Below are 144,179 nucleotides of genomic sequence, written 5' to 3' on the forward strand. Positions count from 1 at the left end.
GCCCGTAGCGATTGTAGCATCGATCCCGTCTCCGATCAACATGATGTTTGAAGCTGTAATCTCAACGTTTTCTCTGTAAACACCCCTTTTCACATATATAACAAACCTCTTCCCACTTCTCTTGGGTGAAGCAGCCACTGCCTGAGAGATGGTCTTGTAGTTACCAGACCCATCTGCGGCCACCACAACGTCAGCTTGTGAAGCTACACTGGGTGACTGAAGAAGCTTTCGGTCTGCAGCAGAGACCCATGTCGGAAAGCCATCAGAAAGCAACCGGCGATTACCACCTTGCTTACCCAACAGAGACGCTGCTGACGAAGCTGCTTCCTTGTTTATGGCAAGCGAATTGCTGACCATCTTTGAGAAGTTGCTCAACATGAAGGGAAAGGAAGATAAGTAAGAAGATTTGCCTAACTCAATGAAGCCGTTTTGGCATGTCTGCTGGTTGGTGATGGCGGCACTCAGCCATGTCTGAGCATCGGACCAGCTCAATGGATTCTTAGACCCCAATGCGCGGTTAAGCTGGGTGACTGTGTCAGCGTAAAGCTCCACACAATCAGCCCATGCTATCTTGGCCTTCTCATCAAATGAGCTCACGTCCATGGCAGAAATGAGCCCATAGGCTCGTTGGGCTTGGTCCAGGGTGGAACCAAGGGCAGCATCACGAAAACTGAATTGGGTTTCATCTAAGGTGACAAGAGGTTTAGAACCCATGAAAGACTCACATATTTCAGGATATGGGGTTAGGCTACAAGAAGATATCGTATCACTATTCACTCCCCCAATGACCAAAGCGAAAGAAATATAAACAAAACCCAACGACACAAGCTTATCCATGGAGATCCCGCACATTTTCTAACTTACTACCCTAATTTCCTGATGCTTCAACTTCCAATACTTATAGAATGCAAGACTGAGCTCCTTTTTATAGGCAAAAGTTCGGCTCTGAGGGGGTTTTAAGTACTTGTTGGGCCATGCAGATAAGATGTTAGGTTAAGAGAGAATCATAGTTTAGTATTATTAAATATATATGGTAGTTCTTGAATTAATTCCTAGCTTCTATGGTTTGTTTAGGCCGGTAATAATGTAATATAGACCATTGGGTTTTATATAATCCACCTAAAGACATTTGATTTTTCCACAAACAGCCACATATGACATTGATAGGCAACCTATTTGGCCAACGATATTGATTCCAATCTGCTAGGGACAAGGTCTAATGAAAAGTCCTTGAGAGCAAACGTACACCATATAATATAACACATGATGAATCAATTCATAAATAATACTCAGAATTTGCTTTGAAGGGCAATTCCTTTTATTTTCTTCCTTTTCTTTATTCTCCTCATGTATCCTATATCCTATCTGTAGCCTTGGGCGAAATATATCAAATCGTCGGCCTCAATGCCTAGCGGCTTTCAGAATTCATGTCCTTATCAAATGGGTTTAATTAGGAGGAATTATTAATTGGGTGATCAACAACCATGTGTCCTTTTCTTCAGTCTTTTGCTTATTTTTTCAAGAGCAGGTGAAGTTCACCCATCACCCATAAGTGGCAGCATGGAATATACAACATATGTAAAGAAGAATGGATTGAAAACAACAAGATTGAATTTTCCATTGATGGGTCCTTTTTAAAAGTAGTCGTGCCAAAATTTAGTATTTGGGCATAACTAATGTCTTGTTTGTTTAGGATTTGTAATTTTAAAGCAGTAAGCCCCCCAACTTCAGGATTTGTGGAAACAACTTTTAAAATACAGTTTAAAACATTTTTTAGCTCAATTTTGCTTCCCACAGCCCAAACCTCAACACAACATGATACTTATCCAATCGGGGCCTAAATTTACATATAATTTGGTAACCAGTTAATTAATTAAGTAGTTATACTTTTGGTAACCGCATTGAAAGGTATAATATGGTTGTTAAGTTTGAATATAATAGTGGTGTTTGGCAAAAGATTTAATATATATGAGATAAAATATTGGTGGTCTCTTCTTTATATTCTAATGATGATGATCCTAAGTATTGATAAAAGGAATTAACTCAGAATTTTCCAAATACTTCAACTAACGTGGCTAATCTTGTTCGAGTTGGTCATGGAATGAGGCTTGAAAATCAGTCCCGATCATGTAGGCACGTCATTATAAGCATGTTAAATGAGAACTTTCAAATTGTTTTTACACGTGTCCCTTGAAGCACTTCTAATTTATTTTTGAAAAAGATCAAAGAGAACTTTTATCAGTTGTCAAAATATTTATAAAGTGCTCATTGAATGTGTTTCTTATGTTGTGCCTATTGGATTCTGTCTCTTGAAAAGCATGCTCAATTATGGCAAGACTAGGGGTGTCAACGATATTCAAAAATCCGATTTTGAATTCAATATTCGATATAATCGAATCGAATTCAGATAATTCGAATATATAACCGGTCGAATTCGGATATCCTATTTATACCAAATAGTTAATCGGATTCGAATTTGGACATGACCTTATTCGATTCAATAAATATCCAAATTTGATCAGTTTTTAATTCTTATATAAAATATTTTATATAATTTACATATAATAATTAAGTTATATAAATAATTTATATATTTATATACTTTATATCAATAAAATATTTATTTTATATATTTACTGGTTATACAAAATAATTAACTAATCAAATTTGAATCGAATCGAATATTTAATCATATTCAAATTCAGATATTAATTTTTAATATCCGTCAGATATCTAATTTTCTAATCGGATTCAAATTCGGATATACCTAATCCGATTCGAATTCGATCCGTTTACACCCGTAGGCAAGACTTTTCGATGCAGGATTATTCTAAGACCAATGAAGAGGCTGAGGTGGCATGGCAACTTTGTAGCACCCGCCCAACAGCCATGACCGTCTTATCGCATGGAACTGTCAAGGAGGAGGGAGTGGCTCGACAGTTCATCACCTCAATCATGGGCACCAAGGTTCAAATTTTTTATACAATATACCCCATATCGGGTATATTGTATTAGGACCCGATATACCTATTTACAGGTATTTCGGGAATTCTCTTCTTTTTAATAAAAAATATAATTGAAAATAAGCCTAAAAACCAAATTTTCAAAAAAAAAAAAACACAGACACACACACAAAGCGGCATGATTTTAAGTACCGTACGCCTTTACCAATACACGGGCATATTGAATACTATTAACAACTCTATTTGATGAGAAGCAGGGAGGGAGAAGAGTTGACACAAATTCAATTATTCCAAGAAATGACTGAGGATTGTGGACTCTAATATTTGGGCTTTATGGGCCCATCTTCACTTGGTCAAATCAGCGTCAAGATAGGCTATTAATGGAACGTTTAGGTAGAGCCCTTTGTTCATCATCTTGGATTGATTCCCTTCCCCATTCTCATGTGAAGCACTTGTGGCAGGAAGAAGTGACCACAGCCCGATTGCTTTGCACCTACAAATGCAAAATGGTACATCAAAATCACATTAGTTTTGAAACAATTTGGACTAGACGGGATAATTACATATCGAAAGTGTAGTAATTATGGACTACCACTACAGGTGCTTTTAGAAATAAATACACCAGTTAGTTGCAAGAACTATATATGAGCCATTGGAGGAGCAAGGTAATTTCAGGAGTAAAATAAAGGAAAAAGAAAATTAAAGAAGCTAATTTCTCCACAAATTAGTATCAAGGGTGACAAAAATACAAGATTTTTTTATACCACTGCCTCCAACAAGCATCGAATGAATGATATACATTGGCTCAAAGATTAGAATGGAGTGTGAACTTCAATGTCATAGTTATTTCCAAAATTGTAAGGGATTTCTTTGTTGAATTGTTCACTTCCTCAAACCCTCATTTTGATGCTTTTGTTATCCTTAACCAAGCTATTGTAGATCTGAGTAGTATGCTATGTAGAATTCTCACAACTGATACCCTATTCTCTATTGGTCCTTTAAAGGCCCTAAGACCATACGGTACTCATGCACTCTTTTTTCAACCAAGTTGGAGACTATTGGCTCTGAATTGGTGACCATTGTATAACAAGTCTTTCAAGACCCTGATCTTATCAAAAAGGTAAATGGTACAAATTCTAAGGGTCTATTCGTTTTGTTCTGACGTCTAACATCTGAATGCAGAGAATGTTGTTCTGAATTTTAAATTCTAAAAATTGTCAAATGTCCATTTTAACCCTATGTATGAGAATTTTTGTTTGTGTTTTGGGGGTATCATTAAAAAACAAAAGATCGTATGATTCCCTCTTTAAGAGATAAGAGATAAAAGTAAACAAACACCCAATGTGCCCCTGCAAGGTTGTAACAAAGATAACTACTCATCAGATGAAGCATATAGTCAGCTCCTTGATCACACCTTTTGAATGTGCTTTTACATCAGGAAGACACTATTTAAAAGCATAAGAGAATGAGGGGATCTTTCTTACTAAAACTTAATCTTTCAAAGGCATACATACATATAGGTATGTATAAACATGTATATTGTTAATAAAAATAATATATAATTGTGTTCTACATGTATTATATATATATTACATGTAAAATAAAGTTATAGCCTCATAAAGTTTGTATATACATTTAGTGTACAACTTGTGACCCAGATCACTAGGTTGAACAAGTCAACGGTCCAATCACCAAGAATCATGGCTGTGTAATAATTTAAACAATCCAATTAACCATATCAAAGGCGGGTTGAAAGCACTATAAACAAGACGTTACAACTACACATTAAGAATAAACCTCCATCAATGACAACATATAAGTATGAAACATATTATGGATGTGCCATAAAGTGATCCATAACATCTTATAGATAGCATATTTGGTCACTCCACCATACCTCAATAGCTATTGACCATGCCATTTATTGACTATCCTTAAGGATTAGGACCAATTGGCAGTTATTACAACCGGTTAAGTTTATATTATCTTTGGCTGGTTGTATGGGAAACTTGGTTTCAAATTCCACTGTCATCAGGTTGGGAATATGGGTAAGGAGCGTAGGGTGCAAGTTACTGGGTGCCCGATTTGACACCACACATCTCATTCATGGTGGGTCCCAGTTGCATCGTGAGATCTGCGGCTTCATGTTGTGTTAATAGGGTGTTGGAATAGAGATTGGTTTTAGTTGTTGTTGAAATTTTCCCTTAAGTATGGTAATTATCAAACTTCTCAGTTATAATCCTTCCAATCTCTTTTCTGAAAGAGATTTATTTTCCAAATTTACCTTTAATATCAATTCCTCAAAGATAAGGCTGCAACTTTAAATTCCCCTTCTTTTGTTGTTTATAAAGTTTGTATTGTTTTTTTTTTTTTTTTTCTTCTTTCTGTTGAAACTAATAACCTCAATAGTAATTGTATGAGTATTTTGGACATTTTCTTGCTTTTTATTAGAGACTTTTAATAAAAAGAATCTACTTGCAACTGTGTTAAAAAGTTCGGAGTAGACGGTTAAAATTACCAAACTTCAAAAAAGTTTCAACAATTTGTCCTAGAAAATATTATAAAAGGAGGAGGAAAGAGAAGAATAAAGTGGATTGGGACATGTGATAGAGCTCCATGTGATCTTTCCCAATTGTCCAATTCCCCATCCATTTCATCTATAGCTCATAATCGTTTGTATATATGTTTGCTAGGACCTGATGGAATAGAATGGGGCAAAACGAAACCGTTTGCCTAAACGATTCCCAGACCAAATGGTTCAACCATCCAGATAAATAACGGTTCGAAAACACTGATATGTACATAATCTACTGAATTCAACTACTCAATTATCAATTATGGCCATCTTTAATAATATTGTTTCAGTGCTGCAATGTCAATGGTCAATGGATCAAATTTAGTATAAATTTATGTCAACCTAAACTCGATTAAGATGGACCTAACTCTAACCCGACAGGATCAAGTCAATGAGGACTTACCAGTTAATCCGACCCACTGACGACATCCCTAGCTAGGCGGGGCTGTACGTCAGCTGGAGAATCATTTCTTGCAAGGAGGATAACAAACATCTTATCTTCCGTTCTCAACACCATGTCGCTAAGAAGTATGGTTTTCAAAACCGGACTAAGACCGGACGGTTGGATCAGAAAAACCAGGAGCTGATCATTTGATCGGTTTTATTTTTTCCCAAAACCGTTGATTTTAATCAGTAAATCGCTGAACCGATCAGTTAACCATTTGAACCATTTAAACAGTTTTGACAATTTTTCATTTTTTTTAATTTTTAATTTTTTTTATCAGAACAAACCGGTCATTCGGGTTGAACGGTCAGAATGGTTCATTGTTATTAAATCCACACTCTTCAACCATGCTAAGAAGCACAACTCTTCAACGAAGTCTGTATTATTGGCTTCAACCAACCATATAGTTTATTTGTCTAATTGTTCATTGTTAATATGCTTTCCAACTTAATTAATCAATCTCAATCTGATTACTTGCAGTTTCAATCTAAATAAGAGTATACATGTATAAAAACAAAAATGGTGGGTCTTTCCTTTTGATATTAAATCCACACATAACACGCAGAGAAACTAGTAAACCCACCTCAGATTAGACTGGATCACTTGGCTTGTTTTCACAAGCTATTCAAATTAAAGCATGTTGGATTAGACACTTCTTTTCTTTCTTGATAGATATATTCCCAGCAGGCCCCCTGAGAAAGCTTGTCAGATGGTCAATTGTAACAAGGTGATGTCAGGTTTGAACCCGGGTCTAGAGTAAGAATCCCCTAAACACTGTTAAATGCAAACTGTCTAGCCCAGAACTGGGTTAATCGAATTTGTGTGGAAGATGTATTTATCAATTTTTATGAGGTTTGCAACCTGGTATATATAATCTGTCTCTAAATGAGCAGACACAGTCGAATTAATTCTGGAGGTGTTTAGCATGTCTTTTCTCGTGGTCTTTCGGGCTTTTCAAGGTTTGGAAGACCAAAATTTGGTATTTCTCTATTTGGTAACGGAAGATAAGAAAACAGAAAGACTTTTATCCTCTAAGAAGTTCATGAAAGTCCAGCAAAATGACCAACAACCTAGAAGCTTCAAATGGAGCTTCTTGTCTTTCTGCATCTAAAATCTTTTGCTTAACAGTTATGTAAATCCTAATAGACTAGAATACATACCAAACCACCTAATGTTTAAAAACAAAACCCCCAAAAGTTTATTACATATTTTGGCCATCTAAATTGTCTAAAAAACTTTTTAAAAAGACTTGTCAAACGACACCTTTGATCTAGGTAGAAAAGGGAAATGCCTTTAGGCAAAGTCGAGATCATTTAAGAGGTAAAAGCAAACAAAACCGTCAAAGACTTCTTAGTAAGAAGGTGAAGATGTTGTGTGTTGCATAGAAATAAAAAGGAGCTTCGCCTTTTTCTTATGTCAATCACGGAATAGAATCAGGCCACAGGCCATTAGAATGAACGCTGGAATGCACAAATTAAGGCCACTATACAATTAGCAAGTTGGTTTGTATGAAAGGGGAAAGTCTGATGTCTTTTTAAAAGGAATGATATAAAATAATCTTCAGAAGATTAACATTAGATGTATTGTGCTTTCAAAACATACTTTACTGATGGAGTTTGACTGAAAATGACATGAGTATGAGTTGAGTTAATAAGAAATGATTTAAGCATTCATAATTTAACAATTAATCATAATGGATATAACATTAAACATAACAGAATGTGAAGCAAAATCCATATAGCCAATGGCATATAGTTGGAATAAGCCCATGTTTGGTATAACTTACTTTTAAGTACTTAAAAATAAGTTGTAGGACCACATAATAAATGATAAATAAAAAGCAATTATTTGCATTTAACGAAAAAGGAGTAAATAAGTACTTATTTTCAAAATAAAAGTGCTTATTGAATGAGACATCTAATAAATGAGCCCCTAACTAATAAGTGCTTATTTTCATTCCAGGGCGAAAAGTGCTTATTTTGGTAGCATTAGCTGTTAGGGCTCTCATTCAATAAGCACTTATTCCTAACTAACCAACCCAACTGCCCCTTTGAAGAATAATGCTGCGAAAATGATGTTGAGCTAATAAACAAGAATGAGACCCCTAGTTAATAATCATGGTACCGTAATTTTGCCATTTCTTTTTGTCACCACAAATTCGTACTGTAGATGGTCATATTGGGCCTCACTGAGTGGACCGGTTGGGCCTGTAAATATGGAATATGGTTTGTACCTTTCTGTTTCAACTTGCATGCATGGACTGAAAATTTGTCCATTGACATCTGTAACATCTGTAAGAAAGTCGCAACTCTATTGGCTTTGGATTGGATTTGGTCCAATCCGATCTAGTCTAATACGAGTTTATTACAGATGGATGAGGTCCAATCCAATCCAGTTCGCATTTTGAATCTCTTTGGACTGATCCAGTTCAATGTTTGGGCTGTCCAATTTATTCAAATTAGTTTTAATTTAGATTGATTCCAATACAAATCTGGTCCATTGACACTTGTAATCTTATCTTTTATTAATGAATTGGATATCGGTTCAATCCAACTCAATCCATTATAAATCTATTATGGATGAACCAGGTCTAATTCATTCAAATAAATACTTTGTACCATTAAGTCTGGACTGGTTCAATTCAATACTTCTTATTGATTCATCTAATTCATCTAAAAACCCAAAACCAATCCATTGACACACTTAATTACAAGACTTATAAAACACTCACCTGCCCATTTTTCTGATTGTTTATGTTCAGTTTTTCAAGGCCTACAATTAGATGGGTCTCACCCTAGAACCGAATGACTTGTCACTTTGGTTTTTAGTAATTAAGGATTCATTTGGATAAGGTTTTGCTTTTGAGCTTTGGACTGTGAAAAACAAAACTGACCCAAAAGTATTTTGAGATGTTTGCTAAGAATTATTTTTAAAAAATCTATAATCAAAATACTTTTAATGTCCAAAGTACAAAGCTTAAGGGCCCATATGGGAGTGTCGAAGTCTTGGTTGAGCTGCTTTGGAGAACCTACCAATAAAAGTTTCAACACCATGTGTTTGAAAGATTGAAAATTTTGTCTTTTCAGATTTTAGGCTCACCTTGCAAAACCAAAAGGCCACCTTAAAAAAACTCAAATGGGCATTAAAATTGCGGTTTGAGGCTTTTAAAAGCACAATTTCCGATACATACCCAAACGCAACCTAATTAATTCGGGAGATTATTACAAGCTCCACCATTTGCATACTTTGCTATTTCTTTGCTTTAAGCACTAAACTACAAATTAATAAATCATTGGATTCTAGTAGAAAAAAAAAAAGAAAATAAAATAAAATAAAATAAATCACTCGATTCTGTCATTTCAGTCATTTTCAAGCGACCCCCGGTGAATCTCAGACTTCCGCATATTAATTCCTTTTTTATTTTTTGGTATTTGCATTAATTTCAATTACTAGGGAGGGGGCCGGCATTAAAATAATGATTTTTTAATAAAAAAGTTATAGTTATAAATAATCAAGTCTTGAAACTCATATAAAAACTTAAAATAAATCATTATCTGTTCATTTTTTATATATTGTTTCAGCAAAGCATTTCATATAAAAGAATTAATACAATTATACAATGATAATTCTGAGTTCTACTTCATAGTTATCCTTTGTTTTACATCGCGAACTCACAATTGACTCGGACAGTAGGACCATTCAGCCTGAGAACCATCCAGACAACCGGTTCTATTTTACCCCAAACCCATTCCCTGGTCAAAAATCATTGAATCAGTTAACGACCCATTGACCCAGGTGGTCGACCCGCTCAACGCTCTTTGGCCTTACTTTATTTTTTAATTTTTGTTGTCAAAACAGGCCATTCGTTCGAGTCGAACGATCAAACCGTCAACCTGGAAACTAGTGACCAGAACGGTTCTGTTTCCGGGTCATTTTTTCTAGATGTCAATAATTAGACGAAATAACTTTGTAGTCATAGTCATGGAAATGGTGGACATTGCAAGGGGATTCCAAAACCTTGAAAGATAAATCCAAAGTGACCTTAAACACACAAAAAAAAAAATGGTAGTAAATCCACCAAACTGGAAAACCCAAGGAAAAAAAATCAGAAAATCAAGTTCAAAGTTTTGCTTGGAAACAAAGCTAAATATACATGCAATCAAAGAAAGAGACAAAATTTATCATCTTGTAAGAAAATTAAAAAAAAAACACATTGTAGAAGAAAACCCAAAGAAAAAACAAAAGGGAAGAATAAAATGATGGTAAACCCTAAACTGTTTTGGAGGATCTTGAAGAAGAAGATCAAACAAAAAAAAAAAAACAAAAGCAGAAAATGAAAAAAAAGAAAGAACATACCGCACACGCTCGAATAAAGCCAATAGTAGAAGAAACCTTTGAATAGTAAAAATCCAAAAACACAAAAAACCATGGTATTTTAATCGCCGTTGACCCAAACAGACAGACATTTCGGCCCGAGAGTCATCTAAGCAACCGGTTCTATTTTACCCCAATCCCAATCCCTGGCCAAAAATTGTTGAATCAATCAATGACCCATTGTGCTGGGCGGTTGAACTATCAACCCATTGATCATATTTTATTTTATTTTTAATTGGGAACCGTCTAAGCAACTAGTTCCATTTTATCCCAATCCCGGTTCTTGGCCAAAAACTGTTGAATCAATCATCACCCATTGACACAGGCGACCGAATCGTTGACCCATTCAATAGTTTTTGGCTATTTTTTTTTTTTAATTTTTGTTGTTAGAATGGGCCATCTATTCGAACCGAATGGTTGAATTGTCGATCCAAAATCGGTGGCCAAAACGGTTCCATTTTCAGGTCATATGAGTCACACTCTAAAATGACATATGACTTAACAAAATTTGTTTGGTCTGAAATGGGTTTGGGCCCTAAACATTTAGGCTATGTTTGGTTTGAAGGAAAAGGTAGGAAAAAGAAGGGAATGACGAAGAAATCAATACAAAGTTTGTAGAGGTTTCCCTACCTTTCCTTACATTTTCCTTCAAATCAAACATAGCCTCAAGGGGTGTTTTACAACATAAATGTTTTTGTTTTGATTTGTTTTTGGAATAGTTATATCACAAATAAATAAATAAAAACATGTTTTTGAACTTTATTTTTGTTTTTAAAAGGAAAAATAATTGGCTTTGTTTCAAAAATTAATGTATGTTCTTGAAACCAATAAAATATTATTTTTAAAATAAAAACAAATTTTAGAAATTATTTAATTTATGGAACATGATGTTAATTAATCAGATAAAAACATATTTTTTAAACCAAATTCAATAATATATTTTTAATTTTAGTTTTGAAAACAAAAAACACATACACAACCATCTCCTTCACCGTATAATTATACGAACGAACACACACCGAGCACCTACATTTCTGAAGTCCGAACAACCAGCCATAGGCGACCAGGTTTGCAACAGTAGCCAGCGACCACAATAGAGCGACTGCTTATGGGTAAAAGTCCACAATATAATATCTCTTTCGACCGAATAACCATAGTGACCAAGATTTGCAGCAGCGGCAGCCAACAACCACGATGGAGCGACCGGTTTGGGATAAAATTCCACGGTATAGTATCTTTGTCGCCTGAAGAAGAGAACAACGGCACATCAAAACTTGTGTTTCCGAACAACTAACCACCATGCGACCAAGGTTTGTAGCAACAGTCGATGACTACGATGGAAGGATTGTGGCGATTATCAAGTAAAAAAGTTGCTTTTTTTTGTTTTTTTTTTTTCGATTTTTTCTCAAATCTCTACACATTAGACATTTAGGCTTAATGTGGAAAGATTATAAATATAAATATGTACAATACAAATGCATACAAAATATAAGATTTTATAATTTTGTTTATTAGATTTTCTAATTTTGTTTTTTAAAAAACTTAAGTTGTTATTCAACTTATTTGTTAAAATTCAATATCTTAAATAATTATATGGTTAGATTAGTTGGCTACAGAAACAAAATTATATGAATCATTGATTCATTCTCATTTATTTTTAGGTACAAAATATATTTCAGTTTAAATTTTCAAATAATCATTCTATTTTTCAGATATGAAATCAAGCTAAAGTCTTTCATCTTCACTTCAATTTATTTTATTAATAATATATATATATATATGATTTTAATCGTGTAATCATATATTTCAGCTTAATTTTAGGTTGTTTATCTTATTTCAAATTAATTATTCAATCTATATATTGATGAATATTTTCTATATTTCAATATTTTGTTTGGGAAAAATAATTATATGATTACAGAATTTTAATTTGCTTTTTTAATCAATAGTGAAATAAATACATGATTTCAATTTCCAATTTGCTTTTTAATCTATAAGAATGAATTAATTTTTTTATGATATATTATTTCTTTTGGGGAGAAATAAATGTATCATTCTAGAGTTTCAATTTGCTTTTTAGTCAATGAGAATTTGAGAACGAATCAAGAATTTATAGCCTAATGATTCTTTTAAACTATTCTAAGTTCATTATTTTATGTATTGTGAATATTTAAAGATACTTGATGAGTGTTTCTGATTCTTTTGTTGAATAGAGATGGAAACAAGCACAAGTAATGATCAATCTAATCCACATCCATTAACAGAATCTACCTCTTCAAATGTTAGGGCCAAAATTGATCCTACATGGGATCATGTCTCCCTTAAAATAGATCCTCTTAATGGAGCAAAGTCAATGAGATGCTTGTATTGTTAGAAGACTTTTAAATGGTGAGACATTAAAATGATGAAACGACAATTGGCCAAAGGAAATTTGAAGTTACGGAGTGCCTAAAAGTACTATTTGATGTCAAGAATAAAGTGGAGCAGTTGTTAGGTGGAATTATTGAAAAGAAAAAAAAAATCTAGCTCTGAATTTGGATTTGATGGAACTAAATCAAGTGATGATGTTAATATTAAAGAAGTGCATCCATCTAATATAGATAAAGAGAATTTAAAAGAGTAGTCAAGGGAAAAAAACCAAATGTATCATTAGGAAAGAGGAAAGCATTTGTAGGGCTAATAACTAGCCATTTTGCTTCACGAACCACTAGAGGTGTAAAGTGGGTCATGTCGAGCTGGCACGACACAGCCCATGGGCGGCCCGCACAAAAGGCGGGCCGTTACGGGCTATGTTGCCCTCCCCAGTGGAAATTTTGGGGTCAGCTCGGCATGACCCACGGCCCAAGCTTATGCGGGCCTGGGTGGGGCCGGGCTATAGGTCATGTCGTGGGCTTGGGTCGTGCTGAGCTGGGCCACAAGATGGGCCTTGGGCCTGGGCCGAACCGAGTGGCACTGTTTTTTTTGAAAATTTTGATTTCTTTTCTAAGTAAAATTGTAAAACTAAAATATTTAACTTTACTTTGAACTTTGGAAATTGGGAACTATTTAAGAAATTAAGAAATTAGAAATCTAAGTTATTTAACACATAAATGAAAAAAAATACTTAACCAAATTGAAATAAGAATGATGGAATAACAAATTGGAAGAAAAATATGAATTTTATTTCATTTAAATTTGAATGGTACAAATTACAAATACAATGATTGGATCATTGGATACTTGGATGAATGAAATATGAAAATGGAATAAATTAATAAAATATAAAAAAATACAATATAGTAATAAATTGAAAATACAAAATTTCATTGTTAAAAATTTTAAAAATATCAAATAAATTAAATAAAATTAAAATTTTTACAATAATTTTAAAAAATAAAAAATTCTATACAAGTAGTCAAATTCATGAATCATGATTCATGACTTTCATCATCTGCTTCGGGTGAAATATTCAGTGTAGTATCATGCCCTCCTTTGTCTTGTAATCTAATCTTCCGCATTTAGCCAATCTTTGAAACAGATGCACATCTCTATGCTTTTGGGGCTGTTTGGCATCGTTGCCATTTCGTAGAGCAATGGTGCCACATCGAAAATAATGGTGCTCTAGGAAACGGGCATTTGTTTGGAACCATTTTTCCATAAAAAAATGGTGCTTCAAGCTACGTCTCAGAAATCGAGAAGCCATGGCTTGGAGCAATGGCTGATGTGGCACTAGATCAAGACTTGGAACCATTTTTCCTGGAGCTGCAGCTTATTGCTGCCAACAGGGCAGTGATGTGGCACTGGATAATGGGTACCAGTGCTGAAAACGTTTCCTGGAGCAATGTTACCAAATAGAAAAATTTGTTGTTGCTCCAGGAAATGTCCTACCCGGCAACAATGATTCCAAATAAAAATAAAGGCACCTGATGAATTAATTTTTTGTGATGTATCAATTTTTTGTGCTAAGTACCTCGTCATTTGGTTTGAGCTGGGGGCAGATTATGTGTCGAGTTAACTAGGCCGAGTTGGGTAGGTTAGGTGCCGAACTGATTGAGCCGAGCTAGGCAGGTTAGGTGATGAGTTGACTGGGCTGAGCTAGGCAGGTTAGGTGACAAGCTGACCAGAGTGTCGAGCTTCCTATTAGGTGCCAAGCCGACCAAGGTGCCGAGCTACCTATTAGGTGACGAGCTGACTAGAGGGTCGAGCTGCCTAGTGGCGGGCTGGATTGATTGTTGAGCTTTATCATTCTTTAGAGACCTACAATGAATCAATGTTAGAGGACCTAGCGAAGTCACTCCGATGCTTAAGTCAGTACTCTCATAGTAGACTACAAGCTAAAAATCACAAAGTATGAGAGCTAGAATATGCTTACTTGCCCCCCTCATGTTATTGGGGTTGAGATTTGTCATTATTTGGCGTGGGCTTCATGCACCCCATACGAAATTTCCGTAAGGTCGTCTAAGTGGTCTGAGATTCCCGGAGGTAACCGCCATGCACGTTGACCACCCTCCGATCGTTCGGCACATGGGCCAACTTCCAAGGATCGTGGGAGTGTTAGGATATGCATGCCGAATTCGTCGACGAGCACGTCTCATAGGCCGCCAGGTTGGCACCCGGGCCAGGCCGCCAGGTGGGACACCATCAACTTGGCTAAGGCAAGTTGTTGCCTAAGTGGTTCCGGGTGTCACCTAGTTGTTCCGATGTGCCATGTGTCACAATATCATTGGAGGGCCAAATCCGCCCTCATCATTTGCCCCCCACTCCCGATGTGAAAGTAACACTGCGAATGGAGTAGATTGCTCCTTTTGGCCTGAAATGACTAATTTGATGAGCTCATAAAAGTCGATTCGATTCCTTAGGCTCTAGGAGCGACTCGTAGTCCACTCTCCTTGATCTTTGATCTTGCCCATGCCGAAGAGGCGACTGGGTCTTATGTGGAGCCGAAGTCTTTGCCAGTTCGGCACTTTATCCCTTAGGCTCTGGGAGCGACTCGTAGTCCACTCTCTTTGATCTTTGATTTTGCCCATGCTGAAGAGGCAACTGGGTCTTATGTGGTGTCGAGGTCTTTCATCAGCTCGACACCTTAGAGCTACGGCTACGCTGCATCGGCCTCGTTAGTGACATCGATTACCCACTCCTATAAGAAGCTACTAGGAGCTCAACCTATGTGGGTAGCACTACTAACTTTAGGTCACCATATCACACGGGAGCCTTGGAAGGCTCGACTGGTAGAGGTGTCCATGCAGTCTGTTGGCCACCTACTCCTGTGGAAGCCACGAAGAGCTCATCTTTGTAGAGGGTACCTCGTGAAGAGGACTGATGAGGCTTTATCCGAGTTGAAACAAAGTTGGTAGAGATGCTTAGGCCGTTGGCCATCAACTTCCTGCATAGTCTTTGAGTTCATAAAAAATGGAAACTAGAAAGTGAGAGCTTTTAGTTTTTAAAAGGTGAGAACTTAGCTTTGTAGGAGAAGAGGACTAAGCCTTTCGGAGGATGAGAACTTAGCTTTCTAGAAGAAAAAGACTTAGCCTTTCGGAGGATGAGAACTTAGCTTTCTAGAAGAAAAAGACTTAGCCTTTCGGAGGATGAGAACTTAGCTTTTTGTAGCGTTTCTCACAAACGACGCCAATTGATGAATCAATTTTTTGTGATGTATCAATTTTACCTCGTCATTTGGTCTGAGCTGGGGACAGATTAGGTGTCGAATTAACTGGGCCGAGTTGGGCAGGTTAGGTGCCGAACTGACTGGGCCAAGCTAGGCAAGTTAGGTGATGAGCTGACTGGGCCGAGTTATGCAGGTTAGGTGACGAGTTGAACACAGTGTCGAGCTGACCAGGGTGTCGAGCTGCCTATTAGGTGACGAGCTGACCAAGGTGTCGAGCTGCCTATTAGGTGACGAGCTGACCAGAGGGTCGAGCTTCCTGGTGGCAAGCTGGATTGATTGTTGAGCTTCGTCGTTCTTTAGAGACATGCAAGGAATCAATGTTAGGGGACCTAGGGTGGCTAACCCGGCGAGGTCGCTCCGATGCTTAAGTCAGTACTCTCATAGTAAATTGTAAGCTAAAAATCACAAAGTATGAGAGCTAGAATATGCTTACTTGCCCCCCTCATGTCATTGGGGTTGGTGCCTTTATATAGGCATTGTTTGGCGTGGGCTTCACGCACCGCATCCGAGATTTCCGCGAGGTCGTCTAAGTGGTCTGAGATTCCCGAAGGTAACTGCCATGCACGTTGAGCACCCTCCGGATCGTTTGGCACGTGGGCCAACTTCCAAGGATTGTGGAAGTGTTAGGATATACATGCCGAATTTGTCAGCTAGCACGTCTCGCAGACCGCCAGGTCGGTGCCTGTGCTAGGCCGCTAGTTCGCGCCTGGGCCAGGCCGCCAGGTCGGTGCCCGGGCCAGGCCGCCAAGTGGGACACCATCAACTTGGCTAAGGCAAGTTGTTGCCTAAGTGGTTCCGGGTGTCACCTAGTTGTTTCGAGGTGCCATGTGTCATAATATCATTGGAGAGCCAAATCCACCATCATCAACATTGTTTTCCGAAAATGGTGCTCCAAGCCACGCATCAACAAACCGCAGCATCGATGCCAAACATATACTTCATTGTTCATGTAGTTTCTTTTGTCATCCAGCACCTTGGTACCTACACTAAAACAAGACTCCGATGGAACTGTAGACATCAAAGGGGTTTGTAGATCACGTGCCATGGCAGTGAAAACTGAATAATTTTTTGAATGTTCACTCCACCAGGCTAAAATATCAAAATTATTTGATCCTTCACCTAAATTAGAAAGTTTTGCTTGTAAGTAAAAATTAAATTTAGTAAATGAATTTGTTGTAGAAGTAGCAGATTTCTACCTTCTACTTATTAAATAAAAAGGTTTTTCTCTTCTACTATTTGGCTCAAGGTCAGAAGTAGAAGATGTTGTACAAGTTGTATGAATATTTTGTATAACCTCAAATTCATACAAATTGTACATTTCAAATAATAAATAATTAATTTCTTCTTTTTTTTTATTTCCTATATTAGTATTCATATTTTTACAATATGATTCAAGTAAAATATCTAAACCATCTTTTCTAATCCTAGGGTTTAATATTGTAGCTAAACAATAAAGGGGAGAAATGTTCTCCCAATATCTTTTAAATTTATTTTCCATTATTTCAACAATACATTGAAATTGTGGATTATTGCAATATTTTGCAAAACAATCACTAATTACCATTAATTGATAAGGTAAATTACAACTAGTTGGATGATAAACTCCAGATAATCCATTAGTTGCATCATAAAAATGTTTTAAAAAATCTCTTATGCAGCCTGCCATTTCTCAGTTTTCCTCAAATATCATATCATTAGGCATTTTTTAATTATAAAAATCAATAAGAACTTGTTTATGAGAAATACAACTTTCTAACATAGCATATGTAGAATTCCACCTATGCTTTACATCTAATATAAAATGTTCATATTTTAAACCATAATTTTGACATAAATATTTAAATTATTGTTTTCTTTCCCTCGAACTTTTTCATATATATAAAACAATTTCTAATTTTTGAAATATGAGTAGAAATAATATTCAAGGCATCTTGAATACATAAATTTAAGATGTGACATGCACATATAATATGAAATAATTTTCCATTTAAGTATGATCTTAATTGAGATTTTAAAATATTTATCGCAAAATCAGTATTGCTGGCTTTATCAAAACTAGTAGAAAATAATTTATTTTCTATTCCATAAGCATACAAAGTATTTAAAATACTTAAAGCAATAACTAGGTCAATATGTGGCCATTCAAATCTAGTAAAACTTAAAATTATTTTATTCAAATGCTAATTTTCATCAATGAAATGGCCTATAACACAAATATAACTTATACTAAATTTAGGTGTCCAAACATCCAAAGTAATTGAAAATTAGAATTAAGATTTGTTAACAAAGAAATTAAATTTTGTTTATATGAATAAAAAATTTTAAAGCATCTGACCTAATAGTATTCCTAGAAACTTTTTTATATTGTGGGTTTACAAAATTATGCAACCATTTTTCAAGCTTTGGATTTTCAGCTAATATAAATGGTTGTTCTCCATGTACAATATACTTAGCAAGTTCTTTCTCATTTTTTCTTGTGAATATTTAAAAGTACCAAAACTACTCCTCCCAATTTGTGTTTGAGTTGTTTCTCTCCCTTCAATTTCTTCTTTCTCATATGTGAGCATATGTCTGATCAAATGACCCGTACCACCCTTGCTACAATAAGAAAAGTCCTTCCTACATTTTTGGCAAACAACCCCTTTCCCTTTCCCCTCAATATCTTCTACTTTGAAAAATTTTCAAACCTGACTACTCAACTTAGAGGCCCTCCTTTTTCCCTTAGCATCAGTACCAGGGGTGAAAGTTCCACTTCCATCGACATCACTATAATGATGCGATTGAATATTACCAATGGTGAACATGTTGGGGAATCGATTTTCAAAAGAGCGGCCATTTTTTTAATTCTAAAAAGATAAAAATTAATCTAATTCGACTTGCCCGGATTGTCAGTTCAAAATTCCAACTTGATTTCAAAGGTTGAAGCTTTTGAACGTCTAAGCCTCCTAAATTCAGATACTTGAGTTAGTTGAGCAAGCCTTCTTCTTGTTGAAAGTTGAAACTTCAATAAAGTTGAGACTTGAGAATTGGAAAATGCAGAATCAGACAATTAGAATTACTTAAATTGTAGAGAATTGAGAATGTATAAGTATGAGAGAGAGAGAGAGAGAGAGAGAGAGAGAGAGAGAGAAGGGATTAAGAGAATTGTTGAATTGGTGTGATGAGAATGGTGGAGGATAGGGATATTTACAGGAATTGAACATAATTTAATTGCCCAAAATACTCAAAAAACTAGTTGTTATTTAGTTATTGGGAGGGGTATTTTGGTTATTATAAAGTTATTTATAACTTTACCCAAAAAGCCCCCTAAACTATTTGTTATATAGCTATTGGGGGCATTTATATCATTTTTTCAACCCCACATAAGAAAAATACACAAATACCCCCCTAATATGGTTGTTTACAGTTGTTGGAGGGGTATTTTTGTAAAAAAAACCCACAAAACCTGAAACTACAGCTATATTTCGGGTGGAGAAGAGAGAGAGATGTGAAGGAATATGAGGTAGACGGGATTGCCACCGCTGATGTTCGTGTATCATGAGGTCGGGGAAGATGAAATTGTCTAAATAGTTATTACAAGGGTAGTATGGGGATTAAAAAATATTGTAACGGTGGATTTCAATGGAAAACTAATGGAAGGGGGTCTTTGTCTCATGGTCATAGTATAGGGGGATCTTTGTCATAAAATAAAGTATAGGGGGTCTTTATAATTTACCCTTTAAAATACTTAGTTATTTAACTAAATATTTAAAATCTTAATCTATTTATTATAATTGAAAGTTATTCAATAACTATTTAAAATATATTATTAATTGATTTAAAATATTAATTTTAATATTTTGTTATTTAAGATATTTAGTTATTGAAATATTTAAATAATATTTTATTTTTAATGTTAGATTTTCATTATTTGAATAACATTTAAATTGAATAGTCCAAAAAATCATAATTTATATTTTTTGTACATAATTTTGTGATGAATTTTGTAAAAATATATAATTATTAATAATATGAATATTATTAAATCAATTATAATTATTTTTATCTTTTTAATAAATATTTTAAAATTTATTATATAATTTTGTTAGAATATTTAAATATATATTTTTTAATTTAAACTTTCTTTATATAGATGTAGATAAAAAGTGGGGGAGAAGATAAATAAGAATTGGAGATAATTTAGGAGAGAAAATCTCTACTAAATTAAAGATAACTTAGGAGAAAGTTGGGGAGGTTGTTTTTGAGAAATTTTAGGATGTTAGACTATTTAGGTTATTGGAATGTGTGTGTGGGAGAGAGAGAGAGAGAGATTTTAGTAAGATTTTTTTTGGGGAAAGTAAAGATCCTAATTGGTAGTTTCAAAAATGAGATGGACTAAAAAAATTAAAAATTTCTAAAAAACGAAAAAATTTCTAGACTTCCTTGTTTTAATATATACTAGCGGGGACTCGTGCAATGTACAAGATTTATTAAGCAAAAACTAAATAATAGAAATGGTCATTTATTAAAATGCCCTTATAGTTTTATGGATTTACTAAAATCTACCCTATAGTAATATTTTTTATCCAATAGATTCCAAATTGTTTGAGTCAAGTACTTACCATGTGACCTTGTGTTGGTGGATCAATTGGAACCACTGTGGTGCATAAGAAACCTTATTGTAAAATGTAAAAGTCTATCTTATCTCATTGATTCACTATTTGCCCTTATGCTTATACATAGATCATGCAATTTGGACAGGCTTGGTTGGGCTTTTGTCAAAATTTGAATGAGCCTAGATAAAGTAAAATTCCAGCTTGAATCAACCCCAAGTGCACTCCTACTTATACATCAAAAGAACAATGCTGTCCATGCTTTGCCAAATCTGATACTTTCTATATCTATATAATATCTTGGTCTTCTATTCCTAAACTTTTTAGTAATATTATTAATGGGGAGATGTAATTTGGTGATTTATTGAAATGGAATCAGCCTTAGAGCTTAAAAAAAGGCTTTAAAAAAGTAGTCACCACATAATCACATATATACAATTTATGCATAGAAAATTAAAGAAAGAGGTGAAAATGTTGCATTGGTTGTTTAAGCTAAATTGTTAGTGATGTAGCGCAATCCGGCTGTTCCTTGCTGGAGGTGACTTGGCTACCAACAACGGTGGGATCGCTCCGATGCTTAAGTTAGCACTTGGTTGCGAGCTGAAAATAATCTTAGATTGTGAGAGAGCTAGAGAGCAAAGATTACGCATACCCCTCCTCTCGCCCCTAGGGGGTGAGGCCTTTATATACTGGAGTTCTCGTGGGTTTGGTGGAGTAGTTTCTGGATTTCTGCTGTGATAGGATCTATTTTCGTGTTAGTTGGGGATAACGCCACCAACCGATAAGGTTGCATATTTCCGCCTGAATCGAGGAGTGGATTAGTGGCGAGTTGGTGAGATCCTTGGAATTACCACGCGACGGTCAGTCTGACTAGGAGGTGAGTTGCCTGTGAGGTGCCGAGCTGCTTGGTGGCGAGTTGCCTATGAAGTGTCGGGCTGCTTAGTGGCGAGTTGCCTGTGAGGTGGCGAGCTGCCTGGTTGTCATGAGGTGCCACGTGTCATAATGTCATTAGAGGGCCAAATCCGCCCTCATCAGTTAGCTTTGTTGGTCAACCTATTTATTTTTTTCTTTTTGAAATGGTTAACTTCAAGATAGCATATTAAACTTGCACTAAGATTAGAAAAGGGAAGGGGCATAAAAAAGTCACAACTTGCAATCCTTATTATTCCCTATGGCAACAACATCTAAAACAACTTTGTTAAGTTGTTGAAGTGAGAATCGAACATAAGTCTAGGGTACCAAATTATTCTCAAGGATTGCTATAGTGTAGTCCATCACTAGGTCTTCAATTATTCAACATTGATCAAATTGAACTGAGCTATAGGCTCTATAAAACTTATTTGGATTTTGATAATTTATTGCCAAAAGAAGGAAAGGAAGAAATGAAGAACTGTACATAAAGAACACATGATGAAATTTTTTAGTTTTATATTCTTCTTGTTACCTGGTATCAAGCTTGTCTACTCCTATAATGCTATTAGTAATATTTTCATGGAAAAGTTAGAAAATTGTAAGATTTTTTGTTAAATTTTATTGTTATATAGGGCTAAAGTTGTAAAATTGCATGCCCTAAATGAGTATAAATAGTTAAACATGGATTTAAAATTAATATTGGATTTAGAATGATTATGGAAATCCTTTTTAAAACGCGTAAGCTAATGTTGAATGAGTAAAGTGATGCCTATAAAAGTTGTTTATCAAGTTTGGAAACAAAAGTTATAATTTAGAAAATGAAAAGGTGATGGGAGGTGAGAGCGTATGATGAAAAATCAAGGCTGAAAACCTGAAATATGGAGGCTAGATTAAGAAGTAAGAAAATGGAAACTAAAATTTTGTGACAACTACAACATTATAGAATTAAAGAGAGGAAAAATAAAAGGAGATGAAATAATCAGAGCTTACAAGAAAATTAAGAATTGGCACTACACCTAAGGTTGAAGGAGAATAAAGATCACATAGGTCCAATGTAACTTGAAACTGCCATCAAGTTATTAGTGGCCAGGTGATTGATAAAATAAGTGTAAAAGCTAAATATCAAAATGATTCCAACTAAAAACTCCCATAAACAAGGGGTAGTATTGGTAGATAACAAAAAATTGAGGGCTAAAATAAAGATCTTGGCATTATGATCCTTCCAAGATTTAGTTGTGATGAGGATAATGCTGAAAACCCAATTTTTATATTTGAGTATTTTCAGCATTGAGCCCCTAGTTCAATAGTAACTAGGCTCAAGGATGACTTGGGAACGGGAGGAGAAAAATAAAACCCTCCACTCTTCAACATTTGTTTTCAAGAGTAATTGATCATAGCTTTTGTATAGCTCAATATCAAATGTGTAGTTGCATTCTATATTAATAGGTTGTTATTTTATCTTTGAATATTGTAAAATAAATAGGAAAATGCTAATGGAACTCAGGCTGCCTATTTAAGTTTTTTTTTGGGGAATTTATGGTTTGAACTATTCCCAATTGTGTGAACTCATAAATCCCCGTTTCCGTCAATACATATATGGTAACAACAATATGTTAAGGCAATTTGGTCAATGCAAAAACAAGTTCAACTATGGTGCAGTCACAAATATCGGCTATACGTCACACCTAGGTCTCAATCAATCACATTAAAGATGTCTTATTTTTCATTGATTTGTGTTTCACAATGTACTTTCATGTTTAGCACAAAACTCTTTGATGTTTGACAAACATGAACTAGATATATCATTGGTTTATGTCTTTTTATGCATGGTGTAGTGGATGCACCATAGATTTTGCCTAAAAAACATTATTTTGAGATTTCCAACATGCTTTAGGCACGTTCTTTTTCAATAAATGGAGGGGGAAGGGTGGGTCATCCCATGGCAAATGAAGTTTTTTATGGGTTCATCTCCTAAGTGGGTAAGTAACTTTCCCACCTTTGAGGAAGGGGAGAAATATGCTAAAACAAGTTCAACAAAAGTAAACAAGCTTTAACAACAAGAAGCTACAAGGGTAAAAGTGGTAATACAAAAAATTATTTGGGCAAAAAATAGCATAGGTAAATGCACTTACCTAGGAAACACTTAAGGTTGAGTTTGGAAGGAGTACAAATGCAAATATGTAGAGTGCAGAACCTTATATTTTGTATGTATTTACGCTGTACATATTTGCATTTGTACTCTTTCCAAACTAAGACTAAATGGATAAATGCATTTACCCAAGTAAATAGCTTGATAACAAACATGACCTTTCAAAATTGTAACCCCATATCTTCCCTTGTAAGACATCGAAGAGCAAATTGATCGATTTGGATCATGTTTTTATAATTTAGGATGCCTTTATTTTTTGTGATAGCTTATGTATCAGGAAGCGAATAATCCCAAAATAATGTATTGGAAAACTTTATTTTTAGGCAAAAGTGTTTCAGGAAGTGAATCAATTGGTTGATTGGTTAGCTTGTAAAGCTCTTAATAATCGAGAGGGCAGTAATGAGTTTAGGTCTTATGATTTTAATTTTATTTGTGAAGCGGATGTAAGGGGAAGAGCTACCCCCGGCTTGTGTAGCTCACATTTTTTCCATAAAAAAAAAAAAGATTGGTAGAAGATAGATAAGCAATACCATAACAAAAAAAGACATGAAAATAATATATTTCACTACCATGGCCAATTGGTTAAGTATGAACAATGACAAATTAAGAAAAAGACCTAAGGCCAATGAATGGGTATTTCAGTTGATCACGGAGCATCCCTCCCTTTATGAAGGCACACGTTAAAAGCCATATAGTGTAAGCTATCTATTTAGTGAATGCCAATAGGCCTCCACATGTATCTTGCTACCACCAACCTATTAACGAGTTGGTTTAGTGTATAACACTCTATCACTTTGGGGGCAAAAGCCACATCACATGCAAAAAAAGGGTAAATTGTTGAAACCTTTCCCTAAGGTTTCTGATAAACCTCCCCTAAAGTTTGATAATTGCAATAACCTCTACTGACTTTTTTGACATAGTTGCAAGTAGACCCCTTTGTTAGAATCTGCTAACAGGAGGCATGAAAATTTCCAAAATACCCATGCCTTCTTTTAGAGGATTTTGACAAAGGGTCTACTTGCAACTAGGTTAGAAAGTTCGAAGAAGGTGATTGCAATTACCTAACTTTATGAGATTTTTTTCAACAACAACTAGAAACTTCAGGTTAGATTTCAGTGATTTACCAAAAGCAAATAAATAGGCTAAGACACATTGACATTTTTTTAATAAAGCCCAATAAAATTGGAATTTATGAAAATCCATTATATGAAGTTAGATGCGGTTCAAGTTAAAGCTATCAATAGGCCTAGTGTGGTTAGCGACATGATAGATCAATTAGTAACGGGATATTGTCTATAACTCACCATGACTTTTTTACATTTTTCTTAGTCAAAACATCCACAACACCCCTACTAATTGAGTTTTATTGTCTAAAATCCACATTCAATTAAGATTTCCATTAAATGACCATTAGTGATTATTAATAAATAAAAGCTATCCATGAAAGCATTTAAGTAATTTACAGGACTAAACTACCTCTAAATTAGTTAGTCAACCTTATTGAATATTTTTATGACAAAATTACCCCTAAAATGGCCAGTCAACCTTATTAACTACGATAGACGTAAGCTAGGTTTGAAGTATTGGGCCCAAGTCTAACTTTAAAATTTGCGGGCCTAGTGTGGGTCAAAGCCTAGGACTAGGGTAATTTTGTCATAAAAATATTTAATAAGCTTGATTGGCCATTTAGAGATAGTTTGGTCATGTAAAATACTTAAATGTTTACATGGACAAATTTTATTAATGGTCACTAATAGTCATCTAAATAAATCTTAATGGAAAATGAGTTTTAGACAATAAAACTCAATGACCAGGAGTTATGTAGATGTTTTGAAAAGTCGTTATGAATTTAAGAGAAGTGGAAAAAAGTCATGGTAAGTTTTAGATAATATTCTATTATTAATTAGTTTTATATGACAAACCCATAATTGAATCAATTATTAATTGGGATAATAATTTAAAATATATTATTGATAATATAGCCTTAATAAAAATGACAGTAAACTATTTATATGTTTTTTTAACCAAAATTAGATTATGTACTATTTATGAAAAATGCCAGGGAATCTCGGTATATAGTATGTGTTTGGTATACCTTTCATTTATTAAATAAACATTTGTACTTAATTTGTCTTTAAAACTGAGAAAAGTACTCAATAAATCGTTTATGAACAACTAGGTGCCATTATCTGCCACAACAATGGAATAGTAAATAGTTGCTCAACTATAAGGGGAAATGTTAAAATGAAGCTTCCCATAACGGTTGATGCAAATATAAATCAAAATTCACTTTTGTGAATGTCAATACGTATAGATGAATATAATAAAAAAATTGTTAATTTGATGATGATATAACAACATTTTAATAAACGTCTATCACGTAATATCCATAAAACAAAACACACGCATAAGTTATTAATTGGGTCAGATGTCCATCGATAAATTTTTTAATAACAGATAAAAAGCTTTAAATGTTGCCCCCGTTGTCTATCCCCGTAAAGCAAGAAAGAAGAAAGGAGCCATGTAAACGGATATACTTCCTTCGTTTGGAAGCTATCGAGGCCGGGTCATTGGGCATGGGCCTACAAGGCCCACACCTCGTCGCCTTTTCAATTCATTCTCGTACCCAAAAAAAAAAGAAATTTTAAAACTTTATGTCAAAATAAAAGCATCCCATCAAATAATTATGGTACAAACAATCATACGAACTCCAAAGTTCCAATCCAACGGCAACCACGGCTGTAAGTTGGTATCACGATCCCCTGTTCTCTATACGTATCAGCTTTTTTGGTCCGGATAACAATGATTTATAGGGTTTCACTAATCGCATGGTTGGACCGTACACGTGTACCTTTCACAATGGCCTGTGGCTGTCCGACCCGACAGCTCGAAGCAGGCACCACTATTGGTCGAACTCGTTAGGCAACTGGCTCTTCTGCTACTTATTAATAAAAGAAAGAGTGGGAGACTTCCGCTTGACTTTCGTTTCAGCCAGAGCGCGTTTGGTTACCCGCCCACCACTCCATGAGACCAAGTCGTAAACCTTCAGAAACCCTAGAATGAAATCCTGAAGCCCCTTCCTCTTCTCTTCCTCCTCCCGAAACCCTAAACAATCTCCCGAAGCTCTCTCTCTATTTATATCTCCGGAGGACCCACGGAGTTTCGTGATATCTGCCTCTCGTCGTTCGTCTGTTTCTTTGTTGCGCGTCTTTGTCCTCTCTCCGCACTTCTTTTCGAAACCCTAGAACAATTTCTCGTATTTATTGCCTTGGATCACGAAATGTTGTAGCTTTAGAGTTTGAAAAATAAGGATTTTTCAAGTTTTCGCCTTTCCTTCACTGTTCTTGGTGAGCTGCCGCTGCAGATCTTGTTCAGGTACTTGCTGTTATGTTGAATGATTGATAAATGCGGTATGAAGAGCTCAAAGTTGTTATTTTTTTCTTTGGTTTTTCGTTTATAGCTTGTGACTTTGGTTTTGCGAGTTCGGCATTGTTCAATCTGGGATCAAGTTTTCTGTTGAGAGATTTAGGGTTTTGTTTGTTGAGGCAGCTGTTTTATTTTCAAATGGTGTTCATATGCGTGGTTATGAATGCAGAAGTTGGAACTTTTAGGTGACGATTTTCCTGTTTTTTTGTGGTCTCATTTGGTAGGGTTTACGTCTGCCTGGGTTGGATTTTCACAACTTTCTATTTGCGCTTTTGATGAACTTAGCTTCTTTTCAAATATTTTCTTTTCGTTTTTTTTTTCTTTTGCCGTCTGCCTACCGCAACTTGTATTTTTCCCAATTTGTCATTTTTTTTTCATTTGCAAGCTGTTTTTGACTGGATGTGTGGCAAAGTTTTATGACCTAACTTTTGTTTTGTTTGTTTTATCTTCTGGAACTCGTTTCTTATGACTTTATTGGGTATTTGGTGCAGGTTTTTTTGGCAGGTGCTGGTGTACTTACATTTTTGGCAAAGGGTTTACTGAATCTTCTAGTTCAATGGCAAATACTCTAGATATGGCACTGGATGACATTATAAAGAGCAGGAATAATAGTGAGAGAGGTAGAGGACGAGGCAGGCCCCGGCGAGGCCGAGGGCAAGGAGGGGGGAGCTTTGGCCGTGGAAGAACAACAGGGACAGGGCCTCTCAGGGTCAATGCTCGGCCATCGTCTTACGCAATTGCCAAGGCAAGCTCAAAACTATTGCTGTTTTTTGCATATGTACAAGAACTTCACTTGCTTTAGGAACTGAAACACAAAAGAGAGGATTAAGGTGATTTTGTGTACATGGAGATTCTCAAATTTGAAGTACCCACTAAAGCAATCTTGGTCTCTGGTGCATCTATAGCATGCCTTCACAGATTATCCATATTTAGTGGGTTATTAAAGTGGGGATTGTGATAGATCCTCTTGATATACGTGGAACTGCGACACTGCGGGCCTTCAATAATAATGCTAGTTCATGGAGTTCAATGCGGAGGAGCTATCCTGGTTGAATTTCGGAACTGGAGCTCTCACCAGTAACATATCATCGGTTTATTTGTTGTGGGTGGAATTCTCTATGCCCATTTCCATCCGTATGCTTTAGTTATAATCATTTTAGGGACTGACTTTCTGGATTTTGTCAGAATTTCAATATTAGTGGCTACTACATTGTTAGCAGTTTCTCTTTCATTTTATGGAACTTTGCTGGTCTCCAATTGACTATTGACGAGGACCAGATTGTTCCATTTCTTGGTCATGTGCTGACACCTTCTTCTGCCAATCTGAATTGTTGTTCGCGTACTTTCATCAGTCTTACAGCAGAACCAAGGATTTTTCATGGAAGCATGATTTGTTTGAAGATAGCCTGATAGCTGCAGGGTTATCAGGAATTGACAATGGCACAAAGTTATATGTTTCCAACTTGGATTATGGAGTTACCAATGAAGATATCAAGGTACAATATGAGCATACGTAAGCTGATTCAGTTGTTTTGGGTGTAGGAATTTTTCATCAACACTTGGCTGAAATTTGACTTGTAATTCAGGAACTTTTCTCTGAGATTGGAGAGCTGAAGAGATATGCCCTGCATTATGACAGAAATGGTCACCCAAGCGTATGTGTTAATGTTCACTAGTTCCTCCGCCCGTTGTTTTTCTTCTACCATTCTGGTAGCTGTATCGTGTGGTTGAAGTTCTATCATTTTTATTATAACAATATTTTTTTGTAGTTCATATATGCCATATTTAAAGCTTGTTAGTATGTATTTTAGAAAGTAAATAGATGTGGCGGCACTAGCTTTGGAAGTTCAATGATCAGCCTGATACATTTGACTTCTTTAGTTGGTAAGAACTGTATTTAGTAATTAAAAGAAGTGTATGTATGTATACAAGTGTAATCCGTGTGCAATGAGATGCTACACTACAGTGATACCTCTGGTCATCCCATGTATCATACATTGCAGCACATTGTTTACAAAAATGAAGATGTTTTTTTTTTTTTCCACAAGTAAAGGTTTTGGTTCTGATTTCTGAACTAGGTTTTACCTCACTCCAAAATTTGAGAAATTTTCTGGGAAAAAGTTATAAGTATAAGAAATAGCATTGATTTATAGAAGGAAAATCAATTATCTAAAAAGGGAGAAGGAAATCTAATAAAGAAATTACATTTCAAAATCAGGAACAAATTAATGTTTTAATAAAACCATACGCATTCCTAGTATCTCTTTTTTTTCCTTATTATTTTTTGGTTTACTATTCTATATTTATGCTATGTATTTCTGTTTTGCGCTGAAAATGAAAAAGAAAAACTCTGTTTGAATTAATTGTAGTATCTCTAAAATCTTTCTGGAATTTCAATCCCTGGAATAATTGCTTTTTCCTGTATCTGGTGAGATTAGTCAAAGTGTTTATGTGAAACTTGTATACACTCCATGTAATAACTGGTGAATGCTTTGCATCATATGGGAGAAGGCTCCATCATTGTAAAATGCCATTTTCTAGGGCCATCCTAGATGCTGCCAGTTGCAAATGATTGGAATTTGGAAGATAAATGTGGGGAAGGGATTCTATGTTTTCAGATTGAATCCCATAATTGAAAGGCAAATTTGGAATAGAATCCCGAGGTCCATTTTTTATTCAAGTTGGATGGTATGATCTGTATGTGGGTAAATACTATAAGGATGATGAGTAAAGTTTCAATATCAAGATGCTTATAATTTGATTAAGTTGCTTTTGAACATGCTACTTGTGTTAGTAATGTAATACTATTTTAGTAATTGTATATGTAATATGTGTTTCAGAGGGAGGAGGGTGTATGGAGTGAGGGAGGTTGAGATATGCAAGGCATGTAGAACATGTTGGGTATGTGTTTAGGAGTGGACAAGCATGTATGCATGTCTGAACATGGTATTTGAAAAAAAATTATTGAGGATTCTGTCTGATTATTTGTAGATTATACTGATTCACTACATCTTAGGTTCCTCACATTGGCCAACTACATACCTTTGAAGTTTAAACTTTCCTTGGCATTGTTATAATGGAACTTGTCAATGTTGTAAGGTTAGCTCATTGATATGCTGTGTAGTATGGATAAATGTGGTCTGTGGTTTTAAAAGATGGCACTCAATACTTGCTTACAGGGATCAGCAGAAGTGGTGTTTCTCAGAAGAAGTGATGCATTGGCTGCTCTTAAGCGATATAATAATGTTATACTGGATGGAAAACCTATGAAGATAGAAATTATAGGCACCAATTTAGAGCTGCCTGTTTCAGCTCGTGTCAATGTAATTGGAGGAGCAAATGGTCGAGGAAAGAGAACCGTTGTTATGACGTATGTGAATTAATTTTTACTCTCTTTGATGTTATCTAGCTTGTTGTTCTGATATTTATTTATTTATTATTTGGATTTACTAGTCTTCAATCTGCTAAAATGACCTACTAATGTTGGAGGTATTTGCCCATCTAAGTATATATCTACTGATTAAGATTTTAACATTTCATTGATACTTTTGGCTATTTTTGTTTGTGCAAATTTAGAGGATAAAAATGCCTCTGTTAGAGACCGATTTTTTTGCTGGAATTTAGGGGATGGGGAATCCTGGAAGTTCTTGCTCTTCATTAATTTCTTTTCTTTTTATCAGTAACAATTTTTTTTCATTAATGTTATGTTTAACAGTTACAATAAGATGATACGAAGGCCTCTGTTAGAGACCGACTTATATATTAGATTGATTCATATCCATTCATTTCTTTTTCTATCCTTGTTTGTTAGAGATCTGGCTAGAAATTCAGGTATTCTAGGTGGTTGGTTACAGATCCTGAGATTTGTTTATGACGGTTGAACAGGAAGTTTTTGAAGGTGTAATACTTGAATAAATAAAATTCTCAGTTTTTTAATTTCTGCTTTAGTGCCCATTTATTAATTATAGAAATATTATCCCATTTGTTTTTTGGTTTATGAGATAAGTTTGTGTATATTCTTTCAAAGCGGTAGGGATATGGGGTGGTTAAAGAGGTGTTACTACAAGAGAGACTGCTTTGGGTGGATGTTAAAAAATTTAAGATGGCGAACTCTCAATTGTTTGAGATTTCAGGCATTAAACACGGATTAATGCTTGTATTGAATCCAACTTTAGCTGGGAATGCAGGTTTGAAGCTTTGGGTCCCAATTTGGGATGGACAACTCCAATTAGAATCTAGTTAATCAATCTGGAATGATAGTTACTTTGGAATCCTATTTTCACTCCCTATCCACTTGCCTCTCCCTTAAAGAAAATGGATTGATGCCCCAATATGAACCTGCTGAGCCAATCATTAATTTAGTAGTGTTTGTTCTGCTTACTTGTATACTCCAAATTGTTAGTCTAACTGCTGGCTCCCATTTTGGTCTTAGACATTTTATTTCTCAGCTATAACTAAGGTGATACATTTTATTTCTCAGCTATAGCTAAGGCGACCTGAGTGACCAGGGTTCAATTCTTGTAAACACCTTCTCTGTATGGGCAAGTGTAAGGTTGCATATATTGTCCTTCCCCAGACCCTGCATTGGTGGGAGCCTTGTGCACCGGGCTGCCCCTTTTGTTAGATCAGACCACCAACTGCCATAGTGTTTTGTTGCAAGGGGCTGTTATTTTGGCCAGCTACGCCCAAGAGGGTATGAGAAACCAACTTCCACATCAACTCTCGAACGCCCAATGGGTTTAGGGAGGGAGGAGCAGCAATTAATGATGCCTAACTAAGCAGGCATGCCCTCAGTCCGGGGGACTTGGGCACAACTTGCGTTCAAAGACTCAATGGTTCACAGGAATCTGCAATTCGCCCCAAGTTCACTGGGCCTCCCTTCTTGTAACTGGGGCAACACAAACTGCATGGACATGTCAAAATAAAACTACACAATCATAAACTTCATAGTTCATATTTTTATATAAAAAAACTTAATAGTTCATATCGATTTTCTAACTACTCAAAACAACCTTTTATTAGCAGAATACAATGTTTCTCCAAGTTGAAATAACCAGTAAAATTACCATGTTTATATAATGATGGCGGACACAGATATAATCTTGAATGCTGAATGCTCTTAGTTCAAAGACTCAAACCTTTCAGTCTAGCAACCTTTCAATCATAAACTTGATAGTTCATATTTTTATATATAAAAAAACTTAACAGTTCATATTGATTTTCTAACTCAAAACAACCTTTTATTAGCAGAATACAATGTTTCTCCAAGTTGAAATAACCAGTAAAATTACCATGTTTATATAATGATGGCGGACACAGATATAATCTTGAATGCTGAATGCTCTTAGTTCAAAGACTCAAAGACTCAACCTTTCAGTCTAGCAAACTTGATTAGGGCAATGCTGAATGCTCTTCAATATTTTATTTATGAGAGGGACTGATTGAGCTGTGTGGATAAACAGACTTTAGACAGAATTGTAATAGGTGGGCTATACCCAGGCTAATATAATCACCTTTTTTTACAGTAGTTCCTGAAAAGTTACTTGAGTTCCTGAATCTATTTGGGCACTCCCTCGTTGCTGTGTCAGAGTGGGGATATTAAGGATAGTGATATTGTAGAGATAATTTTTTTCTCTTTTTTAATTCCAAATGACCAGTTGTAACCAAGTATGCAGTAGTTTTTTCCTGCAATGAACTATTGTGAGGCATTAATATTGTAGGTCATATGTCTGCAGTAGTAACCAAGTCTGCAGTGGTTCAAAGCTAAGATACGGTGGGAGTTTCCATTGGTGTGTCCCTTCTATTTGAAGTTCAGTATTCAGTACAATGCTATATATAATGCTGGAAAGTGATATTGTTTCTTGCTATTCTTGTTTACAAAGTTTTGAGTATTTTCCCATATTTGAAAACTAACCCCATAGTCGGGACGGGGGGGGGGTAGTACACTTCCTGAACCATTTTGCTAGCAGGAAAGCTATTGTATAAAATAGAAACTTGTTTCTTGATATTTTTTCTTTTGACCTTTGAGAGTAATCTGACATTTGGAAGTTCTACAGGCCTGGTGTAGGTCGGGGCAGAGGTTCTATTGCAGGCAGTCGTGGTTCTGGGTAAGTTGCTTCATGCAGATGCTGCCATCTTATGGCTTAGAAACAATTTTGCTGTGAACTTTGTTCAGTTGAATTACTATCTTTTTGTCATTGATTGAAAAAATCTTGTATTCTGATTCCATTTAGAAGCCTGCCTGTGCTTTGAGTCTTTATGTTGTGTGATATTGTAGCATGTACCATACACGAGTTATTAATTCACATGAAATCTCATGAAATCATGTCAAGCTCGGTTCCCATCATGTTTCAAATTTGTGGACCCAAATTAAGCCTAATTATAATTGGGTGCACAAGATGGAAAGGAATGCAGTGTTGATCAAGATGGAGAACTGAAGTTTTGTTTGCCAAGAACTATGGGAAGTGAAAAGTAGGCATTGTTTTATTTCCATTTTATGATTGTTAGGTTTCATTTCCCCTTTCTTTTCTGAATGAAAAGAAATGTTAGCAATGATGATCAAGGTATATAAAACATTTCTAGTCTGGGGAATATGACTAAAATTTGAATTAATTTTAACTGGATCGGTCATTGGAGCCATAGTCAATCTGGTTTGACTGGCTGATCAATTTGGATGAGTCTGCAGTATTAATATAAAACTACCTTACATGTGAATGCTGATCTACACATTGGCTTGATAAATTCTTTTTAACTGTTACTGAAATGGATTTGTGATGTCAGGTCAATCCAACTGTCTGGACATGAACTTTTCCTCTATGTGTACAAACACTTCCTCTCTTTTGCCACTACCATAAAAAATTAAGAAAATAACCATGTTGCATATTTGCTATTTTGGTTGTCATAAGGATGGTTTCATATGAACTTTTCTAGTTAGCAGGGATTCTATGAAGTGATAAACAAGTTATTACGGTTTTATTGCATTCTCTGACTAGTTTTAGGGCCATTTTCCTGGTTTTTGTAACTAAAGTAGTAGTTCGAATTTCTGCATTTCCTTTTATTTTTTAACCAAGTGTTGATTAGTTGATTTCTCTATGCTGGTTTGTTTGTTCAAAGGAGTGTTTGTTTAGAATGGTATGGATTACTCCCAGGAATATAATTCCTTGTGCTCTTATAGAAGTTCGTTAGCTTGCCTATTTGTTTTGGAGCTTTTATTCCATATCTTAAGTACTGATTGGGGGTTTTTGTTTAATGTGCATAAGTAATAACCTAAATGAACCTTTAGGCAATGAATGAGATATCCGAAACATGAAATAAACCATCGCAAGTGAAACCATACCATCCAACAAGGTTCCAAATGTCTATTTTGCCTGATAGCCTCAAGTGGGTTTTGGTGTATATAGGGTGATACTCTTTCGGTTTTTTTTTTTTTAATTGTAAAAATTTTAGAGGGATGCTATTAAAATCCTCTTAACTATTTTTTTTGTTATCAGTGTATCCATTTACAGGGTGTATTGTATTGATATTTTGATGATTTGATCCTTGCTATCCATTCTCCTGTGACCACAGATCCATAAGACTCTTTGAGATTGTTGAATATCTCATGACTCTTTGGTCTGTATTGCCTGCTGTATGAGCAATCCTTGCCATTACAGTGAACTAATGAATGCTTTTGTTTAACCATTATAGCAGGTGGAGTCGCCGCAGGGGAGCAGGCCGTGGTGGCCGTGGCCGTGGCCGTGGTCGTGGCCGTGGCCGTGGCCGTGGCCGGGGAAGGAAGCTAACTACAGAGAAATCTGCTGAGGAACTGGACAAAGAATTGGAGAACTATCATGCTGAAGCTATGCAGACATCCTAGTGATTTGCAGCTACTAGAGTTGAAGAATTTAGTGGTTGTTAAGGCTGGCTGATTTAGCTGTACAAAAGTGAAAAAGGGACCCAGCTGCAGTGGGATATTTTTGGTTCTTGGCTCTTGCTTTTCTCCCAGTAGACTAAAAGCTGTGATATCTAGAACAGCGAGTTTTTTTAGATAAATATTGGTGTATAATCCCTTAGATGTTGATTAGCTTATTCTGAAATTTGACTCCTGTACCTGCCTTGGTCGTTGCTTTGGCATCGACTCCAGTGTTTTGGTAGATATTTTATTAATCCTTGAATCTGTTTTGTTAAGGAAAGAAAAAATTCAAAAAAATGTTGTTGGAGTCATCAATGTCTGATTAGTGTATAATAGATGAGGCATACTCTCCCCCTGTTGCAGGCTGACCATGTGACCATGCACGCCTGTGAATCTGATGCTGGCAATGGCATGCTATGATGTGGTGGCGCACTTGACATCACGATTCTACCTTTTGGTGATTGGTGAAAGCAATCAGGGGACGCAGGACTTGTTTGTGGGTCTAGTTCCCCCCGGTATGGTCATGTTTGTTCATTGTTGACTATTTTCTTGTTACTTTGTGTATTTCCTTATGTAAGTTAATTGCATCAAGAAAACATCCAGCCTCCAATTAAATGCGTTATAAACGAGATTGCAAGGATTATCCATGCATGAAAGCTTAAAGCAGTTGGTAAGCGATTGTAGCCCCAAAACCATGTCTGCCGTCTGGTCTGTCTCGTTACAGAAACTGGTAGCATATTTCTGATGGACAGTGCCTAAACATTCTCCCGGAAGTTGAATATATCCTAAAAGAAAAAATTACAGGTGTTGACTCCTGAGAGCTATCGTTGTCTGTTCAAAGGGAAGCTGTAAAACGGATACGCATTGCACAACAAAGTAAAAGCCTCCATCGGCCTTGTCCCTTGGAAGAGAATGATTCGTTCTTTTTTTTTTTTTCTTATGGCTTGGCATTTGCATTAGAACTTTAAAATAGGACGACATGATGCTTCTAAAAAATAATTAATAGCGTCAAAGAGTTCGGTTAATTTTTAGGTTGAATTGTGCGAGTGTGCGATTATGGTCCATGAAAAGCTGTTCTCCAATGGACCATAAACGTTCTTCCGGTTAGGAAGCACAGCACCTCAGTATTTATACTCAGGAACTTTTGTCACAACACAAGCCAATTCAGTTGATGGTTGGTTTGGTACAGGTAATGTCAACAAGATTCTGTCGTCTGCTATTAGCTTTTGCAATTTCTATTTTCTAAGCGTTCATTCAACCCTGATTCCTAGTATTACTATCTCAGTGCTTAGAATTCCAAGATAATTCCAAGATAAACTTGTTTTGTTACAGAACAGAACAATGCATATGCTACACAGAAATAATAACTGCAGCACTCTGACAGATTGAACATTGAAGGTACCTTTCCATTTTAGCTAATTCATTTATTAGATTCTCCTTTCTCTTGATCTTACTTTCTTGACAGTTCTATTTATACGAGAAGGTAGTTTACAAATTCCAGTATAAAAAAAAACCTGTATGAACAGAGTGAAAAATGAAGAAAGCAAGGCAAATTAAGTAGCCTGATGATGCATGTGGCCACATGGAAAGAATTGGCTGTCATTTTGGGACATCATCTTTCTTCAGATGAAGTTCTCCTGATTCCTTCTTGCTGTAAAGCTTCTTGACCACTTCATTCCAGTTAGTTCTTCCTTCTTTGGATTTTGATGTCCCATTTGAGGTTTCTTCAGCTTGGTTCTGGGAAGCCCCCATATCTGGTTCCCCAGAGCCAATGGCTTCTTCCTCTGGTTTCACAGCATGAGGAACGTTCAAACTAACAGCTCTTTCCAGTGCATCTTTGTGTTCTTTTTGAATGGTTTGCAACCTCTCGAGCTTCTTCACTGTGGGAGGAGTTGTCATAGTTCCGGTACTGCTTTCCCTCATTCTCTGTAAGTAAATAATATCATCAAATTTAAGGAGCAATTTATTCCCTCCAGAAGAAAAAGAACTGAAGGATTCTATGGCAGAGAATGAGAGAATAGAGGAACATAAAAATAGAAAGAAGGAAACAAATATTATCTGCAAGAGAATCTTCCAACATAAACAAAGCCATCATAAAATGCAATGGCAATATAAAAGAAGATCCTGTTCCGGTGGTTAAGCATGAAGCATTTAAATTTTCTTTTGAACCATGTAATGGACCTAGTCTGAAATGAAAGCTTTGCTGAAACTTATTGATTGAAATTTCAAAGAAAAAAATAAGATTACCAGTTATGAAAAATAACTTACCTTTTTATGTATTATTAAAAATGAATTACTTGTTCAAATTATTATTATTTCCTGCCTTTTCTGGTACTTCCTATTTCTTATCCATTTAGGTATCTCTTATTCTATTTTTTTTTCTCTGCATGTGCTAGCCCTCCTATTTCTTTGTAATTTCATTCTTAAATTGTGGGAACTTATATTCCATATACATCTTATCACTACCTTCAAAACCAAAACGTAACATTGAAATTTCAAGCATTCTAACAAAATGTATATCCTTGCCTGGCACCCCAAAACAACTCGCCACTCCCCAGTGGGAGAATTAGCCAAACCTAGGAGGGGTCCCTTAGACTACTCATCCACCAAATTACAATCTGAAAGTCTCCCTCCACTTACAATCATATCCCAACTCAATGCACACATCAACCTCAGGCTTGTGCTAGTGCTATACAGTATTTGACAATTATTACATCCATAAAATACTATTCCTGCTGCAGTTCCATATTGTTCTTATTTACTTCTGTTAGCTTGTTTATTCGTTGCGATTACAAACTAAGACTGACATGTATGATTTGCTGTTGGGAGGGGGATGCTGGACTTGCTGGAGAAGAACCATACAGAAGAAAGTTAACGAGGAAATCCATGCAAAGCTAATAGAAGTAGATTTAATGAAGATGATATAGTGCCATGAAGTAGTCTGTATCCCTGATATCTGATGTAATATTAAGTTGTTATGTGCCACAAGGGGCACTTTTGCCTTTTCCCTTTATTTTATTATGTTTGGCTACCCTAGAATATAAATACAAAGCTGGCGCCACCAACCAACACTTTTGCCTCTCTAATCTTCTTCTCTTTTCCTCTCTTCTTCTCCTTCTCTGAAATCATGGTATCAGAGCAGGGTAAGGCTCTGTAAACCTATCTTCTTCTGGCCGAAGCTTCCTCACCACTTCACTGGACTGAGAATGGAAGAAACCTGGTTGGACTTGCACTGAGAACACATCGGCTGCTTCCTCACTTACACAGGTTGATCAGAACCTTGAAGGACTGACTCCAGAAATCAGCGGATGGTGATTTGAATCTCCTCTAAGAGGGACTGGAGCCTCCAGAAACCTACTCGAACTGAACAAGAACAAGAACTAAGCCCTCCTTTTTGGTTCTTGGTCTGGTTACCAAGAACAGGCAGTGGACTGCCTTGGCCGAATGGTATAAGGGAAGTCTGAACCCTATTTTGTGGATCTGTAGATCCAGAACTGTGTGAGTGTTGAACCTCTGTAGGTCATGAATGACCTGGTTCAGTTTTCTGAAGTACTACAGCAGCCCTATTGATGCTTTGTGTGTCTTGTACTAGCATTGGTGAGTCTGGTAGACCTGTTAATGTGTGTAACAGAAAGTGTTGTGCTTTCTGGAACTCTTTTTTGATTCAAAAATTACTCCAAGAAGTGTGGGCTGCTGTCCTCTGTGTTTGGACTGTAATAACAGATTTGGGTTTCACTGATAAGTGATTACTTATAGCTTATGAAGACTGCAACTTCAGGAACCACCTCTAATCAGAGTGGTTTAAACAGTGATCATGATACAACAAACTCCCCAATGATTATTACCCCCTTAGATGGCAGAAATTACTTGGGGTGGTCCAAGGAGATGAGATTGTACATTACAGCCAGGGATAAAGCATGATATATAAATGGAAAAGTGAAAGAACCTAGGGCTGGTACTGCTGAATATGACAAATGGGACCAAGAAAAGTGCATGATGATGCCATGCCTTTTGACATCCATGTTACCTTCTGTTAAGCAGAACTTTATGTGGGCTGAAACAGCAAAAGAAATATGGGAACAAGAAAAGGCAACTTACTCAGAATAGAGACATTATGCTAGAATTTATCAGCTTCTGTCAGAGTCAAGCGAATGTTTAGAAAGAGAAATAAAGAGACAACAGATTTGGTGGGAGTGACACAATGTGTAAGTCGACACCCTAAAAGTTATATTTATATTAAAAAGGTAAAAGGACAAATCTGCCCTTAGTGTACAAAAGAAAGAGAGCACAAAGAATAGTTGTACAACAAAGAAGAGTAAAAGTACAAAAATAGCCCTGCGGCTAGATCTTCTCAATGTCTCTACACTTCCCCTCAAACTGATGTCTAGGAATAAGCATCAGTTTGTCCATGAGAAATAGATGCCGAGCCTGAGTCATTGCTTTAGTTAACAAGTCTGCTAGTTGGAGCCTGGAGGAGACATGAGGAAGAGATATGGTACCCTCAAAGAGATTGCGGATGAAGTGGCAATCAACTTCTATGTGTTTGGTGCTCTCATGGAAGACAGGGTTGGAAGCAATTTTAATTGCACTGACATTGTCTACATAGAGAGAAACAGACGATGATGGTTCATTAAGTATTTCGAATAGAAGAAATTGAAGCCATATGATCTCACTACACACGGAAGACATAGCCCTGTATTCATCTTCAGTGGCAGATTTGGACACAGTGGGTTGTTTTTTTTATCAATAATAAAAACTTTATTAAGATTTATGAAACTTTAGTACAATAAGGGGGAGATAAAAAGTCTTAGCTCCCCATCAACAAATTACAATGAAAGAAGATTAAAAATTAGCCCAAAAAATAGCCTCCCTATTCACCCCTTGCTTGGCCAACCCATCTGCAAAAGAATTAGCAGTCCTTTTCACCCTGCTGTATTGTATCTCAATGCCCCTACATAGCCATAAAAATTTTTCTTTTCATTATTGTAACTCCACAAGCCATTATCCTCTTTCTTCAACCAGCTAATCACCACCTTTGAATCACCTTCCAAAATCAACCAACTGATATTTAGTTCCCTTGCTCTTTGAACCCCTTCCATAGTTGCAAGGATCTCAGCCCTAAGAGAGTCTCCTCCAATAGGGCCTGAGAACAGAGCAATAACAATCCCTTCCACATTCTTGAAAACTCCCCCAATCCCAGAGGGCCTTGTATTCCTTATGTTACTACCATCAAAATTCACTTTTATAAATCTGGAGGGACGAGGGGACCACAAGGGACTAAGAATCCTCTTACACAGAGTAGAGGTTGCTATCTCTTTCCAGTTTCTTAATAGGTCAGCTATAGGCAAGTCTGAGAATAGTTTCGTAGTTTTTAGCCAGTGGGCAGCCCTTAAAAGCATTAGGTCTAATAGGTCTTCCAGGGATCTTTCCTTTTTTGAAATATTCGAGAGTTTCTTTCCTCCCACAGTAACCAACACACGGCTGCCCTAATACTCCTCCACATCATCTTCCCTCGCTTCTTAGGCCATATGAAAAACAAAGGGGAGAACAAACCTTGGACACTCTCAGGAGGGTTCCAAGTACACTCAAAGCGAGAGAGTACCCACTCCTAGTTTTTTACATCTAATTATCACCTCCCATCTCACCCTATGATCTCTCTTCTTCTCTCCCGATTCTCACAGAAAATTCCTCATTATTTTTTCCAATAAGTTGGAGACCTTGGTGGGGATCTTAAACATTGACAAATAATAAGCAGGTAAGTTAGTTAGGGTGGACCTAATTAGAGTGACTCTCCCTCCTAAGGAAAGATAATTTCTCTTCCAGGACGCAAGCCTCTTCTCAAATCTCTCCACTACCGGAGTCCAAAAACTTTCATTCTTAGGGTTATCTCCTAAAGGGAAGCCCAAGTACGTCAAAGGCCAATCTGAGATTGCACAACCTAACACACCTGCATAATTCCTTAACTCCCTCTCTTCCACATTCACCCCCACCACACAACTCTTATCGAAGTTCACCTTAAGGTTAGACATCTGCTCAAAGAATTGTATTGCTAATTTTAAATCTCGGATCCAGCTTATATACCCACTCTCACAAAACAAATTTGTATCATCTGCAAACTGGAGATGTGTCAGTGGTACCTCCTCCTTGCCAACTCTCCACCCTTTTATCAGATTCCTCGAGTATGCTCTATGGATCAATCTCCCAAGTACATCAGTCATCAAGGTAAAAAGAAAGGGGGAGAGTGGGTCTCCTTGTCTTATACATCTCAAAGCAGGAAAAAAGTCAACCACCATTCCATTTCACCAAGATAGAATAATGACAAGTCCTAATATAGCCCCAAATCCATTTACACCACCTTTCTCCAAAGCCATAGCTTCTCAACACCTCCACTAAAAAAGACCAATCCACTAAGTGATAAGCCTTCTCGAAGTCCAATTTGCATACCACTCCCTTCTTAGATTTCCTGAAGCTCTCCAGACTCTCATTTGCAATGAGGATTTGATCAGTGATCTGTCTTCCCTCTACAAAAGGCTCCTTGGTTGAGTGCAAATAGAGGGGAGGACCTTCTTTATCCTGAGAGATAACAGTTTTTCAATTATTTTATACAAGCTATTCACCAAACTGATAGGTGTGAAATCCTTAGGTTGTGATGCCTCTTTCTTCTTTGGGACCAAAGCAATGAAAGTTGAGTTCAGGCTCGGATTAATTATTCCCCTACTGTGAAACTCCTCGAAGATTGAACTAAGATCCTTCTCCACTATATCCCAACAATCCTGATAGAAATCTATTGTGAAGCCATTTAGGCTTGGAGCTTTTGTCCTATCCATTGAGAATATTGATGCCTTTATCTCTTCCGGATCAAACCTCTTTTCCAACCACTCTCTATTCTTTGTCGGCCACTCCAAACCCTCCAACCACACCCTCTCATTCAAAGGCCTTCTAAATATAGATTTGAAATGAGTTACTAAGGCCTCTAGTGTTTCTATCTCCCTCCTTTAGCCACTTACACCTAGATTTTTGCCTCCAACTTATTTCCTCCTTAATCAGAATATCCTCCATCCGCCTCCTCAAATCCCATCTCATTTTCCTGTCTTCCTTTCCAAAGGATCCCCTCTCTTCCTTCATATCCAAATCCTCAATCTGCTCCAACAGGACTTGTTTCCTTTCCTCTATTTTTCCAAACTCTAACGTATTCCACTCCTTTAATTGTGATTTTAGAAATTGAAGTTTCTTGTGCAACCTCATTCCCTCCCTCTACTACCAGATTAGATTGTTCCCACCACTCCCTGATCTTCTCACTGAACCCCAGATGGGTCAACCACATATTTTCGAACTTGAATGGAGTGGGTCCATCACCTCTCAATTCCTCCTTACGCATCACTATAGGCCAATGGTCTGAAGTAATTCTTGGGAGTGCCCTAGATACTAGGTTACCCCAATGTTCATCCCAGTCTGTTGAGAACAAGAATCTGTCCAGCTTGGAGCATACTGGCCTCAATTGAAGGTTGGATCAAGTGAAATTATTATTTAGGAGTGGAATTTCTTTAAGCTCACAAGTATCCACAAAATGGTTGAACTTTCTCATACTAGTTGTCACTCTTTGTCCAGGGTTGTTGGTTTCCTCTGTAAACCGCACTACATTAAAATCCCCTCCCACACCACGGTCCCTCCCAAAGGCCCCTAACACCACTCAATTCCTCCTACAATTTCTTCCTCTACCTATAGTCAATGGGGCCATAAACGTTTGTTAGTACCCATTCGAAAAATCTTCCACCTATCTAAACTTCAGGAAAACAAAGTAATCACCTATTAGCTCCTAAGTCGATTAATATATCTTCTTTCCACAATGTTAGAATCCCGCCCGAGGATCCCCATGATGGAGCGGCCACCCACTTAATTCCCCTATCTCTCCACACACTCATTGCCCATCTGCAATCAAAATCCATTCTTTTAGACTCCTGGATCATTACCACATCCGGGTTAAACTTCTTAATCACCTCTTTAATTGTTGCTCTCTTCCTAACACTACCCAAGCCCCTCACATTCCAACTTAGAATTCTCATTTTAACTTCTCAAGCTCAACTCCAACTCCTCCATCCTCTACTTAACCCCTTTCCTTCTATCCCCTCTCACCTCAAACTTCTTGTCCCCCTCAATATCTCTTTTCAACCTCTCTACTTCACTCAACTTTATTTTCTTTAACTTACTATCCTCTTTTTTATGCAGATAAACTTTAGATCATTTGGATTCTTCAATTTACACCCTAGCTTTTGCACAAATTTTGCAACTGATTCTTCCTTGCTAGTTTCCTCCTATCTAATGTTCCTCTCTTCTCACTCCTAGGGATCTTCTCAATCCTTTCCTTATTTCCTCCATCATTTGTCCTTTCTACCCCTTCTGTAAACCCCCTTTGCATATCCTTCCTATCCACTTCACCCATTAGACCCTCAATGATTTCCCAAATCTTCCTCTCCCTACAAGTTTTCTCCACCACTTCCTCCCCTTCCTTATCCTTGTACCCTCACTATGGCTTTCTAACCATGGGCCTTGGACACTTGGTTGAGAAAGGAATCTGGAACAAGGGACACAAAGCACTCATCAGTAGCAAAAACTGAATTGACAGAGTTAATAGAAATACCTGAGGTCAACTGAGGGTGGAGAGGGGTATTCAAACGAGGAAGATTGGTTGCCACTCCCTGTTCAAAGAATTTGGAGCTCTCTATCTCCTCAAATTGGAGGAAATTAATCCCCATCACTTGGTTTACACAAAGACCTCTTCCTGTACCCAATTGTTTATTGTGATAGGGTGCCTCGCACATATCTAATGATCCGATGACTGTAGATAAATGAGGTTGTCTTGGGGAAGACACGGACTAACTCACTATTTGAATTGCATAAGATATATCCGGCCGAGTCATGGTGAGATAGATTAAACCGCCCACTAGTTGACGATAAAGGGTAGGACCTTCTAGAAGAGAACCATCATCTTTGTTGAGTTTTAAATTCAGTTCTAGTGGGGTGTCCACAATCATAGAGTCACTTAGGTTGCCAGTTTAACGAGATCAACCACATACTTTTGTTGGTTAACAAAATAGCCCTAAGAGTTTCTGCTAACTTCAAGTCCCAAGAAATATGTCAGAGGCCCCGAGTCCTTCATCTTAAAGAACTCACTAAGTAACTATTGTAGCCTAGCAATTCCTTCTGTATCATCCCATGTAATGAGCATATCATCAACATAGAGGAGTAAAATCGTTACTTGCTGCTTCCGCCTTAAGATGAATAAAGACTAATAAGAAGAACTCTAGATAAAGCCAACATCAGTGATGACAAATCTGAATTTCTCAAACCAAGCCCTAGGAGCTTGCTTCAGGCCATAAAGTGACTTCTTTAGACGATAAATAAGGCGTGTCTGTACAATATCCAGGAGGGGGCTTCATATAGATTGTCTCTTTCAACTCCCCATGAAGAAAAGCATTATTGACATCTATTTGATGGATTGTCCACTGTTTGGCTACAGATACAACCATCAGAAATCGTACAGTGGTCATTTTAGCCACAGGAGCAAATGTCTCACCATAGTCTAGCCCATATTTTTGTTTGTAACCTTGTACAACCAACCTAGCCTTATATCTGTCTAGGCTTCCATCAAATTTCAATTTCACAAAGTAGGCCCATTGACTTCCTATGAGAGATGTCTCAGGTGGAGCTTTGACCAAGTCCCAGGTGTCATTCTCAAAAGGGTTTGAATCTCAAAATCCATGGCATCTTTCCAGTGTGGTTCTACTACAGTCTACTGGTAAGATCTAGGAATGTCTGTGGTAGATAAAACAACAGAAAAGGAGCTATGATTTGGTGAAAAACCATAATGGTCAGGTGGGCGAGAAATTCTAGAGGAACAATGTAAAGTGGGTGCAATAGGTTCAGGGTAAGGTCAGGTACACTTACTGAGGCAGCTGGAGTGACTGGATCAACAACTAATGGCGAAGCAGAGGGGGCATTGAAACTGAAGAAGGTCGCTGCTTCTTGAAGTAGGTTTGAAGTTGTTGTGGAAGTGACAATGGAATATTTGAGGTACCTATAAAATCAAAACTGTGCAACAAGGAAATGGAAGGAGTTGGGAATTTTATAATATGTTCAAAAAAGGACTTACTTTCAAGAAAAACTACATTATGAGAGATTCTAATACGACGAACCGAACGATCATAGCAAAGGAACCCTTTATGTTCAGAGTTGTATCTCATAAAGGCAAACAAAGCTGCTTGTGTAGTAAATTTTGTGTGTTCATGAGGTGGAAGATGGACAAAACAAGTACAACCAAAAACCCTGAGCATAGATAGATCTGGGGGTTTGTGAAAGAGAGACTGAAAAAGAAAAGAATTATTCAAAACAGATGGCGGAAGACGATTTATGAGATACATAACAGTGTTGGCCGCTTCCACCCAAAACCAAGAGGGTACATGAAAATCTTGTAGAAGTGTTTTGACTACAATCAAGATATGCCCATTCTTCCTTTTTGTTACCCCGTTTTGTTGTGGGGTGCTTGGATAAGATTTTTGGGGTTGAACTCCATGTTGTTTTAAGTAAACTTGGAAGTCCCCATCAATGTACTGGGGGTTTGTGAAAGAGAGACTGAAAAAGAAAAGAATTATTCAAAACAGATGGCGGAAGACGATTTATGAGATACATAACAGTGTTGGCCGCTTCCACCCAAAACCAAGAGGGTACATGAAAATCTTGTAGAAGTGTTTTGACTACAATCAAGATATGCCCATTCTTCCTTTTTGTTACCCCGTTTTGTTGTGGGGTGCTTGGATAAGATTTTTGGGGTTGAACTCCATTTTGTTTTAAGTAAACTTGGAAGTCCCCATCAATGTACTCTCCCCCTGAATCTGATCATAGCACACATCCGAGCATCAAATTGGGTAGTAGCATAGGTGTGAAAGTGTTTAAATACAATGTACACTTCAGATTTTTTTCAAAGAAAATAAACCCAAGTGAAATGGGTGCAGTCATCAATAAAGGTTACAAAGTAATTATATCCCAATCGTGGGACAACTAGAGACGACCAGATATCACTATGTATTAAATAAAAAGGAATTGTTGCATGCTCATAGTGAGAAGGAAAAGATAAAATATGACTCTTACATAAACCACAAGTAATGCAATCTTTATTCGCATTCTTAAAGGAAACAATATAAATAGGTAAACTATCAGAAGCAAATAACTGATCAAGTTTCTTAGAAAACGGATGGCCAAGGCGTTTATGCCACAAATGCTTAAAAGATTCGAAGGCAGAAATAGTAGAAAGCAAATAGTCCTATTCTTCTCAAATTCCAAAGCAAATAGTCTTCCCAATCTACGCCCTTCCCCTTCACCTCCCTAGTTTGCCAGTCTTGTATTAAACAACCATCAGAAATGAATGAAACATTGTTTCCTTCTTCTACAAGTTGGACAACAGAAATAAGATTGGTGGTAAGCTTAGGTACAAATACAGTTTTGGATAAATGAAATGGAGATGACTTAGAAGTAGATAAATATAAATCATCGCAGCCAAGTATATCCGGTTTTTTACCGTTTGCAATGATAATATGTTTACTGGGAATATGGGGTTTGGGATATTGACCAAGAGTGCCCCCTGTCATATGGTTAAAGGCTCTTGAGTCAATATACCAGAGGTGGTTCAGTGAAGGGCAATAGGTCAATGACTTACCAGACAAACCAATAGCAGAGAAGGCTAAGGAGATGACCAAGGACATGAGCTGTCGAATCCGTTCTTCATACATGCCACCGGAGATGTTTGAGCCAGCTATAAAAGTAATAGAGGAGGCATCTAAACCATCTACAACAGTCTAATAGGCTTTGTGGCTTCCTTTCTTCTGATTTGATCCACTACCTTTTTGAGGCCGAGTAGGGCATTTAGTAATAATATGGCCGACTTGCTTGCAATATGTGCATGTGTTCTTACAATGGGAGACAACGTGCCCATACTCCTTACACTTATAACACTGTACAAGGTGCCCTTAGAGGCTCACCTCACCCAGTCGCCTAGCAGTTTTGTTTGTTGTCTTATAAAATACTTTTATATTGTTACTTTTTTGAGATTATAATTATAAAATAGACATTATTAAACAAAAACATTCATCTTTTGTGTTTATAAACTAATTTCTTTTTATTAATTTCTTATTTGTTAGGGTTTAATCAACACAAACATTGCTAACTGCTGTACTGAACCCTCAAAGACTTCAGAATTTGAACCAATAAGTAAGGAGAAAACTTAAAGTTTTGTTAATCAACACATTTCTTCCTCCACATCTTCTTCTTCTTCTTCTTCCACCTTTTCTTTTCTTCTTTTCCTATAACAAAAATAGGGGTTCAATCCCCATATTTTTTGAAATTTCTTTTCTTTCTTCATTTTCTTCTCATAAATATGTTGATTTTCTAGACATAAACATGAAGTTTATAATTTCTTACGAAAATTATGGATAGTTATTAAGGAAACATGGTTATGGAACCTAGGATACTACCTAGGATATGTATTTTTCACTTAAAAAAATCCATTGCCTAGTCAATGCCTAGGCACCCACCTTGGCGACTAGGCGACAAGGCGCCTCCCTATCGCCTTGGCGCCTTGAAAACTATGGTGTAGCCAATCTGGTTTCCGCTCTCAAAATTTCCCCAATGATAGTATCTAAATTAGGAAGTGTTCCTCGGCTCGGGATATTAGATCTGATGACTTCAAACTTAGGCTTTAAATGCATAATCTTCCTCTTGTCAAAGTGTTCATGTACTTCATAGTAGTCTAAAGGATTCATTCCCATGTGAACTAACTCATATTCTGTCTAGAAGTTGATGAATCCTGCATAATATTCTTGGACCTTTGTGTCTCTCTAATAGTATGAGATGTCAACCTCTATCTGGCACTATCTAGAGGTGTTCAATTGCTGATAAACTTTCTTGAGATACTGGTACATCTCATAAACTGTCCTATACCCTTTCATAGGAATAGCAATACCAGTTTCAACTGAACCTAGAATCCATGACGCAATTTTTGTGTTGTCGATCTTCCACTGATTAAGTCCCTTAATATCAAAGTCATCAGGTTTAGATACAGAGCCATCTAGATATCCCCAGAGACCCTTAGCTTTGATATAGAATTGAAAGTTAAACTTCCATAATGCGTAGTTTGTACCATTGAATTTAATAGGAAGAACCCCCATCCTTTTTTATTCCATTGGGAGATGAAAGGCAACAACACACTTCCATAAAACCAATAGGAATCAAACCAGAGGAAGAAAAAGAGAATACCTTTCAGCTGATGTCCAAAAAAGGTATCTGTAATGTTTTGCTGAATTGAAGAGTGGATCAAAACCCCTCAAAGTCAAGACCAATCCAAACCAAAACCAAAGGCATTCAATAGATCTGCTTTGGGCGACACCAGATCTAAGATTTCAGGCTGATCCGATGTCTCTACAAGGAGATCTGAGAAGAAAGGTGAATTCGGTGGCGCAACAGTCCAGGAAAATGATATGAAAAGTTCAGATCTGTAGCTGATCTAGGAAGAGGAATAAAGGACACTCAAGAACCTCTCAAATACTGTTAGAGAGTTCTTGAACCGGTAGTAACAGAGATGATCAATGAGATGTTATGTGTAGATCAGGGTGTGCCTTGCTCTGATACTATGTCAGAGTCAACTCGAAAGCTTAGAAAGAGAGAAAGAAAGAGACAGATTTGGTGGGTGTGACACGATGTGTCAGTCGATACCCTAAAAGTTATATTTATACTAAAAAGGTAAAAGGAAAAATCTGCCCTTGGTGTACAAAATAAAGAGAGTACAAAGAATATTTTTTTTTTATTATGAATGAGTACAAAGAATAGTTGTACAACAAAGAAGAGTAAAAATACAAAAATAGCCATGCGGCTAGATCTTCTCACTGTTTCTACAACTTCAAGCAGAATCCTCAACATGTAAGCAAGGAGAATGGAGATTATTAGCCTACTATTCTGTTCTCTCTTCAGTCTGGAAGGAATTAGATTAGTACCAAAGTATTGAATGGGAAAGTGAAAAAGATGCCAAAGCCTATAAACAGTTGGTCTCTCATCAACATGTTTTTGCTTTTCTACTAGGGCTTAATCCCATATATGAACCTATCAAAGTGCAGATTTTGGACAGGACTTCCCTTCTATCCAAGAGGTGTATGCTCTAGTGCAATCTGAGGAAAGTAGAAAATCAACTAAGAATGCTCTTGAGGAGAGACTATTGCTCTAGCAGTGAAATAACACAAGTTCAACAAGAAGGGGGGGGTTTAGAAAAGAGTGGATGATAAAGTTGTGGTGTACCCATTGCTAGAAATACATGCATACTCGTAAGACTTGTTGGAAACTGACTAGAAAACCTAAGTGAGCTCAAAAACTGAGCAAGAAATCAACACAAGAACAGAAAAAAAAAAAAAAAACAAATAAGAAGTTTACCTTAGCTAACTTAGTATCCCAAGAGCCTCAAAATGGTTTTTCTACTATGAGTTCTACTCAAAGTTGCCCTCCTAGTTTAGATCTCAAGGAGGATACTATTAACTCCTTCCATGACCATTTAGAGTAGTATGGTAGAGTACTCCGCCATGCAAAATTCTGGATCCACACCTTCGACTTCTTTTGCTTCCTCCTCAGGTAATTCATTACTCTCCATGTATCTACCGACACACTAGAATTCCCATGGATTGTCAATTAGGTCTTCAAACTATATGACTGGTAAGTCAACCCTTTTCCAATCATACACCCTTCTCTCTAGTAGAGATAAAGTGAGATTGGTTGGTGGCTTGTTTTCCTTCATTGCTGAACAAGGATCTATATCTCTACCGTTTGGCCTCTTTTTATCAAATGTCTTGCATGTCCTAAAGTTACCTATTAATTTGTTATCCATTAGTAGTATTACCCATTCCTTGAATTATTCAGTAACCTTTTTTTTCCACATTCTTGTGTTTTTTAGGATTTGGCCTCTAGGAGAACGATTGGTAGAGGAAACATGGTTGATGGTCACTATGTGCTGAAAATAAAGTTGGTCTTGTAGTTAGTCGGTCGAGTAAGAGTCAAGTTATTTTGTGGCACCATCATTTGGGCCATGTCTTTTAAGTCCTTGAAATACTTATTTCTAGAATCATTCAAGTCTGTGTTAGTTGGTGATTTGATTTTCAGTTTCGAGTATGTCAGTTGAGTAAGCATTGTATAACTTCATTTCCTTTACATAATAAAAGATCTGATTTTCCCTTTTATCTTGTGTATTCTAATGTGTGGGGCCCTATTAATATTCCAACTAAGAGTGGTTACAAATGTTTCAGCTCTTTTATAGATGATGTCTCTGAGTACACTTGGGTTTATCCTATATGCTCCTGAGAATAAATCCCTAAACTTGTGAGAGATTTTCAGCTCATGGTCTATACACAATTTCAGACAGAATTTCAAGTGTTCCAAAAAGATGATGCAAAAGAATACTTCCGTGGTGATCTTACAGAATTTTTTTCATCCAGTGGCTTCCTCCATCAGAGCTCCTATGCTAAAACCTACAACAAAATGGGGTTGCAAAGAAAAAAATTGTCACCTTCTAGAAGTTGCTCAAGGATTACTTTTGCAGATAAATGTTCCAAAAAGATTTTGGGTGGATGCAATCTTGGTTGCTGCTTATGTTAATAACAAGTTGCCATCTTGGTTATTGGGATATAACTCCCCCCATCAACTCCTTTTCCCTAAGGCCCCATTATTTCCTATACCTAGGCATATCTTTAGTTGTCAGTGCTTTGTTCATGGTTTATCCCCTACTCGTGGTAAGCTTGACACTAAGGCTATTGTTTGTGTTCTTCTTGGTTATCCTCTTTCTCAGAAGGGCTACCGTTGCTTTGACCCTATTTCAGAAAAATATTGTGTCCATGGATGTTTCCTTCTTTAAGAAAATTCCATTTTTTTTTCTTTCTCCTCAGGGGGAGAGTTCAGGTGAGAAGAAACAGAAACAAACACATGTTTTATTACCTTCTCCTCCTGATCCTCCTTCATTTCGTGTCTTCCACAGATAACGCTTCAAGAACCAAGGCCAACAGAGTTCAATAGCCATGGAGCAACCTGAAGCTATGCCACCAATGCCATCAAACTCTTAGAGGTTAGATCCGTTACCCATCCAAGTATCATTGTTCCAGTTGATATTCCTAAACCTATTGATATTGACACTTCAGCTTGTGATCTGGACCTTCCTATTGCAAAAAGGAAGGGTGTTCGATCATGCACTACTCACCATCCTATAGATCATTTCTTATCTTTTGAAAACATCTCACCCTCATTTCGTGCTTTTCTTTCTGCCGTTGATAGTGTCCCTCTTTCTAAGAGTGTTGTAGAGGCCTTATGTGTTCCTGAGTGGACAGATGCAATGAAGGAAGAAATTAATGCTCTACATAAAATGGCACGTGGGAGTTGGTAGATCTTCTTAAGGGAACGGAACCTGTGGGGTGAAAATGGGTGTTCTCTGTGAAACATAAGGCGGATGGAATAGTGAAGAGATACAAAGCTCGCTTGATGGCAAAGGATTTTACTAAAGTCTATGGAGTTGACTATGTAGAGACATTTGCTCCTATGGCAAAGATGAATTCTATCCAAATTCTTCTCTCTTTAGCAACAAATGTGGATTGGGAACTCCACCAATTAGACATCAAAAATGCCTCTTTGAATGGTGATTTGGAGGAGGTGTACATGATCCAACCTCCTGGGTTTTGTGCCAAGACCAATGAACAAAAAGTAAGCAACTTGCAGATGTTCTCACCAAAGGATTGAACTTTCAGCACTATGATCTTTGTGACAAGTTGGGGATGATTGATACCTATGCCCCAACTTGAGGGGGAGTGGTGTAATATTAAGTTGTTATGCGCCACAAGGGGCACTTTTGTCTTCTCCCTTTATTTTATTATGTTTGGCTACCCTAGAGTATAAATACAAAGCTGGCACCGCCAGCCAACACTTTTGCCTCTCTAATCTTTTTCTTCTCTTCGTATCTTCTCCTCTCCTCTTCCTCTCTTTTTCTCCTCTGAAATCAATATCTAGTTCCTAGTTAATTTGACCCAATCCTGAGAAAGTAGGAAAGAAACTAGTGTACATCCAAGCAAAAATCTTAATTTGTGGTACCCCCAAAGCTCCAAGGTTCTCACCTCAAGGACTAAGGAGGTTCAAAATTTCACCTCTCTCCTTTCCAAAAGATTTTTCCAAGATGGATGGCAAATTCCAGATGGCAAGTTCAAAACCAATTAGAACTTAATTTCCAAAATTAGCAATGTGTTGATTGAAGTCTTTGAGGGTTCAAGACAGCATACAAAACGTGCATGTCAAGGAGAGGTTGTGACTATTTTATTTATAAAATAATAAAAAAAAACTAGTATATAAACCCACAAAATGAATAATTTAATTTAACTAATAGTGTATATTTTATTTATTCTGATCTAAAAAATTAAAGAATATAAAATATTTCATAGCACCATGTACAAAACAGCTAGGCACTTAAGTTAGGTAACACTCCATGGGTGCCTTGTCACCTAGGCATCACCTTGACAACTATATCAACTAGTTAATGGAAGTGGTAGTGGTAGTGAGTCAAGGGGAGGTTGTGGCAAAGGATGTGGAGGTCAATGGTAACCATTTATATGAGCTAATCATGTGTTAATTGGAGAACCTAGGAGTTTCTCCACTCATCCTAGGCTTGCCCTAGTTGCATCTACTTCTATTTTTAGGTCTCGTTCATTTTCTGGTACCCGGGTAACACGTTTCCCTGAGAAAGTGATTCCCAATGAAATGTTGGCCAGGTACTTTAAAAGACGATGTTTATTTGTGCGATAACTTGCCTAGGTAATGAGCAAGGAAGGAGCATTATTGAGTTTTTGGTGGGTGGGTATTACTTACCCTCTCTCCAAGAGAGTATCGTGTGCCTAGGTTAACCAATACTCTCCAGAAAATTTATTTTGTGGGCCCCATTACAGTGGCGGGTGAACACAAGTTTCCTTTTTCCATGGGACCCACCAACTTACCTGCTGAAAAATGAATGAGGCCTTAGTGACATGGCTTCTATCCCTCAAGATGAATATAAAGATTTCTCTAGGCCCATAATGTTATTCTTGCCCATCAAGTGCAGCTTATTTTGTTACCAAGCCACCTAAGCCATCATCGTAGGTCATAGATTCTAGAGCTTTAGATCATATGACTAGGCCTCAGGATGTGTTCTCATCACTCTCCCATCTCACAATCTCTTCAGCTAATGGAATTACATCTGAAGTGTTTGGAACTTGGATTTAATTAATAGTGTATATTTTATTTATTCCGATCTAAAAAATTAAAGAATATAAAATATTCATAGCACCATGTATAAAACAGCTAGGCACTTAAGTTAGGTAACACTCCATGGATGCCTTGTCACCTAGGCATCACCTTGACAACTATATCAACCAGTTAGTGGAAGTAGTAGCGGTAGTGAGTCAAGGGGAGGTTGTGGCGAAGGATGACGTGGAAGGTCAATGGTAACCATTTATATGAGCTAATCGTGGAAGTAGTAGTAGTGGTAGTGAGTCATCCTAGGCTTTCCCTAGTTGCATCTACTTCTATTTTTAGGCCTCGTTCATTTTCTGGTACCCGAGTAACACGTTTCCTCGGGAAAGTGATTCCCAATGAAATGTTGGCCAGGTACTTTAAAAGACAGTGTTTGTTTGTGCAATAACTTGCCCAGGTAATGCGCAAGGCAGGAGCATTATTGAGTTGGTGGGTATTACTTACCCTCTCTTCAAGAGAGTATCATGTACCTAGGTAACCAATACTCTCCAGAAAATTTATTTTGTGGGCCCCATTACAGTGGCGGGTGAACACAGGTTTCCTTTTTCCATGGGACCCACCAACTTACCTACTTGTCTTAAATGAAAAATGAACGAGGCCTTAGTGGCATGGTTTCTATCTCTCAAGATGAATATAAAGATTTCTCTAGGCCCATAATGCTATTCTTGCCCAATCAAGTGCAGCTTATTTTGTTACCAAGCCACCTAAGCCATCATAGTAGGTCATAGATTCTAGAGCTTTAGATCATATAACTGGGCGTCGAGATGTGTTCTCACTCTCCTATCTCACAATTTCTTCAGCTAATGGAATTACATCTTTAAGTGTTTGGAACTTGGATTTAATTAACAGTGTATATTTTATTTATTCCGATCTAAAAAATTAAAGAATATAAAATATTTCATAGCACCATGTACAAAACAGCTTGGCACTTAAGTTAGGTAACACTCCATGGGTGCCTTGTCACCTAGGCATCACCTTTATAACTATATAAACTAGTTAGTGGAAGTGGTAGTGGTAGTGAGTCAGTGGCGAAGGATGTGGAGGTCAATGGTAACCATTTATATGAGCTAATCATGCGTTAATTGGAGAACCTAGGAGTTTCTCCACTCATCCTAGGCTTGCCCTAGTTGCATCTACTACTACTTTTAGGCCTCGTTCATTTTCTAATACCCGGGTAACACGTTTCCCCGGGAAAGTGATTCCCGATGAAATGTTGGCTAGGTACTTTAAAAGACAGTGTTTGTTTGTGCGATAACTTACCCAGGTAATGCGCAAGGCAAGAGCATTATTGAGTTTTTGGTGGGTGGGTATTACTTACCCTCTCTCCAAGAGAGTATTGTGTACCTAGGTAACCAATACTATCCAGAAAATTTATTTTGTGGGCCCTATTACAGTGGCGGGTGAACACAGGTTTGCTTTTTCCATGGGACCCACCAACTTACCTGCTTGTCTTTACTGAAAAATGAACGATGCCTTAGTGACATGGTTTCTATCTCTCAAGATGAATATAAAGATTTCTCTAGGCCCATAATGCCATTCTTGCCCAATCAAGTGCAGCTTATTTTGTAACCAAGTCACCTAAGCCATCATAGTAGGTCATAGATTCTAGAGCTTTAGGTCATATGACTGGGCCTTGAGAAGTGTTCTCATCACTCTCCTATCTCACAATCTCATCAGCTAATGGAATTACATCTGAAGTGTTTGGAATTTGGATTTGGTATGGCCTGTTCTAATCCTTCCTTTCCTCTTTCTTTATTTTCATATATGTTCCTAAGTTTCCTTTCAATCCTATATAGGTTAGTAAGCTTACCAAGTCTCTTATTTCTTGATTGATCGCCTTTTATCCTTCAATAATTGTTTTATAGGTTTGGATGGTGGTTGAGAAAATTGTTCAGTACTTACTCCGCATCAGTGACATTCTTAACTAGGTTATCCTTCTTTTTGAGCTTTTAATTAGATGGAAAAAAAATGAGAGAAACTATTGGTGTGAATTTGTGGGTTTAGTAGGTGAAAGGGGATTAGATATGTGTGTTTAGAATCAATATCTTCAACGTTTTAATTTGATGCCTACAACATTTAAAGAATTATACATAAATTGTTGGCATGTGAGCTTGTTGGCTCAAGACATGTTTAGGAGGTGGGGTGAGTTATTGATCAAAAGAAAAAAAAAGCGAGGTGGGGTGAGTTGAATTAATTTCCTAATCTAAATATTTCCATCATAATTTTGTGCCTGCCATTCACTAAATCCAGATGTTTCATACTGTCCAGAATGATGAACATCCATGAACTCAAACAGGACTTGTGAGACTTCATACTTTTTTTTATGAACAATGGGTGATTTTATTAAGAATTAGAAATATAAAAGATACACAGAGAGTTCCCAAAACGAGGCATGAGATGCAGCCTCAGATCAAAACAAAAAATTACAGTTTAGCCCAAAACATCTGATTCCTATGCACCCCTTGTTTAGCTAGTGAGTCTGCTATAACCCATATGCAGATCTTTCCCATTGGATTAAAGAGTTGTGCCACAAGTACTATATATCAAAGCCCTATGCTTAGATTTGGAAATTACTCTAGCCTCTAGGATACAGAAGTATTTAGAATGAGGTCATGAACTATAAATTGACAAGACAAACTCATGGAAATAGAAGGACATCAAAGCTATATCTTACTTGTAAAGCCTTTTCTGCTTCTCTTTCAATCCAAAGAATTGCATGATCTGATGTGGCATTGGCTGATAGAACAATATGCTCAAATCTTCCATCAACTGGAATGGCAGTCCGCACTTCTGGAGGAAACCTCCCACATCTGTATGCCAAATATTCAGGAGCATGGTTTCACTAAAAGTAGAACCTTCGTGCATTAGCAAACCACTGAAGGCTTCTTCAGCACTCATCAGGGTTCACAATGGATAAATAACACATAACTATAGGAAAGCCATATGGAACTAATTTATGCTGATAATAGAAATAAACACTAAACTAAAAGATGAAAGTTTCCATGTCCATTGTTTAGAAGATTAGATGGGTTGATTTTTCATGGTAAAACTATACATTAAGCCAATTATAAGATGGTCAGCATCTCTTGTAGGAACTAGGAAGATACTGTGAATATGACAAAACAGACAAGCAAAACCAATTTGACCAATATTTTGCACTATTATTATTATTTTTTTTTGAGAAGGAAAATGGGCTACACAATGGGGTAGCCCTCCCCAAACTCCAAGACACCCCCAACCTTGGTGAAGGCAGTATTTGATCCCATGTCTCTGCTATGACCAGCCAGAGACCTTACCGACCAAGCTAGTTGGCACCTTCTGACCAACATCTAGCACTTCTCTATGAGAAAGAGTTCTGTAAGGGAACAGAATTTTAATTTTCACTTGCGACCTCACACTTGTTTGAGGGGCAGTTTTATACCTCCACTACATGTACTGAGAATGGAAATTGATGGTAGACTGGCTGTTTATTTATTTACTTTTCTGGTAAATGGTTCTAGAGAGTGATTGCTTATTTTTTAGCTAATTCAAAGGATCAGGTAGGTAACCTTCTTCCTACTGACAATATGATAAAACAGTTAAACATATAATTATTACTTGGTAGTTGGTATTTGGTGAATTCTACTATTCTGGAAAGGAATGCTTTCCCTTTACGTGGCAGCTATTTCTCCATAGATGCAAATGCAATACTCACTTTCACCCCAAAACTAAGAAATTGTAGAGAGATTGGGCCCAGTAAGCCTTAGTTTTGTTTATTTATTGTCTCTTTATTTCTACTGTAGTGGGCTTCCCTTATGGGCCTCAATACTTTTATTTTCTTATTTGCCTTGGGTTAGCTGCCGAACTAGGGGCACCCATGTAATTTTCCTTTCTTTTTTGTTTCAGCATATATAAAGTGATTAAGAGATAGATAGAGAGAGAGAGAGAGAGAGGTTTGGTTAAGCCCTCTTCTCCTCCCTTTTCTTCGTCTTTCTTCTTCTTTCACCTGAACAACTTCTTATTCCTTCTTCCTTTCTCCTTCTTCCTTTCTTGGTATCAAAGCAGGTTTCCACTTCTTGATTTTCTCCTTTTAGGCCCATACACAATGTGTATGGAGAATTAAGTTGCTGATCAATTGAAAATTGATGTTACCTGGTTGGGGGAGATTTCTGGAGAAGATTTTAACACTTAGATTAGGGCCCAAGATAAGTTCTTGGAGATTTTTCCAAGAAACCCTAGCTGACTGAAGAATTAAGGGCTCTAAAGACAGTTTGAAGCTGGTGCTTGGGACTTAAAAGGGAGTTTACTAACCTATTTGGAGATCGACTCTGGATGAGAAGCTTCTGAGCCTGTGGTAGGAGCAGCCATAAGTTCTCTCCTTCTCCCATTCTTCTGGGTACTATGAAACCCTAGTTTTTGGCTACAGAGAAGCAAGTTTGACTTTAGGTTTTCGATTAGTAGTACCTTATTTTTGTTTCTTTTGCTTTCGTTTAATCAATGGAACAAACTGAAGTTGAGACAAAATATCTTACAGACTCTAGATGTAGTCAGGGGGTCTGTGGAGACTGTTTGGGGCAATGACTACTGTGAAGCTAGATGGGACAAACTATTTGGCATGGTCTCAATCAATAAAAATCCATGTCTGTAGCAGAGGGAAATGGGGGGATATCACTGGGAGTAAGGCAAAACCTAAGGATGATGATCCTACCTATGAAAAGTCGATACATGAAAATTATACTATTGCGCTGGTTAGCAAAATCTATGCAACTTCATATCAGTCAACGCTACTTGTGGGTAGATATTGCTAAGGAGGTATGGGACAGTGTTAAAGATACCTATTCATAGAAGTTGAATGTTGCTAGGGCCTATAAATTAAAGAACGATGTGAATAATTTTGAGATAGGGGGAGAAGCTCTTAGTTGTGTATTTCTCAATGCTGAAGTCTCTTTGGCAGGAAATTGAATTGATGGAGACAATTCAATGGGAGTGCACAGAAGATGATGAAACTCATAGGAAACTGGTGGAAAGGAATTGGATTTTTGAGTTTCTCACTTGACTCAATCCTGAATACGATATAGTTAGACAAAATGTCTTAGCTAAAGATGATGTGACCCTTTCTTAGGCTTATGCTATAGTCAGTAGTGAGGAAAGTAGGAGACAAGTTCAGATTATGAAGGAAATGAGGTTTTGTATGAATACTGCAAGAAACAAAGAACACAAAAGACACATGTTGGAAGTTGCATCCAGAGCTCCTACCTCCCAGATTTAAGAATATTAATAATGACAAAAAAGTGGGAATGGGAAAGGAGGCTAGGCTAATGTAGCCACCTCCTCTAATAGTGAGAAGGGGCAATGTGATGAGAAGTCTATAGGGGAACAACTTGCAGCCACCAGGGCTGAATATGAGAAGTATGGCCGTATCATCAATCATCTGGAATCTACTTCTTTAGCTTCTGCTCCACCAAATAATATCTCCACTTCTGTCTATACTCACTCAGGTATTCGTGCTATTGTGAATCATGCCCTCTACTTCAGGTAATCGTAGGATCCTTTAGATAATAGATTCTAATAGATTCTGGTGCTTCTAACCATATGATTAGTGTTTCCACTTTATTCACCACTTACCAACTTTTATCTGGCAGCGAAAAATATCCCTTGTTGATGGTGCCCCTATCTTAGGCAAGGGAGACATCAGAACCTCATGTTGGACAACCACAACTTTCACCTTAGACTCCCTTACTTTGACCTCCATACTTCATGTACCAGAACATAATATTAATCTTCTTTCAGTTAGTAATTTGACCAAATCTTTGAACTACAGTGTAACCTTTTTTTTTCTTCTTATTATGTTTTTTCTTTTATTTCTTTTGAAGGGCTACAATGGGGATAGCCCATCCCCCAATCCAGATGCAAGCGGGATTTGATCCCCAAGTCTCCGCTACAACCAGCAAGAGACCTTACCAACCAGCTGGTTGGAATCTTACCCCTTCTTATCGTGTTTTTCAAGACAAAATCTTGAAACGTGGTTGGGAGTGACCATGTGGTGAATGGGATATGTGTTTTAGACATGCCTGAATAGAGCCCAATACAGCCTTGGAAATCAGTTTTTGGATCTATAGTGGCATAATTAGTTACTTGTGTCATGTTATGTCACTATCGTCTAGGTAATCTTTCTTTTTCTTCATTAAAGCTTTTATTTCCTAATTGTTTGAAGGAGTCAGTTTATCAAGTTTACATTGTGAGTCCTACAAGTTTTGAAAGCAATGTAGAAACTCTTATCTTGAAAGTAATAAAAGATATACTTTTCCTTTTAACATTGTTCACTCTAATGTGTGGGGGCCTATTTACCTTGTTAGGAGGCTATAATTATTTTATTCTATGCATTGATGATTTTTCTTGCTATACTTGGCTTATCTTATTCTATGCATTGATGATTTTTCTTGCTATATATACTTGTTCACTCTAATGCGTGGGGGCCTTACCATTTACCTTGTTAGGAGGCTATAAATATTTTATTCTATGCATTGGTGATTTTTCTTGCTATACTTGCTATCTCATTTGCTATCAGTGTGGTAAGACAATTTATGCAAAGCCCTTGAATCCTCACTGGGATGTCGTTCTTAGAATTATGCAGTATTTGAAGGGGACTCCAGCTCGTGGGCTACTGTACAAGCCAGGATGTGGTCTTGAAATAATTGGTTATATAGATGCAGATTGGGCAGGCTCAGTATCGGACAAAAGATCCACTACAGGTTATTGCACCTTTCTTGGAGGAAATCTAGTGACATGGAAGAGCAAGAAGCAGACCGTTGTAGCTAGGAGTAGTGCAGAAGCAGAATACAAGGCCATAGCGCACACTGCATGTGCACTAGTGTGGTTAAAAAATCTTTTGCAAGAAATCGGGTTTTCAATAAGCAAACCCATGAAGCTATACTATGACAACCAAACTGCAATTCACATCTCATCCAATCTAGTTTTTCATGAGAGAACTAAGCACATAGAGGTAAATTGCCATTTTGTAAGGGAAAAAGTCCTCATGGTGTCATAAGTACAGAGCATGTGAGAACAAGTGATTAGTGGGCAGACATGTTGACAAAAGGGTTGAGTTCGGGAAGAGTGAGCTATATATGTAACAAGATGGGACTATATGATATATACTCTAGCTTGAGGGGGAGTGTTAGAGTCGGCTAAGGAAGGGTATTTCAGTCTTTTCTATTTAAATATTATGTTAATTACATGCCCCATACTTATGTAGGGGCATATTTGACTTTGTACACTGCTTTTGATATATAAATATATGGTCAGCTGGGAGAGTCTCTTAGACTTCTCAGTTTGACACTTCTTTCTCTTCTTCTTCTTCTTCTTCTTCTTCTTCTTCTTCTTCTCCTTCTCTCTCTTTCTCTCTTCTCTATCTCTGAAACTAGTTCGACTAAACTATTCTTACATTATTAAAAGGAAAATACAAGAAAGATGACCAGAAATCACCTGAAAATCTAATCTGTAGATTTTATAGAGAGTTCACAATCACCACAACTTTACAACATATATCTAGGTTAAACCCACTGACCCACTAAGTGGTAGGTTTGAAGCATTGGTATGAAAAGCACGTTTGGCCTTGTTGTTAGTCATATGATAAGACCACTACACATTCTACCCAAGAGGAGCATTAGGAATTTTCTAATTACTTTATGATAATGTTCTTTTTATTTTTATGCTTTATTTGTATTTTTGTGGTGATGTTGTTGCCATGATGGTCCTATAAGCATTATGGGGGTTTCTTATGACACTTACATGTCAAAATAAAAACAAATAATAGAATGTGAAATGATAGGTGCATCTTGATCATCTTAAAGTAAATTATTTATGAACTTGCATCTTTAGCTTCAAGAATTATAGGATCTAGTGCTGGGTTCCAGGCAAGGACATTTCCCGAGCATACAGGTAACTACATATAGAATTAACTCAAAAGCCTAGAAGTTATAGTACCTGCAAAATTTTCTTTCTACTATATGATACATCCTCCCAGGAGCATAAAGTCTTCTTGGATCTCTTAGCTTCCTACCTTCTGGTATGAAGGTATCTCTCATGCAAACAAAAAATAATAAGCAAGGCAAGCTGTCCAAAGCATTAAGACCTGGTTTAAGAGATAATAATACTTTACTCCTTTAAACGATGAAATGACAAGGATTTCCACTACCACAAGGAATGATGGAGGTAGGTAAGGTAAACAAACTAATCAAATCATTGATAGCTAGTGTCAGAAACAAGATCACTAACCAGAAGATTGATTTAAAAATGTCTTCTAATGGAGTTGGTGTTCTTGGTAAAAAGTCATCCTGGATTGACATCATGTTGATGTATAATGGTTAGTTTTATATCAAATGTTAACTTAAAAAAAAATGAATGGTAAAATAAAGACTGCAACTACCAATTATAAGCTGAATAAGTAGTCATAAGCATATTATTCTTCAACAGTAATGGATGGCACATAGAAATAGAATATACATTTACAGAATATTCTATACAAACTAAGAATCAAATCTATTGATAAAAAAAAAAAAAACTAAGAATCAAATCAAGAAAAAACCTCAAGAAATGAAGCCTTGTATCAGCAACAATGTATTTTTCACTTAAAAATACATTAAGATGATTTTAGCTATTCAGGAGATGTACTCCGATGGTTGTTTTAGAAGATTTTCACATTGCTGAAGGGGAACAATAGCCTTAGCAGGTGAAATACTATAGTGCTGCCCTAGAAGGAATGTCTGAGATAGTTGACTGAATGCTATTTCCCTTCATATTACTTTTTATGGTAAACCCTTTTATGGTTAGATTTAGCCTAGTATCAATCTGAGGAACATTGTAATCATAAATCTGAAAAATACAATATTTTTTGTCACATTCTTACTAGTGGTATTCCATTGATAAACAATGCTCATGTTTGGCTTTTATCTAGGTCTTTCCAATGCAGTGAGAGAAAAGGAAAATGTACCTTCAATGCAACTCTGCCCTCATCAGTGTGTATATATATATTTGTAAATCCAATAAAAAAAGGCCATTGCCCAATGTTGGTCCCAGCAATCTTGGATCTTGGGAGGAGTAGCCAATGATGGACAGAACACAATCAATTATGTTGTATGGTAAATCTGCCTTTATTCCACTCATCATCATCATCATCTAAACCTTGTCCCAACCATATGGGGTGGTAGGCTACATGAATCCTGTTTCGCCATTCTGTTCTATTCAGTGCCATATCCATTGTTAAATTATGAGCACTTAAATCATTTCTTATTACTTCCACCCAAGTCCTACTACGCTCTCTTCCCTTCAACTCTTCTATTTTCAGTTTCTCCTTGGGTCTTTCACTATGCTTTGCTTTGTTCATATTGAGTTGGCAAATATTCTGACTGAGACAAAAGAGAAGTTTATGCTGAACGAAAAGACAAAAAATAAATCTAAAGATGCTAATGGGAACATGAACTCCAACAGGTAACAATGAAAAATGAAACTCTTCCTCCTTTCTTCCCCTTCTTATACTTCACCTTCCTTGTCCCACTAGAAGACTTAATGGATTTTGCTTGACTTTTATGTTCAATCAAGATTAGAGTCCAGAAATATTTCTGAGTTTGTATATGGTCCAGATAAGAATCAAGAAAGAGATTAACTAGGGTTTTGGTATCGGAAGCAAGAGATGGAAAGTTGAGATTAGGGATAAATGGGTGGATAGTTGGATATTTGCAGCTAAATTAGGTTTCAGAATAAAAGACTTCAATATGACATTATATAATAGGGTTTATGGCTAAATATGTTTCTGCATAAAGGATATGGCTCTTTGAGAAATCGGGTACCTTCTTTGTGAAATCCTTTTTTAACAGATTGTCAAGAGAGGATACCTCTCCCTTTCCAAGTAACAGGATTTGGATCAGGACTTTTTTGGTTCTTGATGAATTACTTTACTTACCTCCAAACTAAAATGAAATTACCAAATTACCCTTTGAGATTCTATGACCTAACACCAATAATGACAAAAATTACAAAAAATACCCATTGTAAAGAAAATTTTGACAATTCACCACTCATTCACTAGCACTTCCGTAGAGGGTGTGAGTCACTACCAGCCTTTGTTGAGAAAAGCGTGGAGTTGGTGCTTTAGAAAAATTAAGTTAAAAAGGACAAAACGATCTTAAAAATAACACAAGGGTAGGTTGGGGTTTTACAGATGTATAAACATGTACATGACAGTCACATGGGAATATTCCATGTAATTAACTGATGGAAATGGTAATAGCAGTGGGCAAGGTGCTGAATCCAGAAGTACAGGGGGTCTTTGTCACAAAACAAAGTTCAGGGGGCTATCACAATCCCCAAGTAAAGGTTCAGGGGGTATTTGTAATTTACCCTATGTAATAAGCCCTGATTTACCACATTACATCTTTTTAAGCTAATATACCCATTATGTTAATGAGTTCACGAGTAATGAACTAATGATATAACAGAGGAGGGGCATTTCTGGATTAAAAATACATATTATACATGTAAATACCTCTGTATATGTAAGTAGATCTACTCTTTAGTCTTTATTAGATCAGATCAGGTCACATGTGAATGTGATATGATCATAAGGATTCTAATATGGTGATTCAATTCAATTGCATGGATCTACAGCAGGACTGAAATTCATCCTGTTTGGACAAAATTTTGACCAGAACCCAATACATTGGTATCTCTTTTTTTCCCCTCTTTGATGAGTAACAATTGACAGCCGTAGTCTACAATTCATGAGTAATGCATTTTTAGTTATTCATTTGTAGCAAACCAATTGCTTATTTATTTATTTTCTCCTTTTTTTTTAATCAATAACAACAGATTTCATTAAAGAGTAGTAAACTTACAAAGAAGAGGAGCTAAGGTATCTTAACTCCCCAGAAGTTGGGAATGCACCCAAACTGATAAAAACAACAATTACAACTGAGCCCATAACCCAGAAACCCTATTAACCCCTTGCCTAGCTAATCCATAAGCAAAGGAGTTTGCATTTCTCTTTACCCAAGTACACTGAACTTCCATATTCTTGATCATCCATTTGAACTTTCTCTTTTCATTACTGTAGCTCCACATCTTAGAAGTGTCTTCTTTTAGCCAGTCCACTACGATCACAGAATCTCCCTCTATAATCAATTTCTTGACATTTCTTGAGTTTCAAAATAAGTATTCCTTACATATTTGCATGTATTTCTTAAAACTTTCTATGCATGTGTTAATTGATACATCTCTTCAGACATACATCTCTTTAATTGATGTCAAAACTAACTTTGGCTATGACTAACAGAGCAAGGGAAAGTTTGTTTGATCACTTTGTGTTTGGCAGATGTTCAGAATAAATAGCAATTATATTTATTAGCTATGTTTATGATATTATTATCTCTAGTAATAACTTTGATGGAATCTATAATTTGGAGAAATTTCAAACAAAACTACAAGAACAAGGAACTTGCTTAGCTGAGATACTTAGATCCAAGGAAGTGATTCTCAATGAAGGTATAGATTCCACAGAGAATGGAATGTTTAGTTATATGACAATGTCATTTTTTTTTTTTTGATAATTGAAATATGACAATGTCATTATTATTGATGCTAAAAGCAAATTGTTGATGCATCTTTATGATTTCTTTAAGTTCCCAAGACTTATGCTTCATATATGCAGGCGGAGCTAGGAGTTTTTTATTGAGGGGGGCCAAAAGCTAGCATGGCTCCCCTCTGCCACCCCCTGGCTCCGCCCTGTATATGCTTTTTATTGACATTGTTGTTAATTTAAAATTAAAAACCCACCAGTAACAAACATATCACAAACTATGAGAATGTTGAACTGAATCAAAAAGTGATTAGTCAATCATATCTTAAATAGTAAAGATCAAATGTAACTATAAAAACAAATAGAAAAATGAGTCTATTCCATCTTCAATCTACATGTTTCATATAAATAATTGCACCATAAGTTTACCAAGAAACATTTTTTTAATCATATTAAAAGAACATGTTAGAAATAAATGTGCCAGACACCCATATTATAATCAACTTCAACCATGGAGGCAATTGATCACACATAAAAGGTAGGTATAATTTCCTATGTGAGTATTACATTTCTTTTTATTTATCAAAAAAAAAAGGTAGCTATAATTTCATTACCCTCCCCTAAGAATATCTAGCTAGACTGAGGAAATGATAGTTTTAAATGAGATTGAGCAACTCTGTTGATTGTATTCCCCTAATTCCTCTAAACCTCATTATGGTAAGCAAGAAGTTTGTATTGGATTCAGCTACATCCGAATATGATCCAATTATTGAATTTCTAAATCAGAACCTGATAATATAGTCTGAAATATCAGACTCAACCAGATCTAGATTTAATCTGAAGCCACTCTATTGTCATTAAAATAAAGAAAAATAAAAAATTTATCTTTTTACTGATACGTATATAAAAAATGTCTATAAATATAGAATATCATATATAATATCTATATATATGCATTACTATATTACATATAATTGGACACAAATTTTTATTAGATCGGATGGAGTCCAATCCACATTGATTCAATTACTAAAAGGATGCAGGTTTTAACATCCAAAGCCAAGTAATCGATCGGATGTTGAACCAGATATCAGATTTTCCGAGTCCATTGACAGCCCTAACCATTACCCAATGTTGGTACCAACTATTCTTGGGTATAGGGAGGAGTGGACTGGATATGGGCCTAAATTCTGCATTTTTTTAATTGTACAATGTGGATACTCTCAGACTTCAATCTAAGCTTGTCAGGCTGTCAGCCCAAGATTTTTCCATTAAACCAAGCGTGGCCTCTAGCAAGGAGTTTGTAACGCGTTCTAAAAATTCAATGGAAATGAAGATTTTAACAACCCACTCGAAAAACTTTGCGTTTCCCAGTTTACGTCTTTGAACTTTGGCCTGATAAGCTTTTGATGCAGTAGGGCTGGAACAAATTAACACAAGACAGAAAGAGAGAGGAAGAGAGAGTAGAAAGGGTAGAAAAAGAGAAAAAAGAGAGAAATCCCAAGGAATCACTCCAAGGGGTCCTAGAATCACTCTAGGGTTTGTAGGAATCCTCCATACAGCAAGATAGCTCTTAAGAAATCTTCATTCATTCATTAGCCTCAAAAGGAAGAGAATACATCTATTTATAGAGTGGCTTGTGTGGCCCGGAACACTGTTCACCATAATTACAAAAAGTGTCACTCTTTGTCTTGTGCACCAAGAAACACAATAACTTTCTATCTACTAATGCAAATAAACTAAAAATTGAAAGACAAGCACTACTAAGCTATAGGAACAATATGCTATAGACCAAGTCCACATTAGGCTGGTCAAAATGACGAAACTACCCATGACCAGATCAGTCTAAGTCCCAAGAATCTTCTCCATGCCAAATCAGAACCTGTATGTTGGCCTTCTTACGAGAATAGGCCTTATAATGCATAGACCGATCCCCATCATCTCTCCCCAACTTAAGATGATACAAATCTTCAGTTGTAATCCATGAACATTCTGAAAGAGGTAGATTCTTCCACTTTACAAGAAACTTTTGATAACCCCCACTTGCTGTAGAAATCAACTTCTCATCAAGGATGTCTTCAGGCACATTAGTAGGTGGAACCAAAGGTAGCTTAGGCAATGGGACTATGGGACAATCACTATGGCCATGATATGCACTTAGGTCTTCAACATTGAAGATTGGGCTAATTCCCATTTCACTTGGCAGCTCTAGGACATAAGCAATAGAACTGATTTTCTTAGTGATCTTATATGGACCTGCACTCTTGGAGTGAAGCTTCTTATAAAAGCTATTAGGAAAGCATTCAGGATGTATACACACCATAATCATTCACCCTCCTGAAAATCAGCTAGGCACCTATGTAAATCAGCTTTGGCTTTGTATGCATCATTGCTAAGAGCAATCTTGTGCCTAACTTCATCATGGATTTCTCTCATGTGGCAAACAAAGCCTTCAGCCTCTATGCTAGTCCTATCTTCTTGTGGCAAAGACACTAAATAAATAGGTCTCTTAGTCTGAATTCTAGTAACTATCTCAAAGGGACTTCTTCACACCTGTTAACTGAACTGTTTTAAGCAAATTCAGCCATAGGTAGGATGAGATCCCACCTGGAAGTATGGTCACCAACTAAGCGACATAGCAAATCACCGAGGCTCCAATTAACTACCTCAGTTTGGCCATCGGTCTGAGGATGGGAAGAAGATGAGAACTTCAACTTTGTATTGAGGAGTTTCCAGAGTGCCTTCCAAAAGTAACTCACAAACTTAGCATCACGATCAGAAACAATAGTAATAGGAACACCATGTAAATGAACAATATCCCTAAAGATAGACTTGCCACATGTGAGGCATCTGATGTCTTACTGCAAGGAATAAAGTGAACCATTTTTGAGAACCTGTCCACCACAACATAAATTGAATCATGACCCCTTACTGTCTTGGGCAAACCTAGGACAAAATCCATAAGAGATCTTGCCAAGGCTCGTGTGGAATTGGTAAAGGGGTGTGCAACCCTGTATTTTTCTTTCTCCCTTTTGCCAATTGACAAATTCTGCATTGTTTGATCACACGATCAACATCAACCTTAAGGCTAGGCCAATAAAAGCGATCTTCTACCATAGCAATGGTCTTGTCCTTACCAAAATGCCCAACAATTCCACCCGCATGTAACTCCCATATAACATAATCACGTAGTGAAGTGTTAGGAACACACAAGCAAGTTCCCTTGAACAAATAACCATCATGGATAGAAAAGCCAGGATATACAGATTGTTGTCCAGCTTGTAAAGAACTATAAATGATGCTGAAATCCTTGCAACCATCATAATCTTTCTTCAAATGATTGAACCCCACAACCTGTATAGACATAGAATGAAGTATGTACACCACTCGGCTCAATGCATCGGCTACTCAGTTCTCGGCACCAGCTGTATGCTTGATGACAAAGTTATATTCTGCTAAAAATTCAACTGATTTCTGATGTCGACTACTAAGATGCTTCTGAGATTTGAGATATTTGAGTGCCTCATGATTTGAATACAAAACAAACTCTTGAGAAATTAAATAATGACACCAATGTCGAAGACATTGCACAACAACATAGAATACTTTGTCATATGTAGAGTACTTTTGTCTAGCTTCATTAAGCTTTTCACTGTGAAAAGCTATAGAATGTCCTTTGCATAAGCACACCACTTATTCCAACTTGGGAAGCATCGCAAAACACCTCATAGATTTTTGAAAAGTTTGACAAATGTAACACTAGGGGTCACAGTCATCCTTTGCTTGATAGTCTCAAAGGCTTTAGTTGCAGCCTTAGACCAAACAAATTCCCCCTTTTTTATAGCTTCTGTAATTGGTGCACAATAATACTGAAATTCCTTATGAAACACCTATAAAAAGTAGCCAATCCATGAAAGCTTCTCACTTCATGGATGTTAGTGGGAGTGGGCCAATCAAATATAGCTTTCACCTTGTCAGGATCAACCTTGACACCTTCAAAGGATATAACAAATCCTAAAAAGATAACAGTAGGTGTCATGAAAGAGCACTTATGTAAATTCATGTAGAGCTTTTCCTGGCGTAAAACTCTCATCACTTGACGTAAATGGTCAAAATGATCATCAGGAGTATGACTGTATATTAGAATGTCATCAAAATAAACAACCAAGAAACGACCAATAAAAGGATGAAGTACCTAAGTCATAACTCTCATGAAAGTGCTAGGAGCATTAGTTAAGCCAAAAGGCATAACCATCCACTCATAGAGATCATCCTTTGTCTTAAAAGCGGTTTTCCATTCATCTCCAAGTCGAATCCTAATTTGGTGATATCCGCTTCTAAGATCAATCTTAGAGAAAATTGTAGCTTCGCTCATCATATCCAGCATGTCATCTAAGCGTGGAATAGGGAACCGGTACTTGATTGTAATCTTGTTGATCACTCTGCTATCAACTTACATCCTCCATGAGCCATCCTTCTTAGGAGTGAGTAGGGTCGGTACAGCACATGGGTTGAGACTCTCTCTAATGAAGCCCTTCTTCAATAGATCATCCACTTGCCTCTTCAACTCAGCATGTTCTATGGGATTCATCCGATGTGTAGGCAAATTAGGTAGTTGAGACCCGGGAATCAAGTCTATTACATGTTGGACATCACATAGAGGCGGTAATTCATCAGGTAACTCTTCTGGGATCAAATCTGAAAAATCAGCCAACAATTCAACCTCTTTTGGCACCTTTGAAATAGGAGCACGTGTTGGTTTATTTACTTCTTTCACTATTAGGGCATAAACAAGGCCCGATTCTTTGCTTTCCTCCTCAAATTGCTTCTTGGACAGCAAGAGAGGTTGCTTCTTTTGTTCAACTACTTGTTTTTGGGCTGGAGCTGTCTTTTGAGGGGTCTTAGTTCGCTTCTTGATCTCATCAGGTGACATAGATTTCATAACAATTCTCTTCCCATTAAATAGAAAGTAATATGTATTCACTTTCCCACAATGATATACATCCCTATCGTAAAGCCATGGTCGACCTAATAGAATATGTGTAGCATTCATAGAAACAACATCACACCAAATATCATCAACATAAGACCCATAGGAAATAGAAACAAGAGCTATTTGTTCTATCTGAAGTGTCATCTTGTTTAACCAAGCAATCTTGTATGGTTGATGAAGAGGTTGTGCAACTAGATTGAGCCTTTCAATAGTTGCTGCAAAAACCACATTCATGCTACTACCACCATCAATTATTAGCTTGCAAAGCTTGTCTCCGCTCTTGACAAAGGTGAGGAAGATCGTTGTACAAAGCCAAACTTCTTTCTTTTTTTCTTTAGAGGATGCTAAAACGTGTCTAACAACTCCAACAAGATTGTTGTCATCTTCTTCTTCATGTTCAAACCCAATGTACTCTTCACCAAGGCCGCTTCATCATCTTCCACTTGTCCTTCCTTCTCACACCCTATGTGTAGATTTTTATTAGGGCATTGAAATGCATAGTAGCCCTTTCCACCACACTTAAAAGTATTTTCTGTTGTTCCCCTTTTATTAGCATTGTTGAAGTTCGGCCTGCCCTAGAAGTCTGTTTGTCCGTTAGTAGTCAAGTAAAGCAAGCAAGCAAGAAGAAGGAAGAAAGAGGAAGAAAGAGAGAAAAGGTCTGGTTCAAATTAGGGAAAAATTCAACCCTACTTTCGGCCATACCTGTTATTATATTATTAATGTGATAGGGAAAGACATCAGTGCCCTTATTTAAGTAAGAGGCACTCGAACTAACATAATAGAACAACTCAGCAATCCCAACAGGTACAAAGACCGAAATAACCCTTCACTAACAAGCATCAATCATGATGTTCTTCCCCTTGTTATCAGCTCCCTGATACTTGGAACCATTAGACCTTACTGAAACCACATTATGAGATGTAGGTCTAGTGACTCTACCCTCACCTAAACTTTTACGTGCTGCTGCCTCCCCAGCTTGAATACCAAACCTCCTACTATTCACTTGCTTCAAGCTCTTCTCTATTTTAAGAACCATCTGAAAAGCATCATCTACATCATAAACTCGTGCAATCATCATTTCCCTTCGAATATCAGCCCTTAAACCATTCCGAGATTGGGCTAATTTTTGCTTCTCACTTTCTGTAGACTGATATCTAATAGTAAGTTCATCAAACTTCTACATGTACTCAGACACAGATAAGCTGCCTTGCCTCAATGTCATCATCTCATCATGAGGAGAATCTTGGAAGTCATTAGGCAAATATTTCTCCTCCAAGTAATGCTTCATATCTTCCCAACAGGTGATAGGACGCTTACCCATATTCAGTAATCTATTCTCCACACTCCTCCACCATACTTTTGCATGGTCTACAAGTTTAAGTTTAGCAAATCTAACTCGTCTTTCATTTGACATATCGAACCATTCAAAGTATTCCTCTAGTTCTGCCAACCAATTGGAGAAAACTCATGGATTGATGTCACCTCTAAAACTAGGAACTTCTATCTTCACTTTACTAGTAATATCATCCCGTAGTCATCTATACTAGTCTTGGAATGCTCCACCAACTTATCATATAAATCATTTAAAGTACCTTGAGTTTGTAGAGTTCAAGACCTTAGGGGCTTGATGGCATTCCTTAGTAGGTGGTTCACATGTGGACCAGTAGGGTTATTAGTGTTAGAACCCTCTGCTTCAGCTCCTCCATGTGGAACACTAGTGCTGTTTTTTTCTTGTTTTTCCATTGTTATAATTCAGGTCTGCCTTAGAGTTCGGCATGACTGAGTTCAGTTATGTAGAAGAAGAAAAGGTGATAAAGAAAGAGAGGGAGAGAGAAAGAAAGAAGAGAGAATTCTGGTTCGAACTGACAGAGTCAATTTGACTTCTCCCAGTCGGCCAGTAAGTATTTATATTATTATTAAAACATGACTGAAAAGACATATGTGCCTTACTTAAGTTAAGAGCACATGTTCCAACACAACATTACAGATCATCAACATCAATCAAGGTATAAAGACAGAAATACCCCTACGCTAACACTCCCCCTCAAGCTGGTGAGTATATATCATATATTCCCAGCTAGTTACATATGTAGTCCACTCTTCCCCGACTCAAGCCTTTTGTAAATAAGTCAGCCCACCGATTTCCTGTATTAACATGTGTACTGTCTAGCTCTCCATTCAGCACCTTCTCCCTCACAAAGTGACAATCAATCTCAATGTGCTTGGTTCTTTCATGAAACACTGGATTAGAGGAGATATGAACTGCAGCCTGGTTATCACAATAGAGCTTCATTGGAGTGTTAATGTTGTACCCTACTTCCTGTAGAAGGTTCCTTAGCCACACTAATTCACAAGCGGTGTGCGCCATAGCCCTATATTCTGCTTCTTGCCACAACCGTCTGCTCCAGCCCATAGAACCGGCCCAATCAGCATCAGAATACCCTTCTATTTCAAGTTTTCCCCCACTCTTGTATATCAAACTGCGACCCGAAGCCCCTTTTAGATACTTCACAATTCTCAGAACCGCATTCCAATGAGAAATCAGAGGTTTTTGCATAAACTGGCTTACCACACTAACTGCAAATGAGATGTCTGGTCTGGTAATGGTTAGGTAGTTTAGTTTGCCCACAAGTCATCGGTATCTGTCAGGGTCTTCAAACACTTCCCCCATATCACTGCTTAGCTTGGTATTTGTGTCCATGGGTGTTTCAGCTGATTTGGCACCCAACAAGCCTGTTTCTTCCAACAAATCAAGCACATATCTCCTTTGGCACAGGTTAATCCCATACTTGGATCTCACTACCTCTATCCCCAAGAAGTATTTCAGTTCACCCAGATCCTTTGTCTGAAAGTGATCCTGCAAATAAGTCTTCAACCTGTCAATACCAATGTTATCATTCCCAGTAATAACAATATCATCTACATACACCACCAACAGTATTTTTCCTCCCGGAGAGTCATGACTAAATACAGAATGGTCAATTTTGCACTGTTTCATACCAAACTTCTTTACCACCTCACTGAACCTACCAAACCATGCTCGAGGAGACTGTTTAAGCCCATATATAGCCTTCCTTAGTTTGCACACCTTACCATCCTCCCCCTGAGCAACAAACCCTGAAGATTGCTCCATGTAGACCTCCTCGAGTAAGTCACCATGCAAAAAGGCATTCTTGATATCAAACTGATATAGTGGCCACTCATACATGGCTGCAAGAGAGATCACAACACGAACGGACCCTATCTTAGCAACCGGTGAGAAGGTCTCTGTGTAGTCAATGCCATAGGTTTGGGAGTACCATTTTGCAACTAATCATGCTTTCAGGTGTTCAACACTACCATCAGGCAGATACTTAACCGTATAAACCCATTTACAACCAACAGCTTGCTTCCCAAGAGGAATAGCAGTGAGGTCCCAAGTATGATTATGATGAAGAGCTGAGAGTTCTTCTTCCATGGCACGGCACCACCCTGGAGAGGCAAGGGCTTCCTGGACATCTTTAGGAACAATAATTGATGATAACAAGGTAACAAACTGGCGAGGGGAAGCGGAAAGGTGAGTAAGAGAAACATAATTAAAAATGGGATAAAGAGTGCAAGTACGTTTACCTTTCCGCAAAGCAATGGGTAGATCAATCTCAGATGCTAAGTGCGGGTTTGGTGTCGGATCCGTCGATGGAGATGTACCGGAGGAGTAGTAGCTGATGCACGTGGGCGATGTGTATACACATGACGGATAGGTGGGCGTTCAACAGGTGGTGGCACCGGAGGCAAGGATTTGGTCACGACTAGAACAAAGGGAGGAGGATTAACAACGGGAAGTGGAAGAGGAGGTGATGAGGAGGAAGAAGCATCACCAGACTCCAAAAAGAACGGAGTAGACTCAAAGAAACTGACATCAGCACACACAAAGGACCGTCGAGAACCAGGATGGTAACACCTATACCCTTTCTGGGTCCGAGAATAGCCAAAGAAGATGCACTTGAAAGAACGGGCATCAAACTTGTCGTTCCCTGGACCCAGATTATGGACAAAATAGACACACCCAAAAACTCTCGGTGTAAGAAGGAACGGAGACAAAGTGGGAAACAAGACCTGAAACGGAGAATGACCATCAATGATGAACATGGGCATCCAATTAATCAGAAAACAAGAGGTAAGCACTGCATCACTCCAAAAAGGTTTGGGAACATGCATGTGATGCATTAGGGATCTTGTTGTTTCAAGGAGATGGCAACTCTTTCTATCAGCCACCCCGTTTTGTTGTGGGGTGTAGATACACGAGGTCTAATGTATAATGCCGTGTTGGTCCAGGTATTCCTGAAATGATGAAGATAAATATTCACGGCTATTATCAGAACGAAAAACTTTGATATGGGTACCAAATTGGTTACGAATCTCGGCATAAAATTTTTGAAAAATTGTAAACAATGCACTTCTTTCTTTCATTAAATAGAGCCACGTCATCCTTGAAAAATCATCCACAAAAATGACAAAATATCTGTATCAATTATATGACATCACTTTATAAGAACCCCAAACATCTGAATGAACTAAAGAAAAAGGACTTGACACACGGTTATCAACCCTAGAACTAAAGGGAACACGATGGTGTTTCCCAAACTGACACGACTCACAATCCAAAATAGAAAGCTGACTCAAGGACGGAACCAAGAACTTCAAGACTTTTAGCGGCGGATGACCAAATCGACAGTGCCACTGGAGAAGAGAAAGAGATGACTGGAGAGTTGTTGAAGTTCTACCACCACCACCGTCAAGATAATACAGTCCACCTACTTCATGTCCTCCACCAATCTTCATCCCCGTCTTGAGATCCTGAAAGACACACATAGAAGGATAAAAGATAATGGAGCAGTTAAGTGATTTGGTCAGCTTACTAACAGACATAAGGTTAAAAGGCAATTTAGGAACATACAGAACTGATGAGAGTGATACAAGATCTAGGTCAACATTACCAACACCACAAATTGAGGATGTGAAACCATTAGCAAGGGTGACAGATTGTGATATTGAGCAATGAGATAAGAAGGAAAACACACATGGAGTTCCAATCATGTGAACGGAGGCTCCAGAGTCAATGATCCAGGGATTGGGTGTAGATGTCAGACAAGCCATACCTGAGTGAGCAAAAGTCGTCGTGTTCTACTGTGATTGGATAAACCTCTCATATTCATCACGGGGAACACTCACCATCTCCTTCATGGGACCATCTGTGGATGTAGGAGGCAACTGGTCAGATGAATGATTCTCCTGTCTAAAGCTGGAACTTGAGTCACCGGTCGCGGCATGATTGGCCCAGGTTGAGGGAAGACCATGTAGATCATAACAATAGTTGATGGTATGTCCATCCATACCACAATGAGTGCACTTCCTCGGGCCTGAGCTACATCATCTACCACGGGCTCCCCTTGAATCTCTGCTCCTAGTACGACCACCACCACGATTATGAGTAGACCCACCATTGCCACTTCAGCCATATGCAGAACCACTACCACCACCACGGCCAGACTGAGCTCCCCAAACTCCACCTCTACCACCACAGCCTCTCGATGCAGCAAAGGCAAATCTATCTGAGATACTAGAGTTCTCAGTAGATCCAATAGAAATCCTCCGAAGTCAAGCAAATACCTCTTCTAGGGACGGAAGAGCTGATCCCCCTAATATCTGAGCCTGTACTGGTTCATATTCAGACTTTAGTCCCACCAAAAATCTAGTCACATCAAGCTGCTCTCTCTGTTGTTGCTGAATCTTGACATCAGAAGTGAGAGGATGATAGACATTCAACTCATTACGTATGTTCCTCATGTTGGCACAGTACTCCTCAAGACTCTGATTGCCCTGTTGCAGATTAAAATACTCTTGATAAAGCTGATAAACTCTCGTTGTATTGTCTTGCCCCAAATACAATTTCTTCGCATGGTCCCACACATCTTTGGCAGTATCAAGGAACATGAAGTTCACACTAATCCTGGGTTCCATACTGTTCCACAACCATGTGATGATCTGAGCTTCCTCTTGCTCCCAGTCTTTATACTCGTGAGAGTCAGAGGAGGGTTTCTCCTCTCTGATGTGTTTTACCTTCTTCTCTGCCTTCAGAAAGACTTCAATGGATTTAGCCCAAGGCACATAATTCTCTCCATTTAACTTAATGGAGGTCACCTGAACATTCAGGTAGTTTGTAGGCACCATCACACTAGGTTTATAATCATTATTGTCTCCCATTATGTTATCACCAATTCTGTACAATTGTTGTTGGAATGTGTGCTCTTTACACCACAAACCCAAGATCACACTTGTCACATTGATTTCAGCACTTGTTGTTTGCTGAAAAGTGTGCTCACACCACAAACCCTACTCCTACAACTACCTGAAATCTCACTACTATATGATCATATCTCTTCTTTCAAAAAGCACAATGAAACTAGCATAAACCTTAGCTCTTACTGGCCGAAACCCTAGCATATGGTCTGAAATACACCTCCTATTTAATCCATAACAAATATCATGCACTGAAATCTCTTACCTTATCATTGAAGTAACACCCATACGAGAAGGAGAGCAATCCACACACAACAACCGCCACACACAACAGCCACTGCCCACATAGTTCGGCCCTCTATTCTTCCTCTACTAGGAGAGGGCGATCTTAGAAATCACAGCAACCGACCACATATGACCTGATTGGAGGCATAGAGACCCCCAAGGGGAGAAGGCGATCACTCCTTTTCAGCCCTTTCCCTTATCTCCAATCGAACACAGAAAAAAAGAGGAAAACCCTAGATAGGGTGTGCAAAGAATGAACCCTAGGCAAGCAGAAATCTAGGCAGATTTAACCTACTCAGATACCATGTTATAATTCAGGTCTGCCTTAGAGTTCGGCCTGACTGAGTTCAGTTATGTAGAAGAAGAAAAGGTGATAAAGAAAGAGAGGGAGAGAGAAAGAGAGAAGAGAGAATTATGATTCGAACTAACAGAGTCAACTTGACTTTTCCCCGTCGGCCAATAAGTATTTATATTATTATTAAAACATGACTTAAAAGACATATGTGCCCTTGCTTAAGTTAAGAGCACATGTTCCAACACAACATCACAAATCATCAACATCAATCAAAGTATAAAGACAGAAATACCCCTACGCTAACATACATCAACACTTTAACTTGAGCTTCTAGGGTATCCACTCGATTAATAAGTGCAAGCAACAGCTCTTCTTTAGCTTGTTCAGTTAATCTTCCTCTCATGTTTCTACCATGGTAATGAGCCATTTGAAACCTTATGCTCTACTACCAAAATTGATGCAGTAGGACTGGAACAAACTAACACAAGACAAAAAAAGAGAGGAAGAGAGAGTAGAAAGGGTAGAGAAAGAGAAAAAAGAGAGGAAGAGAGAGGAATCACTCCAAGGGGTCATAGAATCACTCTAGGGTTTGTAAAAATCACTCCATACAGCAAGAGAGCTCTTAAAAAATCTTCATTCATTCATTAGCATCAAAAGGAAGAGAATACATCTATTTATAGAGTGACTTGTGGCCTAGAACACTGTTCACCATAATTACAAAAAGTGCCACTCTTTGTCTTGTACATCACACAATAACTTTCTATAAAGACAAGCACTACTAACCTATAGGAACAAGATGCTATAGAACAAATCCACATTGGGCCGGTCAAAATGACGAACACACCCTTGACCAGATCATTCTAAGTCCCAATAGTCTTCTCCATGCCAAATCAGAACCTGTTTGTTGGCCTTCTTCTTACGAGAATAGGCCTTATAATGCATAGACCAATCCCCATCAAAGCTGGTTTCCCCTGTAATCTGTGGTGTACAGAAAGTGTAACGATATTCAAAATGGGAATTCACCTCCGATAACTGACCGCTGATCTCCAATCAAAAAAAAAACAAAAAAGCCGGATGAGCAGATAAATTAATTTCCAAACTCATCAAATTAACATGGTAGAGAAATCCAGCACCTCCAAGTTAGAATTATGAAAAAAAAAAAACAATCAGACCAATCACAGAAGCAACAAAAATTAATAATGACACCCAGAAAACATTCAGACAATTCAGCAAACGCAAAAGTTAAAAAAAAAAAAAATCAAATCAGAAAGATTAGACCGAACAGGCCTCTTTTTACCTGCAATATGATAGAGTATATCACATCGGCATACTTGACCGCCAAGTTAAGCGACATACACCTAGCCGGCGCAATCGCAAAACACCGCAAATTACTCCTGGGGATCCCACCGAGCCGGTCCCGGTGGTTGACCACCACCACCGTCAATAACGCGGCGACGCCGGAGCCCAGCGAATGCCCAGCGAAGACCATCTTATACGATGACCCATTATCAACCCACAACTTCTTTAACGTCTCAGATTCCTGATTCAACAACCAAATCGCCGATTTCAACAACCCATGGTGAACATACCCGCCATCGAACATCTGCATTCCCAATTTATTATCAAGCAAGAGCTTGTAATCACTCTCCTTGACGAGATTCAGACCTCTAATGGCGAGAATGATTTCACAATAGTTGTGGTCAACGTATATGAGGTAAGGCGGAGCATGGCCCTGGGTCTGCTCGTATGTGACGCGCTTCACGACCCAGTCCGGGTTCATACGGCATCTATCCCTGGGAAGGACTTTGGGATTGCGGAGATCTTCCTCGTAGACGGCGAGGATGCTGTGGCACATACGAGGGACAGGTTCGAATTCTTCCGGGGTGGCCAGCGGCCAGGTGGAGCTGTCGTCGGAGCCGACGTAGGTGCAGCGTTTCCATACCCAGCGAGAGACGCCTATGCAGACGACACACTCAGCTCCACACCATAAAGACATATTCCTCCTCTGTTAGGGAAGGAGAGAAGCTTCTATCCTGGTCCCTGATGCACCACAAACAAACCAAAGTAAGGCCCAACAGAAGAAAAGTGTGCCCGGGTGTTCTAGAGAGAGCAGGTGAGAGAGAGAGAGGGCCAGAGAGGTTGTCTTGCCTGTCGATCACATGGGCTGCTCCATGGGCACACGTTGTTTGGATCGATTCTGGTTCCTTTCTGCATACCGGAACTCCCTTTTTTTCAGTGGGTTCTTCCTGAACGCGTCCCGCACGCGGATTGCTTTATGGGGATTGAGAGGATGAGCTCAGCTGAGCTTGGGAATGTCTGGGAGCTTCTCATCACTTTAGAGAACAGATGAGCTGTAGATTTGAGTTTGGATATAACTTTAATGGGGTCGGCGGGACGGAGAACACTAGCCGTCGGGCCCGGAGCAGCTGTGATGAATAAATGTGATCAGTTCCTTACTCAGCGCACCTCACACCGACTTCACAGGCACATCTCCCCGTGTAGTAAGAACATCTCTTATGAATAATAACGGAGATGTTCCGATAAAAGGTGAGATATGCCCGTGAGATCGCTCTATAGGATTTCCGGGTCGGATCGGGTGATGTCAAAAAATCCCAACAACCCACTGCATTGTATAAGCCTACAGCTGTCAATTGGTCGGATCTGGTACAGAGACAGAGTGGAACCGGTCCCCGGTCTCCATTCAATTATAATTGGGAGACAATATAGTATCAGAACCAAACCAATAATTAGTTGGGACAATTGAGTCTGACTTAGTTGGAACTTCAATTTTGATAATAACAATAAAACCTTAATAAATATGGAAGTAAATAGTAAACTGTTTATGTTGATATAATAATTTTTTAGAGTTTCAAAATATACCAGAAAATTTTATAATCAATCAACTGTCATCATAAAAGTGATAATCAATCAAGTAGATTTTATTAAAATTTACGGAGGATTTTGATTGGTGAGAATCCTTTTGATGTCATCTATTTTCCGGTTGATGGGCCGGGCTTTTATTATTGTGTATTAATAAATTTTTTTAAAGCCCGAGCCCAGCCTGACCATTTGGCCTATAACTTGGGCTTGAGCCCGACCATCATAAAAAGCCCGAAGCCCGAGCCTAGGTCCGGGCCCAAAATTTAGCCTATACTATTATTATTATTAATGTTGAAACAGTTGAATAGAGAGTGAGAGATTGAAATTATAAAGAAAAGAATAATATATATATATATATATATATTAAATTATAAATATATATTTTAATAAATATTATATTATTTATATTTTTTTATATAATATATAAAATACATATTATATATTTTATAAAATATATAATACTGAGTTAGGTCGGGCCGGGCTTTTTTGACAAATCCCAAGCCCAGCCTGAAACACAGTCAGGCTTACTATGTTAAGCCTGAGGTCAGGCCCGCAGGCCTAATTATATGACCAAGCTCGACTGAGGTGCGGGCCGGGCCGGGTCGGGCCATCGGGCTACCCGGCCCATGAACATGTCTAATTTTAGATATCGTATATTTTTCTTTTCTTACTAAAATTATGAAATGTACAATAAAAAACTTACCGGTGTAGGCATAAAATATAACAAAATTACAAAAAAAAGAAACTAAGAAACCTTTATAAATTATTAATTATATAATTGTTTAAGTTTTAATTAATTAAGAAAAACAAAAATCTGTCCCAACTCACATAATTGAAATACAAAGTTTATTGTCATTATCATCCATGCGTTATCCTTTTTGCAAATCCGTTTTATTACGAGTTTAGGACACAAAACTCAAAATCAAATTCGACATAATGGGTTTGATTCAACCTATCGGATAGATCCGACTCATTGACAGCTGTATGTAACTTAATTCACTTTTTAATTTAAAAAGGGTGGAGGGAAGAGGAGAGACTTGTGGGATGAGCAAACTTAAAATTAAAAAGCAGTTGGAGTATTCCAGGAGTATAATTCTTTTGATATATCATATAATATTCTTTTCGTGGGTGGATAAAAAATTATTTTCCTTTTCTCCTTGCCATCCTATTTCTCTCTCTTTGCTTATTCCTTGGTAAACGTTTGGAATATCAAGCTTACCCATTGATCCGGTTGTTACCAAACCAGGGAGTGGCCCATCAACTTAACGGCTGACATTGTTGAATTAGTTCGGCTAATAATTAGGGAGTGGCCCATCAACTGAATGGCTGAGATTGTTGAATTGGTCGATTCATGAATAAATTTGTTCATGAGCCGGGTTTAGGTTTGGCTTTAGCTCCCAGCCTCCCACTCCCGCAATATATCCATTTTCCTGTAGGAGTCGACAGATACTCCAATCCAATATTACAAATGGACCGTATATGGTTCTATTTTCTCCAATGATATCGAGTATGATCTAAACCCATATCTGAATCCTTTTTTTATCAATCGGATATACCCAAAATTTGAGAGGATCCTCTCTCATTCCCACCAATTTCGTGCCCCGGCAGCAACATCACTACATCAATGGTAGTTCAATTAAGGTTTTTTCCTTGCATTTGAGGAGTTCAGATTGGCTGTTGCCACCATTGTGTATTGTGGATTATTTAACCAATCACGAGTGAACATGTCAGTATTTCATACATTGGTAATTTGGTATACACTCCGTATCTCCCACTCGACAAACTTGTTTAGAAGCCTCTACACATGACACATTAATTAATTATTTCTCTTTTCAACTAAAAAAAGTATTGAGGGTAAATAATAGTTTACCACGTTCATTATGAGATGTCATTCAAAGTATGCGCCCAAAACAGCCTTTAAGTGTGTGTTTTGTCATGTGGGCGTTTCATAGTAGGTTTTTATCAAAGTGTCGCTATGTCATTATCAAATCAGCATTTAGCTCATCATGATGATTCGTACTCATAGATACTCACAAAAATTGGTATTGATTCATTGTGATCTATACTTATAGATAGGGGTGGCAACGAGCCGAGTTTTTCACGAACTGCTCGAGCCCAATTCAGTGGCTCGATTATTAAACGAGCCAAGCTCGAGCCTACTAGAGCTCGGTTCATGAGGCTCGCGAGCCGGTTCGAATTATGATAAAAATATTATAATTATTAAATTTTTAAATATAAAATAAAAAAATTTAATATATAACTTTTATTTTTATAAAATATTTTTTCTAAATATTTTTATAATAAATAGTTATAAAATATATAATAAAATATAAAATGAGCCGAAATGAACTTGAGCTTATGAACTTTTGACTCGAGCCTGGTACTATTTGGCTTGGCTCGACTCGAATCCACCCCTACTCATAGATACTATTTTGCATATGTAGCGCTTAATGGCACCTAGTGGTGTCTACTTGTCATAAACGGTTGGCATTATTATTTTTCTCGGTTTTGAAGACAAATAAAATACAAACTTAATAAACGGAAGCTCTACCAAACACATTAACACAACCAAAGATTTTGGAATGAGATATGCTCCTCACGCTTGGGTGCCTCACATGCACATCCGCCATGCATTGGGAACATCTCCTTTGAATAATAACTTATAACTACAGGAGATGTTTCCAATGCATGATAGAATGTGCGTGTGAAGCGTCTTATGTGAAGAGCAGATCCGGTCTCAAAGATTTTGGGAATTGGCCTCATGTGAACAGTCAAGAAGTGTGACAAATGTCAGAGGCACGCCAACATCCATCACCAACCTGCGGTCGACCTCAAATACCTCACCAGCCCATGGCCCTTCGCATAGTGGAGAATTGACATACTTAGCCCATTCCCACCTACGATAGGACAGAGGAGGTTTCTGGTGGTAGTAGTGGATTATTTCACGAAATGGGTGGAAGCAGAACCCCTAACTATGATTACAGCCCACAACATACAAAATTTCTTCTGGAGGAATATAGTATATCGCTTCGGGCTACCTCGGGTACTCATCTCCGACAACGGAAAGCAATTCGAGGACATCAAGTTTCAGAGTTGGTGTGCTGAAATGGGAATATAGAAAAACTTCACCTCGGTGGCACACCCCAAGGCAAATAAGCAAGCGAAAGTTACTAACAGAGCTATACTCCGTGGACTGAAAGCTCACTTAGCTTGAGCCAAAGGACTGTGGGTAGACGAATTGCCCAGTGTGCTATGGGCCTATCGGACTACCGTCAAGATGCCACGGGTGAGACTCCCTTCAACAGAACATTGTCATATATATTTACTCATGATTGGTTATGTAGCCCATAAAATACAAAGCGATGGCAATAGCAAATTGGAGTGACATATGAGACGTTGACATGGAGGGCTGATTTGGTCAATTCAGACCATCCAGAAACCCTCTGAACTGGCCACGTTATCTAATATCTATCCCCCTATAAAAAAGATTGTCTCCCCAATTGCCATCCACTATTTTTTTAAGGGTAAACTCCAAAGAAACCTCCATAGCTTGGGGGTTTGGGTTGGTACTAATTCCCTAATTTTTTATGTGAAGAGCAGATCCGGTCTCAAAGATTTTGGGAATTGGCCTCATGTGAACAAAACATTGTCATATATATTTACTCATGATTGGTTATGTAGCCCATAAAATACAAAGCGATGGCAATAGCAAATTGGAGTGACATATGAGACGTTGACATGGAGGGCTCATTTGGTCAATTCAGACCACTAGAAACCCTCTGAACTGGCCACGTTATCTAATATCTATCCCCCTATAAAAAAAAGACTGTCTCCCCAATTGCCATCCACTATTTTTTTTTTAAGGGTAAACTCCAAAGGAACCTCCATAGCTTGGGGGTTTGGGTTGGTACTAATTCCCTAATTTTTTAGGAAGATTCCCGATTCCTCCTCAAGTTTTGCATACTGAGTGGGTGATGAGATCTGCTCCTCACAAATGGGCGCCTCACACGTACATCCACCATGTATTGAGGACATCTCCCATAAATATTTATTAATAAGTACGGGAGATGTTCTTAATGCATGATAGGATGTGTGTGAGGCGCCTGTGAGGCGCCAGATGTGAAGAGCAGATCCGATCTCTTGAATGAACAATTATATTTGTATGTGAGGTTTCAACCAATCTAGATCATTCAAATAATTTTTTAAACATGGGAAATGTTACCAATGCACGGTTGGGATATGCTACGAGATAGACTCTTTGATGTGCATTAACTCTCATGATAAATACAGAAGATGTTCCCTATACACAGTTGAGGCCTGCTGTGAGGCGCACTATGTGGGGAGTCATTGTGAATTCATCCAAATAATGTATCTAGATTTCATATGATCTACTCCCCCCAACTGATGCATTCAATCAACTATTTTGTTAGCCAACCCAAAAATATAAAACTGAAAAAACCTCAGATGTTTAAACTATTGAAGTGGTCTCCTAGCTAAGATTAGAGAAATAATATCAATCAAATATCAGCCAACCAAGTAAAATATATCAAGATTTCAATTAATCAATGCCAAGCAACCTAGTGGATCAATTGATTAATTTCTTGCATCCATTCAAGAAACGATAGGATTTTAACTGCAACCTAACATTATTTGGATAGAAGAATTTTGTTTTTTTATGCCTTATTTGGATAGGAGATCAATTACACTAAATGAGGGGATATTTTGATGGTTTAAAATTTTCATTTAATTATAACAAATTCATTTTATTACATAGAGCATAACATTTATTACACTAAAGTATTAAATGTAGTTAAAATGAATCCTAAAAAGAAAGTATCTATTAGGCTTAGAAAAGATTAAAAAAAGAAAAGAAAAGCATGTTAATAGTGCTCTTATAACTAACACTACTTTAACATTCACAATACAACTACGACTGGGTGGAGTCCTATTATTGGTCCACCTCCCCTTGTTTATCCTTATCATGTCCTCTTAATCTCTATCAAGATTTTTCTTTTTTGGTAAGCGAAATGTCATTGAAATAATAAATAAATAAATAAGAATAACTAGAATTAGGGGTAATCATGGGTTGGTTCAGTTTGGTTCCATGGCAGAACCTAGAACCTACCCCATAGGGGTGTTCTATGTTTTTGGAACCAGAACCTACCCTATGAAGATCATCTCCAAGTTGGTTATGACCTTGATAGTTCTGGGGTCGGTTCGAGAGTCTACCTGCAGAACTTGTTCTTTATTTACTCTTCCTAAAAAAATGAAATGTGTCCTTTAAAAAGTTGATTTTCAATACTGATAATATATAACTTAAAACATATATTATGTTTGTTAATTAAATTGAGTAACTTAATATGTAGATTATTATAATATAATAACATATGTTTCAAAATTTGTCATATTATAATTTAAATTTTGTAAACATTACCTTTTACATTATTTATTATACACATCCAAATTTTAAAATGGAAACAAATGATCAAGTTACTTAAGTAACTCCAATGGTCAAGTGAGACCATGGCTTTTGTGACAATAAGTGTTTTGGGTTGAAATCTTTATATTCTTAAAAATATTTTTGAGTTTATTTCAAGGCAAGCTTGGTTATGAGGCTAGTTCGACCAAGGCTAGTTTGTCGAGTCAGTTTGGTTAGGATAAACCCCCTAGACCCTAGAAACGACTTGAGTAGGGGTTGGTTTAAAAAATTTAAAACCAAATCCTGCCCTATAACAGATTAGATAAGGTCGGTTCAAGACCAATTCAAGATCGATTTCATTCAATCAAGATAAAATCTATCCATTTGCTCATCCCCAATTAGAATACAAGATAGACCAAACGCCCCAACTAACCAACTAGGACAAGGACATTGAACATCTACTAAAAAAAAGTAAGGCTTTTCTAATTCCAAGTTCCAACCAACCAAAGGGGTAGAAACAAGTTTTCAAAACCAAGATAACCACAAAATGAAAAAAAGTCACATACATTACTCCTTTATCTAAACCTCATAGCTTCTAAGTTATCCTGAGGTCGAGAGTTCGAGCCTCTCTCACCCCATTAATTGTTTTTTGTTCTAATCATTTCTAAGACTTTTATACCCTCCATAAAAGAATAACATGGTCAAACTTAAGATTTAGGCCCAAACACAACTAAAAAAAATATTTTGATGCCATGGTTAGAAGCACTAATACACCTATGAACATGCACATCTAATATGATATGATACACCCTATATATTTATATTTTGTTTAATATGAGTGGTTTGGAAAAAGCCTATGGTATATATATATATATATATATATACATCTGCCGAGATGATATGATACATCTGATATAGAGCATATAGTACTGTTTGAGCTATGTGTGAATGGATCGGATCATAATCCAATCTTATTTGGTTGAATTCGGATTACTTCCTGTTCGGATTTTTGAATCAAATAATAGGATCTGGTTAGAAACTGGATTGGATTCGAATCACTCCTATTCGATCCAATATATTATATATTTATAAATATAAATATGTATAATACATATATATGTTATTTATTTATTTACAAATATATTTTTTTTAATTTGTTATATTATTTATTTTTTATAAAAAACATGCATATATATGATGAAAATAATTTTAAAAAATACTTGTATTTTTTGTTCTTACTTTATTTAAATTAATATATTTTAATTTTCTTTTAACAATTTATTAACTTTTAAAGAAAACAAGTTAAATTGGATCATATTCGAGGATCCGACTCATTGATAGGATTTGAATTAGTTATAAGAATTTTTCCAACGTGCTCTGAGTCTTGTATCTATATATATCTTTCTAACTAATCAATAAAACATGATTATCTTCTTTGTCACCAAATACCAATTTACATGGTATCAGAGTGGTGATATGCAACAATTGCTTCCCCTGTTTTTTTTCCTTCACCTCCTCTATTTTTTTAAACCGTTGACCTTTTCACTGGAAATTCAGTTGTCAGTCACCATGGAAACCAGAGAGAATTCTCCTTACTACTTACCTTCGCCTGATACTCTAGGAGCGGTTCTTGTTTCTTGCCTCCTCAATGGAGACAATTTTCCAATTTGACAATGAGCTATGACCAATGCACTATGGGCAAAGAACAAGTTTTCTTTCATCAATGGCTCGCTACCCAAGCTAGTAGCTGGTTCTCTAGATCTTAATTCGTGGATCAAATGCAATTCAATGATGGTTGCATGGATCTTCAATTCACTGACGAGAGAGATCTATGACAGTGTAGCCTTCATTGGATCAATCGCAGAAATTTGAGAGACCTTCAAGAATGATTTTCGTAGGAAAACATCCCCCAAATAGATAAACTAAAACAAGATTTAGCCTTGTTGCAACAAGGTGATCTTTTAGTAAGCAACTACTTTACAAAGCTGAAGATATTATGGGATGAACTCAGCACCATTACAATGTCTTGGATGCACTTGTGGAGCAGCGAAGGTTTTCTTGGCAGAATGAGACAGAGAGAAGTTGCATCAGTTTCTGATGGGCTTGAATGAAACCTTCAACATAATCCGTTCAAGCATCCTTGGATCGAAGCCCCTCCTGTCCCAAAACAAAGCGTATGCTCTCATCATACAAGAAGAGCGTCGGCAACAACTATCAACTGTTTTGACCTTTGCAACCTGAAGCGACAACATTAGCAATAGATGCATCCAAGGACAAAGGCACTGGAGCTCCTAGATCCAAACTTCGATGTGATCACTGCAAGTGCATCGGACACACAAAAGATAGGTTCTACACCCTTGTAGGATATCCACTTAACTGGAATCATTGCCAGAATAACAAAGGTCCAACCTCTACTGGTGACTCTTCAAAGTATATGGTAGCAGTTTCTTGCTTTTCCATATACACCAAGGAAACTGCATCTTTCACCGATCACAGTTCTCTAGTGGCAGGCATCACTATGCACCGATATACTCAATTGGTCTCTCTCCTAAGCTATGAACCTACTAAATTTGCAGCCACCGTCTAGATTGGTAAGCCTTCTTCCTCTGATCCTATAGAATGGATCATTAACAATTGCGCTTCAAACCATATGGTGTCAAATAGTTCCCTAATAAGTGCACCCACCACTGTCACAACCACATCCATTCGACTCTCGAATGGATCCCTTACCTGCACCAATCATAGAGGCATTGTCATCGTTGGATCTCACATTCTTGATAATGTTCAACAAGTTCCTTCATTTAACTGCAATATTTTATCAGTTAGCAAGATCACTCAACAACTGAATTGTGTGGCAATTTTTTCCAACCTTTCGCATTCTCTAGGACCCACACTCCAAGATCATGATTGGGACGGGTGAGCTCCAAAATGGATTCTATTATTTCACTTTCCATTCCAACACCAACCACTCACAAACTACTTATCATTCCACCTATGTCATCAATTCCACACTTTGGCATATACGCTTGGGCCACACCTCACAAGGTCGTCTTGCTCTCATTCTTGGAGTCAATATAGCTGATTGGGAAAATTGTTGTGATATTTGTCACAAAGATAAACAAACTCGCCTACCATTTCTAATCAACAATACTCGTAGTAACTCACATTTTTCCTTGATACATTGTGGCATATGGGACAATTACAAGACCCCCTCTCATTCAAGGGCAAGATACTTCTTGACTATAGTAGATGACCACATGAGATGTGTGTGGGTCTACCTCTTAAGATATAAATCTGAGGCTGATCATTTTCTTATATCTTTTTGTGCTATGGTGAACAAGCAATTCAATACCAATGTAAAGCAAATTCATTTTGATAATGATTTGGAGTTTTTCTCTGGGTCTATTCAACAATATTTTTTACAATAAGATATTTTACATCGAACCTCATGTGTAAAAACACCCCAACAAAATGGAGTGGCAGAACAGAATCACCGCCATTTACTAGAAATGTCCTGGGCCTTGAGATTTCAAGCTTCCCTCCCTCTTCACTTTTGGGGTCGAATGCAAACTTACAACCACATAAATAATAAACTTACTACCCACTCCCTCACTTTCTAACATTTCCCCTTATGAAGCCCTTTTCCATCAACCACCCTCCTACCATCACTAAAGAGCCATTGGATGCCTGTGTTACGCTTAAATTCATCCTTGGCCTCATGACAAATTTGTAGCTCGGGTTACACCTTGCATTTTTGTGGGTTATCCACATGGCCAAAAGGGCACTAGGATTACTCTTAACACACAAAATATTTACAAGTCATGACATCATCTTTTATGAGGACCGCTTCCCCTTCTAGCATGGCCTCTCAACCTTCTTCCCACATCACCAATTTGTTCTTCCTTTATCCACTTCTTATGACTGTGACTATCCTAGCCCACTCCAACCACCCACTTAGCACAATAACCCACTCACTAATACTAGTATGCCCATAATCACCAATCCTAACACTATAACTGAGCCCACTCAAGGTCAGCCCCCATTGTTGTCGACACACTTGAACCCATTAGTCAGCCCAACACTTTGCTTCCCACCAGTTCTCGGCCAAAAAGACATACCACTATTCCCACACACCTTCAAGACTACATTTTCCAACTTCCCCCTTCCACCTCCTGGACAAACCAAGCCTCCATTGAAGTTGAGCCCAAATCCTATTCTCAAGCTGCCCAGGACCCACATTGGCGTCAAGCTATGGCAGATGAAATCGTAGCACTTTAGTGCAATAATACTTGGATCATCACCCCTCTACCTCTTGGCAAACAACCCATAGGAGCAAAATGGGTTTACCGCATCAAATATAAGGCCGATGGAACCATAGAGCGCTTTAAAGTGCAACTTGTTGCAAAAGGCATCAGTTGAAGGCCTCGATTACCATGATACTTTTGTCCTATGACCAAACTTTCCATTGTTCATTGCTTACTTGTTGTAGCTGCCATTAAGGGTTAGGATCTACATTAGCTGGACGTGAATAATGCCTTTCTTCACGATGGTCTCCATGAAGAAGTATACATGAGTATTCCTCGAGGTTTTGAATAAGCAAATCCCACTCATGTTTGCAAACTACAAAAGTTACTCTATGGCCTCAAACAAGCCTCCTGCATGTGGTTCGAAAAATTTACTCAAGCACTCCTTTCTTTGGGGTATTGTCAATCTTCTCTGGATTATTCCCTATTCACATGCAATTCTGGGAATTCTTTTGTTGTTGTACTTGTATATGCTGATGATGTCATCCTAATAGAAAATGGAAATATGTGCACTCTCTCTCTCAAGATACACCTTGATGATCATTTTGGCATAAAGGATTTGGGTCCACTCAAAATTTTTCTTGGATTAGAGGTATCTTGATCAACTTCTGGGATTTTCCTAAATTAGCATAAGTATGCGCTTGATATTCTTGGAGAGACCGGTATGACTGAATGCAAACTTTGCTCTACACCTACGGAACAACATAATCATTTTGTTGATAGTTCTAGCGCTCCATTCTCTTATCCAACTCAATATCGAAGACTTGTTGGACAGCTTGTGTACTTAATAACCACTCGTCCAGACCTTAGTTTTGTTGTCAATTACTTGAGTCAATTTATGCATGCTCCCAAGCAAGAGCATTACAATGCTTCCCTTTGAGTGGTGTGTTACATCAAAGGCATAATATCTCATGGCATCTTCTTCTAAGCTTCTAGTACACTACAACTCCATGGCTTCTACAACTCTGATTGGGCGAGTTGCCCCCTCACTCGTCGCTCCACCATGGGTTACTTAACGTTACTAGGAGACTCCCCCATTACTTGGAAAACCAAGAAACAACATACAGTCTCCCATTCATCTGCTGAAGCTGAATATTGAGCCATGGCCGTCCCAACATCTGAACTCATTTGGTTAAAACATTTCCTTACTGAATTGACAATTACTTTGTCTAAAGCCCTAACATTCCATTGTGATAGTAAGACAGCTTTGTACATAGCATCCAACCCTGTGTTCCACGAGCAGACAAAGCACATTGAAATTGATTGTCACTTTGTTCGTGACTACATACAATGAGGTGATCTCATGGCTGCTCATATCTCTAGTGCCTCTCAACCAGAAGACCTCTTCACTAAGGTTGTCTCCATAGATTGCCTTTTATGCCACTTACCCAAGTTGGGCATCCGAGATGATTCAACTTGAAGGGGGGTGTTAGAGGAGTCACGAACATTCGAGAGAGTTCATTGACAGTTGGGTTTGGTTACTTCAACATCTGGATTAGTTACAAGAATTTCCTCCATGTGCTCTGAGTCTTGTATCTATATATATATATCTTTCTAATTAATCAATGAAACATGATTGCCTTTTTTGTCATTGAATGCCAATCTACATAACTAGTTCTATTTCACCCTAAAACCGCTCTTAGACCAAAAATCGTTGACTTAATTAGTGATCCATTGACTCAGGCAACCGAATTGTCGATCCAGATAATAGTTTTTTGCCGTTTTTTAGTTTAACTATTTTTTTAATTTTTTTTTTAAATCAGAATGGGTCATTCCTTCAAACCAAATAGTTGGACCATTCAAACCATAAACTAGTGGTTAAAATGGTTGTGTCTGGTCTAGTTTTTAAAACCTTGATTAAAACATTTAAATTTGGATTATTATCATTAGAATCAATGTTTTAAAAACCGACTTGAAATTAAAACCACCTTGGCCACCAATTTCCAAGTCAATAGTTTGAATGTATAGTTCAAAGGGATGACCCATAGCAATTTAAAAAATAAAAAAACAAGTCAAACACATTGTTTGGGTTGAATGGGTCAACATGTCACTAACCAAATAAATGGTTTTTGCCAAGAAATAAAGTTAAGGGTGAAACAAAACTAGTCGTTTGGACAGTTTCCAGGTCCAACGATTCAATCATCCAGGTCTATGATGGTTTGGAAACCATGATTAGAATAGTACTCATTACTAACTATATATAAAGATTCCAAATTTTCATTAATATTATTGATACGAATTTTACTATAATTAAGGTCAATCTTGAGAATTGTCTCGGCTTCTATTGTAGGACCCATTTAATCTCAACCCTCACCAAATTTTAATTAACAATGATGATTACATTAAAATACCTCGAAACGATTTAATTTTAGGTTGTATTTTTCCATGTCAAAATTTTCTCCATTTTTGTTTTATTTTGAGAATGTCAACCCTCTTTTTATATGAGTATAAAGGAGAAACATTCTTATCTGAAATACACTCCTTGGAGATTAACCACCATTGTTGGAAAATGTAGAAGCTAACCTCTTCTTTTGAGTTGTGCAATTTCTCTAGGACTTCTAGAGCTTGTAATAGAGTAGCTTATGGCCAGGCTTGCACAACAAGCTTGTCACATTTGAAACATGTGAATATGTTATCTTTGTGCATGAACTCATTGTGTCTAGTATTCCTTGATGTCAATTAGTTGAGTGGCATGTGCTATGCATGTGAACATGTATTAACCATATATATATATATATATATATATATATATATATAGTATATAGTCTTTGTTTTTTATTTTTAGGGTAAAATACAAAAATCTCCCCTAAAGTTTCTAACAATCATAAAAACCTCCCATACAGTTTCACTTTAGCAAAAACCTCCCATCAATTTTTAAAAAATTCAACAAATACCTCCCTTCCATCAGTGACTAAGACGGAAAACGTTAAAGAGATGATCATTTTTTCAAACTATCTATATTACCCTTTTTACGAATGAATGTGCATCTTGTTTTTACTAAAATAGCCCTGTCTCAGCAACTCCATAACCCACTCGAACATTGTTCATCTTCTTCCTCATGATGGACAATGGCAAAATGGCGGTGCACTCCCTCCTCCAACCTTCCCAGTTTTTACTAAAATAGCCCTCTCTCCTTTCTCAATCCTTTACTACTTCTTTTGGGGGGTAGCCGGGGCTCTAGCTAGCCGGTTGTAGCTAAGATCAATCGTCCAGATTCTGACCTAGTTCCACGGTCGAACAGGGTCATTGAATAGGTTCCTCTATAGCCCTACCTTTGTTTAATTGGTAGTCGTGCTACCTAGTTGACCGTTATTGAGTTCAGAAGATAATGGCACATCGATTATATTGGGTCATCCAAATAGATTCTCATCATATTTACTGATACATCACCATAGGATCATCCAAACGATAATCTCGATTTTGTGTTTATCTACAAACCAATAAGCATTTGGGTAGCTTTTCCCTTTTTTTCATTTGGAAAATTTGGGTGTCTTTGTCATAGGGGATGAGAAAGAAACGAAGCACCTTGAAACCTTAGAAGGAGCAGAGTTTCATCTCCGCCTCTTCCAGATCGATCTCCTCGACTATGATTCTCTTATGGTCACGATTAATGGAACCGTCGATGTATTCCACCTTGCTTCCCCCTACATTGTGGATAAAGTCAAAGACCCTAAGGTCCATTCTCAGAGGCTCTGAGGCAGAACAGATGAAAATTAATTTTATTTAATTAATTGTTGTAATTACTTTATGCTCATTTCTTCTTTTTCTTTTAATATTACAATAATAGAGAGAGCTTTTGGATCCGATGATCAAAGGGACGATTAATGTGTTGAAAGCAGCGAAGGAGTGCGAGGTGAGATGGGTGGTGGTAACGTCATCGATCTTCGCCATCATACCAAGTCGGTACTGGCCTGCCGATGTCATCAAAGGGGAGAACTGCTGGACGGATGTTGACTATTGCAAGTAGAATAGAGTGAGTTTTCTGATTACCTTTCTTGTTGTTTCTAGTTGAGGTCCGAATATCCGATTAGTCGATTACCTTTTTTTTTATCCAGCTAATTTGTCTTCTATAATAGCTTTGGCCTAATTTACTATGCGGCTCAACCTTTAGCTACAGAGGAATTCAGCGGCCCTATTCGACCATGGAACCAAGTCAGAATCAGGATGATTGATCTTAGCTACAACCGGCTAGCCAGAGCCCCGGCTACCCCCTAAAAGAAGCAATAAAGGATTGAGAAAGGAGAGAGAGCTATTTTAGTAAAATTTGGGAAGGTTGGAGGGGGGGGGGAGTGCACTGCCATTTTGCCGCCATGCGTCGTGAGGAAGAAGATGAACAGTGTTCGAGCGAATTATGGAGTTGCTGAGATAGGGCTATTTTAGTAAAAATAGATGCACATTAATTCGTAAAAGGGTAAAATAGGTCTTTTGAAAAAATGGTCATCTCTTTAATGCTTTTCATCTTGGTCATTGATGGAAGGGAGGTATTTGTTGAATTTTTCAAAAATAAAGGGAAGGTTTTTGCTAAAATAAAACCATAGGGGATGTTTTTATGATTGTCAAAAACTTTAGGGAAGGTTTTTATATTTTACCCTAATTTTTATGATTTACATTGAAATCAAGACAAGTATCCACTTGATATGATAGAGGTTATGTTTGGTTATGTGGATGTTTATTAGAAAAATGTTGTCACATCAATGCCACTTAGGCATTGTTGTTTATTGTGTGTGCATAAAGCCTCTATTTGGTTTCAATAATTATTAAATAAATCTCAAAAAACAGAAATGCTAGGATTTATGTGCATGAGGCATTGAGAGAAGCTTTGACTTCTCCTAATGCCCCAACGTTTATTGAAATGAAATGCTTACCTAGAGCATTGTAAGTTGAGGTGGAAGAAAGCTTTATGGGGTGTTACTTGAAACATCTAACCAAACAATAAAAACAATAAACATTTAAAGTAATGCTTTTCAATTAGACTTTTATTTGAGAAGCACCCCATCTATAAATGTCCAACACATACATAATATAGATATAAATATGATGATTTTGACTTGTGTCAAAAAAACAAGAAAAGATTCTATCATGAAACCCGACTTAGGCCTTGTTTATTTTTCAGGGAGCCATTTAGTTGGGTAACATTTCTTAGGAACATTTACCTAGGTAAGTATACTTACCAATGTTGTTTTGTTTCCCAAGTAAAGTTAGGGCCCGTTTGGCAAGTATTTTTTAGAAGATCTTCTTGTAGTTCTGACAGTCAATAAACGTACTAAGTTTTTGACATAAGATCTGGGCAGCTCAAAGACCGTTTGGCAGATGTACGTCTTTCCATGCATCACTTCAGGTCTTTTCGTGCAAGATTAAAATGTGAAAGACGCGGGAAGCTTCATTTGGAGCTTCCCGAGATCAGCCCAAAATGGGCTTCGCACGTCTTTTCAGTGTTGCGTCTTTTGGCGATTAGATCTTTCACATGCCAAATGGGAATATATCGATTTTTTGTCTTCCCAAATTGTAAATAATTGAAAGACCATGCAAAAAGATGGGCCAAACAGCACCTTAAACTATGATTGTTTTTATCCATAACCGTGTCATTTGCGAAGAAAAGTTATTTATGCAAGTAGACGTAACGTAATATTTACCCAAGTAACTATCACACTTAAGATTGTGTTTTTTTGTAGGACCCACTAATATCGAAAATGAATATAAATAAATTGATCCCATGTCTCCTATTTCAAAACATAGAAAATTTCACTTCAAAACTATGGCAATTAGTTTAAGTTTTTGGGTCTGTAGCACACCAATAAGCATATAAGAACTTTTTTGAGAAATCCAAATTTTAGGCTTATTTTTAATTGCTTATTTTCTTTTTTGTCTGTCTGGGCCTATTATATCATTTTGAAAATACTTATAGTAGCCCTGTTTAAAATAAGTGTTTTTTTCATCAAACACTCATGAGCATTTATTAAAATAAATATTTATTTTTCAAATAAACACTCCCAAACTCCGCCTTAATTAGTTATATCTGATGTGTTCAAACATAGCCGCTTGATGTTCCAAAGCCAAACCTCTCATATCATCGTTAGCAACATCGCAAACTCAACCCCCTTTCTGCTCATTGGTCATATTTCATAATATTGACTTCCCAGAAGAAAGAAAAGACGTTTGAAGTCCACGTTTGGGATGCATTAGAGAAGAAATCCACAAACCCATTTCTTTACTATAAAAAACGAATACAGTTTAGATGCAAATGCTAACTTCATTTCAACCAAAGAGAAAGGGTCAATCTAGTGTATTCATATTGTGCTTTAATTAGCTATTGGGTTAAACGCAGCCCCGTCCATGGAATTGTTCATATTAGAAGGGCCTAGTAGTCCTTCCATCGTTCTTGTCCTTTTGTTTTAGGCAAGAAATATCAAATAAGATAAATGTCGATTCAAGTTTTTGAATAGAAAGGGTACGAGAAGAGGAAAAATATTGATGTTGTCCGTGAGGTGTTTCGAATTGAGGTTACAGTCCCACACACTGAGGTCTACAATTATAGGAACAACCAGAGGCCTGAGGAATTATTTTTCGGGTAGGCACTCTGACACTTAGGTTAGTGAGTGGCAAAAAGATCGATCAAGACGAACCAAGGTATGTATGTTGGTCAAAATCGAGGTAAATGTAAGAAGGGTGCTTGATTGAGTTCTAAGTCCAAAAGTCCCTTTACCTTGAGCGTGGCATACTTATTTATAGTTGGACATCTATGTTCTACTCGGATAGGGTTTCCGGGGTTGTTGAGATGAGGTTGTCCGCTGAGGTTTTGGGCAGATTCCCTCTTCCTCGGTGGAATTTGCTTCATTATATGTGTGGAAGTTCCTTCTTGGCCGTGCCCGTCCTTCACGTGGTTTTGGGTAATGATGTTGATGTGGTCCTAAGAGGGAGGTCACGGAGTCAACCACGTGGCACCCTTGGCCAATTTAGCAACCACCTAAACAAATACTAACATTTTGATTGTTCTTTATTTTATGGTCTCTTTGGTTTGCTGGAATAGGGGTTTAGAATCGGGACCGGCCCATTCCAATTCCAACCATTTGGTTGAGCAAAATGGGATTTCAATTCCCATTCCTGATGGAATGGACATTGCCCGGCCTCCCCCTTGGGAATCAGAATCTCATTCTAGTCGACAAAATAAAAAACAAGTGACTTCAAAACCCCTAAACCCTATTTCTCTTTTATCAATGTTAATCCTCCTTTAAGAGTCATGCATATCTTATGGAATCCAATTTCAGATTTCTGTTTGAACTTGCAAATGGGTGGGGGAATAGACGATTTCAAGGGTACTTCAATTCTGATTCTACCAAACATAACCTTAGTATTTGAGAAGAAATCTTTAGATGGAAGATCAATTACTCTAATGGAGGTTATTTTGATGGATTGAATCTTTGATTTTAGAAAATTCATTTGGTCACAAAGAGCACAACATTAATTATACTAAACGTAGCTAAAATGAATCATGAAATGATTATTAATATATGCTAGGAATCAAAGCAAATTCATTAGTAAAAAGATCACATATAGCATAGTTTAGCAAACATAATAGTATGCCTATTAGACTTGGCAAATATTAAAAAAGAAAGATCAACCAACCAAAAAGAAAGGTATGTTATGGAACTCTTGTAACTAAAATGCTTAAAATGCTAGATTTTAGCCTTCAAAAGGATAACTAGGCCTAGGTGGAGTTCTATGATTGGTGCACCTCTCCTTGTTCATCCTGATCATATCCTCTCTTAATCTCTATCAAGATTTGTTTTGGTAAATGGAATGTCATTGAAAGAAAAACAAATAAGAACTCAGAATAGAGTACAGCAGAGATGATACATCCAGGCCAACACCCAGCTCACCAACTATAAAAAGGACAAAGAACAAACAAATATGAACACAATATAGACCCAACTCCTAACTATCCAACTAGAACAAGGTAAAAAAATAAAGCATTAAAATTCTTCCAACCAACACACACTAGAAACAATTTTCCCAAAACCAAGATGACCATGAAATATAGCAATTAGTATGAATTATCTCTTCACCTAAACAATAAGTACATCATGGGGTGGTGGCGCAGGTGGCTAGTGCGTAGGTCTCATAGCTTCTGAGTTATCCTGAGGTCGAGAGTTCGAGCCTCTCTCGCCCCATTAATTTTTTTTTTTGTTCTGACCATGTATTTCTAAGACTTCTATACCCTCCTCCATAAAAGAATAACATGGACAAACTTAAGATTTAGGCCCAAACACAACTAAAAAAAATATTTTGATGTCATGGTTAGAAGCATTAATACACCTATGAACATGCACATCTAATATGATATGATACACCCAATATATTTATATTTTGTTTAATATGAGAGGTTTGGAAAAAGCCTATGGTATATATATACCATCTGCCGGGATGATATGATACATCTGATATAGAGCATATAGTACTATTTGAGCTGTGTGTGAATGGATCGGATCATAATCCAATCTTATTTGGTTGAATTCAGATTACTTCCTATTCGGATTTTTGAATCAAATAATAGGATCCGGTTAGAAATTGGATTGGATTCAAATCACCCCTATTCGATCCAATATATTATATATTTATAAATATAAATATATATAATACATATATATATGTTATTTATTTATTTACAAATATATTTTTTTAATTTGCTATATTATTATTTTTTTTATAAAAAACATGTATATATATGATGAAAATAAATAAAAAATACTTGTATTTTTTGTTCTTACTTTATTTAAATTAATATATTTTATTTTTCTGTTAACAATTTATTAATTTTTAAAGAAAACAAGTTAAATCGGATCAGATTCGAGGATTCGACTCACTAATAGGATTCGAATTCAAATCTAGTCCTATTAGATTCCATTGGATTTTTGGATTGGACCGGATCCGACATGAACAATATTGGATATTGGATTCGAATATACATTGATTCAAATCCGATCCGTTTATGTCCCTAGTTTGAGCCTTGTTTGAAGTAAAAATTATTGCTAATATACATCTGATATATAAGCCTTAAAAAATTATTGTTGATTTTAAACTCATCATCTCACATATCTTCATTGCTTGATACTATGGGTCTCTTGTAATTGTCACAAAGTTGCACACCAGTCGGCCAAACATGCTTTCAGTATTGCTCATTTGTACGTGGTTGATTTTTCCTGATTTTTTTCTTGAGACTTTGTTATCTGGTTGTAAGTCTGAACAGATTAGTTAATGAATTGCCTCCAATACCTTGTTGGATGGACTTCAGATCTATGACCCGCAAGAGGGCGCCCCACAACATCCCATAGCACATCCTTGTGTGTATAGGTAACATCTCCTCTCCCAATGATGACATCATCATTTCTGGTACTTTAGGTGGAGGGGTAGCCACCTCAAAATGTTATCAAGCATTATCAAATGGAAATTAAATTACAGTAACAGAAGGACATAGCCCACCTTGCCCGAGAAACCCAAAAAATACAAATCTTTCTCTCATACACTAAACCCCACTCAAATACAACAAATACATATACTACTTTAAAAAGCATGACTGACCTTAATAGTTTTTTTGGAATTTTTTGAGGGCACAATTTACTCCTCCATATTTAAATTTATTGATAAAAGATAAGGGCAAATAGGGTAATCGGTTATTGATATTAAATGAGTTAAAAAGAGGTAATTTTAAGATATTAAATGCATTCAATTTCCTCTCGTTAAATTTAACATTTAAGATATTAACTTGCATTCACCTTCATTAAATCATATATTTAAGACATTTTCGTTTCTTTTCATCATTAAATTCTATTAATTAAATCCATGCATAATAAATTAATAACCCCAATAACATAAAAACTTATAATTTCAAAATCAACCTAGAAAAAATAGTGTTTTCATCTAGGTGGTGGTAAGAAATTAAACCATTTTAGGTCAAATGAGCCAATCCATATTGCCACAATTAAATAATAAAATTCAAAAATAGATAAAATGCAAAAATAATGTAGAAATTAAAAAAAATGGAAACATTTTTAGCATTGTATATTCAACATATTAAACAATAATAAGTATGATAAATAAGAAATGCTTTTATTAATGATGAAAATTGCATGTAAAATTTAAAACCAACTGGAAATAAAACTATTTTCCTATTCTCTCTCATTAAATATTATATCTAAAGTATATTCTCTCATTAAATCATGTATTTAAGATATATTCTTATCATCATTAAATTCTACTAAATAAATCTATAATTTTAATTTTAATAGTACAAAAATAAATATTTTGAAAAATAATTTAAAAACAAAACAATTTTCTTCCCTCCCAATGGTGGGTAAGAAATTTAACCATTTGGGGTCAAATGGGTTAATAAATAATGCCATAGTTAAATAATAAAAAAGTTAAAATAAATAAAATATACAATACAAAAAAAGAAAAATAATTGAGATAACTTTAATATTGTATATTCATTATACAAAACGATAATAAGTAGGTAATGTAAGAAGTATTTTTATTAACAATGAAAATGGAATCCCAAATTCAAAATCAACCTAGAAATGAAATGATGTCATAGTCAAATAATAAAATTTTTAAAATAGAAAATACAAAGAATAAAAAAATAAAGAAAATAAAGAAAATTTTGGGCACATATTTAATGTTATATATTTATAAAAATAAAATATTGGGTATATCTCTAATATTATAAATTCATTATATTGAATAAAAATAAGTATTATACATAAAAAATAATTTTATCAATGATGGAAATGTAATACAAAATATAATATCAACCTAGAAAACAAAATATTTTCTGTTTTGGGTGGTGGGTTAGTGGTTTGGGTCAAATAGACAAATCAATAATATGATAGTTAAATACTAAATCTTTAAAAAATAAAAAAATTACAAGCAATCAAAAGAATATATAAAAATTATATTTTAATTATGTCAAACAAAAATTGAGTGTGATAAGTAAAAATTATTTATATAATGTAGATGGAATATATAATTTAAATTTGAATCGAAAGCAAAGCTATTTTCTTATCTATATGGCAGGTCAATGATCAAACTTTTTAAAAAACTTATGATGTCATAATTGAATAATAAATATTTTAAAAAAGATGAACACAAAAAATGAAAAAATAAAAAAATTTGTTGAAAACATTTGGGGACATTTCTAATGTTATATATTCATCATATTAAATAAAAATAATTGTTAAAATAAAAATTATTTTTATTTATGACAGAAATTGAATAGAAAATTTAATAATAATAATAATAATAATAATAATAATAATAATAATAATAATAATAATAATAATAATAATAATAATAATTTTTATTATAATTTAAAATTTCCACATGCAATGCATGTACACATTTACTACAAGCATTTAAGTTTACTTTTAATCATATTGTTATTTTTATAAATTTTCAATTTTTATCTTAATTAATGATATATATAAAATTCAAGTAATTAATATGAAGACAAATTTCTCATGTACAATGCATGTGCATAAAATAATAGAAAACAACAGAAAATCAATCAAAATGTAAGGAAGGAATTCTCATGTAGTATTGTCTTAATAGATTTAAGAGGTTTTCGGGAAGATGGGATTTTTCTTCAGCATCCTAAAAACGGCTTTCATCAATACCGAATTTGGGTAAGTAACCACTGCACTTATTACTTGTATATATCAGACACAATATTGAAAATCTTCCTAGAGATAAATTGTTGGAAGAAAGATGAAGAGATGTACCAGCCATGATATTTTGATTCCCTTATCCTCTTGGGATCTACAGCTACAAGGTTCATTCTCCGCCAAGAATTAGAAGCCAGAGTTGCCTATCAAAAAAAAAAAAAAAAATCAGAGTCTTCCATTAAAGTTCTTGGCTTCTTGAGCAGTTGAGAACAGAGAGTGATAGAGATTGATATTAGTGAGTGGCCACAAATCAAGAGGCAGGGTAGCTTTCTACTTGCTAGCTCATATGGAACGGAAGGGTATAAGTGAACTGGCCGGGGTTCCTGGCGAGTTTAAACATGGAGGATCTAAATTGCAACCCCTCTACATGATCTATGGTTGGGCTTGGTTGTGTTATTGGGTACTTTTTTAGGTCCAATCCAAGCCAAATCCTGTGAGTAAATGGCAAAGCCAAAATTTTCAGTAGCCAAATTCAACATCAAGCTTGGGCTTGGTTACACATTTCAAAACCTTAGCACAATTGAAGCTCAGGAAGACATAATCGGGCTTTGGCCCATTTACTCTTTCATTAATATAACTTGGGCTAGACCTCTTAATCCTTTTTTAGCTATTCATAGCGGACTGATGGTGGCTCGATTGATAAGTTTGATTGTTATTTGTAACGAGATAGGATTAGCTGAACGTTTTAGCTGCTTAACAGGCCGTGGAACCAATAAAAACACTCCACACCAGTCATAAAATACATTGGACCCACAACCATTCAACCTCTCAATAATGGGCCCCATGTATTTTATCACTGGCGTAGAACATTATTATAAGTTCCACAGCCTGCTGAACTGCTAAAGCGTTCAGCTAATCCTAATTCGTGCAGACTTGGGATCAAATCCCATTACTTCATGAAATCCAATTTAGAATAGATCCAAGATCTCCTGTATATTTATGTTAAATTCATAGACAGATGTTCCCAATTTGCAACTGGATGCTCGTTTTTCCAATCCAGTTCTACAAACTTTAGGTTCAGAATGAGACTGGGCTCTAAGCCTCTAATCCAGCAGAAATGCAGAATCCGAATTTAGCCTAACATTAACAATATCCATATAGTTTGTGAGGTAGTTGTAGGTTATTGTTCTGCTTTGGTCTGGTTTTAGTTTATTTTTCTGTTCTGTTCCTGTATGTAGGCTTTGTATGAGTGGGTATATTGTTATTTTTGTTTGAGTAATGGAAATATATTAAATGTGAGCATATGTGAAGGTCGGGCCAGGGAAAAGTCAAACTTAGCCCAGCCAAAACTCCATTTCAAGCTCACATTTAGCCCAGGCCCGTCATTTTATCAGTCTCACATCCTTGAATCTTGATCAAAGTTTATAGTTGCGGGGAGGCCTCCATTGGCAGATGACCTGTTCAGTTAGTATTAGTAAGCAGATTTGCAAAACAGTTTACACAGAAGCCTCTCGGGATTTTCTTCATAGCCTCAACCATTTGTTAAGGGAATCAGTCAGGAAGAGTTGGGACCCAAGTATTATTGAACTAGATAACCTTTCTAGCATTCAGCCCCTAGTTTTGTAAACCTCAAAGCAAGCTTTGTAAGAAAAGGGCTGCACATAAAAATTCAATCTTTGAAATGGGAGGACGAGAAAAATCTGAATCTTCCCACCGATTAGAAGATCATTACAAGCATGGGTTGAGAGAAGAAAGATGTTGGGGTTCACTTTGATGATCCTACAGATGGGGATAAGAGGACAAATGAATCGGGCTGGTTAAGGGACATGGTCATGAGACTTCAGTTTGATGTTTCTTTTTTATGAAGTTAATCTAATGGCTACATTAGTTCCAATTTTTATAAAATACATGAAGAATTTCAAAACCAAAATCAGGTTTTCCTCAATACTCAACGAGTGATTGTTCGAGAATAAAAACTATTCAGAACCACACCCAACAGCTTAAACTTTTTTAGGTTGAAGGCTATTTAAGATAGTATTAAAGCCTGTTTGACTAAGCCCCTGTTTGAGAACACTTATAAAAAGTTCTTCTTTTAAGAGTTGTGACTGCTACACATTAAGTGGTTTTGTGTGTTTGGTAAAAAAGTGGGGAAAAAGTACTTTAAAAAAGTGACTCCAATTTTGATTTTTTTTTCAGCACTTCTCCCAAAAAAATGGAACGAATCAGTTCCTAATATTTTCTTATAATATCTAAAATACCCCCACACTCATTCTCTCATTTTTCTCTCCCTCTCTCTCCTTGTCTCTATCTCTCTGCCAACACGCGAACTCGATACACTACTGTGCACCTTCTCTGTGACATGGTGGCCCCCTTCTTTGAAAAAGCTGTTTGATGACACCTTCTTTACAACTCCCTACGAGAAGGCGATCCATACCTAAAAGCTGATCACATCTTTTCTAAACCAAGAGGTGATGTACCAGCTCCTGGAGAGGTTCGACAGGACGTGTAGAGAGTGCTTCAGAGATGATTAGATAAGGAAGAAGGAGGCGAAGGCCTTCCCGTTGATCAAGAAGTACACCTTCTCCATCGCCTGCGATGTGTTTGTGAGCATGGACGACCCCAGTCGACAATCCCACCTCCTGGAAGAGTTCAACGTGTTGCCCAGAGGCGTGTTTCAGCTTCCCATCTATTTTCCGGGCACAAGGCACTACAAGGCGGTGAAGTTTGTGGCTAATTTATGCCGAGAGCTGATCAAGGTGATTAAAAGCAATCGGAGGAGCGAGACGATGAGCGAGTCATCGTCGGAAGATCTGATCTCGCATTTGATGAAAGGGAGAGATGGGAACAGGAAGATATTGGGCAACTAGGAGATTGCAGACAACGTTATACTGGTCATGGATGTTGGGCATGACACCAACAGTTCTACCATGATGATGTTGATCAAATAGTTGGCTGAGATGCTGACTGCTACAAGCGAGTCCTCGCGGGTATGTTCTTTTTTGTAATTTGTCTCTTAGTAGAGCATTGGATTTTTTAGGTATCTGTATTGGGTCTAACATTGAATTGTTGTTCAGCAGAACAAAGGAAAATAGAGTTGCAAAGGAGACCCAGAGAATCACTGAACAAGGATGACATATTCTTGGAACGTGGTGAATGAAGAACTCAGACTTACACCTCCGATTCAAGGAAATTTTAGGAAGGCCATAGTAGACTTCACGTATGCTGGATTTTCAATCCCCAAAGATTAGGTAAGTTCTAAGAATAGATGGATGAGAGAATCACAAACAATTGATGTATGAATCGTTTGTAAGTTGTAATTACTTGGAGTGCAACTTCAACGCACAAAGAAGCAGAATGTGCCCTGGTAGAGAGTTTGCTTGAGTTGAGTTTCTGGTTTTCATATACAATCTACTACGAAAGTTTAGATGGGAGCTTATTATTATTATTATTATTATTATTATTATTATTATTATTATTATTATTATTATTATTATTATTATTATTAATTGGGTCCACATGGCAATTCATGTGTGGGTCCATGTGGGCTCTCAGTTGTCATGAAGTGGAGTGCACATGTGAATAGCATTCTATATATATGTATGAGTGAAGTGAGGGCTAAAATTGTCATTTGTGTCAATATAAGCAATTATGGGAAAAGTAACTTATCAAATATCCCCACCCCAATAAGTACTTAATAACATAATAAGTGATTTAGAAAGTGGATTACCAAACAACCTTAAGTGATTGTTAAAATAAGTACTTCTAACAACCACTTAATCATCAAACAGGGCCTAAGTGGTCTAGTATATGATCCTTGTTGCCCCCATTATAGTTAATTAAATTTCAGCAGAAGATATGAATGGGCCTATTCTTGTCTATGCTTCAAGCCCACCAGAATTTCGTGTGAAGGGCCATGTTAGGGAACACAAACCTATTATTAATCTTAGTAATAGTTTAAGTTTTTAGGTTGGACGGTTCTTTGAGACTGATAACTCTCATTTCTTATTAGTAGCAACGTGGTGACCTAGCCAATTGGGTCCAACAATTCAACCTGGTCAATGGGTGATGGGTTATACGTCAAACCTCTTTTTTAATTATAAAATATTCTTTGTTTTAAACGACTTTCATCCAAGTTCTAAAAAGGTGATATCTAATGTTTTATAAACCTAATATCCATCCGAGTTATTTCTTTTATTTCCTATATTTTTAGCCTTTTTCTTCATTAATAACATTAATTCTCAAGCAATGTTTGGGAGTGCTTAAAAATAAGTGCTTATTTGGGCCATTAAGCACTTATTGGTATTTGGGAAATAAGCCCGAAATAAGTGATTATTTAAAAAATAAGGGCTTATTTTTTAAGCTCAAAATTCCAGCTTTTTTTTAAGTATTTATACAATAAGCACTTATTCAATTTTTTTCTTCCAAAATTATCCCTAATTGAATTTTAAAATACCACCTATAAAATTATTCCTAGTTGAACTTTATAAAAATACTTTTATTGAAGCACTTTTGTAAAAGCAATTTTATAGATGTACTTTTATGAAAGCACTTTTAAAAAATTACTTTTATAAAAGCACTTTTATGAATGTACTTTTATGAAAGCATTTTATAAAATACTTTTACAAAGTGCTTTCATAAAGCACAAAAGTGCTTTCAAAGGGTATATTTTAAAAATTTGAAAGAAAATGAAGGGCAAATTAGTCACAAATGCTTATTAGAAAAAAAGACTACCAAAGACCCAATATAAAATAAATGCTTATTTTAAAAAATAAGCACTTGAAAAAGTAGGGTGCCAAATGCAAATAAGTGTTTATTCAAATAAGCCGTTATTTTTAACTTAAGCACTCCCAAACATGGCCTTAGAATTTCACTATGCTAGAAAAAAGTATGATACCTAAAAGACTGATAATCAATCATTGGTAACTGATCAACCGGTACTCAATCAAATTCACATAGGTTTCTAATTGGTTAAAGTTTTCAAGGTAATGTACCTTTTTGGCACTACAGATTGGTTGCTTGTAATTTTTTACACTTATTTTTGTTAAATTTGATGAATATATAATATTAGAGACATCAAATGTTTTCAAAAGTTTCTATAATTTTTTTTTTTGTATTTTTCTACAACTTATCTATTTTTTATATTTTTATTATACAATTTATAATATCACAGGTTGATAAATATAACTTAGATAGTAGACCACCTGAATAGGGATGACAATTTCTACCCTACCTGGTGGGTACCCACTACCCACCTCTATCCACCTTGACGGGGTGGGCTTTTTTTTTGCTTGAAGGATGGATTTTGGGATTCTACAACCCGTATGGGAATATGTAGTATATGATATAAGGCTAACCTAACCCTCCCCAACTGACATATTGTTGGAAAACATATAAACTTTATATATTAGTTGTTGAATTTAATAAGAATTTAAATTTTATATGAAATACAATTGATAGATTATGTATTTATTACATGTCTTAATCAAATAATTGAAAACTTTAGTGTTTGTTTATGTTATTTTACTTATTTATAACAAGACATAGGGTAAAATGCTTATACCTCCTTGACATTTACTTAAACCTCCCCTCACCTTTAAATGTTGCAAAGACCTCCCCTAACCTTTGATGTAAAATATGCTTATCGACTCCTTCCATTAATTCTAGTGGATGGAGAGTGAAAATTTCCCGAATTACCCTTGCTTGTCTACCAAAAAAGTTAAAGTATTTAACTTTATTAATCATTCATGCTTAGTTTCTTATTCTCCAAGTTTCGCCCAACTCAATCTTCTCAAGGATTTTGCAAAAAACCTACTTGCAAACAACAAAGGAGACTACCCTAAACCAGTATATTTGGTAAAAAAAAAAGAAGCAAAAGCATGGTTCATGGGTAGTTTGGGTATTCCAAAAAAAACTAGAGCAATAGATTTATATTTCTGTTAAGTTTCTAATGTGCAATTAAAGGATGGGGTCAATAAACATATTCTATACCAAAGGTTAGGGAAGGTCTTTGCAACGTTAAAAGTTCGAGGGAAGTTTAAGTATTTATCAAAAACATAAGAAAACTACATTTGGCATTTCTTATTTTAAATGCAGCTTAAATCCTTTCCACATGTGAGAAGGATATAGGAACGGCAATGGGGCGGGTTCAGGGTAGGGATTCCGTTTTCCATCCCCAATCCCGATCCCCAAATCACCCCCCATCCCTGTCCTCGATCCTCGTTGGGGAAAGGAAATCTCCTCCATCCCCAACCCTGATAGGGATGAATTCCCTGTCGGAGACCCGAATCCCCAATATGACCATTTGGGGATGGGGATGGCCAAGGGGGACCCCAATATTGATGAGAGAAAGAGAGATTGAGATTGAGAGAGAGAGAGAGAGAGAGAGAGAGAGAGAGAGAGAGGCGATGTCGACGTCGACATCAGTCGACGACGATAGACGAAGGAAGATTGAAGCACTGGGTTTTACTTTTTAGTTCTTTCTTCTTTGAGTCTCTTTGTCCTCTGTTGAGTGGTAGTCGGCGACGATAGACGTCCGACGTCCGATGTTTGACAAAAGAGTGGCGACAGCAATGGTGGTCGACGAAAACAAAAGAAGAAGAAGTGAATAGCTAGGGTTCAAGGTTCTCTATCTGTCGAGTGTTTTTTAGAATGAATAGTATTAGTTTTTGTTTTTAAGTTTTAATCTTTTACGAAAAATGAATAATATATAATATTATAAATATATATATTAATCAGGGCCGAGTGAGGTGGAGATTGCATTTTCCATCCTCGTCGCTGAACCCGATAAGAGATTCAGAGATAGTCCCATCGTTGACCTCGACCCCATGAAAATACCCCATACCCAATCCCATCCGGGACTAAGAAAATTGCCACCCTGTCAACGAGGGTTTTGTATTTTTATTTTCATGTATTAAGAGAGTTTGGATTCTCAAAATCCAAATCACTGCAGGTTACATGATTTTATCTCCAAAGACCAGATATTTGAAATATCAAGGTGGGACCCACAAATGGGGACTCATCTGGACCAGCAAAATGTTGAGGAATCATGTTAGTTCACTTCACTACGGAAATTGATGAATATGAAGCCCATACAACCATTAAAAGTTTAAAACCATACCATTACCAAAGTCAATACCCTGGAAGCGAAGTCATTCTCTTAGCCAAATTTGACAATGAAATCATGTTTTGCACCGAAATTTCCATGTGCCATGGCCCCTGCACCAAGGGAAAGTGGGGCCCACCACAGGCTCTACACGTCATCCCCTCCTCCCCAAACAGATCTCGATCATGAATCCTTCCTTCTCTTCCAGCAACAGGGGTGGTCGCTTAACTTCTAAGGATAATTATGTCATTTTCTCAGACATCTTCTGATCTCAGAAGCTGAAGTATATCCTTCACGGTGTCGTCAATTTGCCACCTGTTCCTTACCCCAAGTCCCTAACTTCAGTGAACTAATAATGTCCCTCGTCGTCAATGTACCCTAGCCTATCAACAACAAACCCAGCTTGGTCAAACAATGTTAATAAAGATCCAGTCTGATGCTAGGCCCCACACCATTCAATAGATGGTAGATGCCCATCGTCTGATCAAAGGAGTTGATTTCCATGGTGATGTTTCATAAAGCTCGTCCACAGCGTATATAACACCACTATATCTTTTCTACTTTGCAGTCTTTTTTCAGTCAATATGAGGGAACTCCAGGGGTATAATTGTCTTTGAATGCTATGCAACAATCACTCGCCATCTCCTCTTCTCTCTCCTCTCCCTCGTACAAAATAATAAATGTGGAAAGGATTAAAGCTCGTTGAAGAGAGGCGCTCCCTCTCTGTCTCTCTCTGGTTTGGTTTGGTCTGGTGTCTGTGTCTGTGCAGAGTGCAGAGAAGAGTAAGGAGAAACTGCCGCTATGTTGGATCCAGGAAATGATTTAGTTCCTTCGTCTCCGTCAATCTCCGACGTCTCTTCGTCCGATCTAGATACAGAGGTCAGCCTCTTCTATCTCAGTAAAATCTGCTTTTTTTCTTGGTCTAATGTGAAATATGTAATCTGGGTTCAATTATATTTTTCTTTGGGTGCAGTCGACGGGGTCGTTCTTCCATGATAGGAGCACGACCTTAGGGACATTGATGGGAGTGAGCTTCCGGTCTGGCTCATTCAGGGTATCTTCTCAGAGAGAAAACAGCGTCGTCTCCGTATCCTCCGCCGTCACCGGTGGTGCTTCCGCCAACACAGGAGGTGGCGGTAACGGTGGTGGGAGGAAGAGCAGTAGTACTAAGAAGGGGAAGAATAAGCCGAAGAAGAAAAAAGTGATGGTGGTGGCACCAACAGCCACGGAGAGGCGGGGGAGATGGTGGAGGCTATGCAGGGACGACTCGACGCGACCTTCTTCGTTGGGCGACTTCCTGGAAGTGGAGCGAAGATTCGGGGATGGGGCATTCTACGGAGCGGCGGAGGAGCTGGAAGAAGGTGTGGTGGCTCCGTCGGGCAACGGGCGGGTCTTGTTTGCTGACGGGAGAGTCCTTCCTCCGACTCAGGCTGTCGCGACTCCTCCGACGGCGGGAACCAATTGTAGATTCCCGGTTCTCCTCAGCGGGATCTGCAGCGGTGGTGGAGGATAGAATTTGGATTGAATCTGGTCCTTTTCGTCCTAAATCTTCTGTAATGATGATTTTGAGAGGATGAGTGTATAAAAATGGATTTTTCTGATTTTAAGTTTTATTTAAATTGATTTAATTTTTAGTGGGCTGTTTGGCAAAAAAAATAATGAACGTAAAATTCTGCGTAAAACGTGGCGTCTTTTCTACGGCACACGTGCTGTGAACTCTGTAAAGGCTCAGACGTTGCTGGCTGGGTCTTTGGATTCTCGCTGTAAATGCATTGGAAGAGAGGGATGAGAATTCTGAAAAAGCAAAGGTGAAGGCAGGATTCAAAAGGAGGATGAAAAGGAAAGAGCATTGGAGCGATTCAGGATGAGTGTCGAGTTGTCAAACGTAGGATCGGAATCCGAGGTGCTGCAGTGGAGATGCATCAGTCCGGGTGTCAGGTGGATGGGTTCCAGATTCCAGTCTGACGGTTGACCGTGCTCTCCTCCAGACTCCACTCCAGTGCTCCTCGTGTTACAAGAGTGAAGTAGACTTGGCGTCGGGGAGAGAGAGAGAGAGAGAGAGAGGGAGAGATGGAGGGAATTTTGAATTCACTGTTGCAAGGAATCTATATTACATTCTCTCCATACTCTTTTGGGGCCCTGGCTAAATGGCTTATTAAAACACTGGATTGGGCTAAAGAGAAAAGGGTTGGTGGTTTAGCTTGTCTTAACCTAAATCCTACGTTAGGTGGGGATTTTGATAATTGGAAATGGAATTTAAAAAAGACCCCATACTTGCTAATTGGTTTTATTGTCAAAATTTCAGAGCTAAAAGCTGTAAATAATCACTCCAATCCAATGCCAATGCTTCAGTAAGCAGCAATTAAGTAGGTGGCGAGTTACTGAAATCCTGAATCTAGTTGATTCTTCCCTAATAAGTCACTCTGTTAATCTGTGTTTGGTTTTGTATGGAATCCCTGGATGCAAATGGAATCAAATCATGTCCTATGCCTATTGCTAAATTCTATGGAGTTCAAGTCACATCTCCTTTCAAGGATTTGCTTGTGCAATAGCTTGGAATTTGAATTGAGGGTAGGACCTAATTCCATTCCCCCTCAATGATCCAAACACACTTTGGTTATTTGGGCTTTATTTGACTTCTACTGTACTTGTACAACTCTTTCATAATTTTTTTTTTGGAGTACCATTAAAGCATCCATTGGACGCAATGTTTTAATTTTAAAAGCTGGATTGGGTTGGAGAATAGTCACCTTAGCCCTAGATTAGATGGGGTTAATGTGCAGTCTGTCAAGCAGTTGGGAGGGTCAAATCTAAATTATTTGAAACCTTATCTAGTGATTGAAGTAACAATTGCTTGATTGGATGAAGGAACTCTATCTCAAATCAATATTAGGTGAATCATGCAGGGTTCCCTGATGAATCCCCCATTGACTCCTTAATTAATTTGGCATTTTACAGCTTAGCTTGGCAGTTTGACAGCAGAACTGCAGAAGCTATCAATAAATTTTGTCTTTTTAATTATTTCATCCCTGATGATATTTCTCAACTCTTTTACTTATTTTTAATTAGCTGCAACTTTTTACTCATTGGTGAGCCAAATTGGCACTCATGTTCCTCTCCCCACCTTGCATTTTTAAGTTATTTCCACAAAATAAATAAATAAATAAATAATAATAATAAAAAAAAAACGAATAAAATCTATAGTGCATCAATCGCGCTGCAAAAGACGTCAACTAGTGATAAAACGACACATCATTATTGATACATTTAACATTGTTAAAATGTTGGTGTTTTTTCTTGAAGCCGACAAAAAAACATACATTTTTGTAAAACATGAACCAATAAAAATGTATAAATAGACTAAAGAAGTTGCTTGATTTCGCCGAAGGTTGGATTGACAATATTTTCAATTCAGTTTTGCATATGTTGGGATGAAGTGGAGTTTTAGATGTAAATAAAATATAAATGTTACATTAATAAAATCACATGCCAACGGTTCGATGTAAAACGCTATTGATATACTTTTACACCAATAATGTTTTACATCGGTTAAATGCAGTCTTTTAATTGTACGAAATTCAGGGTAATAAGCTTCATTGAGTCCTAAGAACGTCGGGAATCATAAATATAGTGAGATAAAACACCCTTGAGGCTCCAGGATTGTATACTGAAGAAGATAAAACCGGTTTCTAAGCTACAAACTGTAACACACAGAGAATGCTTCATCCATGGGGATCAAAGACGACCCAGATAGCTTTAGAAGCCAGAAATTAAAGCACCCCACCGTCAGCAACATATCCATTCTATAGTTTGTCTTTCAGATGTTTGTTTGTGCCGACATTTTTATATTTTTTGTTAGGCAAACGGGCTAGGGCAGCTCTTCCCTAATCCTTTAAACCCGGTAATCCTGCTGAAGAAGATGGGACTCGATCTCATTTCTTCCCTACAACCAGCTAGAGACTTTATCGTAAATTTGCTGCCACCGACATTATTATCAGATAAATGTTAAACATGCTCTTGCAAGTAGGATCTAGGATCAAAGATCTACCCTTGCCATTGCATTCACACATAATGATACAGATCATGCCAAGGGTTTTTCTGTCTTTTCACATTCGGATGCTTTAGTAATTATACCACCTTACATGGACATGTGCAAAAGCATTGGTGACGGTAGATCTACGATCATGAGCATGATCAATATTCTTCTTCTTCTTGTTATTATCATTATGATCATCACTATATACTTTTGTAATTTCTCTTTTCTTCGAATTTTTTAGAAAAATGTAGCCAAACAGTCCTCATGTAATTTCATTTTACATTTGCACTAATGAACCCTTTCGTCCTAAATCTTAACTGTTATTATAAGCAATTGATGAAAAAAAAAAAACCCTGAAAACTACCCCACTAAAAGGTTGATAAAGCAATATATATATAATAGGATTGGGTGCTCTCTCCGTGCAGGAAATGGAATCTATTTGTGCCAATAGATTTACATGTGAGAGCAACTCATTTCCTATTAATTATATAAATATTGTTACATAAATATATAATAGTTATTATATATAATTATAAATATTGTTATTATAATTATCTAATTATATAAACATATAATAGTTATTATAAATATTGTTAATAACTAGATATCAAATCGTTTGAACTATTTGTATGGTTTTGACCATTTTTTTATTTTTTTGTTAGAACAAGTTGACCGTTCGGTTCGAATGGTCAGATCTTTCAACCCGGTATCCGAACCCTGACCGATTCGGTATTTGGGTTGGTTTTAAAAATCATGATGTTATGTCATTCGAGCGTGTGACTCATACAACTCGAAAATGGAACCGTTCTAGTCATTAGTTTTTGGGTCGATGGTTCGACTGTCTGATTCGAACGGATGGCCCGTTTTGACAACAAAAATAAAAAATAAAAAATAAAAAAATGACCAAAAACCACTAAATGGGTCAACGGGTTGGCGGTTTGACCACTCGGGTCAATGGGTCGCTAATTAATTCAACGGTTTTTGGCCAAGGACCGGGATTGGGGTAAAATGGAACTGGTTGCTTGGACGGTTTCCAATTAAAAAATAAAAAAATGGACAACCCGTTCTTACAACAAAAATTACAGGCAAAAATTTGAGTGTGAGGTCCATTAAATGGTACCATACGTGTTATGTCATTCAAGCGTGTGACTCATACGACCTGAAAATGGAATCGTTCTGGCCACCAGTTTTTGGGTTGAATGGGTTAATGGTTTGACCGCCCAAGTCAATGGATCATTGACTGATTCAATATTTTTTTGCTAGGGGCCGAGATTAGGATAAAACAAAACCGGTTGCTTAGATGATTTCCAATTAAAAAATAAAAATTAACCAAAAACCATTTTACGAATCAATAGATCGATGATTTAACTATTCGGATCAATGGATCATTGACCAATTGAACAGCTTTTGGATAGAGACGAATCAATGGATCGACGATTTCATTCCAACTCTTACAAAGTAGGGCTCTCCGCTAGTTATACATTTATACTATTATCTCGAGAACCAAAATGTGCGCATCTAAAACAAAAGGCAGATAAAAGTCAATGCTGCATTTCGATAAGTTCCAAGATTTGTGTTTTTGGGACATAAAATTAAAAGTGTTTATTTAAATTATTGTATTTTAAAAAATAACTAATACAAAGGCTCAAAATACTTTTTTTTTTCTCATTTTTTGCTTTCCAACGGCCCAATCTCAAAAGCTAAAGCTTATCCAAACGGAGCCCACGTTTGGATGTGTCCAAGAGTCAAAGGGCTGATATTATAGAGTAGCAAATCAGAAATGTTAATTGTTGGGATATGTACATTTTTATTGTCAAAGTACTTGTTGGGTCCCAATGTGTCCCACATACCGTAATACAACACCAAAACATGATTGAGTCGTCTCCTTTCAAAGAAAGCCGCAGAAGACAAAACAACACCAAACATGTTTTTGGCCAAAATGTACATATACTTTACTAATTTTTTTTTTAAATTGTTTTTGTATCTTTCTACTAAGTTTGCAATGTACATCCACTTTTGGGATTGGGGAATAGTTCCAAAAATTGCTTAAGCAATTTGTTTAGTTGGATTGTCACAAGCCAAGACAAGGGTTTTGTGAGTCTATATTGGTATAATGGACTTGTTTATCTAAAATGGGCTTTTTTTTTTTTTTTTTTTTTTTTTTTATGACAACTGAACTTCTGAACTGAATGGCTTATTGTTTTTGTCTTTTAGTGAATTAAATAATTAAAATTATTAAAATGTTGAAGGCTATTATAATCTAACCAAATTCAGCTTCATCCATTAAGGAGCACACAATCTCCTTGAAAACTTGTTCATTCACTAAAAGAGAAGTAAAAATAGCTTCTCAGTTTAGCCACTTCAGCTGTTATCAAATGGCCCTTAAAAAGCTTCAATAATTATATATTTAACCTCATTTTGAAGTTTAAAGAAGAAAAAAAATCATTTTCTCCTATAACATACCCATGATTAGCATCTCTTTTGCATTATTCCTAACCATGAAAAACCCAATACAATCTCATTACTGTTTACACTTCCAGTTCAGAAGCTAACTAATAATGTTAAATTTGATATATATGAAAAAGTGATTGAACCTAAATAGAAAAAACCATTATTCAATGATGGTCTCAGCTCTTAGGCTCAAACTTGCATTCTCATGCTTGTCAGCCCAGAGTCTCTCCGGTCCACTTGGTGGTTCGAAGTGGCAACATTGTTGATCCACGTGGCAAGAATAAGTGTGATGGTCTACACTCTACAGGGAAGAAGTCTAATCTAATTGACCCAATTATTAAACTATATATTCTTCCCATTGCCTTTATATTATTGTTGGTACTTAGTTAACAAGATGAGAGGCGGTACATCTATCTACAGTCCAAAGCAGTGTTTGTCCAGAAAAGGAGGAGCATGAAGCCATTCAATCAGAAGTACTACTCTGCAGAACTTAACAAAAGGGTCTGCCAGAATCTTCAGAAGAAGACCAATATTCCCAGCCACAGTTTTGGAACTGTCCAAAACAATGGGATTCCACAATGAAGGGTCTACTAAGTAGACCTGGCAAAAAATTGATCCTACCCGTTAACCCATCCGGGTTGGGTCAGGTGAAATCATATATTTTCAAACCGGTGTTGATGATTGAATCATTCAAATCATTTGAGCACGACGGTTCAATCCATATTTCTGGTAAAAGGGGTTTTTTATGGTTCAGTCCACTCTTAGGGTGGAGTTAAGATTTTTAAGGGTGGATTGAATCCTTCCCATGGATTGATGTCAAATTCACAGACAGGATACAGTTTATAAGGGAGGCTACGATAGACTAGGAGGGAGCTGCAATTTCAGATTTCTGAGGTAGATTGAAGTTCACTTTTCCCTTGATAAAAATCATTAATTTGGTCAAAGACCAACTGACCTGAACAGTTAAAATATTGACCCATCTCACAGATGGGTCAACACTCAACACTAACATGAATATTTTGGATTAGGGTAGCCTTTACCGACCCTACCCGAAAGGCATTATGACCCATTGTGGCCCAATAATGCCATAACCTGACCCGACCCAACCCACACTTTATACACGTGGCATTATAAAATTTCAATTAAAAAAGTCTATCCACTCACAAAAAAATGATAACTCCACTATCTTAAAATTCACACAGTAACATCCTAATCCCTAAAAAGTGGTCACTTCAAATGTTATGGTAGTAATTGAATTTTATTCAAATACAACAGTTTCAAAAGTAACGACTAAACAAATAATTTAACTTACAAATATTCAAAATATTAAATGAATAAAAATAAAAAGGGAAAATTCCTGATCAGCACCCTGTACTTTGGATCAAGTGACAATTTAGTCCCCGAACTTTAGAATGCGACAATCCAGTACCCGAACTTTCAAAATGTGACAATCCAGTAACTGGACTTTCAAAACGTGACAATCCAATACATGCCGTTAACCAGTCCGTTAAGTGACATTTGAAAAGTCAAAAATGCCCTTCAAAAGCCATGTAATTCTCTTTATCAACCATCCAAACATTGACAAAAAACTGAACAGTCCCAAATCCCAGCCTCTTCTATTCAAAAAAAGTTGGTGACTGTTTAGAAGAATCTAGAATTTGGGACTGTTTATTTTATTGTCAATATTTGGATGGTTGACAAAGAGAATTAGATGGCATTCTTAGGGAATTTTTGACTTTTCAAATGTCACTTAACGACTGATTAACGGACTAGTTAACGGCAGGAACTAGATTGTCACACTTTGAAAGTTCGAGTACTGGATGGTCACATTTTGAAGGTTCAGATACTGAATTGTTGCATTTTAAAGTTCGAGGACCAAATTGTCACTCGAGCCAAAGTACAGGGTACTGATAAGGAATTTTCCCAAATAAAAATAAATAAATTCATAAAAATGACTAAACAATTAATACGAATGGTGTGAGTTTCATTCTTTTAGATGAAATAGTTTATTAATTGCAAACTAGATTTAATGGAAGCGTAACCTAATTTAGCATTTAAAACTAAATTTATCAAACAAATAGTAAATACCAAATAAAGTGGGTTACTATTTACAAATAAGACCTCATTTACTCTCTTAAATCATATTAAAAGAAACATAAATTAATAGTGGTTTTCAAACAAAGTAGGTCAGAATTGATTGTCAATTACAAAGATGTAACACCCATGTTAATTTTTCTAATTTAATTTTTTATAGTTAAATAGTAAATTTCAAATTAAATGATATTATAATTGTACCTTAGTATGGGATCATTCTCTAAATAAAACATGATAAATCTCTTAAATCAAATAAAAAGCTTAACCTAAATTTCTAATATAAATAATTTAAAAATTGAAATAATTCTTAGGAAGGGGGTATTCCTCGTAATTATTCAAGCTTGACCAGCTCATGGGCCATTTTAATTGTTACAGTACTTGTGGTGTTTCACATGTGTCCCAAGTTGGCACGTGAAACAACATGGAAACATAATTGATTTGTCTCTCCCAACCCAAGGACAAAGACATGACCATAAAATTGCATTTGAACTCGAATGATGTCTCATACTGCACATTGCCCTTTGCATGCATTCACTTGTCATGTGAACCTTTTTTGCTTCCTCCAAATCACTATATTCCCTTCACGCGCAATGCCCCTATGAAAAGGAGTGGGATTTGGTCACAACAAAAATGGTGCCAACACTCTATCCATACATCTCACCATGAAAGTGGGATCCACCGTTTCGGATATGCTGTCCATCAATTGTTCCAACATCACTACCTACGGGACATTACATATACGCATTGAGGATATCTCACTTATTGTTATTCATGGGAGATGTTCCATGGGTATAAATGTAGGAATAATTTGTGGATAGCAGATCTGGAGTGAGAATCCACCATGTCTGCGATGTGTGGACATAGATGATATTAAAATGTGTTGGAACAACTTTTTGTTGTTAGAAAGATCTGACCTCCTGATAAACACCTTTAATTCCCAGTAAAGCAATTGTGTTTCTTAGGTAGAACAGTTTGAAGTGATGACAGCTTTGAAATTCCTAACTTGAGAGTTTTGTTCATTACGTTAATGTTGGCCCAGAATTATATTTTTTTTCTTTTAATTCAGTAGATAAACAAAACAACACTGCAAAGGATTTGGACAGAGAGCCTTGGGTTGGTAAAACATTCTCATTTGTTGGGAGAATAGTTCATCAAATGCGAAAACCAAGGGGATATGAGTACAAATAGCGTAAAATAAAAAAAAAAAATATATTTATATGAAACACGAGTTCTTAGACCTTTTTTTGATAAAGATCCATTAATTATATCTTTTATTGGTTATGCAATGATTAGTTGGATTTAATTTGCACAAATGAAGATTTAATCAGTCTTTCATTGAAAGAACAGACTTGTATCATTGAAAGAACAGACTTCTTCTTCCTTGGACGAATGTAACACAGTAATACCATCGATCAGAACTGAATATGAGAGAGATGAGTTCCTCAGCTTCAACTAAGGGTGGCAGGGGAAAGCCAAAGGCTTCCGAATCGGTTTCTCAAAGGCCAGTCTGCAGTTCCCTGTGGGGAGGATCGCCAGGTTTCTCAAATCCGGCAAATATATTGAGTGTGTTGGTGCTGGAGAGTCTATTCTCTCTGTTGTTATTGAAAACTAGCTTGTCTTCATCCGTCGGAGCCCAGGTACCAATCGTGTAATGATTAACGAGTTAATTTGTCAAAACCCAGAGACCAAAAGAACAAAATTTCAAGCTTTGGTGGAGATTGATTACATAAGCCATACTGACAAATGCGAATGAACAATAACGGAGAAGAAGGGTGGGAGCAACGAGGGACAGAGGGTATAAAATCTGGTTTGGAAGGGAGAGAGGGCATTTCGTTCCATCAGATGCTTGATCCAGTTTTTTGCCACACTCTGCCTCTCTTTCTCATGCTATCAACATTTTTGTTTTCTCGATTCTTCAAGTCTGAGAGACGAAAGCAGAAGATTGTGGAGAGGGAAACAAACAAAAAGAAAAAAAAGAAAAGAAAAGAAAAGAAAAGAAAAATAAGAGGAATTGGATGCTAAAATGGTGAAATTCTTTTGTTCTTAAACGATTAGGAGTTTTTTCTTCCAAGTTTTTGTCATTAATTCATGTTTTCCTGGAGTTTTGTGCCAAGATACTAAGAGAGAAAAGGAATAAATTTGAAACATCGTCATTCGTCGATTTTGTCGTTCTTTGATGATTTTCAAAGAAAAGGGGAAGAATCCAATTACATTTTGAGGAGTTTGGAGAGGTTGTCGAGAGAAATTTGAGGTCTTTCACTGAAAACAGAGTATGGTACCTTGCAGGATTGCTAGTTCTGAAGATTCCTTATATGAGATTATGGGATATATGGTCCGCCTGGCAGGCTCTCCAATGTTGAAGTTTTTTAGATTTCTAGTTTTGATCTCGGTTTTACAGAGTTGGGAGACTAAGAACTGAGAAGAGATTGTATTCAATTGCAATTTTTTAATAATGAATCTGAGACTTGTCTAGAACGATAGAAGAAATTGAAGCTTAAACGTATATTGATTTGTGGTGGAGTTACGATTTTTTGTAGCGCTGAAGATCAACAGAAGGAATATTGCGGCCTCCCCTTTCTCCTTCTCTGGGTCTGTCAAAGACTAAAATCTAGTTCGTTATTTCCCCTTTCTCCTTCATACTTTCAGGTAATGTTGTTTCTTTTAATTTGTTCTTTCTGTAGTGCAAGTTTTGGAGATTTTCATATAGATCTGTTTTACCAAATGTCTCAAACCATTCTTAGTTCTTTTATAAGCTCACCCTTGCTTGCATTTGATCTTATTTGTTTCTCATAGTTTTCTGCCGCAGCTTATGTTCCTCTTTCTATTTGAATTAGAGTTTTGATTACGTATTCTTCAGAAAGAGCATTTTTGTTTTTTTACATGTCATTTAAGTACTAACTTGACAACATTACTACAGAACAAGTACTAATATGAATTTTTCTCTGATATAGAAGCAAGGTTTTAATATATAATTACCAAAATAGGCTTAAATGGATCTAATGAAGTGTACTTACTAATTATGGGTTCAGATGTGCTACCCACAAGTTATTCCCACATCCCTTTCCACGGAACATAACAGTTGTGTATTGAAAATATCTCCCTTTTCATGTTTCCAATACACAGCAGTGGTGTTCTGTGAAAAGAAATGTGGGAACATTTTGTTGGTAGCTTACATATATGAGTTGGACGCATTTTATATTGACTTGTAGCATCACCTCTTTCAAGGGGCAATGTTGTCCTTATTCACTAACCTAAATGTGAGACCGTGTGGAACCTGCTCAAGAGTAAAGATGGTTTTTGAAGCCAAACGTTGCTTTTATGATTCAACACCTCAACATAATGATTGATTAGGGTTCGCTACTTGTTACCCTCTATATCTTGAGAAACGTACAAGGGTCCTTATGTCATTGCCAAGGACAATGAGTTCAAAGGTCTCTGTCATAGGTCCACAATAAAGGGTCTATTAGGGGAGGTTTAATTTTGGTTCAGTTGCTTTGAAGAAGTTATTAGAAGAGGCTTGTACAAGTATAAAGAACCATCTAAATGTCTGTATAATGATACCAAGTATTGTTTGAAGGCTTTTCGGGTTGCCCCACTTTGCAAAGCTAAAAGTACTTCCAAATAGACATAAAGTATTTTTTTGGTATTCTCTAAATTAATGACATAAAGAAAAGGCTTTGATGGCTAAAATTAGTACAAAATGTAGTTTTACAAAAGCAAATACACACAATAAAAAATTGAAAGCAGAGGAGAGGACTGACAAGGATTGAGGGAGCATATGTCCCCTTCCAAAGACTTCGAAGGGAAGGTGCCAGCTGGGTCACTGATAAAGTCTCTCTTGGTTGTAGCAGAAGCAGAGACCTGGAATGATGATTTATCATGCCAGCCTGTGGGATCCATGTGTACTGAGCTGACGTGGTGTGTAGTGATTGACCCATTTATATGATGACTGGAACTGTAGACTAATTGCACTACAATCCAAAGGGCAAAGGGCCCCCTTGCAATGGATGGTTATAATTGGTCACATGATTCTCCATGTGATGATCCTGTATGGAGTCTATCTGACCCCTTTGAACTACCTTTGCTTCCTTCCTAAATCCTAATAATGCTATTTTATTGTTTTCTTTTTTCATAACAAGAATATTTTTATTAAAGGTGCAAGTCAGGCGGGCTGGGCTGGGCTTTAACTTAACCCAGGTCCAATCCTAAGAAACTCGAACCATTTAGCACAAGCTCAGTTCATACTAAAATTTAATGTATTTAAGTTGGGTTTGGGCTTAGGCCGGGCTCAAGTTGATCTATTAGTCTACATTAAAACTGAATATACATATGTATATATGTATTTATATATGCGTACATGTATAGTTTATTAAAAAAATATGAATATATGCATGCAAATATATGTTTACTGTTATGAAATAAATGAAAAAAGATTACAACACTGTCTGCGTGACTCATAAAAAGACCACACGAAGAGACGTATCAAACGGGGCCTATATAATTGATTTAGGCCTTAATTGATTGGGATCAACAAAGAATCGGTCCCAAACTAGATATTAATTGGGATACAAACCATAGATTGCTGGTCTATAAATCTATAGTCTATTAAAAGCTTTAGCTATATCCTATTTAGTCTTGGTTTCGGAAGAAGACCAATGGAAGGGAAGGTACTCTCTAAGTTTGGATCGGGTGGGCACGGCATCGTAAGCATATTAAATAAGTACTTTCAATTTCTTTTGACACCTGTCCATTGAAATACCCCTAGTCTACCCTTGAAAGGCATTAAAGACAACTTTTGGCAATTGTCAAAATATTTATAAGTGCTCACTGAATATGTTTCCTATGCTGTACCGAGGGGATCCAATCCCGTATTCTAACACCGGCTGAAGCCAATGTTTTCAATCCACAATTGACCTAGAGGGTCAAATCGTTTGAACTATTGGCTCTTTCTTTTTGTGTCCAGTTTTTTTAAAATCCAAAAGTTTATAAATAATTGTTGGACTTGATGAAAACTTGTCCAACCAGGGCAACTGAACTGTTGAAGCCAATGTTTTCGATCCGCACTTGATCTAGATGGTCAAACCATTTGAACCATCATTCAACACCTTTTCTATATTTTTTTAAATCTAAAAATTGATGATAGCTGTTGACTTGGCAAAAATCTGTGCAGTTGAACGTTGATTCATTCAACTAAGTCACCAGGTCATAGGTTGTACACTATATATATTTATTTATTTATATAAAAACTTTTAGAGATTATAACTTTGAGTTTGGTTGTCCAATTGGGATGATCTTTGTTTTGATTTTAGATAAATTCTCAAGATTTACATGTTTTAAGGGGCCAAAGGCACCTTGCCCATGCTATTTTTTTTGCCAAAAATATCCCTTTTTTGGCCTTAAATCTCCATTTTAGCCTTTTTATTTATAAAACATTAAATGCTGAAAAAATATAAATTAGGTCTAAAATAAAATAATTGAGGAAACAAGGTCCAGAGGTATAATAAAGTTACTGCACCTCCAAAAAAAAGTGAAATAAAATAATTGAAGAATCTCCATCCGAAATAAAGACAAGCCAGCAAAATTTTGTTAAAGCTTGGCATATATACAAACACGTGAATGGAACAACATTTCTCAAGTGTTCAATCGAAAGACATCACATAGAAGACACTTCATTTGTTGTCACTTTCAAATTTCCCTTTGTTTCTTATAGTTTTATGGGAACTTGTACCTCCATTGAATCTATTTCATTTTTTTCATATTATCTCTGTCAAATTTCATGCATAAATTTGGAGCATAAAAAATAATGAAGATAAATTCAAAGAAATTTAATTATATATTTTTTGAGAAATATAATTGAGGTACAAACTCTTTTTTTTTTCCTTTTTTTTTTGAAGAACACCCTCTAATTCTTTTGTCACGGGTATGTTGTAACTTGTCACGGATACGACTCATAAAACTTGACGAGTTTAGTTGTAGGAGGTCCCTTGGTTGTAATGATTCAATGAATATCTTGGTTGCAGCAATTGGGTAAAAGATTTCTTGTTTGCAATAATTAGATAGGAGCTTTCTTTGATTACAAAGACTCAAAGGACTAAATCCTTTGGTTCACATGACACGGGGCTGCAGCAGTTTTGAAGCTTAAACGGTTGAGTAATCGGAGTTTTAATTCTTTGTTCTTGCAAAGAAAAAGTTAGCAAGACTTGGGAGCTGCTAGAGGGAGCTGAAGAGGAGAGAATGATTTCAGTTGAGCATGTCTCTCAACATGCACATGGCTAACAACATCTAATTTGAAACTTCAACAACTGCACACGAGCTAGACTTCTTTCAAATTCTTCTATCTTATCCTTTCAAATTCATCTGTTTTCTTTTTTGCAATAAAAACTCCTCTCCTCTTTCTCCAGTTACCTCTTAGAGAGGGTGTCTCGTTGCTCTCCTCTCCATTTTATAGTGGATGGTTATGTTAAAAGAGCCCGCCCCATTTCAAAATTGAAATCCATGTTATAAAAGGAAATGCCATTAATGATCTTCAATAGATTTGTTCGCCAACCTTAATTTTCTCTTACCTGATCGTCGATTAGGCATTATTGCACATCAATCTCCATTAAATGGGTCCCACTAGATCCTCCAACGCGATTCCCTTCTATTAATATGGGGATCATCCCCATGAATTAGGCCATAGGATCAATATTTATGATGGGGTGGAGGGCCCGCATATAAGGAAATACCATTTAGCCAGATAGCGATTCTTCATATCATATCATTTAGCCAACTGTCATTTTCCCTTTTATTTTGTCACTTAAGAACCTTTAAATGTCAATTACAATTTAATTTAAACCCGCCATATTAGTTTGAGAAGATTTCTGGTTGATTTATCATTTTGCTACCACCAAAATACAAGGTTTTGCACTCTATATATTTGCATTTGTATTCCTTCCAAATTAAGCCTTAGTACAAATGCAAATATGTATAGTATAGATATAAACAAAATAATACAAAATATAAGGTTTTGCACTCTACATATTTGCATTTGCACTCCTTTTGGAAGGAGTACAAATGCAAATATATACAACACAATTACATACAAAATAATGCAAAATATAAGTTTTTGCACTCTACATATTTGTATTTGTACTCTTTCCAAACTGAGTCTTAGAGAAAAAATAGGAAGTTAAATGAAGTGACTTTCACTTGAATTTAAAATGGAGGTAGGAGAAGAATTATCTGTTTAGGACAGTTTTTTTAACCCAATATTGACTCGGCTGGTTGAACCATTTGAATTGTTGGGATTATCTTACACATTTGAATTGTTATCTCAAAGTTATCCCTATCAAACCTACGTAACCTTCAGTCTATCCATGGAAAAGGTTGGTGGACTTCATGTGCACCTTGCTTTGTCCCCATCCCGTAGAAGTAGAATCCAATCACAGTTCCATCCCTAAAATAGAATTGCAATTGATGTAACCATTTCTGGTCACGTACCAAATTTTTTTTTTTGGCTAAGTACCTTGTCATTTGACCTGCTCACAGGAGAGGATGGTGGAGCTCCCTGGTGGTGAACTGTCTGGAGGAGAGCTATGCTGAGCTGGGGAGAGCTATGTCGAGCTCCCTAATGGCTAACTATCTAGGGGAGAGCTATGCCGAGCTCCCTGATGGCTGTCTGGGGGAGAGCTATGCCAAACTACCTGAGCTATGCCGAGTTGGGGAGAACTATGCCAAGCTCCTTGATGGCTAACTACCTGGGGGAGAGCTATCCTGAGCTCCCTGGTGGTGAGCTACCTTGGTTGACTCGTCATTTGACCTGCTCCTAGGTGGCCTGTAACCTAGAGGATGGTGGAGCTCCCTGGTGTAGTGCAACTCGACTGCCCTCTATGATCTCCTCTCCTTTGTAGGCGGTGGGAGCTGAGGGACCTACGAGAACTCCATCTTTTCCTCCTCTTTGTAGGCGGTAGGAGCTGAGGAACTTGCGAGAACTCCATCTTTCCTCCTCTTTGTAGGAGGCGGGAGCTTGAGGAACCTGCGAGAATTGAACCAAGGGGCCCGGGGGTATTTACCCGGTGGGGACTCTCTAATGCCTAAGTTAGTACTCTGATTGTAGAGAGCTTGAAGATGATATTATAGGAATGAGAGAGCTAGAGAGCAGGGATTACTTCCATTTTTTTTCATTCTCCCCCTTTGCCTTTGGGGGTTGGAGTCCTTATATAGCGGTGTCCTATCAAATCAGGCGTGACCGCCTCTGCCAAGTCAGGCATAACCGCCTCTGTCTCTCTGCCACAGTTATCGCTGTTAGAGCTGAGGCGGCGAATGCAGGCAGCTGTTGCAGAGTAAGGCTCTGCTAGGCAAGGCGCCACCTGGCGAGATACGTGGGCGCAAGACTCCAGATCTATTAGGTACAGTTGTTAGGCAGGAGATCTTCCTGCGGTACGCCAAACTGCTCTTCTGTACCGAGCTACCCTACAAGTGGCGAGCTGCCCGGGGGAGCTATGCCGAGCTCCTTGGGCTATGCCGAGCTGCTTGTGGTGAGCTCTACCGAGCTGCCTGGCTCCTTGGTGGCGAGCTCCTTGGAGAGCTGCCTAGCTCCTTGGCAAGCTCTTTGGTGAGCTACCGAGCTCCTTAGCGAGCTCCTTGGAGGTAACCGCCATGCACGTTAACCAACTTCCGGAACATGGGCCGGCTTCCATGGATCGTGGGCTATGCATGCCAAGTTTATCGGTGGGCACGTCTTATGGGTTGCCAGGTCGGGTCGTGTGCCAGGTTGATCCAGGTCGGCTAGGTTGGCCAGGTCAGATCATGTGCCGGGCTGATCCAGGTCGGCTAGGTCGGGTCATGTGCCAGGCTGATCCAGGTCGGCCAGGTCGTGTGCCAGGCTGATCTAGGTCGGCTAGGTCGTGTGCCAGACTGATCCAGGTCAGCTAGGTTGGCTAGGTTGGATCATGTGCCGGGTTGATCTAGGTTGGCTAGGTCGTCCAGGTCAGATCATGTGCCTGGCTGATCCAGGTTGGCCAGGTTGCGTAGGCCGCGCCAGGCAGTGCGCAGGTCGCCTACAAGCTGCGCTAGGCAGTGCGTAGGCCGCACGCCAGGCAGCGCATAGGCCGTGTGCAGGCCGCATGCCAGGCAGCGCGTAGGCCATGCTAGGCCGACTAGGTCGGTGCCTGGGTGGGATACCAGCTTGGTAAGTTGTTGCCTAGGTGTCGCCTACTTGTCACGAGGTACCACGTGTCACAATTTCATTGGAGGGCCAAATTTGCCCTCATCAGCAACCTTTATTGATAAAAACCCAGGGTTGGATAATTGATAAGCCTAACCATCCAATTGGACCCTTTGGTTTTGTTGCTTAAGCTGTGTCCCATAAAGGATTCTGGATCAGTATAATCTAATCAAACTGAACCAGTTGTTCTAATTAGAATTACCAAATGACGTTTTGGGTATTGTAGGAATGAACACAACCCTTTAGTTGCTTAGCCAATAGTTGGGGTAGTGGTGGTTCAGAGGCTTATAGTATTATGCCTTTCAATTAATACTGTCAAAGCATGTCTGCTCCAATCAAGAGATGGACCCATGGCAGCTAGTTCAAAGCGAGGTGATTGAATTTAGCTGCTATCATCTATTTTTAGTTTTATCTATTTGAATGCTTGGACATGTATGGGCTTTGTAGGCTGTAGCTATGTTTTGACCCTCTTTGCCACTCATGATCTATTCCCTTAAGTGTGAGTATGTGAGATCTTAAAATCCAGAACAAACACTAGTCTATGATCCAGCAGAGCTGGAGCAGAGTACCGCCATGGTTTGCTTGCTTTCCAATAGGTACTGGGTAAGTACATTTACCCATATTCTTTTATTTCCCAAATAAATAATCTAATGACCATTTTAGCCATAAAAAACTATTGTTAAAAGATGCATTTTTGTTCCATCCAAGTGTTGACAACTTTCCCTAGGTGGAAAAAGTTATTTATCCACGGAGATGAGTATCACTTACCTGAATGAGTGATACAAAGGAAAATAAACTTTACTTGATCCCACCTAAATTTGAAAAAGAACATGGGTTTCTTTGTCAATTCCTTTCCCCCTCTCAAAATCCAAAAAAAATTAACACCCCCTAAATAGAAGTGTACATGTGGTTTGGCTTTGATTTATGAGAGGTGTAGACTTTTTAACCAGTATGAAAGAAAGAGAGAGGAGATTGATACAAGACTTCTTTGTAGTTTTTAATTCAAATTCAACCCTTAACTCTTGTAATCTTTCTTTCCCTTTTTTTTTTCTAAATCTTCCCCAAATCCAAGACCATTTTGGCAAAACACTTATTTACCTCCTTTATGTGTTTGGTTGCAATGCAAGTTTTTTGTACTGATGCAAAATTATAGTAGTGCAAATGCTCAGATATTATCTTATTATGTTGATTTCAATACAAATGAAACAAAATAAGACCTGAAGCAGAATAAGGTAAACCCCAAAGCAAAATTAAACCAGAATTTGCATTTTTTCATTTGTACTCCCATGCATTTCTACTAGTGCAAATAAAATTGCACTGCAACCAAATATTTTTGGATCCAACAGCCACAACTTCTATTTTGAGAGCTCCACAAAACAAGACATGCTCTATTTGCAGATCAAGTTGGCAAAGAAACTATAGTCTAGTTTTGGTTTGAACACAAGTATGTGAACCTGGCCGAATAACCAATTACAAGTCCCCAAACTGTTATCTTGATATTTATTAGGAAGAATGATTGTTCAGCTCACCCCAGAATTTTAGCCCCACCGTACAGGTGGGATAAATCTCAATCGTGGATCGATGCCAAATTCACGGGCATGATGCAGTTTATAGGGGGGCTACTTGTAGACTGTGGGGGCTGTAATTTCAGATTTCTGCGGTGGAGTGCATTTTACTTCACCATATTTATTATGATCTAAAACCAAGTTCAGATTTGGTTTGACATGTGTGTGAACCTTTTACCATTAGGCCTTACAGTTAGGGGTGTAATTGTGTAAATGGTTTAAATTATAACCGAATAAGATAATATTTGAATTTGAATTCAAAGTATCCGAATTTGACTCTATTATGTCGAAGAAATTGAATTTTAGAATATGACTGGCCCCCCTACTTACGGTCTCATGAATAAGAGGAGCATGAAACCTTGCAATCATCACCAAATTTTGTAAACATGAGGGCAGATTGTTTGGATCCTTTGTTCATTTATAAATGTATGAGTAACCAAATAAACAATGTACTAATCCATCAAAAGTAATGAACACTATACTAAGCTTTAAATTTGTAACGGTGTGGATTAGGTGTGAGGAATTTGAAAAATTTGCTCTCCCAAAAAATGGGGTGGATTAGGTGTGAGGAATCTCAAATGGATGAATAAGGCCATTTTTGCTAAGTTGGGGGTGGAAAATTTTAAATTTCCATGATAACCTTTGGGTCAAGGTTGTGACTAATAAATACCTTAATAACAACAATTTTTAAGATGTAAAAAAAAAAAAAGAAAAAAAAGAAAAAAAAAGAAAAGAATAGCTCTTCTTGGACTTGGAGAGGCATTTTGATTTTAAGAGAGCTTATTGAAAGGGGTTCTATGTTGAGAATCGACAATGGAAAAAATGTAAATTTCTGATTGGATTCATGGGCTGGTAATGGTCATTTGATTGAATTTAAAAATATGAGAGAATTGTTTGATATGGATTTGACGGTTAATGGGGTAATGGACTTTGACATGAGTGTGGAAAGAGGATCTTATTAAGTCTATTACAACTTACCAAGCTTGGAAGTGTATCCAGCCTATATTAATTTCCCATGGGGACTATGAAGATGAAAGAGTTTGGAAATTCACCCCGAATGGTAACTTCTCGATTAAAAAAGCTTATGAAGAGGAGTGTAGGTTTAATAGTGGTGAGAGTCTTACTGCCAACTATCAAATTAATTTTTGAAAGCTCATGCTCCCCCAAAAAATTAAAAATTTTCTCTATATCTTATTAAATAATAGACTTTTCACAAAAAAATAATCTTATAGCTAGGGGTCTAGGAATTGATCCAACTTGTGTCTTTTGTGGGGAGGTAGAGGACTTTGATCACCTGTTTATTAGATGTGAAAACTCTAAACAAATCTGGAGTAGATGTGATGAGGAATTTCCAATTCCCAGGAACTCTTTCTCGTTGGACAAGTAGTGGTGGTCTTTACTTAACAAGCCAAATGATTATTCTAGGGATAATTTTCCAAGAGAAAATTTTGCTTGTATTTCTTGATTCATTTGGAAGAATAAAAATAATAAATGTTTTAATGGAGGTTTCAGTAATGCAGAGAATATCATTGGCAAAGCTTTTGCTTACTGGATTGAAATTAAAGAAGTTTCTTCTTGCATGGTAACACAAACAGTAAAAGTTTAAATATTGTTAAGTGGTATAAGTCCAAAACTGATTGCATCAAAATCAACTTTGATGCTTCTTGTTCGATTAACGACAACTGTGCCATTGGGTGTGTTGATAGGAATCATCAAGGTTATGTCCTCGGGACCAAAGCGATTGGGATTGGTATCACGACAATCAACCTTACAAAAGCGTGGGCTGCATGGGAGGCTATCAACATTGCGATTAACTTCAGGGACCAACAATCACCATCGAAGGAGACTCTAAACTGGTTATAGATTGTCTTAATGGTATAGTCTCACCCCCATGGAGATGGGCTAGTATGATTAGGGAATGTCAAAAACTTGTTGAGTTTTTTAACTTTAATATCAGATTCAAGCATATGTATCGGGAAGCAAATCAATTGGCTGATTGGTTACCTCGTAAAGCTCTTAATAATCGAGAGGGTAGTAATGAGTTTAGGACATTTGATTCTTATTTTATTTGTGAAGCGGATGTAAGGGGAAGAGCTACCCCCAGTCTTGTGTAGCTCACCTTTTTCCATAAAAAAAAATTGTAATGGGAATTTCACTAGTTGAGACTTGAGACATTTCACTATTCTTGCGAGGCAACTGTGTTTGGTTGCGCTTCATTACGTTTGGCACCATTTGCAGCATGGTTTTGAAAACTGGACCGGACTGGACGGTCAGATGGATTGACCCAGGAACTGTTCATGCAACTGGTTCTGTTCCACCCAAAAACTATTCCTCGATCAAAATTGTTGGCTTTATCACTGATCTGGGCAGTCAAACCATCGACCCATTGGCCCAGACAGTAATTTTTAACCATTTTTATTTTAATCATTATTATTTTTTAAATCAGAATGGACAATCCATTAAAACCAAATGATTAGACCATTTGACCCAAAAACCGGTGGCCAAAACAGTTACATATCTGATTCGGTTTTTAAAACCTTAATTTGCAGAAGTCTCACAAGAAGTTCTCTCCCGAAGTATGACCGTTCTTGTTAAACGGGTAGCCGTTCTTGCAGAAGCCTCAGAAGAATTTATCTCCAGCAGGCACCTTTTGATTTTGTGTATGACCGTTCTTGTTAAATGGGTCTCATATTTGTATTCTAATTAAGCATTATTTTAATGCTGAATCCCTTCCTAACAGGCACCTTTTGATTTGGTATAAATAGTCAAACAATTCAGCTAGGGGGAATTCGTCTCCTGCCAATAATCTCAAAAAGTATTCTTCTATCTGTTTCTATAAAGACATTTTTATGAGATTGGATTTAGTTCTCACAAAATGATGTTACATATTCATAGCCAATAACATTTGTGCATTAAGAATATTTCTTAGTGAATAAAAATATATAAATATAAAAATAATTTCATTACACGATTACAAGTGACCATGAATAAGGTGGTGAGCACCATTTTGTGAGGACTGAATGAGTTTCATTTTTACCTTGATAGTTGATATCCTCTCCTGCCTTGAAGACCAGCACCCTCATTTCTTTCTTGGGGATGCGTGAGATGATAATGTTTATCTCATTTCCTATCGCTATAATCCAAGTGTTGTATAAACTTTGATGGATATTATTTTAACCATTTAATAAAAAATTTAGCGCTAGATCATACTGCTATGATCAAGAGTAATAGTTTAATTATACTTTTAATCAGAAATTCAGTCTCAAGGGCTCTGTTTGGAAGAGTGTATATACAAGATTTAGAAATATAAATGGAGGCCAAAGGAGTGGGATCAGATTTAGTAGGTACAACAAAATAATCACTTTAAACGAGAACTTAATAAATATTTTGACAACTGTTAAAAGTGGGAGAGTTGAAGATGAAAAGAGTGTGCATCCACCAACCAAAATTGGTGAAGAACCCAACATTTGCTTGACACCGTTGTTCAAATACAAAGAAAGGAGCAAGAATCAAACACTTCAGAGTTTCCAAATTTGGGTATTGGTGCATATATCCATATCATCAATACTCTATTTTTTTTTTAATTTTTTGTTTTACTTTTTTTCATCTTATAATCATTAGAGGGTTGGGGCTCACAATTACAAAGTTTTTTTTTTTTTATAAAATACTTTTATATTGGTGTATTCATGTATATCTGGATGCACTGACATATAGAGAATGCGTTGTATTGATATTTTGATATATTTGAAAGAATGAAAGAAAAAAAAAATCACTAAACACCGACAAAGTTTTCACTTTCAGTTGTCGATATTCTTTGTATTTTATCTTCACTGATAGCTCTAGATTCTTACTACCAAAAAGCAAATTTTGTCCTTTAACTGCAATTGTTTAATTATGTTATTCTGCTATAAGGAGCTTTTGATGCCATTCCAACCATTTTCTTGATCTTGTTACAGAAATAATAACACTCTTACTATCTAATTTTTTAGGGTATAAAATAATTGCATAATCTAGGGCTATGTTTGGTTTCAAAGAAAATATAGGGAAGGGGAAAGGTAAGAAAATCTTTACAACCATTGTATTGGATTTCTTGTCTTTCCCTTCCTTTCCCTACCTTTTCCTTCAAACCAAACATAGCCTAAAGGAATGGTTCACAAGATGCCATGACACCAGAGGGATGAATACAAATAGCCCAAAATGAGGGGAGTAGGTTCTGAAACATTTTTTAATCACCCTTCTTATTTTATGTATTTTGTATCGTACAAATGATTAATTGGATTGATGAAACCAAAGCTTTTGTTGGTATTCTAATTTCGTATATATATGACAAATTGTTCTTAAATTTTCCTTCTTAAAATAAGTCATTCAGTTTAGCCACTTCAGCTCTATTTGGGATGGGCTTTTAGGGATGCAGGCTAGATATGGTGTAGAAAAGTGGGGCCTGACCGGCTGACCCTAGGTTGGTGAACTGAACTTGGGCTTTGTTAAGGCCTTAACCTGTGAATTACAATACGGCCTGAGCCAGGTCAAATGCAAGCCCATAATCTGGAGATGGGCCCATTCAGAATCTGGAAAAATAATTAATTACACTTTTTTCCCTTTTACATTCCAAATGTATTTTCATGATAAAGTTTGAACTTTTGTGTTTCTCTTGCAGGAATTTGTCGATATTTATGTAGAGGCCTAGCACTGATACCAAGAAAAAAACTGGTAAATTTCAGCAAAACAACAAGGCAAAAGTTTGGGTCTCAGTACAAGGCCCATGATCTGTCGGGGGCCCAATAGCTTGCTATCGTTCCAGATATGAGATAACGATGATAAGAATCTACAATTTCTACAATTTCTAAAACAATATTCTGACAATGGTCAAAAGTTCTATTTGAACTCTTTCAGTAATTAAGCTTTGACAGTGATGCATGTATTGCTTTAGGCCCACCCCACTCTTGGGTGGGGTCCATCCAGTGATGGATCTAATCTTCTGAAAAGTTGCCAGCTGTTAAGTTATGTGGCCCCAGACTGCAACTTTTCTCTGACACAGAAGAGAGCAAGGGCTCACAAAAACAAAACATATAGCCAGACACAAGAGATGCTCAGAGATGGGTTGTAAAACTAACTGAGGGATTTCTGCACCACAAAATGAAGTTATCAGCACGAAATTGACTAAAGCTTGGCATACATACATTCATTAGCTTAGAGATTTAATTCATCGATTCTGGGTAGAGAATGTCTCCATTGGCTGTGAGATTCAGCTTTGCTTCTTTTTAGAAACTTGTCCGAACCCAGCAAATTTTGTTGCCCAATTCGTGCTCTGGTATTCATCTTGGAGTGAAAATCAAGAACAGATCTGACACTGAGGAGGGGACTCAGGACTCTTTTGTCCATTTAGATGGATTTTATTAACACAAAGCCAATGCCAGATGCCAAGTACTGAGTACGTTTCTCAGATTGATTGTGGGCTTTTACCCCTTTTCATGGCGCTCTGTCGCATAGTTCAGATTTGGAAGAGATTGTTGGAGTGATTTGAGGGGAGGCTTTGCCAGTTGCCGCTACTACTAACAAATGATAGAACAGAGTGGTTTAATGGTGGTGGGTTTTGGCCCAATCTGTCGTGGGTTTTGTATTGGGCCTATAGATATGCGAGACAAGTGTATCGATCTTGGAATATGTGTTGTCGGCTTGTAGCAGATGCCTCGTGTTACCCTTGAAGGCCAACTAGGGGTGATGGTTTCAGCCCGGCCCGGCCCGGAAATTCCGGGCTTGGGCCTGGGTTTTGTGTTCAGGCCTGGCCCGGGATCAGGCCCATAAAATTTAGGTTCGGATTTGGGCTTAATACTTCAAGTCCGACCCGGCCCGCATATATTTAAAGTTACACATTTTATGTATAATATATACATATGTATATATGTTATTTTATATTTTATTATATATTTTTTATATAAATATTACATGATATATATAATTTATATTATATGTAATATTTTATATTATATAATGTATAAAATAAGTTTATGCGTATATTATATCATTTAATATATAGATAGGTAATATTTTATATGAGTGACATTGATCCAGAATCAGGCTCGGCCCGGCCCAGACCGGACCCGTAAAGACATGAACTAAGGCTTATGTTTCAGTCCCAAAACCCCAGGCCGAGCCGGGCATGGGCCTAATATATAACCCTTATCATAAGTACAAAGCCCGGCTCGGCCCATGATCACCCCTAAGGCCAACCCGTTTTTGGTGATCGCTCTGGAGTGGGTGGGGGTTTTATGGAAAAGTATTTGTTTGTGGCCCAAGCCCAAACTGTTTGTTAGTGGGCTAAACCATACACATTCGGGAGTAGGACTTGGGCCGGGCTTGCAAAAAACAGCTGGAACCTATTTCATTTTGAGGTCCATGGGCCATGTAATAGAACGCTTAAGCTGGTGACCGGTAAGATAACCTTTCAAGTGAACTGTTCTGTTGTTTTAGGGAGCAGATGATAACAAATTGGAAGATGTTTACAAGGCCGTATTTGGTTGCAATGCAAATAAATTTACACTGATGTAAAACCATGGCAGTGCAAATGTTTTGACTGTAAATTTGACTTATCTTTGTTTTAAATTTTAGCTTGTTTTGTTCAATTGCAGTACAAACGAAGTAAATTAAGACATGAAGTAGAATAAAGCAAAATCTAAAATAAAATTAAACGAGAATTTACATTTTTTATATTTGCATTCCCATGCATTTGTACTAGTACAAATAAAATTGCACTGCAACCAAATACAATCTAAGGCTCAGCTCAGGAGTACGAATAAAAATATGTAGAGTGCAAAACCTTGTATTTTGTATGTATTTTTACTGTACATATTTATACTTTTATTCTTTCTAAACTGAGCCTAAGGTTGTTTTCGATTGCATTGCAAATTTTATTTGCACTAGTGTAAATGCATGGGAGTGCAAATAGACTGTAAATTCTGGTTTGCTTCTGCTTGCGATTTGACTTTGTTTTATTTGTTTGTAAGACGTAAAACAAGAAGAAAATGATGTTGTTCCCACCTTATATGCAAGGTGGTGCAAATTTCACATTTATTTTTTTATGTAAAATTTGCACTGAGTGCATATTAGACAAAAAGTATAAAATTTGTATCAAATAAGAGTGCAAATTATAGTGCAAACAAATACAGGCAAAATTGAACAACCAGCCAACCAGGAGTAGGATTCAAGGTGCCAAATGGCCCACCTTCTTTGGTCGTTTGCGTCTTTAGACTGGGAGAACGGGTGATAGTTTCTACTTTTCTAGCCCAGCCTAGCCCGAAATGCATTTATAATATATTGTCATATAATATAATACGATGTATTTATATATTAAATATTAATGCATTTAATGACATGGGCCCAAATCCCGGCCTTGCCCATGATCACCCCATGGTAAAATGGTTAATAAAGGGCTGGATCGAGACACGCCAGGCTTATGCTAATTTTTCCTGAAACCTATTTATACCAAGACATTACAGCCCTGATTTACCGGGTTTGTTAATCTACCGAATTATTTACTTTGGTTGATCTATAGCTTCATTTCGGTGTTCACTTTGGCTGAACTTCAAGGAGCACCATTTTCCTACTACTTACTTTTTGTTTTCAGTGGCCGGTTTTATTTATTTATTTATTTTTTTCTGGGAAACCTTTGCTATACTTCATTCTATATGCAACCCATCGAAGCATATGTTTTCATTGGTAAATTGGGCCCATCAATGTCCATAGAGACTATTGGGTTAGGGTCTGGTCAGCCTTAGTTAGGTTCTGGGTTGGATTGGGTTGAGTCTTGGCCCTTAACTAAATCCGGGCATATCGACATAGTAGCATTGAAACATTCATAAAAATGACATTGACTGAATATAAGGATACTGTTCGTGGGTTAGGACGGGTTGGGTTGGATATCTCACTCCGCTTGGTCGGGTCACAGTGAGTTATGTTCGGGGTTGGAGTGGCTTTGGAGCAATTTCAGGTTGAGCCAAATGGTTATGGAAATTGACCCATTGACATCCCTAAGTAGGAGATAATTTCAAGATCAGGTGCCAACCGGCTGGTTGGTAAGGTCTCTCTTGGTCTTAACAAAGACTTGGGACCAAATCCCACTGGCACCTGGGTTGGGGAATGGGCTATTTTCCATTGTGCAGCCCTTCAAAAGAATAAAAAAAAAAAGTATGTGTTTTTATCATATGCCCTTAAATGATTAAGAGAAAATTTTCTAATACAATTTTTTTTCTCATTCGATATATTATTTATAGGCATTTCTTGGATCCGCGCACTGATATTCTAAATGGAATTTATTCCTCACAGAGTGCACTTCACACCGACCTCACAGAACATCTCACTGTATATTGGGAACATCTACCCATGAATAATAATACACAAGTACGGGAGATCTTCCAAATGTGTGGCTGGGATATAGTGAAGTTGGCGTGAGGAGCATTCTGTGTGAAGCGGATTTGGATTCTTCATTTCTTAGGCTGGCAAGCACGAAATTGCGGATGGACGGATCAAATTTGAGATTAGTCACTTTATGTCAAAAAAATGCCAAAGGTTAGGATCATATCCAATCGGGGTATAACTCGGATTGGCCTGAGTTAATATTATACTTCTTTGAGATAGAACTTCGAGCCAGATCGTTAGAAATTTTGATAAAAACTAAACCCAAATCCACCCAAATTGCACCTAGTACCCTCCATTGATTTTTCTAGAGATAGAGAAACAAATGACACTAGTATGAAATTAGGGATCAACCGAAGAGGAGTAAATACTCATATGGTTTTATTTTGCTAAATTTTATTTTCTTTTTTCTTTTTCATCACCGAGGCATGTGGTCCAGATGGAGAAGTATTCCAGGCATCCATAATAATATTGTTGGTAGGCTCAAAGATTGGTGTGCATGTCGGTAGGTACTGCTATATTGAATTAATCCCTGATAGAGTTGGAGCATACAAAACCGTAAACAAATTATTTAATATACATATTGGATGCATGGTTTCATTTTAAGTTTATAGGGTTATCAATGTATTAATCCTTAGGATTCAGAGAATTTCAGATTTGGCAAGCGCATTCAATGTGTGTAGGGTGGTGGAGGGGGGGGGGGGGCGCATATATAGATAGTTTTTGGGAGATCATCAATTAGGATTGGTTGACCCAATTTCATTTTGGGGTTGGGTTTTCATTTCCATCAAGTGGGTTAGGGTATTAGATATATACTAATTTGGTTTTACTTCTACAATCTAGTAGTAAATACAGGGTTCAAGTTTAGGTTGGAGACTGGGGATTGAGCCCTGTGGGCCTGAGCAAGGTTGGTCCCCACCTGACCCATGTGGCTTGCACCCTTGACAGAATGGGGCTAGATATGAAAACGAAACGCACTCAGGGATTCTCACAAAGCACAAATTAATGTCAAATTCTCGAAACATGGAAATATAAATACCCTACAGCCTGGCTATCCACATGGGAAGAAACACTATGAATAGAGGAAAATGAAGGTTTACTAGGGACCATTATCTGACACTGGTCCTAACTATCTGGGGTTTGTGAGCTGCTGCTTGCACCGCTGTGCATCACTTGCTACGTAACCAAAGTGAATACATCAGTGTTCCTTACATTGATATATGGCTCTCACGTGTACTAAACACTAGCGTGTTTACCTGTAATTGGGTACTTAAAAAGTGATACACAATGGCGTGAGTAGCAGATCCTGAGTGTCGTGAGGGGTTGATTTTAGACTGGTTACCAACCAGAAGGCTTTGCCATGGCTGGACACTCTGGTTAATATAAATTGTACGCTACAGTAAGAATCAGGATTTGCTCCTTATAGAGAACATCTCACATCAACCTCACAGTCCTATCTCACCATGTATTAGGAACATCTCCCTATGAAAATATAACAATACAATATTAGTATAAGAGATGATCTGAGTTTGATTTCAATCAAGGCAAGGCCTATTCAATTCGGGCAGTTTTCTCTGCTTTGTATTGAGAATATCTCCGTACTTATGTGTTTTATTTCATGGGAAGATATTCTTAATACAAGGTTGAAAGGGGTTGTGAGGTTTGTGTGAGGAACAGATCCGGACTCCTATAGTAATACTGCCGAAGACATGCGTGTATAGCCTAAGGTGTTATGCCGTTATTAAAAAAAAAAAAAAAAGGTTTTATCTCTATGGTAGATAAAACAAAGGAAAAAAAAAAAAAAGAAAAACACTATTACTCAATACCGCTCAAAGAGAGCAGCATTTTCTTGGACAAAAGTGTACCTGACTGCCCTCAAACTCCAAGTCTCCAATATATGATCTTATCACGGCACTAGGCAATGAACCCTTCTCCCAACCACAGCCACTCACCATAATAATGGTTATAATGTACCTTTTGACCAAGTTGTCAGACAGACCGGACAGAAAACCGAGAAGTTTACTGGGTCACTGCTGGTTCACAGTTCAACCATAGAGTCCGGTCCAAGTCTGCTGATTCAGTGATTCAACGTGGCCATCTCCATACTGCAATCTTTAGACTGAAAATCTGTACTAACTTGTAGTGTATAGTTATTAGTTGGTTTATCAAAATATTGTTTAATATTTACGAGGACAGAATAAAAGAGACACAAGCTCTACGATCCTTACATTTTACAGTTGGACTGGGAGTCAATATTGGTCGTCAGGATTTGGCCATGCACCATTATTCACAACCTTGCATTATTTTACTGTTTTATGTTCATTTATAAATTCTACGGACCGCAGAATTCCAAGGTCTATTTCAATTTATCGTATTCCTTTACCACAGAGACGATGATCATCATTCATCAACCTGGAGTTCTATTGCTGTTAAACAATAATAGAAAAGAAAAGAATATTAATTATCTTTTATTTTTCTTCAGTATCGAGAGATAACAAATGATGAACAGGAAGAGTTTTCTTGGCAATCGAAAAAAGTGAAACACTAGCTACCAGAGTCTGAGTCTCCTCTGGAACAGTTGGCTTTCCCACAGTCAATTCTCACTTCCATCTATGCTTCGCCATGATCACTCCAAGCGGTCTCATCAGAGGTGAGAACTCAAAGCAGAGAGGCACGTAAAACAGTAAAAGGCTAGTTGTTATATTGCGTGCCTGATGTACACTTTGTACTCAAAAGCCTTGCACCCCAGATGAGTACTGGCACCACCGTCGGTGACTCTTGCTTAATTGTGAGATACTGAGATGGGTTTAACCGTTTAATTAAGGAAGGTGTGCCATACAATTCACCAGCCATGAAACCTCTGGTTGCTTTGATGAAAGTTAGACCTGTTGGTTGGATTTTAGCAAGAAGAGAGCTCAGTGTCTCAAATCATTTGGGACCCATTTGATTTGAATTATTGAAATCAGTTCACGAGCTCAATGTTGGAAAAGCTAGCCCTTTAGCTTTTTTCTTGTGAGAAAGAGTTGGACCATGACAGAAAAAGGGAGATACATCTCACACATTTGGGACCCATCTGTATTCGTGGGTTCACGAGTTCAGTATATGGACGGCCCTTGTCAGCCGCTGGATTTTTCATGCCAGCCATTTTAACCCACGTCATTTTCTCCCATTTGTTCCATTTCTTTATCTATCAAAATCCCACCTCTCTTTAACGTTCTTCTTGCTCCAGGTTCAAGTTTTTTTCTCACAGGACAAGAGCTAGAGTTCAGATTCTGAGTTTTTAGAGATTCTATGGGGATGGAACAATCAATATCGATTTGGTCCCGCATAGCCGGACACATTACACAGCTTCTCTTTACGTGGCCAATGGTGACTACTACCAGTCTACTAGTGCAGCCGTTCTTGAATGGAGAAAACACCATGCATATATGTTTCACTCACACAGGTGTTTGATATTTACCGCAATGAAACTAGAGCCACTCTTGGAAGAATTTCTTACATTTTCCACAAACCCCAGAAAAAGAAGAAGCCTAGATAAAATATGGAGGACTACCCTATATTCTAATGGAAACTTCTGGAGGTTAAACTTCATGGGCTCACTCACTGCCTTACACAGGTGTTTGATATTTACCGCAGTGGAACTAGAGTTAATCTTGGAAGAATTTCTTATATTCACCACAAATCCCAGAAGAAGAAGACCAGAATGGATATTATATATTGAAACGAACTTCTCGAGGTTAAGCTTCATCGTCTCACTCACACAGGTGTTTGACTTTGATATTTACTGCAATGAAACTAGAGCTAATCTTGGAAGAATTTCATACACTTACCATAAAGCCCAGAAGAAGAAGAAGAAGAGAATGGAGGACAATGTATTCACTATTGAAACTTCTGGAGGTTGAGCTTCATGGCCTCACCATCTACGTAAGCTTTTGGCTTTAAATGAAAATGTAAATTTGTTTTCATTTGGACGACAACTTTTAAGCAACTTCTTGTCCCTAATCGGACGCTTTACGTTGACGTGCCAGTTTGCCATGATTGGATTCTTTTGCACACTTTTTTCTAATTATATATAGAACGTTTAGTTGGGTTGTGTACTCTTCCTTCTGTGTTACCAGCCTATGTGTTTGCACAGATTCCAGTTGTCTAATTGGTGGCCCACAACCCAAATAATTCACTCTCGGCCGTCCAACAAGCTGGATGCATGTGGCTCTCTGGCTCGTGCCGCGCCTGGTGCCACATGTGAATGATTTAATTAATCTCTGTTTGGACTTTGGACATCACCTCAGATTAACTAGTTATTCTTCTCTTGTCTTGGCTGGTGATTTGGATTTTGAACACACTCCATGCTTATGCTTAAGCTTGTAGATGGGTCTCTCTCTCTCTCTCTGTGCAACCCAAACGATGCATAAGGAACCTCTTAACCACAGACAAGGAAACTATTATCATTAATTCAATCAGTATACATTCTGGGACCAACAAACACGAACAAAATAGAAGGTAAACAGTTACAACACAACATACAAAATAGAAGCAGCCCCTAATGTATTAAACTTTTTGGTTGAGTTGTTGAGACCTGGGGGACCCGGAGGCAAGGCATCTTGTGATCTGCCATTAAAGCTGTCGACTCATGAATAGAAGTCTCGTGTTTTTTTTTTCCCTTCAACGTCACTCAACGTGGCTGCCTTAACTATTCTTTTCAAGTGCCATTTCCTGTATCATATATTTTTATTACAAGTGCCAAAATATGTAAATAGTCAAATCACCATACCCAAACAATCCCTCACCTAGCTCTTCGTTAGAGACAATATATATATATATATATATATATATATATATATATATATATATATATATATAGGACCTTACAATATCTTAAGTTTTTAAGTTAAATGGTTCTTTAAAATGGCATCTGAGTATGTTTGACTTGGGAGTGGATTTAGTAAGTACATCAAAGAAAGCACATTAAATAAGTATTTGATAAATATTTTGATAACTGTCAAAAGTGGGTATTAATCCTTTTCAACAGTGGGGTGAGGGTATTTTGTGCCTACCTCATCTGAATCTGCTTGACTTAGTGGTCTAGTGTTTCATTTGATCGCCATCACTATATTTAATTAAAATTTCAATACAAGATATAAATATGCCTGTGCTTGTCCATGTTTCAAGCCTAATAGGATTTAGTGTGAGAAGATCTGTATTAGATTAAAAACCTAATCAAGAACCTCATCTAAATACTTAAGCTTTTAAGTTGAACAATTCTTCAGACTCTCCATCGTTCCATCTCCTCTTACAATATGTTGCAGAGCCGTGGGAATTGCCAATGAGACAAGGAATAACCCTAACCAATATTTTCATTCGTGAAAGGTGGGAAATTGAAGACTAACTAGATGATAATAGTTATATACCGACCAATATGTCAGAAGCCTGAGATGATTGATGGAATGCATCAAGCAAGCTGTTTAACCTTTGGACCAATAACATAATAGCTATAAATGCATGGATCGGTTTCGACCAACCATTAATTGGTCTCACAGAAGAAATTCACATGACTCAAATAAATGTGATTGATGACAACTATGTACTTGGGTGTGGTTGGAATTCTCTTTTTTCTTTTTGAGGGGTTATGGTTATTTGGAAACTGTGTGAGAGTTTTAGGAGGGATTTGATGTTTGATTTTGATTTTCAAAAAAGCAGGCACCCCCCTCATTTCAAAATTTGCTTTCTAAAGGATTTTCGAGGGGTATTCTCCAATGACAATATCATGCATATTGGCGAGAACCCACAGAACTGGTCAGTCATTTGAATTCTTTGGATGAATTGGTGAGGCAATGGATTCGATTCCATTTTCACCCAATAATCGGAATCCACACAATTGATGTTGCAGGTGATGAGTAAGAAAGAGGAAAACTCTACTGAATTTGTGTTCATTTTCTTTCACACACATAGGGACACTTTGGAGGGACCCATTACCCTTTTGGAAGTGGTCTGTTCTGTAGTGTTAACGTTTGAGACAAATGGCTATCTATGGGAAATGCTTTGAAAATATAATTATATATCCTTATGTGTATATTATATTAATTCGCTGTTTTTTTTGGCTGAGAAATTAAAGAACCATTTATTTGTATTTGGTACTAAGGAGTCATCCAAGCTGTGCTCGTGCAACAATAATAGAGGTTAAACTCAGCCACAGTCCACAGAGGAAATTGGCAACAGACAAATCCATGGCCATTAGTAGCTAGTTGCAAACCATATTTTGACACCATGCCAAACTCCTTCCTTTGCTCATGTGATAGATGATCCAAGCAATTGCTCCCTTGTTTTATATGGCTGCACATGCTCATCTATCTGATTCATCAAATAATTTATGCCTGTTTCCTTCATTGATTTGTTTAATCAATGTTAAATTACATTATTCATGTCTATTACTAATCATTGCATAATTGAAAATCCGTAGTTTGGATGACACATGGAATTTAATTGTTTTAGTTTAGTGCTGCCAATACCTAATTGAACCAACCCACCTTCTTTACTTAAATACAAATTCATGGCTATGAATCCAATTTAATAAGGTTGTGTTTAGTACCATTTGCTGTTCAATTTAAAACGGTTTTAGATTGATTAATACAAATTGATATACTACTATTATTTGAGGCTTTTTATGGTTGAAGTAAGCTAAACTTAAAAATTCATATAAGGGAGGCTGCGTAGAGTATAATCTAACCATTCAACTAAAAAGTTTTATGGATCAACCCAAAACGTTTCATACAGAAACATCAATTGCATCAAACATAACCCAAATCAATCTTTTTTTATGTGTTGGCTTCAAAGAATTAATTAAAGCAAGGGAATTTGGAGATAAAGCTCATCAAAACACAACAGTGGGCAGCACTATCAGGGTGTAGAATAATATCACGGCCGTCCAATTAGACCAACCCACCAAGAAATCTTGGTGATTGTTGATTGGGCCCCATCATCAACATTATTGTTATGTTGTGAAGTGTGAACTCGGCGAGTCATGCCAAATATTGAAATATATTAATAAAAAAAAAAAAGAAAATCATGAAGCAGTTGTTCTTGTTAAGCTTCTGGTGGTGGGTCGGCAAGCTAATTGAGCAGAGAGAGGGTTGGACCCACCATTTAAACGGCCAGATGAAGCATCTCTGTGTTACTGGACTGGTTTACCGTTAATGCAACTGCTGGTGTTGCAGCAATCCTCAAATCCCAACTCGGCCGAGTCGACTCAACAACTCACGTCATCACAATCACGCTTGAAATTTGAGAAACTGACGTCTTTCCGTGTTCATTTCCGTCACCGGAATAAAGAAAAGAAAACAAGCACGCTCGTTCTTTACAAAATTACATAACAACCCAGCAAAATATACAATTTACTCGTCAATCCATAATTTAATTCCTTCCTTCTATCTGTGATTTCGCCTTCGCCTTACATAGCTACTGTAGCATATAACCTACCTATATAGTATATACTTCACAAAATCAAACGGTCAGAAACCGTCAATCATGGACTCCCCGTCGCATTTGTTACCGAATTAACGTACGAATTCACCAATGCAAGCGCATTGCTCGTGAACTTCCTGACGTTGCCGACGCGATCGCAGACGTCGGTTTTCGTGGGCCCGTCGGGTACATCGTCGAATTCCTCCGTACACGTGTCCTCGTTGGTCAGAGCGGCACTCATCCACGTCTGCACGTTGCTCATCTGGAATTTGAACGTTTCCTGCGAGTTGATGTGCCGCATCTCGTTGATCGAACGGCGCATCTGGTCGACGGCATCTCCGAAGGTGGTGAAGCAGTCCTGCAGCACGGCCGCGGCTCCCTGGTCGGCGCCGGTTTCGGCTTCGCGCGAGAGGTTTGACAGGTAGGTGGCCGTGCGGTGGGCGTTGGAGAGGCTGACGGCGATGGCTAGGCGCGCCAGCTGGCCGGGGTCCTGCTGGATGGCGCTGCTGTAGCGGGAGAGCGAGGTGTAGCAGACGTCAGGATATAATGTTGTGCTGCAGCTTGAGCGGATGAAATCGGTGGCATTGCTGCTTGGATCAGTCGGATCGACGGCTGAGATTCCTGGGAGGAGGAAAAAAGCTGTCGCGAGCAGAGGGAAGAGAAGGCGGAGGAGAGGAGTTGTCGCTGCCATTCCTTCCCGGTTTGGAGTTTCGAGAAGTTGGATGGAGTGTGAAGCCGTGGAGGGCTTTATGTAGGCTCGTTTTCTGGACTACTACATTCACTAAATTACCCTTATTTTATTCATAAAAGAAAATGATTGGTTAGGGGTGTTTTCGTCAGTAAAAAAAGTAGTGGCCATTTAAGTAGTTGATTATAAAGT

The 144,179-nt window shown here is 37.2% G+C and overlaps 5 protein-coding genes, 2 long non-coding RNA genes and 1 pseudogene across 8 annotated transcripts in view; 5 read left to right on the forward strand and 3 right to left on the reverse strand.

The window, feature by feature from the left end:
• The window catches only part of LOC148855162 (pectinesterase-like), a 1,959-nt gene extending 1,107 nt beyond the window's left edge, over positions 1-852 (reverse strand). The window contains exon 1 of the mRNA XM_088982267.1: positions 1-852. This exon is cut by the window's left edge and continues 49 nt beyond it. Coding sequence (XP_088838393.1) covers positions 1-852 — 852 coding nt within the window.
• Positions 853-26,488: 25,636 nt separating this feature from the next.
• Positions 26,489-35,164, forward strand: ALY4 (ALWAYS EARLY 4). Of its 2 annotated transcripts, none has more exons than XM_088982719.1 (7): positions 26,489-27,029; positions 27,572-27,825; positions 28,433-28,576; positions 28,667-28,735; positions 30,260-30,450; positions 33,137-33,187; positions 34,767-35,164. In XM_088982719.1, exons 2-7 carry the CDS (start codon positions 27,637-27,639, stop codon positions 34,933-34,935), a joined length of 813 nt encoding a protein of 270 aa, XP_088838845.1. In that variant the 5' UTR covers positions 26,489-27,029; positions 27,572-27,636; the 3' UTR covers positions 34,936-35,164. The 2 variants fall into 2 exon arrangements, with proteins under 2 accessions (XP_088838845.1, XP_088838846.1); XM_088982720.1 differs by having other exon boundaries at positions 34,770-35,164.
• A 185-nt stretch (positions 35,165-35,349) lies between these two features.
• On the forward strand, positions 35,350-37,937 carry LOC148855164 (uncharacterized). Its single transcript, XR_016112428.1, has 3 exons — positions 35,350-35,486; positions 36,304-36,369; positions 37,801-37,937. It is a non-coding gene; the product is annotated as an uncharacterized LOC148855164 (long non-coding RNA).
• On the reverse strand, positions 36,357-79,237 carry LOC148855165 (uncharacterized). The gene is made up of 6 exons (XM_088982718.1): positions 78,868-79,237; positions 78,017-78,759; positions 61,573-61,631; positions 61,282-61,410; positions 55,991-56,126; positions 36,357-36,897 (listed from the first exon to the last, which is right to left on the reverse strand). Exons 2-6 carry the CDS (start codon positions 78,713-78,715, stop codon positions 36,571-36,573), a joined length of 1,350 nt encoding a protein of 449 aa, XP_088838844.1. The 5' UTR covers positions 78,716-78,759; positions 78,868-79,237; the 3' UTR covers positions 36,357-36,570.
• On the forward strand, positions 54,852-60,645 carry LOC148855166 (uncharacterized). Its single transcript, XR_016112427.1, has 2 exons — positions 54,852-55,033; positions 59,920-60,645. It is a non-coding gene; the product is annotated as an uncharacterized LOC148855166 (long non-coding RNA).
• A 24,081-nt stretch (positions 79,238-103,318) lies between the features above and the next one.
• LOC148855167 (beta-amyrin 28-monooxygenase-like) lies at positions 103,319-104,133 on the forward strand (annotated as a pseudogene).
• A 4,434-nt stretch (positions 104,134-108,567) lies between these two features.
• On the forward strand, positions 108,568-109,712 carry LOC148855168 (uncharacterized protein At3g17950-like). The gene is made up of 2 exons (XM_088985099.1): positions 108,568-108,957; positions 109,052-109,712. Exons 1-2 carry the CDS (start codon positions 108,880-108,882, stop codon positions 109,589-109,591), a joined length of 618 nt encoding a protein of 205 aa, XP_088841225.1. The 5' UTR covers positions 108,568-108,879; the 3' UTR covers positions 109,592-109,712.
• A 33,406-nt stretch (positions 109,713-143,118) lies between these two features.
• On the reverse strand, positions 143,119-144,064 carry LOC148855169 (21 kDa protein-like). The gene has a single exon (XM_088985100.1). It carries the CDS (start codon positions 143,988-143,990, stop codon positions 143,361-143,363), a length of 630 nt encoding a protein of 209 aa, XP_088841226.1. The 5' UTR covers positions 143,991-144,064; the 3' UTR covers positions 143,119-143,360.
• Between the last annotated feature and the right edge of the window lie 115 nt (positions 144,065-144,179).

Source organism: Nelumbo lutea, chromosome 4 (genome assembly GCF_056320005.1).
Source record: "Nelumbo lutea isolate HS-2025 chromosome 4, American lotus-T2T, whole genome shotgun sequence".
NCBI classification, from domain to species: domain Eukaryota; kingdom Viridiplantae; phylum Streptophyta; class Magnoliopsida; order Proteales; family Nelumbonaceae; genus Nelumbo; species Nelumbo lutea.

Bases quoted from the DNA above. Each gene is read 5' to 3' on its own strand.
- ALY4 (XM_088982719.1), top strand. From the start codon at position 27,637: ATGGCAAATACTCTAGATATGGCACTGGATGACATTATAAAGAGCAGG. The intron at 27,826-28,432 runs GCAAGCTCAAAA...TACTTTCATCAG, and splicing joins CGTCTTACGCAATTGCCAAG to TCTTACAGCAGAACCAAGGA. The intron at 28,736-30,259 runs GTATGTGTTAAT...ACTTGCTTACAG, and splicing joins ACAGAAATGGTCACCCAAGC to GGATCAGCAGAAGTGGTGTT.
- LOC148855165 (XM_088982718.1), bottom strand. From the start codon at position 78,715: ATGTCTTTATGGTGTGGAGCTGAGTGTGTCGTCTGCATAGGCGTCTCT. The intron at 61,632-78,016 runs GTAAAAAGAGGC...ATGTCAATCCAG, and splicing joins TATACTCTATCATATTGCAG to GATGACTTTTTACCAAGAAC. The intron at 61,411-61,572 runs GTTAGTGATCTT...TGCTTTGGACAG, and splicing joins ATTTTTAAATCAATCTTCTG to CTTGCCTTGCTTATTATTTT.
- LOC148855168 (XM_088985099.1), top strand. From the start codon at position 108,880: ATGTTGGATCCAGGAAATGATTTAGTTCCTTCGTCTCCGTCAATCTCC. The intron at 108,958-109,051 runs GTCAGCCTCTTC...CTTTGGGTGCAG, and splicing joins CGTCCGATCTAGATACAGAG to TCGACGGGGTCGTTCTTCCA.
- LOC148855169 (XM_088985100.1), bottom strand. From the start codon at position 143,990: ATGGCAGCGACAACTCCTCTCCTCCGCCTTCTCTTCCCTCTGCTCGCG.